This window comes from Lithobates pipiens, unplaced genomic scaffold, assembly GCF_037356315.1.
Source record: "Lithobates pipiens isolate NorthernLeopardFrog02 unplaced genomic scaffold, aLitPip1_a1.2 Scaffold_28, whole genome shotgun sequence".
Classification (NCBI taxonomy): domain Eukaryota; kingdom Metazoa; phylum Chordata; class Amphibia; order Anura; family Ranidae; genus Lithobates; species Lithobates pipiens.
The window spans coordinates 218,639,297-218,783,475 of record NW_027507789.1 but is presented as its reverse complement, the minus strand read 5'-3'; the positions used below and the strand labels follow the sequence as shown (position 1 = coordinate 218,783,475).

Genomic DNA, 144,179 nt, shown 5'->3' with positions numbered 1-144,179 from the left:
GTGCAGGGGTTCCCCTTAATATCCATGAAAGGCCCAAAGGGCCTGGTAATTGGCTGGGAGGTTACCCATGCCGTTTTCTCAATCATTTTCATCCATATTGCCGGGACCTGACATTACATTACAGCCACAAGCAGTTTTAAAATGACTTTTATTCCTTTAGAAATGTAATTTTGTGCAGGGACTGTTCTAAACACAGCAAACACACGCCACTTTACAGGCATACTATAGACACCCCCCTAGGTACGATATTTAAAGGAATATTTCACTTTAAGCATCATTAAAATCACTGCTCCCGAAAAAACTTCAATTTTTAAAACTTTTTCTTGCATTGATACATGTCCCCTGGGGCAGGGCCCGGGTCCCCAAACCCTTTTTAGGACAATAACTTGCATATTAGCCTTTAAAATTCGCACTTTTTATTTCTCACGTTCGAGTCCCATAGGCTTTAATGGTGTTCGAGCGCAAACTTTTGGTCTGTTCACATGTTCTGGATGCAAAGAGAACCGGGGGGGGGGGTGTTCGGCTCATCCCTATTGGTCATCAAGAATTGTTTAACCACTTTATTTATTTATTTATTTTTTGTGGGTTTCAAAGACTTTTATTGAGAAAAGAGAACAGATTGCTGTACAAAATTTGTAACACAAGAGATAACAGTTACTTTTTTGCACTAGAAATAAAAAATGTAAAAAAATAAAAACTATATTTTTTACTTTCTGCTATAAAAACACATCCAATAAATAAAAAAATAAAAAAAATCATATTCTGCATCAATTTAGGCCAATATGTATTACATATTTTTGGTAAAAAAAATCCCAATAAGCGTATATTGATTGGTTTGCACAAAAGGTATAGCATCTACAAACTATGGGATATATAAAGTACTAGCATTTTTTTTTTTAAACGATATATATACTTCATCGCGGTGATCGGCGACTTATAGCGGGACTGCGATAGTGCAGCGGGGAATCCGACACTGACACTTTGTGGGAATTGCCGCTGACATCGTCCCGACGAGCTCGTGAGTAGGACCCGCATGTGAGGGTCCTACTCACCGGTGGTCAAACCACACATGTGAGGTATCGCCGCGATCGGTAGAGCGGGAACAATAATTCTATCCCTAGACCTCCTCTGTAACCCAAAACATGCAACCTGCAGAATTTTTTAAAGGTCACCTATGGAGATTGTTAAGGGTAAAAGTTTGACGACATTCCACGAGCGGGCGCAATTTTGAAGCGTGACATGTTGGGTATCAATTTACTCGGCGTAACATTATCTTACACAATTTAAAAAAAACTTTACTTATTTTTTTTTTATTCAAAATTGAATTTTTTCCAAAAAAAGTGCACTTGTAAGACCGCTGTGCAAATACGGTGTGACAAAAAGTATTGCAACGCCCACCATTTTATTCTCTAGGGTGTTAGAAAAAAAATGTATAATGTTTGGGGGTTCTAAGCCATTTTCTAGCAAAAAAAAAATGTGTTTTTAACTTGTAAACACCGAGTCTGAAAAAGAGGCCTGGTCCTTAAGTGGCTAAAGATTGTTCACTCTGTTCAGAGCCCTGCATTGTGCTGAGGGTATCTCCGCTGGATCCTTGGACAGGTAAGTGTTCTTATATTAAAAGTCAGCCCATCTACAGTATTGGTGATTTTTTTTTTTTTTTTTTTTTTTTTAGACAGGGTATGGTTTAGGGTTTAGAGGGCATCTTCATTGTATTTCATTTTTTTTTTTTTGGGGGGAGACTGGAGCTCCTCTTTAATTAATTCTGTGCTGCATGTGTCCCGCCCCCCCTATACTAACCCAACCATCCTGTTCTTCATGCTTCCAACTTTGTGGGAACAGTTTGGGGATTGCCCCTTCCTGTTCCAACATGACTGAGCACCAGGGCACAAAGCAAGGTCCATAAAAGACATGGATGAGCGAGTTTGGGGTGGAGGAACTTGACTGGCCTGCACAGAGTCCTGACCTCACCCCGATAGAACACCTTTGTGATGAATTAAGCCGCGTACACACGGGCGGACTGTATGGCCTACTTAGTCCGTCATACAATCCGACGGACAGTCCGTCATACTTTCGAATGAACGGACTTGACCACACACGGCACTTTTTCAGCGGACTAATACGGCGTACTAAGTCCACCGTACTATCCGCCCTACTTTTGAAATGAACGGACTCGCCCACACAGACGGAGGAAAGTCCGCCCATTTCGAGCGCGTCTCCACGTAGGCGGGGCCCGCGAAGGAGACGTCGCTGGCCCCGCCGCCTGGTATGGACTTAAAGGGGAACCCCAACGCCGAAAAAAAATCGGCGTGGGGGTCCCCCCCAAGTCCACAACAGACCCTTGTCCGAGCACGCTACCCGGCCGGCCAGGAAAGGGGGGCGAGCGAGCGCCCCCCCCTCCTAAACCGTACCAGGCCGCGTGCCCTCAACATGGGGGGGTGCCTTGGGGAAGGGGGGGCCGCGCAGCCCCCCCACCCCAAAGCACCTTGTCCCCATGTTGATGAGGACAAGGGCCTCTTCCCGACAACCCTGGCCGTTGGTTGTCGGGGTCTGCGGGCGGGGGGCTTATCGGAATCCGGGAGCCCCCTTTAATAAGGGGGCCCCCGGATACCGGCCCCCCACCCTATGTGAATGAGTATGGGGTACAATGTACCCCTACCCATTCACCTGTAAAATAAAAGTACAAAAAAAAAACACAACACACGAGATAAAATACTTTATTCCACAGCTCCGGGGGTCTTCCGTCTTCGGGGGTCTTCTCGCCGGACTCCTCCGCTATCTTCTTGTAGCTCTTTTGCTAGCGGAGGAGTCCGGCTTTCTTCCTCGCCGCCGGCCTCTTCTCCCGACTTCGGGGGTCTTGTCCCCCTCTTCGGTTCTTCTGCCGGGCCACCGCGCCTTCTTATAGCTCTTTTACAGGCGGTGGCCCGGTCTTCTGTCGCCGCCGCCTTCCGTTCTTTTTCTTCTTCTTCTTCTTCTCCAGGAGATGTTGCCTCGACGATCTCTCCGGCCGGAATTCCAGGGACACACTGCGCGGCCACTTATATAGGGACAAGGGGCGGTGTCACATGGCTTTATGTCACATGGGTTGGTCACATGGGTTGATGTCACATGGGGACTATGACATCGTAAGGGGGCGGGGTCACCATGTGACACCAACCCATGTGACATAAAGCCATGTGACACCGCCCCTTGTCCCTATATAAGTGGCCGCGCAGTGCGTCCCTGGCAATCCGGCCGGAGAGATCGTCGAGGCAACATCTCCTGGAGAAGAAGAAGAAGAAGAACGGAAGGCGGCGGCGACAGAAGACCGGCCACCGCCTGTAAAAGAGCTATAAGAAGGCGCGGTGGCCCGGCAGAAGAACCGAAGAGGGGGACAAGACCCCCAAAGTCGGGAGAAGAGGCCGGCGGCGAGGAAGAAAGCCGGACTCCTCCGCTAGCAAAAGAGCTACAAGAAGATAGCGGAGGAGTCCGGCGAGAAGACCCCCGAAGACGGAAGACCCCCGGAGCTGTGGAATAAAGTATTTTATCTCGTGTGTTGTGTTTTTTTTTTGTACTTTTATTTTACAGGTGAATGGATAGGGGTACATTGTACCCCATACTCATTCACATAGGGTGGGGGGCCGGTATCCGGGGGCCCCCTTATTAAAGGGGGCTCCCGGATTCCGATAAGCCCCCCGCCCGCAGACCCCGACAACCAACGGCCAGGGTTGTCGGGAAGAGACCCTTGTCCTCATCAACATGGGGACAAGGTGCTTTGGGGTGGGGGGGTGCGCGGCCTCTCCTTCCCCAAGGCACCCCCCCATGTTGAGGGCACGTGGCCTGGTACGGCTCAGGAGGGGGGGCGCTCGCTCGCCCCCCTTTCCTGGCCGGCCGGGTAGCGTGCTCGGACAAGGGTCTGTTGTGGACTTGGGGGGACCCCCACGCCGATTTTTTTCGGCGTTGGGGGTCCCCTTTAAGTCCATACCAGGCGGCGGGGTCAGCGACGTCTCCTTCGCGGGCCCCGCCTACCTGGAGACGCGCTTGAAATGAGCGGACTTTCCTCCGCGTGTGTGGGCGAGTCCGTTCATTTCAAAAGTAGGGCGGATAGTATGGCGGACTTAGTACACCGTATTAGTCCGCTCAAAAAGTGGTGTGTGTGGTCAAGTCCGTTCATTCGAAAGTATGACGGACTGTCCGTCGGATTGTCTGACGGACTAAGTTGGCCAGACAGTCCGCCCGTGTGTACGCGGCTTTAGTCCGCCGTACTGCACGCTGAAAAAGTCCGCTGAAGCCCACACACGAGCGGACTGTCCGCTGAAATGTGTTTCGGTGGACTAAGTAGGCCATACAGTCCACCCGTGTGTACGCGGCATTAGAGTGGGCCTTCTCGTCCAACATCAGTACCTGACCTCACAAATGCGCTTCTGGAAGAATGGTCAAACATTCCCATAGACACACTCCTAAACCTTGTGGACGGCCTTCCCAGAAGAGTTGAAGCTGTTATAGATGCAAAGGGCGGAGCCAACTCAATATTGAACCCTACGGACTAAGACTGGGATGCCATTAAAGTTCATGTACAACCTGTACAACCACTTTTTAAGTGTTTAACTTTTTAAAGTTAATGTGCGTATGAAGGCAACCAGGACACTACCTGCCTGGAGTTTGCGTAATCTCCCTGTGCCTGTGTGGGTTTCCTCTGGGTACTCCGGTTTCCTCCCACACTCCAAAGACATGCAGGTAGGTTAATTGGCTTCTGTCCAAAATCGGCCCCTAGTATAAGAATGGGGACCTTGGATTGTGGGCTGCTTGAGGGTAGGGACCGATGTGAGTGTGCAATGTTCAGGGATAGGCACAATTGTAGACACTCAGGTTGAACTGGATGGACTGGTGTCTTTATTCAACCTAACTATGTAAGGCAGGCGTCCCAATACTTTTGGTATTATAGTAATACCATAGTACTGGACGATGAGAATATTACAGTAAACATAGAATGAATCTTCAGGGTTCCGGTACCTCCTATTTATTTTCCCAGTTTAGGTTCACCCCCTGAACACTGAATACCAATCTCCTAGGAAAACCTTTACAGAAAAACCTCTATAAAATATATGTAATCCTCATCAAAGTTTACAGTTTCAATTTCCGTAATCCAATCAAATGTTAAGATCGGTTTTCCGACAGGAAGCCAGGCTGGGCAATAGAATAATGAATGGACGCCGTCTCTTTACTGTGGCTAAGATGGACAGCAAACCTCGAACGCATTAGTGGCCCACCTCTCCTATTCCAACGGGGAGCCGCCGGGCCCCATTCATCAACGTTTATTCTGCTTTAAATGGCTTGACGTTTCTTACATTCGACAGCTCAACTTGCTCTCCACCGAGTGAAATATGGAGATTATTAAATAGAGCTGCCTAAATTTACCACCCCTTGCTGGCGAGCATTTTATACTTTTCTGGAGATGGATTGCAGCTTGCGGAGAATTATTTTAATTTTTTTTTCTCTCCCCCCCCCCCCCTCCTCCCACTACCACTGTAGGAATTTGCTGCAGCCGAAATTACAAAACCAAGCACGATCCGGACTATTCCGGGGGGGGATTTTTGAAAAGTTGCGGCGGGGCTTAGGTTCCTCGCGGATGTGTTTAAAAGAATTAGCTGCTAACGTTAGCTGAAGCCGATTGAAAACGATGCCGGTGTGTCGCGCGTTCCTCCGGGGGGGGGTGGGGGGGGGCGGTTGGGGTTACCCCTTCTTGGTCTCAAGCTGTGATTTCCAGAGTGCGGATATTAAAAGGGAGGACAAGTAACTTTTTAATATTAAGTGTCAGAAAACCTGAAATACCTCTATAAAAAGGATAAAAGAGAAGCGAGCGCTGCTGATTGATCAGTGATATTAAAGGTGAACACAGGCAGCAATATTTATTTTTTGTCGTTATCCCTTTCAAATTTGTTAATTTTTTTTATTTTTGTCGTTATCCCTTTCAATTTTTAGATTTTTTTTGCCGTTATCCCTTTCAAAAAAAATTTTTTGTCGTTATCCATTTCAATTTTTTTTTTTATAGTTATCCCTTTCAAATTTTTATTTAATTTTTTTGTCTTTATCCCTTTCAAATGTTTTTTTTTTTTTTGTCGTTATCTCTTTCACATTTTTTTTTTTGTCATTATCCCTTTCAATTTAAATTTTTTTTTTGCTGTTATCCCTTTCAATTTTTAGTTTTTTTTTGTCGTTATCCCTTTCAATTTTATTTTATTTTTGTCGTTATCCCTTTCAATTAAAATTTTTTTTTTTTGCTGTTATCCCTTTCAAATTTTTTTATTTATTTTTTTTGCCGTTATCCCTTTCAAATTTTTGTATTTTTTTTTTGTCTTTATCCCTTTCAAATTTTTTATTTTTTTTTGTCGTTATCTCTTTCACATTTTTTTTTTTGTTATTATCCCTTTCAATTTTAATTTTTTTTTTTGCTGTTATCCCTTTCAATTTTTAGGTTTTTTTTGTCGTTATCCCTTTCAATTTTATTTTATTTTTGTCGTTATCCCTTTCAATTAAAATTTTTTTTTTTGCTGTTATCCCTTTCAAATTTTTTTATTTTTATTTTTTTGCCGTTATCCCTTTCAAATTTTTGTATTTTTTTTTTGTCATTATCCCTTTAAATTTTTTTTTTTTTTTTGTCGTTATCCCTTTCAAATTTTTTTATTTTATTTATCCCTTTCAAAAAAAAAATTTTTGTCGTTATCCCTTTCAATTTTAATTTTTTTGTGATTATCTCTTTTCAAATTTTCATTTTTGCTGTTATCCCTTTCAAATTTTTTTATTTGTTTTTTTTGCCGTTATCCCTTTCAAATTTTTGTATTTTTTTTGTCATTATCCCTTTAAATTTTTTTTTTTTTGTCGTTATCCCTTTCAAATTTTTTTATTTTATTTATCCCTTTCAAAAAAAAAAATTTTTTGTCGTTATCCCTTTCAATTTTTATTTTTTTGTGATTATCTCTTTCACATTTTTTTTGTCATATAATACCTTTCAATTAAGTTTTTTTTTTTTTGTCGTTATCCCTTTCAAATAATTTTATTTTATTTTTTTGTCTTTATCCCTTTGCATTTTTTTTTTTTTTTTGCCGTTATCCCTTTCAAATTTTTTTTTTTTGCCGTTATCCCTTTCAATTTTTTGTTTTTCTTTGTCGTTATCCCTTTCAATTTTTTTTTTGTTGTTATCCCTTAAATTTTTTTATTTTTTTTTGTCGTTATCCCTTTCAATTTTAATATTTTTTTTGCTGTTATCCCTTTCAAATATTTTTTTTTATTTTATTTTTTTGTCATTATCCCTTTCAAATTTTAGATATGTTTTTACATCTTTGTTCTTTTTTTTATTTTTTTATTTTATTTTTTTTACATTTTTTTCTTTACCATTTTTTTCACATACTGTCACCAGAGCAGTACAGTGTCACTATAGTGCATTCGCGGCTTCTTCAGGAGATTCTGTTACAATAGAAACTACACTAGAAAAATATACAAATCAGAAAAACAACAATTTAAAGAAAACAATGAAAAGCAACAAGCAACAATTCTATATATTGATATAATAAACTGATAAGCAGTGAACAGTAGGCATGTTCCGATCACGGTACCGACCTTTAACCACTTAAGGACCGCCTCACGCCGATGTACGTCGGCAGAATGGCACGGCTGGGCACAAGCACGTACCTGTACGTTTCTCTTTAAGTGCCCAGCCGTGGGTCGGGGACGTGCCGTCGCTGGCGAGCTCCCGACCCCGCCCTGAGCTCCGTGACCGTGGCCGCGGGACCAGCGGACTCGATCGCCGCTGGTGTCCCTCGATCGGGTCACAGAGCTGAAGAACGAGGAGAAGTCTGTGTAAACAAACCTCTCCCCGTGCTTCCTACTGTGGCCGTCACCGATCGTCTGTTCCCTGATATAGGGAAAGACGATCAGTGACGTCACATGCCATAGCCACGCCTCCCACAATAAAAAAAAAAAACACATAACGTCATACATAACACCTACATTGCCCCCTAGTGGATAACTCCTTCACTGCCAGTGTCATTTACGCAGGAATCAGTGCATTTAAATAGCACTGATTGCTGTATAAATGACAATGGTCCCAAAAATTTGTCAAAAACCTCCGACGTGTCCACCATAATGTCTCAGTCACAATAAAAATCGCTGATCGCCGCCATTACTAGTAAAAAAATATATATATTAATAAAAATGCTATAAAACTATCCCCTATTTTGTAAACGCTATAACTTTTGCTCAAACCAATCAATAATCGCTAATTGCGATTTTTTTTTTTACCAAAAATATATAGAAGAATACGTATCGGCCTAAACTGAGGGAAAAAAATGTTTTTTTTATAGATTTTTTGGGGATATTTATTATAGCAAAAAGTAAAAAACATTTTTTTTTTTCAAAATTGTCACTCTATTTTTGTTTATAGCGCAAAAAATAAAAACCGCAGGGGTAATCAAATACCACCAAAAGAAAGCTCTATTTGTGGGGAAAAAAGGACGGCAATTTTGTTTGGGAGCCACGTCGCAAAACCGCGCAATTGTCAGTTAAAGCGACGCAGTGCCGAATCGCCAAAAAGGGGCCTGGTCCTTTTGGCTGCAAATTGGTCCGGGGCTTAAAGCGGTTAAAGATTCAAAATTCAACCAAAGCGGAGAGGCATGCAGGACCATTTGGGAGCATCATAGAGAAGGGAAAAAGACAGAGAATATCTGAAAGTCCATCTAAATTAAAAGGTACGTATGCAAAAATATAAATATAGATAAATATTTACCAAACAGCCAAAAAGGGATACAAAGGGAACTCCCTACTGGTAAGAACCTACCTCAATAGTTTTTCAGGGTAAGTCAGAGTTTTTTTATTATCACCAAAAAGTTGCAGGATGCCTGTGGCCAATTATAGTTTCATAGTTTCATAGTTAGTAAGGTTGAATAAAGACACCAGTCCATCCAGTTCAACCTGAGTGAGTGTCTACCCCTATCCCTGTACATTGCACACTCACATTGGTCCCTACCCTCAAGGAGCCCACAATCCAAGGTCCCCATTCATATACTAAGGCCAATTTTGGACAGAAGCCAATTAACCTACCTGCATGTCTTTGGAGTGTGGGAGGAAACCGGAGTACCCGGAGGAAACCCACACAGGCACAGGGAGAACATGCAAACTCCAGGCAGGTAGTGTCATGGTTGGGATTCGAACCAGTGACCCTTTTACTGCTAGGTGAGAGGGCTAACCACTACACCACTGTGCCGCCCAAATTATAGCTCAGGGGGTTTAGTAAACGCCCCACACTATACAAGGCCGCCAGCGCGGCGGCCTTGTGTAGTGTGTTCCGGAGTGCAGGGAAGGAGCTAGATAGGCAGGGACAGTGTGTTCTTTTCTCAGGCATCGGCAGGAGTTAAAGTGGGTGTTGTGTGCCTCCAGCACAGCACAGTATACACCTGTATCTACTCTTTATTGCTGGTGTTCTCTAATACAGGCATCTGCAAGAGTTAGTGGGTGTTGTGTGACTCCAGCATAGCACAGTATACACCTGTATCTACCCTTTATTGCTGGGGTTCTATAATAAAGGCATCTGCAGGAGTTAGTGGGTGTTGTGTGCCTCCAGCACAGTATACACCTGTATCTACCCTTTATTGCTGGGGTTCTATAATAAAGGCATCTGCAGGAGTTAGTGGGTGTTGTGTGCCTCCAGCACAGTATACACCTGTATCTACCCTTTATTGCTGGGGTTCTATAATAAAGGCATCTGCAGGAGTTAGTGGGTGTTGTGTGCCTCCAGCACAGTATACACCTGTATCTACCCTTTTATGCTGGTGTTCTTTAATACAGGCATCTGCAGGAGTTAGTGGGTGTTGTGTGCCTCCAGCACAGCACAGTATACACCTGTATCTACCCTTTTATACTGGTGTTCTCTAATACAGGCATCTGCAGGAGTTAGTGGGTGTTGTGTGCCTCCAGCACAGCACAGTATACACCTGTATCTACCCTTTTATGCTGGTGTTCTCTAATACAGGCATCTGCAGGAGTTAGTGGGTGTTGTGTGCCTCCAGCACAGCACAGTATACACCTGTATCTACCCTTTTATGCTGGTGTTCTCTAATACAGGCATCTGCAGGAGTTAGTGGGTGTTGTGTGCCTCCAGCACAGTAAACACCTGAAGATACCCCTTATTGCTGGTGTTGTCTGTTGCATATCTTGCATATTAGCCTTTAAAATTAGCACTTGATTTCGAACGTTCGAGTCCCATAGACTTTAATAGGGTTCTAAAGTTCGTATGAATTTTTGGTCAGTTCGAAGGTTCTGGTGCAAACCGAACCGGGGGGGGGGGGGGGTTGGCTCATCCCTATTTACAGGAGCACTGCATAGCATACCTCCTCCCATGGACAGAACCTAACAATGAGAATTACTTCCTTTTATACCCCCTCCAGATAGTTTGGCGCCAAAAAATGGGTGCCAAAAATGGTCTGAGGACACTCAATTGGCTAGTTTAAAAACAAGAGACCGGTCGCACAGGAAATGAGGCTTCCCTCTATCCTGGCACGCCGGATCTGCCATCACAGCGGCCACAGGGAGTATTTTTATTTATTTTTTACACTATGATTACACTTTTTACACTATTGCCCCGTACACACGGTTGGATTTTGTTCGATGGGGGGCTTTTTGTCGGAAATTCCAACCGTGTGTAGACTCCATCGGACATTTTCCATCGGAATTTCCGACACAAGGAATTTGAGATCTGGATCTCAAATTATTTTACAGCAAAATCCGTTGTCGGAAATTTCCGATCGCGTGTACACAATTCCGACGCACGAAGTTCCACGCATGCTCGGAATCGAGCAGAAGAGCCGCACTGGCTATCGAACTTCGTCTTTCACGGATAGTCGTATAACAACTCAACACACAGCCATTTAATGTCTAAAGCGCTGGCAACAAAAGTGAGTGCACCCCTAAGTGAAAATGTTGGGCAATGATAGATGGCACTGATGGGCAGCACTGATGAGGAGGCACGGACAGGCATTACTGATGGACACTGATTGGCATACAATGTGGGTACAGGTGGGCACTGATTGGCATACAGCGTGAGTACAGGTGGGCATCACTGATGGGGTACTGATGGGCAATGCTGATGGGTCTGCATTCATAGTCATTATCAGCGCAGACCCCCCTCCCGTCAGGAGGGCAGCTGATCGGCTCTCCTCTACCCATGCCTTGTCAGTGCAAAGTGAAGAAAGCCGATTACCGGCACGTCCTGGTTACCAATGTGATCAGCTGTGGTTGGACACAGCTGATCAGGTGGTAAAAAGCCTACGCCAAATCAACACACCGCACAACCGATTGCCACGCTGCATGCCCCCCAGGGGGAGTGCAAAAGTGGCTTATGCTGCTGGACGTCTTATGATGCCCAATCAGGATAACCGAACCACTTTCTGGACGTCATTCTGCATATGGCGGGCGGGAAGTGGTTTAAGAAGTTACAACTAGTGAAGTGTGTCCTCCGAGTGTTACAAGGTAGCATTCTGGAGTAATTCCATAACACCACAACCCCTCTCCTGTTACAAGTTCTACAAGCAATAAACTTTAAGAAAGTATCCCTAGACCAGGGCTGTCAAACTCTAATTTCATCGGGGGGCATTACCATTATGGTTGTCCTCAAAGGGCTGGATGAATCTGTAAGACTAGATAAATGCACACAATTATAATTAATTTTTTTCAGTTAATAGGTACAGGCAGGGGCGGACTGACCATTCAGCCATTCGGGCACTGCCCGAGGGCCCTGGGCCACCAGGGGGCCCCATCAGGGTTGCCAGCCTCAGTAAAACCAGGGACAGTATGTAAAAATCTGTGTTTTTTTTTTTTACATCTGTCTCTGAAATGTCCCTTACCGACATCCTTTTGGCCTAAAAATCCAGAGATTATAGCTGCCCCACCGCTCCAGTACCTTCTCAGCCAATAGAAACATATCTGTGTATACTGTGTGTACATGTATGTGTAACCTGTGTGATTGTATACTGTGTGTGTGTTTTTGTATACTGTGTGGCCCCATAACCTCTGATTGCCTGGGGGCCCCATCATCTCCTATTGCCCGGGGGCCCCATGAGTTGTCAGTCCGCCCCTGGTTACAGGAATCCAACCAGCCCCCCCTGCGCCGAACCGCATTGAACAGTGGGTGTGGCCAAACTGCACAGTGGGAGGATCTTAGTTCAAGAGTGCTTGTACAGAGTGCAGTGTTGAGGAGTGTGCTACATATAGCAGTGGCAGCCCATCAATTAGGGCCACAGGGGCGCTGCCCCCCTAATCAATGCGTCCGGCCCCTAATCTACATGCAGGGTGCCAGACGCATGGATTTCAATGGGCGAGTCTTCTCCCAGCCAATCAGGAAGCGGCCTGCCGAGGGAAGGAGGAGAAAGTCACCATGAAGCCAGAAACGCAGGGTGATGCCGCCGAGGAGGAAGCTGCCGCGGAGGAGGAAGAGGCGCAGGAAGGAGACAAAGATGCCCGCGACCTAGATCTGGTAAGTGTGGGGCTGGTGGGGGGACGAGCAATTGACGGAGGAGTGTGCTACATACAGAGTGCAGAGTTCAGGGGTGCACTGTGTACAGAGTGCAGAGTTCAAGGGTGTGCTGTGTACAGAGCGCAGTATTGAGGAGTGTGCTACATACAGAGTGCAGAGTTCAGGGGTGCTCTGTGTACAGAGTGCATAGTTCAGGGGTGAGCTGTGTACAGAGTGCATAGTTCAGGGTGAGCTGTGTACAGAGTGCAGCGTTCAGGGATGTGCTGTGTACAGAGTGCAGTGTTGAGGAGTGTGCTACATACAGAGTGCAGAGTTCAGAGGTGCGCTGTGTAGAGAGTGCATAGTTAAAGGGTGTACTGTGTACAGAGTGCAGTGTTGAGGAGTGTGCTACATAAAGAGTGCAGCGTTCAAGGGTACTCTGTATACAGAGTACAGTTTGAGAATTGTGCTACATGCAGAGTGCAGAGTTCAGGGGTGCGCTGTGTACAGAGTGCAGAGTTCCGGGGTGCGCTGTGTACAGAGTGCACAGTTCCGGGGTGCGCTGTGTACAGAGTGCACAGTTCCGGGGTGCGCTGTGTACAGAGTGCACAGTTCCGGGGTGCGCTGTGTACAGAGTGCACAGTTCCGGGGTGCGCTGTGTACAGAGTGCACAGTTCCGGGGTGCGCTGTGTAGAAAGTGCAGAGTTCAGGGGTGCGCTGTGTACAGAGTGCAGTGTTAAGGAGTATGCTACATACAGAGTGCAGAGTTCAGGGGTGCGCTTTTTACAGAGTGCAGTGTTGAGGAGTGTGCTACATACAGAGTGCAGAGTTCAGGGGTGAGCTGTGTACAGAGTGCAGTATTGAGGCGTGTGCTACATGCAGAGTTCAGGGGTACGCTGTGTACAGAGTGCAGCGTTCAAGGGTGCGCTGTATACAGAGTGCATAGTTCAGGGGTGCGCTGTGTACAGAGTGCATAGTGTTGAGGAGTGTGATGCATACAGAGTGCAGAGTTCAGGGGTGTGCTGTGTACATAGTGCAGAGTTCAAGGGTGCGATGTATACAGAGTGCAGTGTTGAGAATTGTGCTACATACAGAGTGCAGCGTTCAGAGGTGCGCTGTATACAGAGTGCAGTGTTGAGGAGTGTTCTACATACAGAGTGCAGAGTTCAGGGGTGCGCTGTGTACAGAGTGAAGTTTGAGGAGTGTGCTACACATAAAGTGCAGGGTTTAGGGGTGTGCTATGCACAGTGTGTGCAGGGTTCAGTTCTCTTTCACAAGCTGTCCAAATCCCCCTTCTACCCCTCCCCCTGGGTATGAGGGCCACATAAAATGGCTTGGCAGGCCGGATTCGTCCTGCGGGCCGGATTCGTCCTGCGGGCCTTGTGTTTGATACATGCTGGAGGCAGAGGGAATGGACTGTTGTCTGAGTGAATGGTAACCTCTGCCCTGTTTTGGATAGAACCAGCTAAATCCAGCGTCTCCTGCGGGGGTAGCGCTACATGCAGTATAGAGCAATTATTTATCATAAACAGTCATTTAGCAAACTAATTGTCATTCAGTCGGGTTTATACCGACTTTAAGAAACAGGCTGCAGTTGTGTCAACTGACAACCTGCAGCATTTAGAAGATGTATAAAGAAAATAGGAACAGAATAAGCTGTGTAATCCCTCTTTACGATTTATTCCTAAAACCCCCCCAGCAGCCCCCCCAATGAACGCTCCTTGTTCTAGCATGTACGGTCGTTCTATACACCTTGTTTCCCTGCACAATGCAGGCTGAACACGGATGATATGTTAAACAGAAAGCATTAATGTTACAAACCGCCATGCCTCTGGGACGCAGAATTCATATTTAAACACCAAGGTCTGCTACGCGGCTGAAAGAGAGAGAAAAAAATATGCATCTTTTAACTTCAGACCGGGGACCGGCTGCAAAATTTATGCTTCTACAAATCTTCGCCTTGCTTAGAATTCATTTAAATATTTATTGCAAGTTATATTGCAGGATATATGAGCCCAGCACCCCTTTTCCTATAGTGTACATTCTATGGGCACTGTTTGTGGACCGCTGACCATTAAACTTGTATGAGCATGCTGGGCCTTCCATTCCTACACCATGGGCATCAATATGGAATCGCCCCCCGCCACCCCCCGCCGCCCTCATATGTGGCTATAGCATCTCCCTCTCCTCTGGGAAGGCTTAAAGCAGAACTCCGGGCACAAAAACTCTTCTGTGTGGGGTCCCCGGTACCTCATGAGGGGAGATTTGTCCCTGTAATGTGTGTCCTGTGTGGGGTCCCCGGTACCTCATATGAGGGGAGATTTGTCCCTGTAATGTGTGTCCTGTGTGGGGTCCCCGGTACCTCATGAGGGGAGATTTGTCCCTGTAATGTGTCCTGTGCTGGGTCCCCAGTACCTCGTGAGGGGAGATTTGTCCCTGTAATGTGTGTCCTGTGTGGAGTCCCCAGTACCTCATGAGGGGAGATTTGTCCTGTAATGTGTCCTGTGTGGGGTCCCCGGTACGTCATGAGGGGAGAATTGTCCCTGTAATGTGTGTCCTGTGTGGGCTCCCCGGTACGTCATGAGGGGAGAATTGTCCCTGTAATGTGTATCCTGTGTGTGGCCCCAGTACCTTATAATGGGGGGAGATTTGTCCCTGTAATGTGTGTTCTATGTGAGATCCCGATACTTCATGAGGGGAGATTTGTCCCTGTAATGTGTGTCCTGTGTGGGGTCCCCGGTACCTCATGTGAGGGGAGAATTGTCCCTGTAATGTGTCTTATGTGGGGTCCCCGGTACCTCATATGAGGGGAGATTTGTCCTGTAATGTGTATCCTGTGTGGGGTCCCTGGTACCTCATGAGGGGAGAATTGTCCCTGTAATGTGTGTCCTGTGTGGGCTGAGCTCCCCGGCACGTCATGAGGGGAGAATTGTCCCTGTAATGTGTATCCTGTGTGTGGCCCCAGTACCTTATAATGGGGGGAGATTTGTCCCTGTAATGTGTGTTCTATGTGAGATCCCGATACTTCATGAGGGGAGAATTGTCCCTGTAATGTGTGTCCTGTGTGGGGTCCCCAGTACCTCATGTGAGGGGAGAATTGTCCCTGTAATGTGTCTTATGTGGGGTCCCCGGTACCTCATATGAGGGGACATTTGTCCCTGTAATGTGTGTCCTGTGTGGGGTTCCCGGTACCTCAGATGAGGGGAGATTTGTCCCTGTAATGTGTGTTCTATGTGGGGTCCCCGGTACCTCATATGAGAGGAGAATTATCCCTGTAATGTGTGTCCTGTGTGGGGTCCCCAGTACCTCATATGAGAGGAGATTTGTCCCTGTAATGTGTCCTTAGTGGGGTCCCTGGTATCTCATATGAGGGGAGATTTGTCATCTTTGCTATTCCATGAGGTAAATAATGATGGATTTTTTGAGTCTGAGGAGAAGTCAGTGTTCATTTTGCATGTCCTGTGTGGGGCCCCGGTACCTCATGAGGGGAGAATTGTCCCTGTAATGTGTGTCCTGTGTGGGGTCACCGGTACCCCATATGAGGGGAGATTTGTCCCTGTAATGTGTGTTCTATGTGGGGTCCCCGGTACCTCACAAGAGGAAGATTTGTCCCTTTAATGTGTGTCCTGTGTGGGGTCCCTGGTACCTCATATGAGGGGAAAATTGTCCCTGTAATATGTGTCCTGTGTGGGGTCCCCAGTACCTCATATGAGAGGAGATTTGTCCCTGTAATGTGTCCTTAGTGGGGTCCCCGGTATCTCATATGAGGGGAGATTTGTCCCTGTAATGTGTGTTCTATGTGGGGTCCCCGGTACCTCACGAGGGGAGAATTGTCCCTGTAATGTGTGTCCTGTGTGGGGTCACCGGTACCTCATATGAGGGGAGATTTGTCCCTGTAATGTGTGTTCTATGTGGGGTCCCCGGTACCTCACAAGGGGAGATTTGTCCCTGTAATGTGTGTCCTGTGTGGGGTCCCCGGTACCTCATATGAGGGGAGAATTGTCACTGTAATGTGTGTCATGTGTGGGGTCCCCGGTACCTCATATGAGGGGAGAATTGTGCCTGTAATGTGTGTCCTGTGTGGGGTCCCCAGTACCTCATATGAGAGGAGATTTGTCCCTGTAATGTATCCTTAGTGGGGTCCCCGGTATCTCATATGAGGGGGAGATTTGTCATCTTTGCTATTCCATGAGGTAAATAATGATGAATTTTTTGAGTCTGAGGAGAAGTCAGTGTTCATTTTGCATCTCCTGTGTGGGGCCCCAATTACCTCATATGAGAGGAGATTTGTCCCTGTAATGTGCCCTTAGTGGGGTCCCCGGTATCTCATATGAGGGGAGATTTGTCATCTTTGCTATTCCATGAGGTAAATAATGATGAATTTTTTGAGTCTGAGAAGTCAGTGTTCATTTTGCATGTCCTGTGTGGGGCCCCGGTACCTCACGAGGGGAGATTTGTCCCTGTAATGTGTGTCCTGTGTGGGGTCCCCGGTACCTCATATGAGGGGAGAATTGTGCCTGTAATGTGTGTCCTGTGTGGGGTCCCCAGTACCTCATGAGGGGAGATTTGTCCCTGTAATGTGTGTCCTGTGTGGGGTCCCCGGTACCTCATATGAGGGGAGATTTGTCCCTGTAATGTGTGTCCTGTGTGGGGTCCCCGGTACCTCATGAGGGGAGATTTGTCCCTGTAATGTGTCCTGTGCTGGGTCCCCAGTACCTCGTGAGGGGAGATTTGTCCCTGTAATGTGTGTCCTGTGTGGAGTCCCCAGTACCTCATGAGGGGAGATTTGTCCTGTAATGTGTCCTGTGTGGGGTCCCCGGTACGTCATGAGGGGAGAATTGTCCCTGTAATGTGTGTCCTGTGTGGGCTCCCCGGTACGTCATGAGGGGAGAATTGTCCCTGTAATGTGTATCCTGTGTGTGGCCCCAGTACCTTATAATGGGGGGAGATTTGTCCCTGTAATGTGTGTTCTATGTGAGATCCCGATACTTCATGAGGGGAGATTTGTCCCTGTAATGTGTGTCCTGTGTGGGGTCCCCGGTACCTCATGTGAGGGGAGAATTGTCCCTGTAATGTGTCTTATGTGGGGTCCCCGGTACCTCATATGAGGGGAGATTTGTCCTGTAATGTGTATCCTGTGTGGGGTCCCTGGTACCTCATGAGGGGAGAATTGTCCCTGTAATGTGTGTCCTGTGTGGGCTGAGCTCCCCGGCACGTCATGAGGGGAGAATTGTCCCTGTAATGTGTATCCTGTGTGTGGCCCCAGTACCTTATAATGGGGGGAGATTTGTCCCTGTAATGTGTGTTCTATGTGAGATCCCGATACTTCATGAGGGGAGAATTGTCCCTGTAATGTGTATCCTGTGTGTGGCCCCAGTACCTTATAATGGGGGGAGATTTGTCCCTGTAATGTGTGTTCTATGTGAGATCCCGATACTTCATGAGGGGAGAATTGTCCCTGTAATGTGTGTCCTGTGTGGGGTCCCCAGTACCTCATGTGAGGGGAGAATTGTCCCTGTAATGTGTCTTATGTGGGGTCCCCGGTACCTCATATGAGGGGACATTTGTCCCTGTAATGTGTGTCCTGTGTGGGGTTCCCGGTACCTCAGATGAGGGGAGATTTGTCCCTGTAATGTGTGTTCTATGTGGGGTCCCCGGTACCTCATATGAGAGGAGAATTATCCCTGTAATGTGTGTCCTGTGTGGGGTCCCCAGTACCTCATATGAGAGGAGATTTGTCCCTGTAATGTGTCCTTAGTGGGGTCCCTGGTATCTCATATGAGGGGAGATTTGTCATCTTTGCTATTCCATGAGGTAAATAATGATGGATTTTTTGAGTCTGAGGAGAAGTCAGCGTTCATTATGCATGTCCTGTGTGGGGCCCCGGTACCTCATATGAGGGGAGATTTGTCCCTGTAATGTGTGTTCTATGTGGGGTCCCCGGTACCTCACAAGAGGAAGATTTGTCCCTTTAATGTGTGTCCTGTGTGGGGTCCCTGGTACCTCATATGAGGGGAAAATTGTCCCTGTAATATGTGTCCTGTGTGGGGTCCCCAGTACCTCATATGAGAGGAGATTTGTCCCTGTAATGTGTCCTTAGTGGGGTCCCCGGTATCTCATATGAGGGGAGATTTGTCCCTGTAATGTGTGTTCTATGTGGGGTCCCCGGTACCTCACGAGGGGAGAATTGTCCCTGTAATGTGTGTCCTGTGTGGGGTCACCGGTACCTCATATGAGGGGAGATTTGTCCCTGTAATGTGTGTTCTATGTGGGGTCCCCGGTACCTCACGAGGGGAGATTTGTCCCTGTAATGTGTGTCCTGTGTGGGGTCCCCGATACCTCATATGAGGGGAGAATTGTCACTGTAATGTGTGTCATGTGTGGGGTCCCCGGTACCTCATATGAGGGGAGAATTGTGCCTGTAATGTGTGTCCTGTGTGGGGTCCCCAGTACCTCATATGAGAGGAGATTTGTCCCTGTAATGTATCCTTAGTGGGGTCCCCGGTATCTCATATGAGGGGGAGATTTGTCATCTTTGCTATTCCATGAGGTAAATAATGATGAATTTTTTGAGTCTGAGGAGAAGTCAGTGTTCATTTTGCATGTCCTGTGTGGGGCCCCAATTACCTCATATGAGAGGAGATTTGTCCCTGTAATGTGCCCTTAGTGGGGTCCCCGGTATCTCATATGAGGGGAGATTTGTCATCTTTGCTATTCCATGAGGTAAATAATGATGAATTTTTTGAGTCTGAGAAGTCAGTGTTCATTTTGCATGTCCTGTGTGGGGCCCCGGTACCTCACGAGTGGAGATTTGTCCCTGTAATGTGTGTCCTGTGTGGGGTCCCCGGTACCTCATATGAGGGGAGAATTGTGCCTGTAATGTGTGTCCTGTGTGGGGTCCCCAGTACCTCATATGAGAGGAGATTTGTCCTTGTAATGTGTCCTTAGTGGGGTCCCCGGTATCTCATATGAGGGGAGATTTGTCATCTTTGCTATTCCATGAGGTAAATAATGATGAATTTTGTGAGTCTGAGGAGAAGTCAGTGTTTTGCAGAGATTTTGCATGTCCTGTGTGGGGCCACGGTACCTCATGAGGGGAGAATTTTCCCTGTAATGTGTGTCCTGTGTGGGGTCCCCAGTACCTCATGTGAGGGGAGAATTGTCCCTGTAATGTGTCTTATGTGGGGTCCCCGGTACCTCATATGAGGGGAGATTTGTCATGGTTGCTATTTCATGAGGTAAATAATGATGAATTTAGGGTGTCTGAGGAGAATCAGTGTTCTAAGTCCTCTGTCATATAACATTGGAAGAAGAGCGGCCATTTTGCATGCTGAGAGAATATGTGTATATTTGTATGTCTGACAAGCACCCACTAAATGGGAAATATAATGACACATTAGTTGCTATGGACAACTGCTTCCCCTTCCCTCCATTTTATATAATCACCTCACGGGCACAATTCTGGTTCTCCTCCTCTTCATCCCTGGCTGCCGCTGGACACACCTGAGGGAGGTAAGGGCGGGGCTAACTAACGATTCTCCTGCTATTTCTTCACACACCTGAGGGAGGTGAGGACGGGCCCATTAATGCTTTTCCTGCTATCTCTTCACACATCTGAGGGAGGTGAGGGCGGGGCCAACTAATGCTTTTCCTGCTATCTCTTCACACACCTGAGGGAGGTGAGGACGGGCCCATTAATGCTTTTCCTACTATCTCTTCACACACCTGAGGGAGGTGAGGACGGTCCCATTAATGCTTTTCCTGCTATCTCTTCACACACCTGAGGGAGGTGAGGACGGGCCCATTAATGCTTTTCCTGCTATCTCTTCACACACCTGAGGAAGGTGAGGACGGGCCCATTAATGCTTTTCCTACTATCTCTTCACACACCTGAGGGAGGTGAGGACGGTCCCATTAATGCTTTTCCTGCTATCTCTTCACACACCTGAGGGAGGTGAGGACGGGCCCATTAATGCTTTTCCTGCTATCTCTTCACACATCTGAGGGAGGTGAGGACGGGCCCATTAATGCTTTTCCTGCTATCTCTTCACACACCTGAGGGAGGTGAGGACGGGCCCATTAATGCTTTTCCTACTATCTCTTCACACACCTGAGGGAGGTGAGGACGGGCCCATTAATGCTTTTCCTGCTATCTCTTCACACACCTGAGGGAGGTGAGGACGGGCCCATTAATGCTTTTCCTGCTATCTCTTCACACATCTGAGGGAGGTGAGGACGGGCCCATTAATGCTTTTCCTGCTATCTCTTCACACATCTGAGGGAGGTGAGGACGGGCCCATTAATGCTTTTCCTGCTATCTCTTCACACATCTGAGGGAGGTGAGGGCGGGGCCAACTAATGATTCTCCTGCTATCTCTTCACACACCTGAGGGAGGTGAGGGCGGGGCCAGCTATGAGCAACTCAAATCTATAAAAATTATTTCACCTTTAACCACACCCTCCGGAAGATTTACCCCCCCTTCCTAACCAGGCCATTTTTTTTGCAATACGGCACTGCGTTACTTTAATTGACAATTGCGTAGTCCTGCGACTCTGCACCCAAATGCGATTTATGCCATTTTATTTCTACAAATAGAACTTTCCTCTGGTGGTATTGGATCACCTATGCACTATAAACAAAAAGAGACCGACAGCCATATTTTTTTACTTTCTGCTATAAAACATATCCAATAAAAATGTAGGCCAATTTGTACTCTTCTACATATTTTTGGTGAATTTCCCCAACAGAGCCACTGACAAAAATAAAAACCCAACAAAGGCTTCTTTACTTCATCCAAAACCCTCATCTCTAACACACACGGCCATTTTATTTATTTTTATTTTTTTGTCAAGGAATGAACAGCTGGCCATAAAGTACAGGCAGGGAGATTTTGCTGTGTAGCAGAATGCTGCAATCTATACAATTACAATTACAGTATGTATTATGCAGATATATTGATCGGACTGACCTGAAGAGCCCAATTAAAGGGGTTGGATTCTTTTATGTCTTGCCCATTACTTTTCTCTATGCAAATATATTGTATATTTTTCCTGGGTGGGATCAATGACCAATAAATATAAGATCTATCTTTTGGGGGTTACATGATTTTCAGTGGAGGCTGGTACTCAAAATTTTTTTTGGGGGGGGGGGGTGCAAACAAACTGACAATTGCAGCCTCACTGTGCCCATCAAAGGCTGCCACTGTGCCCATCAAAGGCTGCCACTGTGCCCATCAAACGTAGCCACTGTGCCATCAAACATTGCCACTGTGCCATCAAACACTGCCACTGTGCAATCAAACGCAGCCACTGTGCTTATCAATAGTCGCCACTGTGTCATCAAACGCAGCCGCTGTGCCATCAAACACTGCCACTGTGCCATCAAACACTGCCAGTGTGCCATCAAATGCAGCCACTGTGTCATCAAACTCGGCCACTGTGCCAATCAATTACCACCACTGTGCACATCAAACGCAGCCACAGTGCCCATCAAATGCTGCCACTGTGCCATAAAACACAGCCACTGTGCCATCAAATGCAGCCACTGTGCCCATCAAATGCAGCCACTGTGCCATCAAACACAGCCACTGTGCCATCAAATGCAGCCACTGTGCCCATCAAACGCTGCCACTGTGCCATCAAACGCAGCTACTGTGCTCATCAAACTCAGCCACTGGGCCAATCAAATGCTGCCACTGTGCCATCAAACACAGCCACTGTGCCCATCAAACCCTGCCACTGTTCCATCGAAAAGCTGCCACTGTGCCCATCAAATGCTGCCACTGTGCCCATCAAATGCCTGTTGCTTCAGTCAATCAGGTGACAGGTAACAGACCTGAGCACCTGATTGGCGGAGAGGCGGTTCAGTGTTAGTAAAGTAAATATTCATTTGCTTTTCTAACACACCTGGGTGAACTGCAAGCGCTAAGCATGGCGCTCACGGGTCGCCTTTTTTGATGCCTATTAGAGCCTATGGCTCTAATCAGGTGCTTCAAAAACACACCCCCACCCCTCCACCCCCCGCTGTAATTCAAGGGGCCGGGTGCCTGAATAGGGGGTGGCAGCGGCGGCCGTGGATAGATTTAGGCAATGCATGAATCTATCTATTGGTGATAGAGGGGGTGGCAGGAGAGAGAGTTTTATTTTTTTATCTCCACTAGCTTTGGGATCCTGTGCAAAGCGGCTTCCCTACTGCACAGGAGATCAACTGCTTGGCATGAGTGCCATTGAGAGATTGTTTTGAGGTGGAGGTGGAGAAGTGTGATGCCACTCTCTCCATTTCCTCCAATCAGAGAATGCTTTGCATTCATTGAGAAAATGCAAAGCATTCCCTGAATGGCACCCATGCCCAGTGGCCAACCTCCTGTGCTCATGTAGCATTTACGCGCACAGGAGCCGCTGGATATGATGGGTTCATAGTTCTGCCAAGAATCTCTTAGCAGCTCGGTCCCCTCTGACCAGTGGCGGCCCATCCATTAGGGGCGCCCGGGCGCTGCCCCCTCTCTCCACTCCACCCCCCTATATGCATGAATCTATCCATGGCCCCAGAAGCCACCCCCTATTCATGCATCCGGCCCCTTTCAGGGCACCGGACGCCTGAATTACATCGGTGGAGGTTTTTTTTTTTTAAGCACCTGATTAGAGCTTAATAGGCTTCAAAATCAAGTGGACTCGGATCCCAGAGGAATGCGCTCCGATCCCACCCAAGTGTGTTACAACAGTGAATGAATATTTGCTGTTGAAACACTGATCCTCAATCCGGCCAATCAGCAGCGGGTGTGAGACACGTCTTCCTGATTGGCCGAAAAGAGAAGATTCCCTATTGGCCACCGAGGAGGAGGGAGGAAGCAGAAGCCGCCACCGTGATGCAGTTGATGCATTTTCCCGGTGCATTTTTTATTTACACGTTTTTGATGCGGTTTTTAGTGCATTTTTTGTGCGTTTTGCATACCTGTTGTCGTGCGGGAGAAACCAGCAAAAACACAGCAGAAACGCATCAAAGACGCAAGCACTGTGTTTTTCGTTTTTTAATGTGTTTCTGCTGGGTTTCCACTGAAGTCTATGGGACCGTGACACAAAAAAAGTCCCTGATCCTTTCCAAAAAATCCGCACCAGTTGAAAACACCACAAATGTCAATGTGACCCATAGAAAATCATGTTAAATGAACTGTAGCGTGTTTCTGCAAAACTGATAATGCACTGAAGAAAACACAGAGATGTGAGCCAGGCCTTAAAGTACACAAAATATAGGCCACAAGCTACTTGGTGGAAAATAATATAATGCCGCGTACACACGATCGGAATTTCGGGCAGGAAAAGACCGATGAGAGCTTTGCATCGGAAAAAAATGAATTTTGCTGGCCGAATTTCCACCAGCAAAAGATTGAGAGCAGGTTCTCAATTTTTCCGACGGGAAAAGGTTCATTTTCTCGGCTAGTCGTATTCTTGTACGTCGCCGCGTTCTTGGCGGGTCGAAAAGTTCAGCAAACCTTTGTGTGACCGTGTGTGTGTGTAAGCCAAGGTTGAGCGGAATTCCGTCAAAAACCATCATACCTTTTTCCCATGAGAATTCCGATCGTGTGTATGCGGCATAAGTGTATTAAAACAAAGCAAGGCAACACAAAGCACAAAGCAATAAATGGGCAAAGATCACGTTAGCATAAGTTAGGCTAGCTAGTTTGAATATTAAATTGGATTAATACTGCGCTAATGTAAACCCCACAAGCATGAGAGCTGCAGCTCGGTGTAGGATACACAACACAAACAATCAGGGCACTGATTATCAGTGCAGCTCCATCAGTGCCAATCAGTGCTGCATATTATTGCACATTAGTGCTACCTATAAGTACTGTATATCAGTGCAGCCTCATCAGTGCCCATCAGTGCCTCCTGATTAGTGCCCATTAGTGCCGCCTCATCAGTACCCATCAGTGCAGTCTCATCAGTGCACATCAGTGCAGCCTCATCATCAGTGATCAGTGCCTATCAGTGCAGTCTCATCCGTGCCCATTAGTGCAGCCTCATCAGTGCCTCCTGATCAGTGCCCATTAGTGCTACCTCATCAGTGCCCATCATTGCAGCCTCATCAGTGCCTCCTCATCAGTACCCATCAGTGCAGTCTCATCAGTGCACATCAGTGCAGCATCATCAGCGCCTCCTCATCAGTGCCCATCATTGCAGCCTTATCAGTGCCTCCTCCTCGGTGCCCATCAGTGCCTCCTGATTAGTGCCCATTAGTGCCTCCTGATCAGTGCCCATTAGTGCTGCCTCATCAGTGCCCATCATTGCAGCCTCATCAGTGCCTCCTCCTCAGTGCCAATTAGTGCTACCTCATCAGTACCCATCAGTGCAGCCTCATCAGTGCCTCCTGATCAGTGCCCATTAGTGCCACCTCATCAGTGCCCATCATTACAGCCTCATCATTGCCTCCTCCTCAGTGCCCATGAGTGCAGCCTCATCAGTGCCTCCTGATCAGTGCCCATTAGTGCCATCTCATCAGTGCTCATCAGTGCAGTCTCATCAGTGCACATCAGTGCCTCCTGATTAGTGCCCATTAGTGCCGCCTCATCAGTGCCCATCATTGCAGCCCTAATCAGTGCCTCCTCATCAGTACCCATCAGTGCAGTCTCATCAGTGCACATCAGTGCAGCCTCATCAGCGCCTCCTCATCAGTGATCAGTGCAGTCTCATCAGTGCCCATTAGTGCAGCCTCATCAGTGCCTCCTGATCAGTGCCCATTAGTGCCGCCTCATCAGTGCCCATCATTGCAGCCTCATCAGTGCGTCCTCAGTGCCCATTAGTGCTAACTCATCAGTACCCATCAGTGCAGCCTCATCAGTTCCTCCTGATCAGTGCCCATTAGGGCCACCTCATCAGTGCCCATCATTGCAGCCTTATCAGTGCCTCCTCTTCAGTGCCCATCAGTGCCTCCTGATCAGTGCCCATTAGTGCCACCTCATCAGTGCCCATCATTGCAGCCTCATCAGTGCAGCCTCATCAGTGCCCATCAGTGCAGCCTCATCAGTGCACATCAGTGAAGGAGAAAAATTTACTTATTTACTTTCTTATTTGCAACATTTTAAAACAGAAACTTTTTTTTTTTTTCCGAAAATGTCCAACTTTTTTCTTTATTTAGCAAAAAATAAAAAAACTGAGCAGTGATTAAATACCACCAAAGGAAAGCTCTATCTCTCTCAAATGAATGATAAAAATGTCATATGGGTACAGCGTTGCATGACCGCGCAGTGATCATTCAAAGCGCGACAGCACTGAAAAGCTGAAAATTGGCCTGGGCAGGAAGGGGGTGAAAGTGCCCCGGTAAGCAAGTGGTTAATAGCTGCCACCTCGGCATCCCCTTGCCATAACTCTCTGGAAATATTGCTTAATATAAAAGTTTGTACTTTTTTAAGTGGGCTCATCTAGAAAATTCAATCTTGAAAATCCTCCAGCCACCTTATTTGCTCTTGATACGAAATAGGAAAACGATCGGGGGTTTTCAGAAATGAGCTTGTTATTCTGCAGACTTTGTTGTCAGGTCGCTTCCTAGGCCGCAGAGGAGGTGAAAGCCAAAATAGCTCCGGAAAAAAGTATCGCAATTGACTGCAATAAAATCAATCACACTCCATCCAAACAGCGTTAGGAACAATTAGGAATACAATGTGCAAAATGTAACAAAGCAAGAGGTGGCTGCTAAAGAGTCACAATCTCGTCTTCTTTGGCACTCCCGGAAAAGTTGAACTTTCTTTCTTCTCTGCAATGTCACAAGAAGACGTAGAAGTGGAGCTGCAGCAATGGAGAATTAAAGGTATACTGGTGGTGAGGGCCGGGACAAAGGGTAGGCAGGAGGGGGCAGCTGCCCCTGGCGCAATGCTTTATTGCAGGGGTAGGGGGCACCCTGACTCTAACCCTAAGGGAAAGGGGGGGGTGGCGCGCAATTTGGCGTCTTTACCCTGGGCGCTGGATCACCTTGTCCCAAGCACTGCGGGTGGTGGTGGTGGGCCGGGGTCAGGATTAGGATCACACTGCCGGTGGTGGTGGTGAGCGGGGGTCAGGATTAGGATAGAAGAAAGGCAATCTATTAAAAAATCTGGTGGAGTCTTATCTTTGAAAGGGGGAATTGGATTTTTTTTTGTATGCATTCGAGCAGATGTGAATGTAGCACTACCCCCCTAGGAGTCGCTAGTGTCCCGGGTCCCCACCGCTGCACAGCCAGTCGCACAGCATTTCCTTCAAGCACTCCAATGCAGAAATCGGTCCTTGGCTTGTTTTTGATGTTTTATTAGGGGTTGATAACTTGGATGGGGTAGGGAATTATGGGATGCCCAACTTGAAAAAATTTGGGATTCTCACTCTGTTTTGCGTTAGCTCCGCAAAGGGCCCATTACAGGCAGGAACTCCCCAGTCTCCTGACAAAGTAGTGCAGTGAGCAAACAGCACGACTTTCCTCCTTCTGCTTCCCTTGTGGCCACTGATCCCAGCTCCACTTGCCTTCAGAGATTGCTATCCCAGCTGGCTGCCACCAGCCACTCCAGGCTAATCTTCCTGCCAGTCCTCCCGACTGACTCTCTGCCCCAGTCCTGCCCGACTGGCACACTTCCATGGAGATTCCCCAGGGCAAGGATAAAGTGTAAGCCCCAACGCTGTCTTCAGAGACCACTGTTACAGCTGAAAGTCTCTCGCCTTGTGTTGTCTCTGCTCAGTGCTGATGTCTACTCATTGTCTGTCTTTGCTCCGTCCTGCTGCCTCTACTGAAGGTTCTCCTCCAACTGCCTCCAGTGGTGGAATCCTTCTAGGCCAGCTATACCGAGCCTCCAGCCTGAGGTATTACCCCCTCCCTGGCAGGGGGTTCCCTCAAGGGCCACCGACACCCTCTCCTCAGCACTCCGTCTACATCTTCCACCTGACTGCCCCGCTGGAATGGCCCATGTCTATTTATGGGGTTGTCTCTGCTCCCCTGCCAGCCCACTTCTGGGGATTGGCTGAGGCCTCCATAAATATATTCATAGCAGTGCCTTCTCACCTCTGCCCTCTAGTTCTAGAAAGTTCTCTAACCCTCCAGACACAAGGGGGAAGCACCAGAGAGCTGCCAGGATGAGTCACCCAGCCCTTAATTCTAGTGAACCCTGACCCAATTAAAGCGGAGTTCCACCCAAAAGTGGAACTTCCGCTTTAAGCACCCCTCGCCCCCTTATATGCCACATTTGGCATGTCATTGTTTTGGGGGGGGGAGTGAGTAACTTCTTTTTAGTGGGACTTCCTGTCCTGCTTCCTTTTTCCTCTTCTCGACCGCCTAGGTGACCCCTCCTCTCGCCATAGGCAGCCCCTGCCAGCAATCTTCTGGGACACGTCACAGGTCCCAGAAGATTGTCTGGCCAATGACAGAGCAGTGCGACTCACGCATTTGCAGTGCACACTCCGGCCATGAAGCCGTAGCAGTTGCTATGACGGCACCGCGGACAGGGCCGTCTTTAATATTGATTGGACCCTGGGCAAAAATTTTCTTAGGCCCCCCTCCCCCCATGCAATTTTGCTCTCCACCTTCTCGGAGACATACAATAAATAGCAGCTAGACTTAAAATCAGTTTACTGTATCAGATCAGGCAGCGATTGCGATTGGTTGCCAGAGGTTACAGCATATCATTACTGCTTACTGACTGGTTGCTAGAGGTTACAGCACTCCTTAAGGCTCAGTGATTAGTTGCTAGAGGTTACAGCACATTTCTGCTTGTTGATTGGCTGCTAGAGATTGCTGTACAGTAATACTGCTCACTGCTTGCTATAGGTTACAGCACATCTTCTCCTCACTGCAGGGGGGCATGATATACCTATGAATGCTGCCTTTATTTACATATCAATGCAGTTGGCCTCAGCTATTTACATATGCATGTCACTGCTATTTACATATGAATGCCAGTATTTACATGTAAACATAGGTCTGCAGGTGAGTAATCTGTACACAATGGGGCAGAGCTGGGCAGCATTAGTAGCAGCACAGGACTAAAACTTCAAGGGACAAGGGAATGTAAACTGGGATAGTTGGCAAGTATGAGACAGCTGCTTTGGGCCCCACAACAATGACAGTGCCCAAGGCAGCTGCCCCTTTTGCCCTGCCTTAAAGATGGCCCTGACCACGGAGAGGAGGGGGAGAGGAGCGAGGCGCCGGGTGGCTGCATCGCTGGACCGCGAAGCTATAGCAGTTGCTGTGACAGCGCCATGGAGAGGAGGGGAGAGGAGTGAGGCGCCGGGTGGCTGCATCGCTGGACCGTGAAACCGTAGCAGTCGCTGTGACGGCGCCGCGGAGAGGAGGGGGAGAGGAGCAAGGCCTTGGGTGGCCACATCGCTGGACCGTGGGACATGTAAGTATCTGTTTATTAAAAGTCAGCAGCTACACTTTTTGTAGCAGCTGACTTTTAATAAAACGAAAAAATGGGTGGAACTCCGCTTTAAGACTCACAGGCTTTAACATGAGTCAGATATATTTTTCTACACTGCCACTTGACACACTAGAAAGTGCTACATAAAAATAACTGGAAACTGCGCAAATAGTGCACAAATTTAAAAAAGTTGCAAACCCTAATAGAAGATATCCCTACTATGTTGCACTGAAAACCAAAATATATATTAATTCCCCATAATTCATTAAACAAAACGCAGAAAACACATATAAACATTGATAAAAACTGAAGACAAAATGTCCATACAAAATCCCAGAAACCAAGAAAAGTCCTGTATTAAGTCCAAAATCTTTGTGACTTCCAAAGTGTGCCAACAGCATTCTCCAACACCCAAGAAATGGTAAAGGTGCAGGCTTACCAGACCACAGTGACCCCCTTATTCAGAGTTATTAACATGATAATAGCCAGCGGTAGTGACACCTCTCTCATGGAATGCCAAGGTGGACATCTATACCCAGCCCTGAGTAATCTCCTCTAGCTCTCTAATGCCTCAAACCCATGTGGGAACAAAGGCATAAACATGCCTCATGGTATAGTATATTCAAATCCAAATTTATTATATAAAAATCACACTTACATAAAAAGGTAAACAATGCGCATTGTTAGGAAATCCTGGCCAACAATCAGATTGTGATTTCCGTCTCAATTCCGATGCATTATGACATCACAAGGAGGCTTGCCCAGCGAGTTTCGTCAGCAAAAGGACGTCTTCCACGGCACCATTTGAGAAGATGTGTAAGCTACTCAAAGATATAGTTTAAGAAAATCTGTACTGACAGATATGCAGAGACTAAACAGTGCTGACTGCCCTCTGAAAATACTAGTTGCCTGGCTTAAATACTTTCTGAAACAAAACTGTAGATTCTGGTGCTGGTATCATAAAAGAGGAGCTCCAGTCTGGGAAAAAAAAAAGTCAGCAGCTGAAAATAACATAGCTCATGACATTTAATATAAGCACACTTACCTATCCAGGGATTCCGCGATGTCAGCACCCCGAGCGGATTCGTCAATCGGTTAAGAGGTGCAGCCACCAGCATTGCTGGTTTCCTATTGCGCATGGGTGAGTTGCGCCGCACTTTCTGAATGGTACCACCGTCTTCTGGGGCCTGTGTGTGTCCCACAAGGCAGCGAGGGGAAGGAGGGGGGCCCGGAAATGCTCGTAGATCACCACAGAGAAGATTAGTCTTTTAAAGACAAGGGGATTGCATTAGGTCGGGATGTTAGGGTCACTGGTAGAGTCAGTGTTAGGGAGTCAGTACATGGAGGGTTGATGATTGTGTTACAGGGAAGATTAATGATAGTGTTACAGGAAGGCTTAGCTAATTACAGGGAGAGCTAAGGTTATAGGGAGGGCTAGTGTTATGCCTTGTACACACGGTCGGACATTCCGACCACAAAATCCGTCTGATTTTTTCAGACGGATTTTGTCCGAAACGGGTGTTGCATACACACGGTCGGACAAAGTTGTCGGAAAATCCGATCGTTCGGAACGTGATAACGTTTGTTGTGTACGACGGGACTATGTAGAGGCTAGTAGCCAATAGCTTTGGTCTCGTAATTTGATCTGAGAATGCGTGGCACTTTGTCCATCGGAATTCTCTACAAACGATCTGAAGATTTTTTTGTCTGAATATTTGAGATCCTGCTCTCAATTTTTTTCCGTCGGAATTTCCGACAGAAAAAGTCCAATAGAGCCCACACACGATCGTATTTTCCGACAATATAATCCGATCGGACCTTGTCTTTCAGAATTTCCGAACGTGTGTACAGGGCATTAGGGTTAAGGGGAAGGTTAGTGTTATGCCGCATACACACGATCGGAATTTTGGTAGTTCACGCTATCTTGCATACACACGGTCACACAAAAGTTCTCTGGACTTTCGACCGTCAAGAACGCGGTGATGTACAACACTACGACGAGCCGAGAAAATGAAGTTCAATGCTTCCGAGCATGCGTTGAATTGTTTTTTAGCATGCGTAGGAATTTTCACGTCAGAATTTGTACAGGCGATCAGAAATTCCAATCGGAACTTTTTCCGACCAAGAAATTGAGAACATGCTCTCAATCTTTTGCTGGCCGAAATTGTGCCAGCAAAAGTCCGGTGGAGTGTACACACGATCGCATTTTCCAACCAAAAGCTCTCATAGGACTTTTGCTGGCGGAATTTCCGATCATGTGTACGGGGCATTAGGGTACTGGGAAGGTAAGGCCTCACTCATTCACACAAGGACTATCAATGATTATCTGTGCAAAAGCCGTGTTGACCCCACAGGGATGCACATGTGTTCTGTGCATCCCCATGCAGGCAGTCCCATTGAGGTCTATTGGAAAAAAGCTGTACGGACACAGCAATTTGCTCATAATTTAACATCCATGTGGTTTTGGGTGCGTGTCTCCAAACTCATAATGTCTGCTCTAAATTTGACATCCATGTGGATGTGGGCACCCAGCCCCGATCGCAGAGTTTATGTCCATGCAGCTGCTGTGTCCCAATAGACCTCAACGGGACTGCTTGCACATGTATGTACAGAACACTTGTGCATATCCATGCAGCTAAACTCAGCCCTCACATGGGATATGCATTCATATGCCCCATGTGAACAAGGCCTAGGGGGTCACAGTGAGAGTTAGTGTTATCAAGAGGGTCAGCGTCAAGCTGATGTACATGGAGGGTCAGTAATAAAGAAGAAGTAAAGCCAAAGCTTGTTTGGCTGTACTTCTCCTGTGGATCACAGGAGTGTGGTTTGTTCTGCTCTCCTGTGAACCATTTTCAGCAGACAGCGGGCTTCAATCGGCTGATGTCACAGAGTCGGTCTAGGCTCGGGAAAGATCGCGACCATATGTCCGGGATCTGCCCACCAGTGCCGGGACAAGGTCATCCAGCGACCAGGGCAAAGATGCCAAACTGCGCCCTCCTTTCCCTTAGGGTTAGGGTCAGGGTGCCCCCTACCCCTGCAATAAACCATTGCGCCAGGGGCAGCCGCCCCTCCTGCCCACCCCTTGTCCCGACCCTGCTGCCCACATGCCTGGACTGGCACCCAGCGGGCTGCTGAGAGCCTGTACCGGCCGCTCCCGCCCCCTCCACAGCCCTGCACTCCAGTGTTTGTGGGGGGGAGGGGCAAAGCAGAGAGCCATTGACTTGTCCAACTAATTATTAGTCCACAGCAAGGTCTTTACTCGCAGTGTCCCAGTAGCTGTCTGCCGCCCAGCATCCAAAGGTGGATTCTCAGTGAGGAAAATGAAAACTTCATTTTCCAGACCAGGACTTAAAGCGGTTCTGCACCTTAAAAAAAAATATTAAAAGCCAGTAGCTACAAATATTGCAGCTGCTGACTTTTAATAAATGGACACTTACCTGTCCCAGGGTCCAGCGATGTCGGCGGCAGATGACAAGCGATCGCTCGTCTCTCTGCTGCCCCCACCGCCATCCTCTGTCAGGGAATCGGGAAGTGAAGCGTTGCGGCTTCACTGCCCGGTTCCCTACTGCGCATGCGCGAGTCGCGCTGCGTGTCTCCGCTGGTCCCCGCTGTGTCCTGGGAACTGTGTGTTTCCCAGAACACAACGGGGGGGGGGGGGGCGGGGCATCTGCGGCGGTCTGTCCCGGAAGTGGGTGCAGATACCTGGATTATCCAGGTAACTGCACCCCCCCTCCCCCCTGAAAGGTGCCGATTGTGGCACCGAAAGGGGGGAGGGATGAGATGAGCGGAACTTCCACTTTAGGGTGGAGAACCGCTTTAAATACAGTGCCCTCCAGCAATTATAACCCTTAGGCAACCTTCTCCAGGTCCTCAGCCAAGCAGCTGCTGAGGTCCAGACTGCTTTTTTTTTTGTCTCAGCAAAGATGCCTCCAGGGGCAGCAGCCCCCCAGAGAACTAGAACCCTCCCTGGAGAGAAAATAATACTCTGGCAAGGTTTCCTAAGCCACCTTGTGGATGCCTCCTTACAGGGATTGACCTTGGCATGATAAATATTCACACTGGCCATTTGAATCTCGATGCCCTATACTCTGAAGTTATGCAAACATGAAAATACAAGTGTGCAAATGATGGCAGTCCCATCAAAAACGGCAAACATTACAATGGTCACTGAAAATACACTTTGTTTTCCCATTAAAAGTGTAAAAGGCCCCACAATCTTGTAAATGGTTATAAAACTAACTTGCAAAGCCTTCAGGCTATTCACATCTCGTTCGTTTCCCATGATAAAATCGCCAAATGATCTCATTCTGCTGGCAATTAGCGATGCCTCCAATACAGAAGACGATATCGCATCCTCTGGCCCCATCCTCGCGGAGGCTGCAAGTAATTATCAAAAGTCGACTCATTAGACTCATAACTGGCACTAATTGATACCGCTCTGGAACATCTCGGCGGAGATTAACCTGCGTCACCTCGGAAAATATATTAATGGCTTTTGGATTCCGGGCATACGTGTACCGCGAGCCGGATACTGCGGAGAACACCACCAAGAACTCTTCATTTGAGTAATGGCTTGTGCCAACAATCAACCTTTCTGGATACTAAGATTAAACATGACATTTGAACGCCATTAATAAGGTGCGCTCCCTGACTTCATTAATTTCACCGCATTTTTTACAATTGTCTTCCTGAGTCGTCTGTACAGAAGTTCTCTCAGGGAGCATACAGGTGGAGAGATGGACAGAAGACAGAGGAGATCACTGCTATATTTCTCTCTCAGCCCCCCACCCCCCTCCGTTCTCTCTCTCTCTCTTAGCCCTTGCACACACGGTCGGACATTCCGACAACCAAATCCGTCTGATTTTTTCCCGACTGATTTTTCCCGACTGATTTTGTCCGAAACTGTTGTATACACACGGTCAGACAAAGTTGTCGGAAAATCCGATCGTTCAGAACGTGATGACGTAATTTCCTTTACGACGGGACTACTTTCCGCTAGTAGCCAATAGCTTTGGTGTAGGAATTTGATCTGAGAATGCGTGGCACTTTGTCCGATCATGTGTAGAGAATTCCGATCGGACAAAGTCCGATTGGATCATGTTGTCGGAAAATTTTACCGACAAGTTGGAAAACTTGGTCCATCGGATACTCCGACGGAAACAGTCCGATGGAGACCACACACAGTCGGATTATCCGACAAAACGGTCCGATCGGAAACATTCAGTCGGAATCTCCAACCGTGGGTACAAGGGCTTACTCTGTTTTCTCTATCGCTCCCTCTTTCACTCTCTCCTTGCTCTCCCTCTCTCTCTCTCTCTCTCTCTCTCCCTCTTTCACTCTCCTCTCTATATGTTCTTTCTCTTTATCTCTTTTTTTCCTCTTTTCTCTCTTTCTCTCGCTATTTCACTCTCTCCTTGCTCTCCCCCTTCTCTCTCTCTCTATCTCTCTCTCTCTCTCTGTTCTCTCGTATGGATGGGCCAAATGGACCCCTTTTCGGTTCGCACCAGAACTTTCGAACACTGCGAAAGTTCGGACCCAAATAACAAACCCCATTAAAGTCAATAGGACCCAAACGTCAAAAGTGCCCATTTTGAAGACTTAAATGCAATTAATTGGGCATGCAATGGTTATAGGGGTCCGGGTCCTGCCCTTGGGGACATGTATCAAGAGAAAAAAAAGTTTCTGAAAAACGTCATTTTTAAATGAGCATTGATTTATTGATTTTTAAAGTAAAAAGCTTAAAAATGAAAAAATCCTTCCAATATAGTGCCTGGGGGGTTCCCTTAGTCTACCTGTAAAGTGGCAGATCTGTACCATGTCTAGAATCTGCTGCAGCAATAATTGCATTTATTTTGCTTAGCAACAGCTGGGGAGCCAGTGTGTATGATGAGGCCCCAATGTAGTGCACTGGGAACAAGAGTAGAGATTTTTTGGGTACATTCTGGTGTCATTTTGACTTTGGATAGAAGTAGCAGATGCAGAAAAATTGTCCTTTGGGTGTCGGTGGCGCCTTCCCACCATAACCTTATAGAGGTACTCTTGATGAAAGCAAAATTTGGCCTTGCTGTAAAAAAATAATATGCACCTGTCAAACAGGTGCAGAAAAATTGGTCTTTGGGTGTTAATTGTGCCCATGAAACCTATGCCAAAAACATTCTTCCAGATGAAATGATTGAACACCCTCAAAGCTAGGCAGCCTCAAAGTCCTGCAGAGATTCCACATCCCAAAAAAGACTTAATCAGTGATATCAGCATTAGGGGCTTCATAGCTGGTAATACAGGACTGATTCATTTTCATAAAAGTCAAACAGTCAACGGAGTCTGTGGACACACGCGTTCTATGATCAATAATGAAACCTCCTGCAGCACTGAATGCCCGTTCTGAAAGCACACTGGATGCAGGGCAGCCCAAAAACTCAATAGCATACTTGGCAAGTTCTATCCAGTGGTCTATTCTCATGACCCAGTAAGTCAGTGGATCATCAGCTGGAAAGCTCTCCATCTCTGTTTTAGCCCCGAGGTAATCGTCCACCATGCGATGCAGACCCAGCCAATGGGATGAGGTAGCTTACAGCCCTGGGCGGGGAGGACTAAAAAAATTCAGAAAATGCCTCACTTAAGCGGGCGCCTTCTCCAATGCTCCTCTCTTGACCAACAGAAGACTCAAAACTACGTTTTCCACTACACTGTAACCTACTGGAGTCAGGAAAAATGTTCAATAAAATCTGCTTTAACGTTTTCTCAAGAGATTTTATCTTCTTCACTCTCTGTGGGGACGGGATGAGTTCTGAGACCTTCCCCCTCTAACAGTGGTCAAGGAGGGTTGCCAACCAGTAATCATCCTTCTCCTTTATGCCACGTATTCTTGGGTCCTTTTGCAAGCTTTGAAGCCCATGCGCCTCAAATTTGCAGAGGCTTGAGAAGCAGACTCCTCGGGGTCACTCAGGATGACAGCATTTGGAACTTCTTCCTCCCAGCCACGTACTACTCCCAAGGGTCCTGGGGTTGGAAAGCCATCGCTTACAGTTTGACGCATTTCTTCCTCTTCTTCTAAGCCTATGAACGTTCCAGAATACTCCTCCTCATCCTGCTCCCCCCTCTCCTCCTGTGTGTTCTCTGACATAGGAATGACGGTGCCTGGATAAAGTGGGCCTTGAGAGAAAAGGAAGTCCTCCTCTTCCTCCTGCTGCTCTGCCTCCAGTGTCCTGTCCATAATGCCATGCAGAGTCTGCTCCAGCAGGAACACAACAGGGATTGCGTCACTGATGCATGCACTGTCACAGCTCACCATCCTTGTGGCTCCTCAAATGGTGACAGTACATTGCATGCATCCTGTCATGGTACTACTTACAGAGAGCCCCCAGGCGAGCAGGTGACACGGGATCACCCAGGGCGTGGAATCTAAGAGCCAGCCGGTGTTTTCCGCCAGGGACCCTCTCACGAAGGTTTGGGCTTAGCTGCGTGCTGACCCCAGGTCACGACCCCCGGGTTCACCCTGCTCGCTAGGGAAGTATCAGAAGACACTGTTAGACAAGGATGGATGGATGAAGCGAAGGAGAGCCGGATAGTGAGCCAAGGTCAGGGCGGGCTGCAGACAATGTAGTCAGGACAAGCCGGGTCGGTACACAAGAGATCAGTTCACGAGAGGTCAGGTAAAACAGGTTACACAAGGGAGCTCAGAAACAAATGTTGCTCAAGCTCCCTGACGGAACACCGGCTGGCTCTTAGATTCCACACCCTGGGGGATCCCGTGTTACCTGCTCGCCTGTGGGCTCTCTGTAAGTAGTACCGTGACAGTTTGCTCAAGCAATGGTAGCTGGTTAGAAAGGGATTTAAATAGAGAAGCACATGAGGGGCTGGACAGGAAGTAGCAGGAAGGAAACATATATTAGGCAACAGGTGATGGGCGGCAACACCCATAGCTGCAGAGTGCACAGAGCTGAACACAAGCTAGTGGAACAACAGATGCCAGCCGACCTAGTAAAGGTCGTAAAGGCAGTAAAGGTGAGACACAGATCAGCTCCGCAGCTGATCTGTGACACATCCTTAATGATCAGCCATTGGCTTGGAGAAAAAAAAGCCAAGGTAGCCTGAGCCTGTCATCATGCCGTATTGTCACAGGTACTCGTTGACGGCCCTCTGTTGCAGGTATAGCCGCTGCAGCATTCCCAAAGTTGAGTTCCACCTGGTGGGCATGTCACAAATTAGGCGGTTTACAGGCAGGTGGAATTCCCGCTGAATTTCAGCTAACCAAGCACTGGCTGTGTATGATCGCCTGAAATGGCTACAGACTCTTCTGGCCTGCTTTAGTACATCTTGCAACCCTGGGTGCGTATTTAGGAAATGCCGCACCACCAAACTGAGGACATGTGCCAGGCATGGCTCATGTGTCAACTTTCCCTGTCTAAGGGCGGACAGGAGATTTAAACCATTATCGCACACCACCATCCCAGGCTCCAGCTGGCATGGTGTGAACCCCCTCTGGGCCTGTCCCTGTGGAGCTGTAAGAATCTCTGCTTTGGTGTGATTCCTGTCCCCTAAACACACCCGCTGAAGCACTGTATAGCACCTTTTAGCCTGACTCTGGGAATAGCCCTTTGAAAGATTAAGGGGTACCTGATGTTCAGAGGAGGAGGGGGTAGAGCTCACAGGTCTGGTATCATTACCACCAGCTGTATGGAGACGTTGGGGCACAACAAGCTGCAGGACCAAGCCCTGTCCTGCATCCTTTCAAGTTGCAAGCAGCGTTACCCAGTGTGCTGTGAATAAAATGTATCATCCCTGCCCATGCTTGCTGGCAGTAAAGCGCAGGGAAGTAAATGGCGTTAAACTGGCAGTATTGCTCAAAACTATATGGTGTTAAACTGGCAGTAACACACACAAAATGATATAGCGTTAAACAGGCAGTAGTAACGCACACAGACGTAAATGGCATTAAACTATCAGTAACACACAAATTATATGGCATTAAACTGGCAGTAACGCACTCAAAACAATATGGCGTTAAACAGGCAGTAACGCACACAGAACTATATGGCGTTAAACTGGCAGTAACACACACAGAAGTAAATTACGTTAAACTGTCAGTAACGCAAAAAACGATATGACGTTAAACTGGCAGTAACGCACACAAAACAATATGGCGTTAAACTGGCAGTAGCACACAAAAAATGAAATGGCATTAAACTGGCAGTCACACATAAATTATATGGCATTAAACTGGCAGTAACGCACTCAAAACAATATGGCGTTAAACAGGCAGTAACGCACACAGAACTATATGGCGTTAAACTGGCAGTAACACACACAGAAGTAAATGGCGTTAAACTGGCAGTAACGCACACAGAAGGAAATTACTTTAAACTGTCAGTAACGCAAAAAACGATATGACGTTAAACTGGCAGTAACGCACCCAAAACAATATGGCGTTATACTGGCAGTAGCACACAAAAAAATGATATGGCATTAAACTGGCAGTAACGCACACAGAAGTAAATGCGTTAAACTGGCAGTAACACAAATAGACGGTGTTCAACCGTCACTACACTGATGCTATCTGAACTGTCCCTACTCTAGCTATACACTAATGTAAGGACATGGTCTCACTACACTAATGGATTTCTCTCTCTCTGAATTCTCAGTGGATGCTCAGGAGATAGCCTCAAAGAACCCTACGGGATGGTTTGTCTAGCATACAAACAAAAGTGTTCCATCAGGTTGAGGTCAGGACTCGGTGCTGGCCAGTCAAGTTCCTCCACCCCAAACTCGCTTAGCCATATCTTTATGGACCTTTCTTTGTGCACTGATCCAAATCATTTGGTGGAGAGGGGATTATGGTGTGTTTTTTTTTTCAGGGGTCGGGATTGGCCCCTTAGTTCCAGTGAAGGGAACTCTTAAGGCGTCAGCATACCAATACATTTTGGACAATTTCATGCTCCCAACTTTATGGGAACAGTTTGGGGATGGCCCCTACCTGTTCCAACATGACTGCGCACCAGTGCTCAAAGCAAGGTCCATAAAGACATGGATGAGCGAGTTTGGGGTGGAGTCCTGACCTCAACCCGATGTCATGTTGGAACAGAAAGGGGACATCCCCAAACTGTTCCCACAAAGTTAGGAGCATGAAATTGTCCAAAATGTCTTGGTATGCTGACGCCTTAAGAGTTCCCTTCACTGGAACTAAGGGACCAAGCCCAACCCCTGAAAAACAACCCCACACCATAATCCCCCCTCCACCAAATGATTTGGACCAGTGCACAAAGCAAGGTCCATAAAAACAAGGATGAGTCAGTTTAGGCTGGAGGAACTTGACTGACCTGACCTCAACCCGATAGAACACCTTTGGGATTAATTTGAGCGGAGACTGTGAGCTAGGCCTTCTTGTCCAACATCAGTGCCTGACCTCACAAATGCGCTTCTGGAAGAATGGTCAAACATTCCCATAGACACCCTCCTAAACCTTGTGGGAAGCCTTCCCAGAAGAGTGGAAGCTGTTATAGCTGCAAAGGGCGGAGCCAACTCAACAATGAACCATAACGACTAAGACTGGGATGCCATTAAACGTCATGTACGTGTAAAGACAGGTGTCCCAATACTTTTGACTATATAGTGTATCTCAAGGGGGGTGGTGTTGGGCTAGGTTACAACAGTAGGGTAGGGGGCAAAAAATGATAAGTGCTCTTTGTATTTATTGTTTATTCCCTTAGGAACCTAAGAGGGCGGGGCATAAAACCAAAGAACACAACAGTCTAGATTGCTCTAGGTTCAGCTTCAGAGATATTCAAAAGGATACCGACATCCAGGGCCGTTTTTAAAGCAGGGCAAAAGGGGCCCTGTCATTGTTGTGGGGCCCAAAGCAGCTGCCTCATACTTGCTAACTATCCCAGTTTAAATTCCCTCGTCCCTTGAGGTTTTAGTCCTGTGCTGTGTCCCAATATCTCAGTGTGAAGTGCTGGTACTAATGCTGCCCAACTCTACCCCATTGTTGTGTACAGATGACTCACCTGCAAACCCTGTGTTTACATGTAAATTACCGGCATTCATATGTAAATAGCGGCGGCATTCATATGTAAATAGCGGCGACCGGCGGCATTGCTATGTATTTCATGTCCCCCTGAGGTCATATACACAGTAATCTCTAGCAACCAATCAACAACCAGAAATCATGTGCTGTAATCTCTAGTAACTAATAAGTGAGCCGTAATGTGTGCTGTAACCTCTAGCAACCAGTCAGTGAGCTGTAATGATACACTGTAACCTCTAGCAACCAGTCAGTGAGCGGTAATGATACACTGTAACCTCTGGCAACCAATCGCAATAGCTGCCTGATCTGATTCAGTAAACTGATTTTGAGTCTAGCTGCTACTTATTGTATGTCTCAGAGCAGGTGGAGAGCAAAACTGCATGGGGGGGGGCCCAAGAAAAGTTTTGCCCAGGGTCCAATCAGTATTAAAGACAGTCCTGCCGACATCCCTTACCTTAGGGATTTAATGAGAGGGGAAACCAACTGCTCTAGCTGACCGTGGGGATGAAACTTAGAACACATAAGCCGTGTCCCCTGAGCATGTTAACTGTCTAGAGTGCACCTTTAGATGACGCCGAAATGTAGCTCAAAACATGACTTTAAATACTAATTCTGTGCCCTTCCTGTGCTCCTTTCACCTCCTCCATTAATTACAGGTACTGCTGGGAATGATTCAGCCCTGTAAACAGATGCTTACAAAGTTCAGCACAGTTTTAAAAGACCAGAAGGACATAGCAGAGGTCAGCGAGCCTCCTACTGAAATCTGTAAGGTTTTCGGAAAAGAAAACAACTAATTAATGGAAATGTGCCCTGGGGACATGTTGGATCCGGTAATTAACAAAGACTTAGAGGATTATCTAACGCCGTCGGTTTTACAAGCATGGGATTTAGTGGTGAATCATAAAGGACCACGTTGGTGTGTTATCACATCGGCAAAGTGTTCTAAAATGAACGTTTATTGCAATGTGGCTAATGAGCAGTGAAATATATGTATGCGCTATTTACATATTGCAAAGTATATGTACAATTTTTTATTTTTAGTTTTGTAAAGAGCAGGGAAGGAGTTAAACACATGACAATTACATTTTTTGCTGTCTTGGTTCACAGGGACACAACAGGAAATGAAAGGAAATCCAGCAAGGTGAGGAGAATTATCCACTAAGTCAGCCAGGCTGGTGACCTGATTTTATTTTTTTTCTGCTGAAGTCAAGCATTACATCCCTAGTTATTTCCTTCCACCTCTGGCCTGTGATGACAGTAAAGGAGCAGGAGCTGATGTGGTCTTCTCTCTTCTCGCTTCTCTTCTCAACATGGTCTTTGCAGCACATGTACATGCAGATTAACTTGATTGGCTCAGACTGCGGAGTTCACTCTCCACCAATCTGGGTGCTGCTATACGGGAGACTACAAGAGACTGATATCAAAACAAATTCAAGTAATTATCATAGATGCATTAAAAATAGATAGTTAGATAGATAGACAGACAGACAGACAGACAGACAGACAGACAGACAGACAGACAGACAGACAGACAGACAGACAGATAGACAGATAGACAGATAGACAGATAGACAGATAGATAGATAGATAGATAGATAGATAGATAGATAGATAGATAGACAGATAGACAGATAGGTAGATAGATAGTGTGTGTCAGGACCTGGATCACCTGCTGGTGGCACCGTGCTTCCGAGAGTGGAATGTTGTAGTTCCAGTGTCCACCAGAAGCCAGCAGATACCAGTAATTCGTTTACACCTGATGCTGGCTGCTGGGAGGGTATTTAGACCCTCCCCTACTAGTACCTTTCGCTCAAGTGTTTTGCTGCTGCTAGATTCTGTTTGCCATTGATCATAATCTTGCTCCTGCCATGTACCCTTCTGCTGCTTTGTACCTGCTCCCCCTTGTTCTTGATCCCAGCATTGCTTCCCCGTCTTCCCATCTATTATATTGTTAGTTAGGCTTTCTGTTTGTTAGGTTGATTAGTGAGGTACTCTGTCTCAGGGGTTTTGGTTCACTTATATTTTATGCTTGCTGTGCGCTGGATGGATTTTAGTTTACTGTAAATAAATCTCACTTAAAGTATACACAATCTGGACCCAGTTTTCTGAGTGTAGCTACGCAAATTTGGCCATCCCTGCTGCTGTTTCCTGACAGAGATATAGATAGATGGAGAGATACATAGATAGATAGATAGATGGAGAGATACATAGATAGATAGAGGGAGAGATACATAGATAGATAGATAGATGGAGAGATACATAGATAGATAGAGGGAGAGATACATAGATAGATAGATGGAGAGATAGATAGATGGAGAGATAGATAGATAGACAGACAGACAGATAGAACACTACCTACATAGCCAATTTTCCACATAATTATCCTAAACATTTACAAGAATGCTCTGTAAACCCAAGACGCCTAAATTGTTCGATAGATAGATAGATAGATAGATAGATAGATAGATAGATAGATAGATAGATAGATAGATAGGAAATACCTACATGGACCTATTTTCACATGGTTATCCTGTATGATTACATCTTATAAAACTCTATACAACTGCACTGTAAACACCCCCAAGACACATGAAAATGCTTCCACGATGCATCTGGGAAAACAAAATGCATGCTCGAGGCTTAAATACGTTCACCATTTCCACCAAGGACCACTTAGGAAATACGCTGATACAGGCAGTGGCAGCAGCTATAACGTGTTCACATTCTTTCTTAAAATGGAATATCCAAAGCAAAGGTTTTAAATTACATAATACATGAATGGCCATCCTGTGTAAATGCTGCTGACATAACCTGCTTGTGGAGAACCAGTAAGGTAGAAACTTGGATATCTCTTTGTTGCAAGACCAGGGGCTGCAGTGCTCATCTGCGCTACAGTATTTAAGATTAACCACTTTCAGACCGGACCAATTTGCTGGTCAAAGACCAGACCACTTTTTGCGATTCGGCACTGCGTCGCTTTAACTGCCAATTGCGCGGTCGTGCGACGTGGCTCCCAAACAAAATTGACGTCCTTTTTTTCCCACAAATAGAGCTTTCTTTCGGTGGTATTTGATCACCCTTGCGTTTTTTTTTTGCGATATAAACAAAAATAGAGCGATAATTTTGAAAAAAACGCATTATTTTTTACTTTTTGTAATAATAAATATCCCCCAAAAATATATAAAAAAACATTTTTTTCCCTCAGTTTAGGCCGATACATATTCTTTTACATATTTTTGGTAAAAAAAATCGCAATAAGCGATTATTGATTGGTTTGCGCAAAAGTTATAGCGTTTACAAAATAGGGATAGTTTTATAGCATTTTTATTAATAATTTTTTATTATTTTTTTTTTTACTAGTAATGGCGGCGATCTGCGATTTTTATTGTGAATGCGACATTGTGGGGGACCCATCGGACATTTTTGACACATTTTTGGGACCATTGTCATTTATACAGTAATCACTGCTATATAAATGCAGTGATTCCTGTGTAAATGACACTGGCAGTGAAAGGGTTAACCAGTGGGTGGCAGTGTAGGGGTTAAGTGTTCCTAGGGGTGTGTTACTAACTGTGGGGGGGTTGGGCTTTCATTTAGTGTACACTGATCTCTGCTCCAATCACATGGAGCAGAGATCAGCGTCACTAGTTGCTAGGCAGAATGGAAAAATGTTGTTTACACAGCATTTCCTCCATTCGGCCGCTCCGTGAGACGATCGCGGGGATGCCCGCGGCGATCGAGTCCGCGGGTCCCGCGACCGGACTCACGGGGGTCCCGACCAGCGCGGGAGCGCGCCGCCGGCGGCGCGCTACCGATGGCACGGCGGCATCGAATATTGGACGTACCTGTACGCCAATATGCCTGCCCGTGCCATTCTGTCGACGTACATTGGCGTGCGCTGGTCGGGAAGTGGTTAAACTCCTGAAAAAAAAGTTGAAATGCACATATGGGTGCTACAAAAATAAATCACCACTCCGGGTCACCCCACACACACTACCCAATCCAAGAAGTCTTGCCGAGGAGTAGGGATGAGCTTGGTGTTCGGCTCGAACATCGGTCGTTCGTCTGTTTGGCGAATTCAGAATTTCGTGGACCGTTCGCACCAAATTCGAACGGCCTACATTGCACTACGCCATTGCAGTGCATTGCTGGCTCATGATTGGCCAAGCATGCACTGTGACCCCGCATGCTTGGCAAATCACAGCACGGGCAGGAATGCCGAGGAGAGCCATAATTGGGCACAGGCAGGATGCCTGTGGCCAATTATAGCTCAGGGGGTTTAGTACACGCCCCACACTATATAAGGCTGCCAGCGTGGCGGCCTTGTGTAGTGTGTTCCGGCCTGCAGGGAAAGAGCTAGATAGGCAGGGACAGTGTGTTCTTTTCTCAGGCATCTTAAAGTTAAAGTGGTGTTGTGTGCCTCCAGCACAGTATACACCTGTATCTACCCTTTATTGCTGTTTTTCTCTAATTAAGGCATCTTCAGGAGTTAGTGGGTGTTGTGTGCCTCCAGCACAATATACACCTGTATCTACCCTTTATTGCTGGTGTTCTCTAATACAGGCATCTGCAGGAGTTAAAGTGGGTGTTGTGTGCCTCCAGCACAGTACAGTATACACCTGAAGATACCCCTTATTGCAGGTGTTGTCTGTTGCATATCTTGCATATTAGCCTTTAAAATTAGCACTTTTGATTTCGAACGTTCGAGTCCCATAGACTTTAATATGGTTCTAAAGTTCGTACGAACTTTAGGTCTGTTCGAAGGTTCTTGTGCGAACCGACCTGGGGGGGGGGTTGGCTCATCCCTACCGAGGAGACTTCAATAGAAGAAGTAGATGGTCACACTGAGGAGACTTCAGTAGAACAAGTGGATAGCCATACACTGAAGTAGAGAAAACTCCAAAATACTTTATTGTAGCAAAATCATGATAAAAGCATCACAGCACCAGGATCCAAGGAGAAATGTCAATACATTTCACGCTCAAAGGCTCTTTTACTTGAGTAAGTGCCTTTGAGCATTAAGCGTATTCTCTAGCGGGAACACAGACATCATGAATACCTGATAGGGGTTCTAAACATTCCCAACTCCATCCAAGGCTAAAAACAAACTTTTTTTTACATTGTATAGTGAGGGAAAAAAAGTATTTGATCCCCTGCTGATTTTGTACGTTTGCCCACTGACAAAGTAATAATCAGTCTATAATTTTAATGGTCGGTTTATTTTAACAGTGACAGAGTAACAAAAATATCCAGAAAAATGCATTTCAAAAAAGTTATAAATTGATTTGCATTTTAATGAGTGAAATAAGTATTTGATCCCCTATCAATCAGCAAGGTTTCGGGCTCCCAGGTGTCTTCTATACAGGTTATGAGCCGAGACTAGGAAAACTCTCTTAAAGGGAGTGCTCCTAATCTCAGCTTGTTACCTGTATAAAAGACACCTGTCCACAGAAGCAATCAATCAATCAGATTCCAATCTCTCCACCATGACCAAGACCAAAGAGCTGTCCAAGGATGTCAGGGATTGTAGATCTACACAAGGCTGGAAAGGGCTACAAGACCATTGCCAAGCAGCTTGGTGAAAAGGTGACAACAGCCCGAGCGATTATTTGCAAATGGAAGAAACCCAAAATAACTGTGAATCTCCCTCGGTCTGGGGGCTCCATGCACGATCTCACCTCGTGGAGTTTCAATGATCATGAGAACGGTGAGCAATCAGCCCAGAACTACATGGGAGAATCTTGCCCATGATCTCAAGGCATCTGGGACCATAGTTACAATGAAAACAATTGATAACACACTACGCTGCGAAGGACTGAAATCCTGCAGAGCCTGCAAGGTCTGCCTGCTCAAGAAAGCACGTTCTCAAGAAAGCACATCTACATGTCCGTCGGAAGTTTGCTAATAAACATCTGATTTAGAGGAGAACTGGGGGAAAGTGTTATGGTCAGATGAGACCAAAATCGAGCTCTTTGGCAGCAACTCAACTCGCCGTGTTTGGAGGAGGAGGAATGCTGCCTATGACCTCAAGAACATCATCCCCACCATTAAACATGGAGGTGGAAACATTATGCTTTGGGGGTATTTTTCTGCTAAGGAGACAGGACAACTTCACTGAATCAAAGGGACGATGGATGGGGCCATGTACCGTCAAATCTTGGGTGAGAACCTCTTTCCCTCAGCCAGGGCATTGAAAATGGGCCTGGATGTGTATTCCAGCATGACAATGACCCAAAACACACGACCACTCTAACAAAGGAATGGCTCAAGTAGAAGCACATTAAGGTTCTGGAGTGGCCTAGACCTTAATCCCAAAGAAAATATGTTGAGGGAGCTGAGGGTTCGAGTTACCAAATGTCAGCCTCGAAACCTTAATGACTTGGAGAGGATCTGCAAAGAGGAGTGGAACAAACCTAGTGGCCAACTACAAGAAACTTCTGACCTCTGATTGCCAACAAGGGTTTTACCACCAAGTACTAAGTCATGTTTTACAAAGGGGTTACATACCGTATTTATCGGCGTATAACACGCGCCGGCGTATAACACGCACCCCAAGTTTAGGAGGGAATTTTAAGGAAAAAAAACTTTTAGGAGGGAAGTTTAAGGGAAAAAAAAACTTACATTTATATGCCCATCAGTGTCATCTGCAGCCTTGTCCACCATTGCAGCCTTGTCCACCATTGCAGTCTTATGCAGCCTTGTCCACCATTGCAACCTTGTCCACCATTGCAGTCTTATGCAGCCTTGTCCACCATTGCAGCCTTATGCAGCCTTGTCCACCATTGCAGCCTTATGCAGCCTTGTCCACCATTGCAGCCTTATGCAGCCTTGTCCACCAGGGCAGTCTTGTCCCCCATTGCAGTCTTATGCAGTCTTGTCCCCCATTGCAGCCTTATGCAGTCTTGTCCCCCATTGCAGTCTTGTCCCCCATTGCAGCCGTGTCTATTTTATTTTTTTTAAATACCGCCGCTGAGATACAGAGCCGGATGTGTATCTCGGCGGCGTGCGGTAGTTCTCGGCGGGCCTTCGGCTCTTCTTGCCAGCTTTCGGCCGCCTTCGGCTCTTCTCGCCAGTTTTCGGCCATTCTTTGCAGCTTTCGGCCGCCGAGAAGAGCCGAAGGCCGGCCGAAAGCTTCCAAGAACGGCCGAAGGCGGCCAAAAGCTTCCGAGAACGGCCGAAAGCTGCCGAGAAGAGCCGAAGGCGGGCGAAAGCTTCCGAGAACGGCCGAAAGCTGCCGAGAACGGCCAAAAGCTGCCGAGAAGAGCCGAAGGCGGCCAAAAGTCGCCTTGAAGAAAGCCGCCCAGAAGCTCAGAATTTCGGGGGATTGGCGTATAACACGCACCCACGATTTTTCCCTGCTTTTAAGGGCAAAAAAGTGCATGTTATACACCGATAAATACGGTACTTATTTCACTCATTAAAATGCAGATCAATTTATAACTTTTTTCTGGATTTTTTGTTGTTATTCTGTCTTTCACTGTTAAAATAAACCTACCATTAAAATTATAGACTGATCATTTCTTTGTCAGTGGGCAAATGTACAAAATCAGCAGGTGATCAAATGCTTTTTTCCCACACTGTAATTGCAATTGCATTTGGTAATTTTACAGGTCCCAAGTGCCCTGCTTTCTTATAGAACTCCAGCTCTCCTTTGAGGTCTTCATCATGTTATATGCATATTACCATGCTAGAACAGGGAGGGTGAGTTACGTAAGCTAGGTGATTGAGCTAGGTGTGTTCCACTTTTGTTACGAGATGTAGAAGAAATTAAAAATGAGGGATTCTGTTTAAAAAAAAAAAGAAAAGATGGATGTTTTCTTTGGGTTAACCCTGCTCTTTACAGCAGTTTCTCAAAACACCAACCTTGGGGACTGTCTGAGGAAGAGGTCATTTGTGGCTTTGAAACTTTGCTGTTTGTTGGTGACTATTAGGGCCGGTTCACACTGCGGGCAATGCGAGGCGACACCGACTTGCCTCGCCGCGACCTGCCGCGACCTCAGCGGCGATTTGCAAATGACTTCTGTATAGAAGTCAATGCAAGTCACCCCGAGGTCGCCCAAAAGTAGTACAGGAACCTTTTTTCTGAGTCGGAGCGACTCGAGTCGCTCCTCTCAGAACGGTTCCATTGTACAGAACGGGGGCGACTTGTCAGATCGCGGCGAGGCAAGTCGTGTCGCCTCGCATCGCCCGCAGTGTGAACCGGCCCTTAAGTTTCCTGTATTTTTGTTTGAACATGGTGTGTTGACGATATCTCGGATTGGGATTCTTGCTTTGTTGGCACCATTTCACACAAGCACACTACTTCTATAATCGGTTCTAAGTGCTGTAAAAAGGGCGATGGCCTTTTTATATTTATGAACCTAGGGGTCATGTTTCCAGTCCAGCCCAATACAATCATCTTACACTCATCGAGCAATTTGTTAAGGATACCTGTTTATTTATGCAATTATCTAATTAGCCAATCATGTGCATCTGCGCAATGCATGAAATCATGCAGATATACAGTAGGTTAAGAGCTTCAGTTAATGTTCTCATCAAACACCTGAATGGGGAAAATGTGATTTTAGCGCTTTTGACAGTAAAGATGATTGTTGGTGCCAGTCAACAGTCTATATAGCAGCAATTCTCAACCTTTTTAATCTTTTTAGCCCTAAAATTATTTTGAGGTCTTGGGGAACCCCTACTAAAATCAATTTGTTGTGGTCTAATTGGAAACATACCTCTTATATTGAAGATCAGTAGAAAGAACGGCACCCTAATGCCCCGTACATGCGATCGAATTTTCCGACAACAAATGTTGGATGTGAGCTTGTTGGCGGAAAGTCCCACCGTGTGTACGCTCCATCGAACATTTGTTGTCGGACTTTCCGTCAACAAATGTTGGCTAGCAGGTTCTCAAATTTTCCGCCAACAAATGTTTGTTGTCGGGAAAGTACGACAAGTCCGTTGCACAAAAGTCCACGCATGCTCGAAATGAAGTACAAGCCGGAAGAGCTTGGTCTTGTAAAACTAGCGTTCGTAATGGAGACATCACGTACATCTTGCACTTAACCAACTTTTTAATTGTTGGCCAACATTTGTGTGACTGTGTATATGCAAGACGAGTTGGAGGCAAACAACCTTTGAACAAAATTCTACGGTTTTGTTGTCGGAAAGTACGATCGTGTGTACGGGGCATTACAGAAAAATAAAGATCATTGGTGTCATGCTCCTAGCTATGCCAAGTGATGTTGGCCCTGTTACTATGCAGGCACCATCAAATAGGAGGTCAGTTAGTCATAATTCAAGGAACCCAAGGATTGCACAAACTCTGGTTGCGAAGGACTGCTCTATATTGAGCTAAGAATAGTGTGAAAAACAATAGATATCCAGTATCTGACAGTTCTGAAGATGGAAATGTCTTGTTGATGAGACTGGTTGGAGGTGCAAGAAAGGCTACGGAACTCACATACCTACGTATTACAACTGTGGAGAGCAGATAAACATTTAAGAATGCACACCTTGCTGGGTTTAGAGGTAGATGGAATACAACAACAGAAGATCATATTGGGTTCCACTCTTGTGTCAGCCATGAGCAGAAAGCTTAGGCTATACTGGGCTTTAAAACTGGAGAGGTATAGACTGGAAACATTTAGCATGGTCCTATGAACCTTGATTCTGATGAGGAACACAGATGGAAGGCCAGTCACTGAATCCAAAAGAACACTTTTGGGATTGGGGAATGGGAGATTCGCAGCATGAACGTGCAGCAAACAAATCTGCAGAAATTGTGTGATGTGGACATGGACCAGACTTTCAAAGAAATGTTTGCAGAATGTGGAATCCATGCCATGAAGAACTGAGGCCGTCTTGGGAGCGAAGGTAGGCCCTTCCTAATATTTATGTTGTAATTAGGGATGAGCTCGGTGTTCGATTCGAATGCATGTTGGACTCGAACAACGGCCTTTCGTCTGTTTGGCGAATTCAGTGTGTTCTTTTCTCAGCCACCTGCAGGAGTTAGTGGGTGTTGTGTGCCTCCAGCGCAGTATACACCTGTATCTACCCTTTATTGCTGTTGCTCTCTAATACAGCCATCTGCAGGAGTTAGTGTGTGTTGTGTGCCTCCAGTGCAGTATACACCTGTATGTACCCTTTATTTCTGTTGCTCTCTAATACAGCCATCTGCAGGAGTTAGTGGGTGTTGTGTGCCTCCAGCGCAGTATACACCTGTATGTACCCTTTATTTCTGTTGCTCTCTAATACAGCCATCTGCAGGAGTTAGTGGGTGTTGTGTGCCTCCAGCACAGTATACACCTGTATCTACCCTTTATTGCTGGTGTTCTCTAATACAGCCATCTGCAGGAGTTAAAGTGGGTGTTGTGTGCCTCCAGCACAGTACAGTATACACCTGAAGATACCCCTTATTGCTGGTGTTGTCTGTTGCATATCTTGCATATTAGCCTTTAAAATTAGCACTGAACGTTCGAGTCCCATAGACTTTAATATGGTTCTAAAGTTCGTACGAATTTTAGGTCCGTTCGAAGGTTCTGGTACGAACCGAACCGGGGGGGTGTTCGGCTCATCCCTAGTTGTAATGGTTCAGTGTGCATTTTGTATATTGGAAGTACACTGCTGTGTGTTAAGTACAATACGCAACCCCTCTTGATAAAAACAGTAACACATTTATTTGATAAAACAAAATCTCCAACATAATATACTCATGAAAGTGACAGCGGTTTTGTGACATTTTATTTTTCCACGTATTTTTTTTTTCAATTCGTGTGGTCTGCAGGTTTATGTAGAGTTAACATCTTGAAGTCAGCTTTTTAATATTCCTTTTTTTTATTTTTTTATCCCTTTATTGTGCATGAAAATACCTTGAGGATTAAGGTACTTATCTCACAGTAAGTGGCATTTGCTTGTCACCTATCAGGAGGAGTTTGCAAAGCCTGGGGTTCTTAACGATCCAAGTTATAAATATCTCAAATAAAGCAACAGAGCGTGTTTGCAAAAACCCAAAGGTCAAGGCGTCGATCACGTATTAACCTTTATTAGATATGATTGTGACACCAAGAGGTAATCATAGCTCATAGATCTCTCCTTTTTTTTTCTTTTTAATCTAGACTACAAATATACTCACTAATGTGAACTAATGCATCTCTACTACTAGAACATTTATTTTTTATTTTTTTTACTCTGTACATCTCAATGGTAATTAATGTAATGCAGTCTTAATTGTCTTAAGGCATCAAATGATAAAATATGTGCAATAGATAAATAAGATATAAATTAAAAAATACCTTTGCGGGCTAATAAAGTGATTCTGTATATATATATATATTTATATATACTATATTTATAAAAAAAATCGCCAAATTTTCTATTAAAGTGCGTATGATCAGTCATGCTAATTAAAATTAAGAAGTGAGATTCAGCCATCCTGCAGGGCAAGGCTGTTTTACCGAGCTTAGCAAGATGAATGGCTTGGATGTCGGTTAAGCAATTTTTTTTATTTTATTTTTTGCCATTGTAATGATCTATTTTTGTTTTATCGTTAGAACATGCTGCTTATGATTTCCTTGCAGAAATTTTTTTGGACAATCCCATGAGTGTAAAATGCCTACAGGAGGTAGAGTTTAAAGAAGGATCACCTCGTAAAAACCAAGGATGGTTCTCCATGCTTGTAAATTAGAAGCACCTATGAGTGTAGAAATTACCGTAGCTTTGAGTTAGGTCCCTTATTCTTGCAACACTAAGGCCCCTTTCACACTGCGGCGGTTTTCAGGCATTACAGCGCTAAAAAAGTGAAAAAAGTCCTGCTAGCCGCATCTTTGGAGCGGCGAAGGAGCGGTGTATTCACCGCTCCTAATCAGCTCCTGCCCATTGAAATCAATGGGACAACGCGGCTATACCCCGGCAAAGCGCTGCTGCAGCGGCGCTTTGCGGGCGGTTTTAACCCTTTTTCGGCCCCTAGCGGGGGTTAAAACCACCCCGCTAGCGCCCGCAGACCGCCGCTAAAATAGACGGTAAAGCTCCACTAAAAATAGCGGCGCTTTACCGCCGACGGCCGCATCGCCCCAGTGTGAAAGGGGCCTAAATGCTGAGATATTTGTTGTCTGGTTGCTGATCTTTTGATTGGCCCGTGGACTAAAGTAGCACATGTGCTATGAAGACTTTCAGTTGAAAGAAATTGACTAGGTCATCCCCTAAATAGTCCGATTTTTTTCACCTAGGCAATATTGAAGATTAACTGGGCTCCCTTTTTTTGAGGGTTTTAGTTTGCACCGGGTCCAGACTGGCCATAGGACAAACCGGGCATTTGCCTGGTGGGCCGGGGCGGTTGGCCAACCACATGTAGGGGGCTTGGGTGTCACGAGAAGTGTTGCCAATGATTCTTCTGCCGTTCCACCTTCTGCCCACCGCTGCCAGCATTAGTGGTTGGTTGCTAGGGCCACCTGCCGTCTGGCAACCAACCACATGGTAGGTCTGCCCCCCCCAGCATTCAGTGTAAGGGAAGTTAATAGAAGTTCCTCCTCCAGACCTGGCTGCTACACTGTGTTCTCAAGTCCACCAAATCTCCCCTAGTGAATCTCGCCCACAGAGCTCCTGGGTCCCTATTCCCAGCCTCCCATCCTGCCCTCGGGAAGGTAATTCAACATAGGGAATATTGATGGGAGACCTCTAATGATGGGGACACTGATGGAGTGACCTCGAATGAGGGGGACGTTGATGGAGGGACCTTTAATGAGGGGGACACTGATGGAGGGACCTCAAATGAGGGGGCTTTGATGGAGGGACCTCGAATGAGGGGGCATTGATAGAGGGACCTCTAATAAGGGGACACTGATGGAGGCACCTTTAATGAGGGGGACACTGATGGAGGGACCTCTAATGAGGCGGACACTGATGGAGGGACCTTTAATGAGGGGGACACTGATGGAGGGACCTTGAATGAGGGGGACACTGATGGAGGACACCTTTAATGAGGGGGACAATGATGGAGAGACCTTTAATGAGGAGGACACTGATGGAGGGAACTCGAATGAGGGGGCACGGATTGAGGGACCTTTAATAAGGGGGGCACTAAAGGAGGGACCTATAATGAGGTGGACACTGTTGGTGCCCCCCCCCCCCTTCCTGGGCTCTGGAAAAATTTGCTGCTCATTCTAAAATGCCTGGGCCTATTTTTTGTCAACAGCAACCTGTATCAAACTTCTGGTGTCTGCAGGCAAGCTGTTCACTAGCTACTTCTTTACTCCTTGCCTAAATGCCCTTTGATACTGGTGTGTCCTAATCATATATTTGCAAATCTGTGTATTTATTGGAGAAATTATTTATTATTGAACAGATTTTAAATTCGGTCCCGTTTTCTAACTAGCACAAGTAAATGATGAAGTGAAAATTGTCTTTCTCCTTTTAATTCCTTTCATCCACTTGATTCATACTGGAGAGCCAACAGTATTTTGGAAGCCCACTAAGACTTCTGAAGGACTTGAAAAATAGGAGTAACAGTTAAAGCTTTCAATGAAATATAAGAGCAACAAAGGATAAAAATACACTTTGGGGTTGATTTACTACAACTGGAGAGTGCAAGATCCGGTGCAACTCTGCATACAAACCAATCAGCTTTTCAGGTTTCTTTGTGAAAGCTTAATTGAACAAGCTGAAGTTGGAAGTCGATTGGCTACCATGCACAGCTGCACCAGATTTTGGCACTCCGGCTATAGTAAATCAAACCCTTTGTGTGCCCCAATGGCCAGCTATTGCCTTGTAACAGTAGCAGTGACATCATCACTGGGCTGTACATAGCCTGTGCCGAGAGCAGATCTGTGGGAGGGGCCCAGCAGGCAAAGAACTACAGAAGGGGCGGAGACAAGACCAGTTCATCATGTACATAGAGAAAGGGCAGTAGCAACCGGTCTTTATTACAGGAAACTCCTAAGGAGAGGGAAAATGCAGGTTTAACGCTCAAATTAAAAATAAATACTCAAAGGGAGTCAAATTTAAAAATACGGATATACATGTTTTTTAGACTTGGAATTCAGGTTAAAACTTTTTAAAGTAATAATTTTGAAGAAATAATATTTAAAGGAGTTTTCAAGGATAAAATCTACCTTACCACATACTTAGCACTTATTAATGGCAATATAACAATAGTTCTGCTTTTTGGCATTGGCCGTTAGTCTAAATGTCCCCATACACGGGCATATCTAATAATTTCTACCAATTGGACTTCAAATGACTTTTAAGATCAATATAATTTTAAATGGGAGAGTGAGAGCTGGTCGTTTATACAGTTACATGCATAGACAAAAAAATATAAGAATAACAAACATCCCATTAATCTCCCTGAACATAAACATTTTAAAGGTTGAGCATCCGTCATTGACAGGCATCTTCGTACACTGTCCTGTTCTATTGATCAAACATAAATTTCCTTCTACTTATATTGACCTAGAAGGGGCTCTCATAGCAGCTGTGTCCAGGCATTTTAAGCCCATCTGAAAAATAATGCAATCCTATCTGTAACTGGCTGCAAAATCATGTTTCACCTGTAGGGGCACTGTAGCCTAATCTGAATTAGTATTCCTGGTGCGATGGTGGAGGTATAAGGAGATGCTACTCTGTGGAATGGTCAGAAATGAAAAAAATAACGAATTGAAGGGGGCTTGAGACTGAAGGGGTTTCCGTGGTATAAAAGGCGTAATATTTCCTCTACAAATTATACATATCAGTAGTAGTTATCTGCAAAGGTCAAGTAATGCTAACTTATAAGCAGTCAAAAGAATGTATAAATAAACTTAAAGCGGGAGTCCGCCGGGAGTTCCGCCGTTTTTTTTTTTTAAAAGCCAGCAGCTACAAATACTGCAGCTGCTGACTTTTAAAATAAGGACACTTACCCGCCCAGCGTGCCCGCGATGTCGGCACCCGAAGCCGATCTCTTGATCGTCTCTCGGGTGCTGCCGCCGCCATCTTGGGTATGGGAATCAGGAAGTGGAGCCTTTCGGCTTCATTTCCCGGTTCCCTACTGCTCATGTGCGAGTCGCGCTGCACAATAAGGATGGATCTGTGTGTTTCCCAGCAGGCAGCGGGGGACTTTCGGAAAGGGGCGTAATCTACGCCCCTTTCCGCAGAGAGCTATTCCACAAGTGGGTGCAGATACCTGTACTGTACAGGTACCTGCACCCCCCTCCCCCCTGAAAGGTGCCAATTGTGGCGCCGGAGGGGGGGAGGATTCCAATGAGCGGAAGGTCCACTTTAGGGTGGACCTCCGCTTTAAAGTGGAAGTCAAATAATTTTTTGTTATTTTTGTATATAGTTGGGAAGTATTAGAACCTCTCTCAACTTTTACAGCGGCCTTTGTTCCCATCTGAGCTCCCCTTCCCCCCTCACCCCACTTTTTAGCCCTGATGTTTTGTGCCACCTAAGATGGGAAGTAAAGTGTTCAGGATCTGGACCTGAGCTTGGGATCTCTGCTGTATCTGGCAGTAAATCTTCTCGCTGAACCACCTCAGATGCTGGATGGCTTCCCGCCTGATTGCTTAAGCAACCTTGCCTTAAGTCTTGTTTCTCATGAACCTTGAACTCTTTGCTCCTCCCATGAACTTCCTAATTTAGGCCATGTCTCTGCACTCTTTCCAGATTTGTGTGCTCTCTCCAACCAATATCTCACTCTTGTCACCGACCTTTGGCTTGTTTACTGACTATGCTTCTGCTTGAGCTCTGCCTGCAACCACTCATTACCAGCCTTTGGCTTGTTCCTCGACTACGCTTCTTCTTGATACCACCCTGCAACCGCTCGTTACCAACCTTTGGCTTGTTCCTGGACTACGCTTCTGCTTGATCCCTACCTGCAACCACTCGTTACTGATCTTTGCCATGTTCCTTGACTAAACTGCTGCTTGATCCCTACCTGAAACCACTTGTTACTGACCTTTGGCTTGTTTACTGACTATGCTTCTGCTTGATTCCTACATGCTATGTCTGCTACTAGACTATAGCTTGCTCACCTCCTGGTGGGACGATCCTGAGGATCGGGACCTGGACAAAAAACCCATCTCCACCATTAGGAGCTCTGGTGAACACAGGTTAGTGCTTACACCCTGCATCTCCAGTGAGCCTCTGTCATCCGCCAGGGTAACTTGCTTGCTTACTTATCCATCTGGTTGATGGGACCCACTCTACTGCTATCTGCTGATCTCTGAGCCTGACTCCAGACAAGTAGCATTTCTCCAACATACGAACAGCTATATTAATATTTTGTTTTTTTTAGTAGAGTGGTGAAATTTTAGAAGCTTTGTGAGTCCTTCATGTCTTTATGTACCTACACTGAAGATATTTTTCTTTCTTGTCTAATGGGAGGGGGTAGGGAGTCTGATTTTTTCTTTTTTGGATTGGGTCTGGAAGAAGTTAACCCTCCTGCTGTCTTTATTAGTTCCTGTGTCCACCAGTGGTGAGATTTTTGTCTACTTTCTAATAACAAAGTGCGGGACCCTTTTTCTTGGGTGTCGCACCCAGGTGTTGCTGGACAGCACTCCATGTTCATCATAATTGTCTACCTTAGGTATTTAGGGCCCCTCATGGGTGTGTGGGAGTGAGTTGTAGGATGGGAAACTCTGGAAGGAGAAGTTAGTTGTGGCTGAAGTAAAATAGAGAGAGAGTTTGGCACTGGAAGAAATTAGAGGTTGTTGGCCTGCTATGGAAACTCCACTGCAAATGTGGAAATTAATGGGTCTCTCATCCCTTAATCTGCTGGTAAGTAGTCTGGGGTCTCTGCCCAGGCATCATATATGAACTGTAGTTAGGATGTCTGGAGCTACCTGGGTGCAGGAGTGGACTGTCATGTTAAAGGTACCCCTCAATCTTTGAATAGCATCTAAAACTATGAGAAGTGAGCCCTGCAGTCTAGAGTTCCAGCCTCTGGCTTCTCTGTTTTGTAAATTAGCCCTGTAGAATGGTGACAGTCATACCTGCTGGATGGAGAGTTCTCTTATATCTTGTCCTGGTGGCACATGACTGACTAAAAAAGGTGTCAACAGAACACAACATGAGGAAAAGTCTTTCCAATGGGGACAACTACAAAGAGACAGATATCATTACCCTATTCCATCCTATTCCATCCAAAATTAATATTTGGTCTAAATTCTTCTTTAGTTGGTAATTTATCCTGGGCATTGCTAGGAAAAGTAGCATTGTGATTCCATTAGAGCAGTAGACCAGTGAAACCACACTGTAGAGCAAACCATGAATTCCAAGATTACATAATTTCTGCTTATAGGTTTTAGCTGTGGTTGAAAATGATCTCAAAGTTGCTAGTCAACGTGGCAGAACCTGGTGATCATCTTCAGGGGGTTCACTCATAGTTTTGCATTTTTTACGGGTCAACATAGCCAGAGTCTCTCTATAAAGAATAGTGGAACATCAAAGTGCGGGGCCTAAGAGCAATGGTTGGATGGCCCTCATTCTCAAATTTTTATCAGGGTGGTATAATTCCCCTTTACCTCATGACCAATGACAAAAGATTACATCAAGACTCAAATTAGATCATCCATTTAGTAACGACGATTGTGAAACTCAAAAGGTATCAGGATCATTACAACCAACCAACATAGCGTATTGTTTTACATTATAAATTGTATCAAGCTTTTGCTTTTTTTTTTTTATGTATTTTTTTGGCAGCGTAAGGCCAACTGTTGATTGAAGTCCACAACACAAAAGTGACTAAATGGACCAAGTCCTTCTCATACTATGTCAATCCACGGTCCTTTGCTTCGCCAAATAGATTCCACTTAAATTAAATCAGAAAAGCTTTTAGCGGTAACATTAGCATATAGAGTCACTGTCTGATGGATTCCAAATATAGCTTGAGACACACAAAATATTTATTTTATTTATTTATTTTCTTTGAAATGTCACTGAAATTTGGCGACAGCATAATCCAAGTTCCAACACGAAATGCCGGGTTAAGAGACACCAATCCATCAATGACAAAAAATGATCTTCGGGTTACAAAGGTGAAAGATTGTCTGATGTCCTACACCGAGGCATCTTCACAGAGGGAACACCAGAAAACCAGAGAATGTAGAATATTGCCATCCGCCAACCAAGTTGCCTTTCTCAAGTTTTAAGTACACTTTGTCCTCTTTATCCAAATACAGAAGGACTCCATTGGTCGCTGCCTCTCGGGTTACGTCTTTATCGCCGGCAAAGGCCGAAATTACTGGTTTCCCGTTCAGCATCAAATTAACCTAGTGGATAGAAACGGACTAGGTAGTTATTTCTAAAGACATCAGGGGGTTCATATTCAGTAAAACTAGTATTTTTATAAATACACAGAAATTATTGATAAAATGAGTAATGAAATAAAAGTCGAACTTTTAGGAAAAAAGTTGCCTAAAAGCTATTTTCATGTCCATAAAGAATATCTAAAAGCAAGAACTAAATATACTGCAGCTTCCCAGTCCTTACATGTGGTGCATTTGTCTTCCTATTGCAGGCTTTTTTTTTAAAGCAAAACTTTATCCTCCACATAACATCCGCTACCCCCCCATTTCTTTTTTAAAGCGGAGGTCCACCCTAAAGTGGAACTTCCACTCATTGGAACCCTCCCCCCCTCCGGCGCCACAATTGGCACCTTTCAGGGGGGAGGGGGGTGCAGGTACCTGTACAGTACAGGTATCTGCACCCACTTCTTGCGTAGATTCTGCAGAAGGTACGCCCCTTTCTGCAGAATCTACGCCCCTTTCCGAAAGTCCCCCGCTGCCTGCTGGGAAACACACGGATCCCAGAGACTGCGGGGACCATCCTTATTGCGCAGCGCGACTCGCGCATGCGCAGTAGGGAACCCAGGAAATGAAGCCGCAAGGCTCCACTTCCTGATTCCCATACCCAAGATGGCGGCGGCAGCACCCGAGAGACGATCGAGAGATCGGCTTCGGGTGCCGACATCGCGGGCGCGCTGGGCGGGTAAGTGTCACTATTTTAAAAGTCAGCAGCTTCAGTATTTGTAGCTGCTGGCTTAAAAAAAAAAAAAAACGGCGGACTCCCGCTTTAAGCCTCACCTACCTGGTAGTGAGCTCTGCTAACCCACCCAGCGGATCCAGCACTGTCCAGCTGAGAGCATCTTCTCTTCTGGCAGCGCTCGGTAATGCGCCGCTATGTTTCCCTGTGACGTCATTGCTAGGCTGACGGTTGTTCCTGACAGGTCCGCCCCCTCCTGCACCCTCCTCCTTTCTTCAGGAAAATACTATGCCTAGGCACAATGGGCAGTGTGCATGTCACGTGCAAGTGGAGACGGGGCGGACATCCTGTTAAAAAAAAAGTGGAAAAAAAAGCTCTATTCCTTCAGAGGAGTGGTGAAGAGGTAGGGTTGTGCTTGGGAGGCTGAAGGTTTGCTTTGAGATTTGTTTTTACCTGGTGATCCAGCAAGTAACACATTTCCTGTCCTAGAGTGACACCGCTCACTCACTACACTGTATCTAAGGAGCAGCAACGTTGCCGCCCTAGGACAGGAAGTGTGTTAGGTCTACAGAATCCTCCCCTTCAGCCTCTTCTTTTTACCTTAGGGGCAGGGAAGTTGTTATAGTACACAAAGAAATTGGGCAGGGTTAAAAGCACAGTGCAGTTGAGGCAGAGAGCACAGGAAGTTAGGAGCTCACTGCATTTCTGTCAGGATCTTTTTAAGCAACTGTACTTGCAACAATTTTAAAGAGGCAAGGCATTGGAAATTGTACATTTAATTTAAAGAAACAATACAAAAGACATACACTTATAGCATCAAACCTTTTTATTACTCCACCCACAACAATGCCCCACATCCAGCCACACATAATGCTAATGGCCCATATTAGGTTAAGCCGGGTGCATATAAGTACACAGGACCGCACATAGAATGCCTTGTCAGAATGCCCAGCTGTCAGGACTTGGGTGGCACTGTGCCTCCCAGAGTGGAAAATTGTAGTTCCAATGTCCACAAGCTGGTGTCTCCCAGCAGATCCTAGTAATTAGTCTCCACCTGATGCTGGCTGCTGGGAGGGTAATTAAGTCCCTCTTCTGCTGATACACCTAGCGTCAGTGTTTTGCTTTGCTTGCTGTGTTAAGTCAGATGCTACTGCCATTTATCCAGCTTCCGTTATTGCTTTTGCCCTGCATTCTGTACCTTCCACCTTGCTGCCTTATATCTGCTCCACTTGCTCCTGACCTTAGTCCTGATCCCCTCTTCCTTCCTTGCATATCCGTTATTCCCTGTGACCTGTGTCACACGGGTGTGTGGATGTATTTTGTTTTACTATTAATAAATATACTTTACTATATATAGTCTGGTCGCAGTTTCTGAATGTGTAGCCACACAGAACTGGCCACCCTTGCTGTTGATTTGTGACATCAGCCCTATCTCAGCCACTGCTAATTACACTCCGACGTGGTCCAATGCAGTTTAGTAATAGACTCCATATTATCTGTTTTGGGAAAAATCTTTATTTTCTTCATATTAAAACTTTTCTCAAGTGGACTGTATGAATTAATATGTAAAGTAGAAACCATAAATATGACCCCACCGATGAGATGTAGTGCACTCATGTGTCTACATTTTCTATACTGCTAGTCTTAAATCAAAAAAGATGGTGGTCAGGTTGGGGTAGCATCAGCAAGTCATTCTTAATTTTAATTGATTAGGTATAAAATGACTCAATCAGTTTTAGAGGATTAATGTTTTTATACATTGTCATCTCAACTGCTACATGGCTTTTACAGTCCATTTGAATGCAGCCCATCTAAAGTATCTTTTGGAGACTACAAATGTGGCCAGCTTTGAGTAAATACAGCAAGTCGAGGATACCTATTTGTACTACATTAAGGCCATTCCTAGTTTAAATAAAATTCACCTAAAATTACCACGGTAGGCCATGATATGAGGAGCATCTTTAACCACTTCAGCCCCGGACCATTTTGCTGGTCAAAGACCAGATCACTTTTTGCGATTCGGCACTGCGTTGCTTTAACTGACAATTGCGCGGTCGTGCGACGTGGCTCCCAAACAAAATTGGCGTCCTTTTTTTCCCACAAACAGAGCTTTCTTTTGCTGGTATTTGATCACCCCTGCGGTTTTTATTTTTTGCGCTATAAACAAAAATAGAGCGACAATTTTGAAAAAAAAAACGCATTATTTTTTACTTTTTGTTATAATAAATATCCCCCAAAAATATATAAAAAAACATTTTTTTCCCTCAGTTTAGGCCGATGCGTATTCTTCTACATATTTTTGGTAAAAAAAATCGCAATAAGCGGTGGTTTGCGCAAAAGTTATAGCGTTTACAAAATAGGGGATAGTTTTATGGCATTTTTATTAATCATTTATTTTTTTAGTAGTAATGGCAGTGATCAGTGATTTTTATTGTGACTGCGACATTATGGTGGACACATCAGACATTTTTTGACACATTTTTGTGACCATTGTCATTTATACAGCAATCACTGCTATATAAATGCAGTGATTCCTGTGTAAATGACACTGGCAATGAAGGGGTTAACCAGTGGGTGGCAGTGTAGGGGTTAAGTGTTCCTAACTGTGGGGGGGCTGGGCTTTCATTTAGTGAACACTGATCTCTGCTCCAATCACATGGAGCAGAGATCAGCGTCACTAGTTGCTAGGCAGAATGGGGAAATGCTGTTTACAACGGCATTCCTCCGTTCAGCCGCCCCGTGAGACGATCGCGGGTATGCCCGCGGCGATCGAGTCCACGCGACCCACGACCGGACTCACGGGGGTCCCGACTGGCACGCGAGCGCACCGCCGGCGGCGCGCTCGCGATGGCAGGGCGGCATTAAAGATAGGACGTACCTGTACGCCAATATGCCTGCCCGTGCCATTCTGCCGACGTACATCAGCGTGCGCCGATCGGGAACCGGTTAATAGATGAAACTTAATAAGGATGAGTGAAATTGAGAGTTTTCATTTGCCAAGAACTTCAGAAAAATTATTTGAAGTCCATATGGAAAGCAAATTAAGATGGTTTTGGTATTTTTTTTTATTTTCAGTAGACTTGGGCTATGGAAGCTCCTTTCAACTATAATTTTTGTACTGACAGCAAAAAAAGGTAAAATAAAAAATTGAAACCAAAAGTATATACAGTGCCTTGAAAAAGTATTTATACCCCTTGAAATGTTCCACATTTTGCCATGTTACAAACAAAAACAAAATTGTTACAAATAAATAAGTGAAAGTGTGGCGTACATCTGTATTTGCAGACTCTACATTTTTTCTTCTAAGAATGCCCAACTCTGACCAGCTTCCCTGTCCCTGCTGAAGAAAAGCACCCCCACCACATGATGCTGCCACCACCATGTCTCACGGTGAGGAAGGTGTGTTCAGGGTGATGTGCAGTGTTAATTTTCCACCACACATAGCATTTTGCTTTTAGGCCAAAATGTTTGGTCTCATCTGACCAGAGCACCTTCTTACACATGTTTTCTGAGTCCCTCACGTGGCTTCTTACAAACTGCAAACAGGACTTCTTATGGCTTTCTTTCAACAATGACTTTCTTCTTGCCAGTCTTCCATAAAGGCCAAATTTGTGGAGAGCACAACTAATAGTTGTCCTGTGGACAAATTGTCTCACCTGAGCTGTGGATCTCTGCAGCTCCTCCAGAGTTACCATGGGCCTCTTGGCTGCTTCTCTGATGAATGCTCTCCTTGCCCGGCCGGTCAGTTTAGGTGGACGGCCATGTCTTGGTAGGTTTGCAGTTGTGCCATACTCTTTCCATTTTTGGGTGATGGATTGAACAGAGCTCCGTGAGATGTTCAAAGCTTGAGATATTTTTTTATAACCTAACCCTGCTTTATACTTCTCCACAACTTTATCCTTGACCTGTCTGGTGTGTTCCTTGGCCTTCGTGATGCTGTTTGTTCACTAAGGTTCTCCAACAAACCTCTCAGGGGCTTCACAGAACAGCTGAATTTCTACTGAGATTAAATTACACACAGGTGGACTCTATTTACTAAATAGATGACTTCTGAAGCCAATTGGTTCTACTAATTTTAGACAGGGGTATCAGAGTAATGGGGGCTGAATACAAATGCACACCACACTTTTCACATATTTCTTTGTAAAAAATACCATTTATCATTTTCCTTCCACTTCACAATTATGAGCCACTTTGTGTTGGTCTTTCACATAAAATCCCAATAAAATACATTTACGTTTTTGGTTGTAACATGACAAAATGTGGAAAATTTCAAGGGGTATGAATACTTTTTTTTACAAGGCGCTGTAAATAACGATCAAATGGGAAAACCCATGAATACAAGTTTAGCGCTACCCCCCAGAGGAGCTGCTATGATTCACAGGTTCTTTCACACACAGTGCAGAGGCAGCCAGGCATACAGCAACAGTCCATTCACTCCGGCTCATTGAACAGTCCAGGGGTCTGTCTTCTTTTTGTAGTTTCTTTCTTGGTAGAAACTTGGGAGGGGATTACGGGTGAAATGAGCTACTCCAAAACTATTGACCATTAGCATTTCCAAAAATGGGAAGCACAACTCTTTCTCCTCCTCCTCAGTCAGATTTGGCACTTTATTTTTATTGGGAGGGTAGCGGGTACCTGATTTTGACAGGTACCCGCTCCCTCACTTCCCGGTCGGATCACTGCAGTGATCTGAGCAGAAGTTCCGCCCAACCCCTTCTTTCCCGGCAGCCTTCTGTAACATATCACGAGGTCCAAGAAAGCTGGAGGACCATTCATGTGCAATGAGCAACCGGCTGGGAAGCCGCAAGCATTAACAGCCAGCTGCCCACAGTTACTATGCTGGCACCTGGGACCGAAGCCCGGTGAAAAAAAAACGCTCGGATGAGGACATCGCTGGATCCTGGGACAGGTAAGCCTATTATTAAAAGTCAGCAGCTACAGTTTTTATAGCTGCTGACTTTTAATTTTTTCTAAAAATGACTGAACAACCGCTTTAAGTGAATGTGACTATTGAACAGTCTATTCCATCACAGCTGGGGATTATGAGGTAGGATGCAGAACAGGTATAGCTAGTCAAGTTCTCCGCTGAGGACCAAGAAGTAGCTTTAAGGTGCAGCACAGAAAGAAGGCTTTATTCACAGAGTCCTGGTATAAGACCAGTCCATAAGTGCAGCCCTCTGTAGAGCAATCCAGCATCCAGTCCCGGGGCTCCAGAGGCAAGAAGCCCCTGTCCTCCTCAGCTCAATGATCCATCCCCTCAGGGGGAGAAGCGAAAATCTCCTCAGGGCTCCACAGTCACCAACTGGGCACACCTTCCCAGGGATTGTATGGGCTCTGCTCAATATATTCAAGACCATCACCTAATATTCTCCCTCCCTAAACTCTAGAAACTTCTTCTAGAGGCAAGGGGAAGCAATCAAATGCCCAGCCTGTGCAGAACTGTAAAAAAGCATTACAGGGTGTACACGTCTAGTGCATTATCAAAGGTTTATTATATAAAAACACACAACCAAATGGATACCCACAAAATCAAATGCATTTGGGTGTTGTATGACATAAAATCTCAGTCCAGTGCGGGAATAGTGTGGCCAAACACACTGCAACTTTGCAGGTGCAACTGCCACGTTTTTCGGGGGACGCACCCCCTTCTTCAGAGCTCCTGTGAGCTCCTCTCTCAGAAAGGAGAACGATCTCCTCAGGGCTCCAGACTATTTAACAGCATGCCAGCCACCAACTGGGCACACCTCCCCAGTAATTGACTAGGTCCTGCTCAATATTCAGGCTGTTCATTAAGATTCTTCCTCCCTAAACTCTAGAAACCTCTTCTAGAGGCAAGGGGAAGCAATCAAACGCCCAGCCTGTGCAGAACTGTAAAAAAGCATTACAGGGTGTACACGTCTAGTGCATTATCAAAGGTTTATTATATAAAAACACACAACCAAATGGATACCCACAAAATCAAATGCATATGGGTGTCGTATGACATAAAATCTCAGTCCAGTGCAGGAATAGCGTGGCCAAACACACTGCAACTTTGCAGGTGCGCACCCCCTTCTTCAGAGCTTCTGTGAGCTCCTCTCTCAGAAAGGAGAACGATCTCCTCAGGGCTCCAGACTATTTAACAGCATGCCAGCCACCAACTGGGCACACCTCCCCAGTGATTGACTAGGTCCTGCTCAATATTCAGGCCATTCATTAAGATTCTTCCTCCCTAAACTCTAGAAACCTCTTCTAGAGTCAGGGGGAAGCAATCAAACTCCCAGCCTGTGCAGCCCTGAGCAGACAAAAAAACGAAACAATCATCACTTCCCTGCCTACAGCAGGAGCCAACAACTAAATATGTCTAGAAGCCTAACTAGGAGGGTGCTACACAAGGAACACTAAACTATCGTAAAATACACTCCTAAAAAGGATACAACCTCTAAGTTAAGAACATTTTATTTTTACAAATTTCAATAAGCGAAACTGAGTGTCCGCTTTGGCAACATTTTGGCAACTTCAAAAAAATGTTTTGCCGAAACTGCTGTTCTCATTCCTACCAATAACATGGGTGACTTCCTAGTCGAAAGGCTAAGCCAAAATGACCACTGGGGACTGTGGTTGATAAAAAATGAATATCTTTTGAAGCAGCTGGTTGTCAGCTTCATCACACACTATCATGTTATATCTGTTGAGAGCGTTTCAACAGATATATACGTAGATATCAGCAATTGATTGCTATTGCCACACCACAGAATATTACGAGTGTCATATCATCATCTCCCTAGAAGGCTTATGACTCTGGACGATAAAATTTGCCTTTGTGGTTCACATTAACTTCATCAGCCCTTCTCAACAACCTCTACATAATTACGGCCCAATAAAGGATGCAGTAACACTCCACATAACCCGCGATATTAATTTCTTTCAATTTGCATAAGGAATATAGAATATAAAAAAGCAGTTAACTGGAGCATCAAATTGATTCAGGACTTGAACGGATAATTAAAGGGGTTCAGCTGCAAAAGACCTATAGAGCTCTATCAATGACCTACATACACGAGAGGAAAAGTTCTCCTGATTCCGTCACAAGAATTCCAGGGGGGGGGACATGTAAATGGAGCTTAGTTGTGTATATGGGGATATAAGGTGGGTCAGATATCTCCAGGTAATAGCTTGAATTACAAAACATAGGACACCATTGATATCTACTGACACTTTTTTGTAGGTGTATACAGTGCTTTGAAAAAGTATTCATAGGCCCTTGAAATATCCCAAATTTTGTCACGTTACAACCAAAAACGTAAATGTATTTTATTGGGATTTTATGCGGTAGACCAACACAAAGTGGCACATAATTGTGAAGTGAAAGGATAATGATAAATGGTTTTCACATTTTTTTTTTTACAAATAAATATCTGAAAAGTGTGGTGTGCATTTGTATTCAGCCCCCTTTACTCTGATACCCCTAAACTAAAATCTAGTGGAACCAATTGCCTTTAGAAGTCATCATGAATGCCAAGGAACACACCAGACAGGTCAGTTGTGGAGAAGTATAAAGCAGCGTTAGGTTATAAAAAAAATATGCTAAGCTTTGAACGTCTCATGGAGCTCTGTTCAATCCATCATCTGAAAACGGAAAGAGTATGGGCACAACTGCAAACCTACCAAGACATGGCCGTCCACCTAAACTGACCAGCCGGGCAAGGAGAGCATTCATCAGAGAAGAGCCAAGAGGTCCATGGTAACTCTGGAGGAGCTGCAGAGATCCAAAGTTCAGGTGGGAGATTTTGTCCACAGGACAACTATTAAGCCTCGTACACACGGTACGATTGTTGGCCAACCGAGGGTCTGATTTTTGTCAAAAGGGGCGTGTGCCAGGATCTTGTCTTGCGTGCTGATGTTACACAATTGTCGTGCCACAAACACGAACGTAGTAATGTACTAAGAGGAATTTCAGCTCTTGAGCGACAACCTTTGGGCCCAGATTTGTGTACTGACCATACGAAAATCTGACGTCAAACCAATGTCCACCGAAAATTTACTAGCCTGTTATCCAACATTTGTTGGCCGAGAGTTGGACAACAATTATCAAAAGGAGTGTACTAACGGTCAGATTTTAGGACAACAGTCTGTCAACAGACAATCCCTTGCCAACAATCGTACCTTGTGTCTGTCAACAGACAATCCCCTGCCAACAATCGTACCTTCTGTCTGTCAACAGACAATCCCCTGCCAACAATCGTACCGTGTGTACAAGGCTTTAGGGGTGCTCTCCACAAATCTGGCCTTTATGGAAGAGTGGCAAGAAGAAAGCCATTGTTGAAAGAAAGCAATAAGAAGTCCTGTTTGCAGTTGCATGAAGGTAAAAAACCTTGAGCCTTTGGAACCACTTTAAGATAAAAAAAAAAAAAAAAGAAATAAAGAAACATGGATCATAAACATTTTCCAGGTAAGTAACTCAGGGGTGGTTGGTGTGTGAAGAGGGGGGGGGGGGGGTTATTGAGTTCAAGTCATTAAGTCAGATAATCAGCATGACAGCCAGCCGACTAGTATTTTCAGAGGGAGATCGGCACAAGGCCTACGTATTTGTCTCAGTAAAAGTTTTCCTTTAAAAGAAATGAGGCAGAGTGCTGAATCAATTAGAATAGCTCTGTAGTGGACCACATCAGTTTTAATGAGCACTTTAGGGTTTAAAATACTCATTATGTGTTTGTAAACCGATTTTATGCACTAGGTAATTTGCAAGCTGAAAATTCAAAATTTTTATACAAGAAAGTGTTTTCTTAACCACTCACCTAATTGCAATCCTATATAAACACCTTAAAGTGATACTTCAGTTTTCCTTTTGTTCGTTTTTCTGTGTCCCTGCTAGGGAGATTTTTTCAGACTTTGTGTCCCAGTGACACCTTGTTTCTCAGGATGCGGCAAGGGTCACCGGGACAGGAAGTGAGAAGGCATAAAAAGAAATATACAGTATCTCCCAAAAGTGAGTACCCCCCCCTCACATTTTTGAAAATATTTTCTTCTATCTTTTCATGTGACAACACTGAAGAAATGACACTTGTCTACAATGTAAAGTAGTGAGTGTACAGCTTATATAACAGTGTAAATTTGCTGTCCCCTCAAAATAACTCAACACACAGCCATTAATGTCTAAACCTCTGGCAAAAAAGTCAGTACACCCCTAAGTGAAAATGTCCAAATTGGGCCCAAAGTGTCAATATTTTGTGTGGCCACCATTATTTTCCAGCACTGCCTTAACCCTCTTGGGCATGGAGGTCACCAGAGCTTCACAGGTTGCCACTGGAGTCCTCTTCCCCTCCTCCATGATGACATCACGGAGCTGGTGGATGTTGGAGACCTTACGCTCCTCCACCTTCCGTTTGAGGATGTCCCACAGATGCTCAATAGGGTTTAGATCTGGAGACATACTTGACCAGTCCATCACCTTTACCCTCAGCTTCTTTAGCAAGGCAGTGGTCATCCTGGAGGTGTGTTTGGGGTCTTTATCATGTGGGAATACTGCCCTGCGGCCCAGTCTCTGAAGGGAGGGGATCATGCTCTGCTTCAGTATGTCACAGTACATGTTGGCATTCATTCCCTCAATGATCTGTAGCTCTCCAGTGCCGGCAGCACTCATGCAGCCCCAGACCATGACACTCCCACCGCCATGCTTGACTGTAGACAAGACACACTTGTCTTTGTACTCTTCACCTGGTTGCCCCCACACACACTTGACAGCATCTGAGCCAAATAGGTTTATCTTGGTCTCATCAGACCACATGACATGGTTCCGGTAATCCATGTCCTTAGTCTGCTTGTCTTCAGCAAACTGTTTGCGGACTTTCTTGTGCATCATCTTTAGAAGAGGCTTCCTTCTGGGACAACAGCCATGCAGACAAATTTGATGCAGTGTACGGTGTATGGTCTGAGCACAGACGGGCTCACCCCCCTCCCCTTGAACCTCTGCAGCAATGCTGGCAGCACTCATACGTCTATTTCCCAAGGACAAACTCTAGATATGACGCTGAGCATGTGCACTCAACTTCTTTGGTCGACCGTGCCGAGGCCTGTTCTGAGTGGAGCCAGTCCTGTTAAACCGCTGTATGGTCTTGGCCACCTTGCTGCAGCTCAGTTTCAGGGTCTTGTTGAACTTCAAGTGACTAGTATGCGAGAGTGAGAGCGACAAAACTAAATTTAACACACCTGCTCACCATTCACACCTGAGACCTTGTAACACCAATGAGTCACATGGCAGACACACCAGGGAGGGAAATTGGCTAATTGGGTCCAATTTGGACATTTTTTCTTAGGGTTGTACTCACTTTTGCTGCCAGCGGTTTAGACATTAATGGCTGTGTGTTGAGTTATTTTGAGGGGACGGCAAATTTACACTGTTATACAAGCTGTACACTCACTACTTTACATTGTAGCCAAGTGTCATTTCTTCAGTGTTGTCACATGAAAACATAGAATAAAATATTTACAAAAATGTGAGGGGTGTACTCACTTTTGTGAGATACTGTATATATGTAGCACTGACCCCCAAAGGAGCGGCTGGTTTTTCTGGGCTTACTGTTACCGTCTCCACCTCGTTGCTCGAGTTTCCCAAGGTTGATGGCCCAATAAACTGCAGAGACCGACACTTGAATCCCTTTGGGAACTTTTATTTGCAAAAAAACAGAACTCAGTCTCTAAGTAGGGAATAGAGGGTATAGGTAGGAAAGCTCAGGTACTCTTGGAACTGCTGACACTTGAAATGTCTCTCTCTAAGTAATCCAGGGAATAGCCATTCGCAACCGGATATTTCAACTACTGGATAAATCCCCTTTTTGTGAATTTAACAGCCGACAGGTGATTTAAACTTAGCAAAGTCTCTGCCACAGACTTGGTTGTAGAACTTTAGAATAGAACAAGAAAGTCTCTCACAGAACTTAGTTGTAACTGAAAGATGAAATTAGGAACTCTCTTACGGTACCGGTATCTTTCAGCCGGTCCGGCGATACCGTAAGAATGCGGATTCACTTGGTGTCCTTTGAGCTTAGCTTCTAGGCTCTTACCAAGCAGCCAGCCTTCTGCGTGGCCCTCTTCTGAAGAGTCCTCCCCTGGTTTGCGTTTTCAGTTGCTGGGCCTCTCCAAACCCGAGACGGCACCGGACCACCTTGGAACCCTCCTTCCAGTTACGGTGCCTCAGGCTAGCCAGCCCCGAGACTCAGAAACGGATGGATCTGCACCCCAGGCCATGAGGGCCTCTGGGGGCTGGTCAGGAGGACCAGGACCACAGAGTCAGAACATACTTCTGGCCTGGAACCCAGAACCATGTGATCTCAGCACCTTAAGGACCCTCTCCCAGAATACACAACGAGACAATGCGCCCGCTGATTGGCTCCGAAAGAGAGATTGGTATCCAATGCGTCCAACTAGACTGCGTTCCAATGCCTTTCAAAGATGATACCTACACCTATGACCAGGCAGAACATAGTACAGTCCAGCCAAACTGATGCCATGACCATCATTTACTGAAATTAACCCCAACACCCAACTATGGTCTTAGGAAAAACTAAATTTACAAAAACATAGTGTGTGCTCTTCAGGAGCCCGGCGCTACATATATATATATATATATATATATATATATATATATATATATATATATATATATATATAATTTGTAAAAAAAAATCCCTTACTTAATTCAAGAGTAAGAGCTCAATATACTGTAAATATTATACTTCAATAACTGTATTCAAAGTAATTTATCATATATTTTCAGTGCAGGTTCTTTGTTGTATAATTACATATTTACACGCTTAGCTGGGCTGAAAAGAACATATAGTCTATGGCGCCCCCCCCCCCCCCAAAAAAAAAAAAAAGATTCAGAACAAGGCACCTGCACTTATAGAACATTAAATTTACCTTTAAAGTAGTTGTAAACCTCAGACATTAAATATGAACAAGGTATATCTTTCTACGAGGGTAGGCCAATACGGTCTTACCCTCACCATGACCTAGATGTGCTAGGGATCTGAAATTTTGCAGGCTTATAAGTGGATATCTTAGTAATATTCATGTAAATTTTTGTTTTTGTAGGTCTTGGTGAACAGGGCCATCTTTAATACTGATTGGACCCTGTGAACCTATAGATTTTTCTACTTTAGCTATGCCTGTTCTGCAAGCTACTTCATGGTCTCCAGCCCTGAACCTATAGACTATTCCAATCTACCTATAGCTGCTTTGCAGGCTACTTCATGGTCCCCAGCCAGGAACCTATAGACTGTTCTACTCTAGTAATACTTGTTCTGCAGAGATATCCCGTATAAATTCTTTACTTTGAATAGGGGAAAGATGACCTGTTCTGCAAGCTACTTCAAGGTCCCCAGTCGTGAACCTATAGATTGTTCTACTTTAGCTATGCCTGTTCTGCATTGCAAGCTACCTCATAGTCCCCAGCCCTGAACCTATAGACTATTCCAATCTACCTATAGCTGCTTTGCAGGCTACTTCATGGTCCCCAGCCAGGAACCTATAGACTGTTCTACTCTAGCAATACCTGTTCTGCAGAGATATCCCGTGTAAATTCTTTACTTTGAATAGGGGAAAGACGACTGTGGACAAACAGGTACAACTCATGTAGGAGGATTTGTTTCATCTCTGTGTATGACCTGCCGTGACAATACCCTGTCTTTGTCTACTAGTTGTGCTCATGACCTGTCACATTATTACACACATGGCTGTGTCAACACACATTACACAGGTGTAGCACCCTCCGAGTTAGGTAAATTTAGTTGTGGCTCTTGCTGTAATCAGGGGAGCTGTAACTGTTTAGTCCGATCTTTTCAGAGCTTCACGGCCTGGGACATTGATTGCTTCCCCCCTGCAGTCTAGAGAGGATAAATGCAAATAAACGGCCTGAATATTCAGCAGGACCTGGCCAATTCCTGGGGGGAGGGGGTGGCCAGTTGAAGCCGGGGATGCTGTTAGTCTGAAGCCCTGAGGCATTCTCCCCTAAAAGAATGAATCAGTGAACTGAGAGGAGGAGGGGGCTGCTTGCCCATGGCGTGCCCGGGACTTGATGCTGGATTACTTTACAATAGGTTGTACCTATGGACCAATCCTGTTCCAGGATCCTGTAAGTAGAGCCTCCATTCTGTGCGGCACCTTAAAGCTACTTTATGGTCCTCAGCTGTGAACCTATAAACTGTTCCAGTCTACATATACCTGTTCTGCAAGCTACTTCATGGTCCCCAGCCATGAACCTATAGACTGTTCCAGTCTTCCTATACCTTTTCTGCAAGCTACTTCATGGTCCCCAGCCATGAACCTATAGACTGTTGTACTCTAGTTATACCTGTTTTGCAAGCTATTTCATGGTTCCCATTCATGAACCTATAAACTATTTCAGTCTAGGTACACCTGTTCTGCAAGCTACTTCATGGTCCCCAGCCATGTACCTATAGACCAGGGATATACAATTATCGGACCTCCAGCTGTTGGAAAACTACAAGTCCCATCATTCCTCTGCCTCTGGGTGTCATGCTTGTGGCTGTCAGAGTCTTGCTATGCCTCATGGGACTTGTAGTTCTGCAACAGCTGGAGGTCCACTAATTGCATATCCCTGCTATAGACCATTCCAGTCTGCCTTTACCTGTTTGGCAAGCTACTTCATGGTCCCCAGCCATGAACCTATTGACCAGTGGTTTAACACCCGTCTTCAGGACCCACTAACGGCTCAGATTTTAACTATTACCTTGGAGAGATGCAGACTAGAATACTGCAATCACTGAGCAGCAACCTGTGATGTATTTCATTTATCTTGCCAACCTGGCCTGTTAGTGGGTCCTGAGGTCAGGAGTTGAAAACCTCTAGGTATACCTGTTCTGCTAGCTACTTCGTGGTCAGCAGCCGTGAATCTATAGACTGTTCCAGTCTACCTATACCTGTTCTGCAATCTACTGCATGGTCCCCTGCCAGGAACCTATAGACTGTGCAACAATAGCTACTCCTGTTTTGTAAGCTACTTCATGGTGCCCAGCCACGAATCTATAGACTATTCCAATCTACCTATACCTGTTTTGCAAGCCATGTCATGGCCCCCTGCCAGGAACCTATAGACTGTTCTACTCTAACAATACCTGTTCTGCAAGCTACTTCATGGTCCCAAGCCATGAACCTATATACTATTCTAGTCTACCTATACCTGTTCTGCAAGCTACTTCATGGTCCCCAGCCGTGAACTTATAGAATGTTCTACTTTAGCTATACCTGTTCTGCAAGCTACTTCATGGTCCCAACCATAAACCTATAAACCAGGGATATGCAATTAGTGGACCTCCAGCTGTTTCAAAACTACAAGTCCCATCATGCCTCTGCCTCTGGGTGTCATGCTTTTGGCTGTCAGAGTCTTGCTATGCCTCAGGGAACTTGTAGTTCTGCAACAACTGGAGGTCCGCTAATTGCATATCCCTGCTATAGATTGTTCTACTTTAGCTATACCTGTTCTGCAAGTTACCTCATGGTCACCAGCCGTGAATCTATAGACTATTCTAGTCTGCCTATACCTGTTCTGCAATCTACTTCATGGTCCCCAGCCATGAACCTATAGCTTGTTCTACTTTAGCTATGCCTGTTCTGCAAGCTACTTCATGGTCCCCAGCCGTGGTCCTATAGATGGTTCTAATTTAGCTATACCTGTTCTACATGGTACTTCATGGTCCCCAGCCATTAACCTATAGACTATTCCAATCTACCCATACCTGTTCTGCAAGCTACTTCATGGTCACCAGCTGTGAATCTATAGGCTGTTCCAGTCTACCTATACCTATTCTGGAAACAACTTCATGATCCTGAGCCATGAACCTATAAACAAATCCAGTCTTCCTATACCTGTTCTGCAAGCTACATCATGGTCCCCAACCATGAACCTATAGACTGTTCTACACTAGCTATACCTGTTCTGCAAGCTACTTCATGGCCCCAAGCCGTAAACCTATAGACTTTTCTACACTAGCTATAACTGTTCTGCAAGCTACTTCATGGTCACCAGCCATGAACCTTAATTTATTCCAGTCTACCTATACCAGTTCTGCAAGCTACTTCATGGTCCCCAGCTGTGAACCTATGGATTGTTCTACTCTAGCTATATCTGTTCTGCAAGCTACTTCATGGTCCCCAGCCAAGTACCTATAGTCTATTCCAGTCTACCTATACCTGTTCTGCAAGCTACTTCATGGTCCCAGGCCTGGTCCTGGTCATAAAACCCTCCAGAGCTGAGGTGATTAAGCATCTGTTGGCATGAAACGTGTCAACATTAATACAGTAATGGGGAAAAGTTACAGGTATGCCACAGGCAAAACTGGTGACTAATCCCCTGCCCTCTGTCTGACACTTTTTGGGCACCACATCCACTGTTCAGTTCATTTATGGGTCATTATGGGCCTTGGGGCCTACTAACTCCTCCTACCTCTACCTGCCCCACCTATCCTCCTCATATTCTTAACTTGTCTTCAGGAGCTTTCTCAAAATGGACAGCCTAGTCAGTTTAGCTAGAATTGTAAAATGAAAACAAAAATGCAGACAATGTTCATTGTAGACAAAACATGAATTCTACAAAAAACTAATCTGACTTTACAGTTTCTCCTCATATAAAAACAGAGGCAGATTTTTTTCTAAGCTTTAAATAACCATGCGCGAAAGTAGACGGAGATGAAAATGAGTACTTTTCTTTGTGAGGATGAAAAGGCTGCAATTGAAAATGTAATTATGTTTGTGAACACTTATAAAGTAATTTTATGCACCCAACGCATTGAAATTCAAAAGAACTCTCTAAAAAAAAAAGCAAAAAAAACAAAAAAACATCAAAGTCGGGATGGAGCAGATAGCATCAAACCTTGGAGAACATAGGATGACAGAGCTTGCTGAGATAGGCAATATTTTTGGTGTCAAATGGCAAATATAAAACAAGCAACGAATGCAAACTATTTATTCTTTAAATCTCATATTGAGATTTTCTCGTCTAGGATATGATGACTAGGGATGAGCTTCGTGTTCGAGTCGAACGTACGTTCGACTCGAACATTGGCTGTTCGTGCGTTCGGCGAATTCCGAACGTTTTGGCCGTTCGCGTCAAAATTGGAGTGACGCGCGCGCGGACCACAATGCACTGCGTTGGCGCAGTGCATTGCTGTCCGATGATTGGCCAAGCATGCACTGTGACCCCGCATGCTTGGCCAATCGCAGCGCCGGCAGCGAGGAGAGCCATGATTGGCCACAGGCATCCTGCCTGTGGCCAATCATAGCTCAGACTGTGTAGTGCACGCCCCACACTATATAAGGCCGCCTTTAAGGCGGCCTCCTGTAGTGTGTTACTTTGCATCTGAAGCAGTGGGTGTTCTGTGTACCTTCAACACAGTACACACCAATCGTTTTTGGCTGATTTCCTATCTTGCTGCTGTGTAGTGGTTGTTGTCTGTGCCCTGACTGCAGTATACACCACTATATTCACCTCACCTATATAGCTAGTGATCTAGCTTTAACCACTTAACAACTGCCCATTGCCGATTAACGGCTTCAGGGTGGTTGTTTAACTCAGAGAGGCCGTTAATTAACAGCCTCCCAGAATTCTGCTCTCGCGTGCCCCGAGGTGTGCGCACTCGAGAGCATCCGTGACCGCCGGGTCCTGTGGACCCGGCGCATCACGGTAAACGGCCGCTCATAGCGGCCGTTTACCACGTGATTGCTCCGTCAAATGACGGAGTGATCACTTGGAAACAAACCGGCGTCATGTTATGACGCCTGTTCCTCCCTCCCCTTTCTGTACCGATCGGTACAGCGGAGGGGAAAGAGATCGGTGTCAGCAGCGATGTGGGCTGCATCTGCAGTGCCCACATCGCTGCTCACCGAATTTAACCCCTCAATTCCCTGCCAATACTCTGCAATACCAGTGCATACTCTGCAGTACCCTGCCATTACTCTGCAGTACCCTGCCATTACTCTGCAGTACCCCGCCATTACTCTGCAGTACCCCGCCATTACTCTGCAGTGCAGTACCCCGCCATTACTCTGCAGTGCAGTACCCCGCCATTACTCTGCAGTACCCCGCCATTACTCTGCAGTACCCCGCCATTACTCTGCAGTACCCCGCCATTACTCTGCAGTACCCCGCCATTACTCTGCAGTGCAGTACCCCGCCATTACTCTGCAGTGCAGTACCCCGCCATTACTCTGCAGTGCAGTACCCTGCCATTACTCTGCAGTACCCTGCCATTACTCTGCAGTACCCCGCCATTACTCTGCAGTGCAGTACCCTGCCATTACTCTGCAGTGCAGTACCCTGCCATTACTCTGCAGTACCCCCCATTACTCTGCAGTACCCCCCATTACTCTGCAGTAACCCCCATTACTCTGCAGTACCCCCCAATACTCTGCAGTACCCTGCCATTACTCTGCAGTACCCCCCATTACTCTGCAGTACCCCCCATTACTCTGCAGTACCCCCCAATACTCTGCAGTACCCGCCATTACTCTGCAGTACCCCCAATACTCTGCAGTACCCTGCTATTACTCTGTAGTACCCCACCAATACCCCGCCAATACTCTGTAATACCCTGCCATAAATTGCCATACCCAGCCATACTCAGAGATACCCAGCCATACTCGGTGATACCCTGAAGTACCCAGCCATAGACGCCCCCCACCCCTCACCGCCCTCCGGTGCTTCTACCAACTCGCCAGTACGATCAAAGCCAGAATCTTTTTTTTTATTTCAGGCTTCCCAGCCTAGAGGTGAGATGTGGGGTCATATTGACCCCCCAGATTTCACTGTAAAGAGGACCTGTCACCCCATATTCCTATTACAAGGGATGTTTACATTTCTTGTAATAGGAATAAAAGTGATCAAAAATATATTTTTGGGAAAAAAAATGTCAAACTAAAATAAAGTAAAATGAACAATAAAAAAATAAAATAAAAATTAAAGCGCCCATGTCCCCATGTGCTCGCATGTGCCACACATGTGAGGTATCGCCGAGAATGTTAGAGCGAGAGCAATAATTCTAGTCCTAGACCTCCTCTGCAACTCAAAACATGTAACCAGTAAAAAAATATTTAAAGCGTCGCCTATGGGGATTTTTTAAGTAGCGACGTTTGGCGCCATTCCACGGGCATGTGCAATTTTGAAGAGTGACATGTTTGATATCTATTTACTCAGCATAACTTCATCTTTCACTTTATGCAAACATTGGGCTAACAAGTGGTAATAATAGAGCTTGCAGTCAGTAGTGTTAGGAGATAGTGCGTGCTGTCTGCGTGCTCTGTACCCAGTACATACCGCTATAATATAGGGCAGGCCCCTACTTTCAAACATCCAACTTACAAACATCTCCTACTTGCAAACGCAAGGAGACAGCAGCAAGTGAGATGAAAAAAGATGGACGACAAAACAAATTATACAGGGGTGATAACCCTTCCCTATGTTTTCCAAAAAGCTTAAAGATAGTTTTTTTGACTGGAGCTACACTTTAAAAATGTACCGGTTGAAAATGACAAACAGATTCAACTTAACACAACAAACCTACACAGTCCCTGTCTTGTTTGCACCGCCTGTATACTGCTGTTCTGAGTATATAGGGCCTGGGGGCCACACGCATTTCCTTTTTTTAATATGGGTACGGGGTTCCCCTTAATATGTGTACAAGACCCAAATAGGCTGGTAATGGGCAGGGAGGGCTACCCATGCCATGTTTATCAATGATTTTCAACCATATTGCAGGAACCAGATATAAGATTAAAACCGCAAGCAGTTTTAAATGGTGTTATTTCCGTTTAATGTCATTTTGTGCAGGGACTGTTCTAAACACGGGAAACACGTGGCACTTCACAGGCATACTACAGACACCCACCAGGCACCATATTTAAAGGAATATTTCACTTTTTTTTTTTCACTTTAATCGTCATTAAAATCAGTGCTCCCGCCAAAACGGTAGTTTTTAAAACTTTTTTTTGCAGTGACCCATGTCCCCTGAGGCAGGAGGCAGGTCGCCAAACCCTTTTTAGCACACTATCTTGCATATTAGCCGTTAAAATTAGCACTTTCCAATTCGAACGTTCGAGTCCCATAGACTTCAATGGGGTTCTAACGTTCGTACCGAACGCGGGGGTCGTTCGCAAGTTCTGGTGCGAACCGAACCGGGGGGTGTTCGGCTCATCCCTAATGATGACCACAGGGACTAAATCAATCCACTAAAGATTTCTTTTAACTTAGGGAATGTAAACTGTAGATAGATCTATTTTTTTAGATCTTTAGCACCATCCCCAACTGCATACAATTTTCTTAAGGTTTTTTTTTTTTTTTGGAATGTTTCTTGCCAGTAACAGCACTTCTTGTCGCATGCTGATCACGCCAAGCCTGTCACAGTCAGGGGTCAGGCTTGGAGACCGGTCTAAGTACTAACCGATATTCAGCAGAGCTCCTGATGATGGAGATTAGTTTTGCTGTGTGTTAGTACAAGGTCGCAGTCCTCATGGTTGGCCCACCAGGAGGTGAGCAAGCCAGTTTCCAGTAGCAGATATAGCAGGTAGGGATTAAGCAGAAGCGAAGTCAGTAAACAAGCCCAAGGTCTGTAAGAAGTGGTTGCAGGTTGGGAACAAACAGAAGCGTAGTCGAGGAAGAAGTCAAAGGTTGGTAATGAGTGGTTGCAGGTTGGGAACAAACAGAAGCATAGTCGAGGAAGAAGTCAAAGGTTGGTAATGATTGGTTGCAGGTTGGGATCAAGCAGAAGCATAGTAAGTAAACAAGCCAAAGGTCGGTAACATGTTGTTGTAAATTGGGATTAAGCAGAAGCGTACACAAGCCAAAGTTCGGTAAGGAGCGATAGCAAAGATACGAACGGCAGCAGGAGAGACAAGAGGGAGATATTGGCTGGAGGGAGCACAACAAGCTGGCAAACAGGAAGTGCCGAAACATGGCCTGAATCAGAAAGTTAATGGGATTAGTAAAGAGTTCAAGGTTCACAAGAAGCAAGGCAAGGTTGTCTAAGCAATCAGGCAAGGAGCTGTCCGGCATCTTAGGTGGTTCAATGAGAAGAGTTACTGCCAGACACAGTGGAGGTCCCGAGTTCAGGTTCAGGTTCAAGTGATAACAAATCCACCGCCTTGTAATTAGCAGCAGCGTTGTCAGCCTGCCGCCAACAGTTGAACATTGGTCTGTGCAGGGACACTGATGATGGCAGTACGGCCAGCCCTCCTGTACTGGGCCCGAGCCCCCTGAGTTCAAAAGGGGTGTCCAGGTACCTGCTGAGGAGTAGGTCCAGCTGTAATGTCTTACTACAGACACTGATCCTCTTCTTCCTCCCCCTGCAGCATTGACAGTTGCTCCTCTTCTTTCTCCCTTTGGCTGCTCTGCATTATTTCTAGCACATGCACCCCTTTCATCTGCTGTCCGCCCTCCCCGTGTGCCCCCCCCCCCCCCCCGCAGTGCTTTTGGCTTCCCTCCTCTCCTCTCCCAACGGGAAGCTGCTGTGGGCACACGGCTGAGTTTTTCAGGATGGAGAGCGGGGGGAAGGGGCCAGTAAATATGTAATTTACTGGTCCCTTCCTTTCCTGAATGAGCACAGCGAGCGATCAGTACCAATCGCACCTGTGTTCATTCATCGCTGAAGCATAGTAAATTGTGTTTACTACGCTTTTCAGTTTAAGAAAGAGCAGGAGCGTTTCCTGTTCATTTATCTGTGCAGCTGAGGCTACAGAGAAACAGACTGATAAATCTATGACCTGAGTCACTTTCAGCTGGAGGAAGGGGGCCCTGTCAGGCAGGCTGTATGGGGGCCCCGTGATTTCTAAGAGCAGCCCTGGGCCTGTGTATCAGATGGGTATACCGATGGCCAACTGAAGGACCTTGCGCAGAGTTTGGCTTTTCCCTCACCACCTGTCCTGATGACACATGAAAGTGAATTTCCCAAAGGAGACACAGGCAGCAATAAAAATGTGGTCCTACCACCTACCCACTTCATTCAAAGTTCCATTATAAGGTAATGTTCATTTGAGATATTTTTAAGAAGTCGTTTTCAACTATTTTATTGACCATTTTATACTTCAGCTACTTTTTTTTTTTTTTACATATTGTATTGATTTGTACCATATTTAAAGTGGAATTAAACTCAAAAATTGAGGATTTGTTATAGGGAAGTGTTGATGGTACCAAAGCATTACCTTAAAAATTATACCTTTCGCATCCTGAAAAACAGCATAGCTTTTTTTGGTATGTAAGGGAGTGTGCACTGCCGAAAAATTGGTTCGTTTTCGTTTCATTGGTTTTTTGTTTTTTTGTTTTTTGTTTTTTGGGTCACTTGTTATGATAGCAATTCATAAATTCGAAAATTATTAAACTCGTAAATTCGAAAATTCGGAATTAAGACAGAAAATTTAAAAGTTAGAAAGAATAACTAACTAATAATAACTATTAAATTATAGGTATTGGAATTTTCCTTTCAAATTTGACTGTTGGTTAACGTAACGAATACGAATTTATCCAAAGTTACGAATTATCCAAAATAACAAATGCCGCATCTAAGCGAATGGAATGGAACAAATTAATAATATATAATAATAAATCATTTTTATTATTATTATTATTATTGTTATTTATTATTATTAATTCATTATCTTCTATTCGTTTAGATACTGCATTGGTTATTTCATGGGTATTGGAATTTCCTTTCAAATTTATCTGTTAGTGAACGTAACAAATACAACTTTATCCGAAGTTATGAATTATCCGAAATAATGAATGCCTTCAGATAAAATTTGTATTTGTTATGTTCACTAACAGCCAAATTTAAAAGGAAATTCCAATACCTATAATTTAATAGTTAGCTATTTTTAGTTGAATTATAGGTATTGAAATTTCCTTTCAAACTTGGCTGTTAGTGAAGGTAACGAATACGAATTTATCCAAAGTTATGAATTATCCGAAATAATGAATGCCTTATCTAAACGAATGGAACAGAACAAATTAATAATAATAATTTTTTTTATTATTATTGTCATTTATTATTATTAATTCGTGCCATTCATTTAGATACGGCATTCGTTATTTTGGATAATTCGTAACTTCGGATAAAATTTGTATTCGTTATGTTCACTAACAGCCAAATTTGAAAGGAAATTCCAATACCTATAATTTAATAGTTAGCTATTATTAGTTGAATTATAGGTATTGGAATTTCCTTTCAAACTTGGCTGTTAGTGAACGTAACGAATACGAATTTATCCGAAGTTACGAATTATCTAAAATAACGAATGCTGCATCTAAACGAATGGAACGGGACAAATTAATAAAATATAATATTAATAATAATAAATAATAATAATTATTATTTATTATTATTAATTCATTATCTTCCATTCGTTTAGATACTGCATTCGTTATATTATAGGTATTGGAATTTCCTTTCAAATTTATCTGTTAGTGAACGTAACAAATACTAATTTATCCAAAGTTATGAATTATCCGAAATAATGAATGCCTTATCTAAACAAATGGAAAAGAACTAATTAATAATAATAAAAAGTTTTTTATATTATTGTTATTTATTATTATTAATTCGTTACGTGCCATTAGTTTAGATACGCCATTCGTTATTTTGGATAGTTAGTAACTTCAGATAAAATTTGTATTCGTTACGTTCACTAACAGCCAAAAAAGGAAGGAAATTCCAATACCTATAATTTAATAGTTAGCTATTATTAGCTGAATTATAGGTATTGGAATTTCCTTTCAAACTTGGCTGTTAGTGAACGTAACGAATAAGAATTTATCCGAAGTTACGAATTATCCGGAAAAAAGAATGCTGCATCTAAACAAATGGAAAGGAATAAATAAATAATAATAATAAATAGTTTTTATTATTATTATTATTATTTATTATTATTAATTTGTTACCTTCTATCCGTTTAGATACGGCATTTGTTATTTGGGATAATTCATAACTCAGGATAAATTTGTATTCGTTATATTCACTAACTACCTATAATTTAATAGTTAGTAATAGTTAAGTTATTATCAGTTAGTTATTATTTCAGATTTACAAATTTCGGGTTTACAAATATTAATCTATAATCTAATTTTTAATTTCCGAATTTCTGAATTTTCGAATATTTGGAAAAATTAGTTAAACGGGATTTTGTTAATTCGGATATTTGCGAATTGACGAATTTGTTGAAATTAGTTAAAAAAAAAATTCGGAAGGGAACAAATTGCACATGTCTACTGAGGACAATGCTACCCCACTGGAAGGGCAGTACTCTGATATCTCCTGTCTCAGTATCCACCACAGTGACTTAAGCAGAAGCTGCATACTCCTATAGTCTCCACTTGCAGCCTGCACACCAGTTACAGCAATGGAAGACCCAGTGTCTGGTGCCAGCACACTTGTCCAGTTCCTTCTGCCCCATCAGGCAGGATCCCTCTGAGCACTGTATAGTGGTAAGAGCTGGAATGTATATCCCCTGGCCATGTCTAGGAGTATGGGGGATATTGGGAGCCCAAGGGATTGTGGAAGGCCACAATTGTACCAAGATGGCTGTCTCCACACAGACACAATGCAGAGCAAGGCATGGTAAGGTAAGTAATGGGAAGTGATCAGGGAGACGATGTCGCCTCAAGACAAATCTCTGCGCGCAGCTGCAGGCTGACACAACATGCACTTGCGTACATGCGCAATCACGTGCCCGTACACCTATTAGTCTCTTATATGTCCTGTCTCTCTCCATGCTACAATTTGTGACTTAAAATGCCCTTAGAGAGAATGCTGCCCTCTCTCTGTGCTGGTGGAGGTGAGTAGTAGACACACCCCTCTTTACAAGAGGATAGGAGGGGGATAAAAAATAAATAAAAAAAACTTTGGCATTTTAATCAGGACCCTGAGACATGAAGAAAAATCACTATATTACCAAAAGTATTGGGACACCTGCCTTTACACGCACATGAACTTTAATGACATCCCAGTCTTAGTCCGTAGGGTGTAACATTAAGTTGGCTCTGCCCTTTGCAGCTATAACAGCTTCACCTCTTCTGGAAAGGCCGTCCACAAGGTTTAGGAGTGTGTCTATGGGAATTTTTGACCATTCTTCCAGAAGAGCATTTGTGTGGTCAGGCACGGATATGGACGAGAAGGTCTGGCTTGCAGTCTCCGCTCTAATTCATCCCAAAGGTGTTTTATCAGGTTGCGATCAGAACTCTATGCAGGCCCGTCAAGTTCCTCCACCTCAAACTCGCTCATCCATGTCTTTATGGACCTTGCTTTGTGCACTGGTGCGCAGTCATGTTGAAACAGGAAGGGGCCGTCCCCAAACCGTTCCCACAAAGTTGGGAGCATGAAATTGTCCAAAATGTCTTTGTATACTGACACCTTAAGAGTTCCCTTCACTGGAACCAAGGGGCCAAGCCCAACCCCTGAGAAACATCCCCACACCATAATCCCCCCTCCACCAAATGATTTGGACCAGTGCACAAAGCAAGGTCCATAAAGACATGGATGAGTGAGTTTGGGGTGGAGGAACTTGACTGGCCTGCATAGAGTCCTAACCTCAACCCAATGGAACACCTTTGGGATGAAAAAGAGAAGACTGCAAGTCAGGCCTTCTCATCAGTGCCTCACCTCACAAATGCACTTCAGGAAGAATGGTCAAACATTCCCATAGACACACTCTTAAAGCTTGTGGACAGCCTTCCCAGAAGAGCTGAAGTTGTTATAGCTGAGGTGGCAACTCTATGTAACCCTACCAGTGCACAAAGCAAGGTCCATAAAGACATGGATGAGCAAGTTTGGGGTGGGGGAACTTGACTGGCCTGCACAGAATCCTGACCTCAACCCAATAGAAAACCTTTGTGAGGAGATCAGGACTCAGTACAGAATTAGAGAAGAGACTGCGAGTCACAAATGCGCTCCTGGAAGAATGGTCAAAGATTCCCATAGACACATTGTTGTTGACAGCCTTCCAGGAGGGTTGAAGATGTTATAGCTGCAAAGGGTGGGCCAACTCAATATTGAACCCTACAGACTAAGACTGGGATGCCATTAAAGTTCATGTATGTGTAAAGGCAGGCATCTCAATACTTTTGGTAATATAGTGTATGTCCTGCATGGGAACAATGGCTTTCCCCACCCGCAATCACTGAAGGTTGCGTGCCTCACCACACGAGGTGACCACAACCTGACTAGATGTAAGTTGTTCTGTTTTATTCTCAAATTTTTTTTTTCTATTAAATACCTGTAAAACTTATAACCCGTGGCCACTCAGAACCACCATGGGTCCTCATTCTTCCTCTTTGGCTTGACCTTCTGGACCACCATCTATCATACCCTCTTTACAGGTGTCCTCACCAGACTTGTATTGCATTGGTGTCTCACCAGTAAGGTTAAGGATGGTCAAACATTCCCATAGACACACTCCTAAACCATTTATAGCTGCAAAGGGTGGGCCAACTCAATATTGAGTGCTGATTTCCGAGAGCCCTGGGTCTAAGTCCGGTGCTGATTTCGACTGCAAAGTCATATTTGGTCACACTGCATAACAGCTGTAACAGGAAAGTCTATTAAAATGGAAATGAAAAATACAATATCTATCCAACGGCCTATCTATTGCTATGAATAGTTCTGTCGGGCTTTAATTACTGTGCCGCTTCTTTATAAATGAATCCTGGTGTATTTTAGAAGCCAGTTTGGGAGATACTCCGGAAAACCTATACCCCCGTGGCTCGCAGATTTCATTATTACCGATGACTGGCTGAGATTAATCAGTCGAGGAGCAGAGCATCCCTCAACGATTTGTTCAAATGGAACGTAAAAATACCTGTGAATATGCATTGCACATATAAATTTCGTATCTCATGGCAATCAGATTTAATATTTCATCCCCGCCACCAGAATATCAATAGGGGATTGTCGATAGATTGCTGAGGACTAACACCCCTCTGTGATTATGAAAGGGTCAGCCCACCAAAAACAGAAATATCAGTTATCATTCGATACCCCAATCCCTAAAATCTCATATATGCTTTAACCACTTCAGCTACGGAAGATTTTACCCCTCCTCCCCCCTTCCTGACCAGGAAATTTTTCACTATGGGCTACTTTAACCCCATAAAGCTGACCATATGTAAAGATGTAGCCCCACTGGACTGTTTTTTTTTTTCAGTGGGCCCACATATTAGCGTATCTCTCATGGCACGTTCCCAGCACAGAGACGGACTCACGGAGAGAGCCCCGAGCCCTGTGTTTACGATTAGGTCTCCTGATCGCTGTGATAGCCTTTGATTTGCTATCACAAAGATAATCAGCGGCGGCTGGTCCATTAGCAGTGCAGGGTGCCACCCCCCCGATCTCCAATGCGCCCGAATGGCACGCTCCCCGCGCTGGAACCAGGGTCTCATGGAGAGAGCCCCAAGCCCAGTACTTGGCTCTCCCGATTCCAGGTCACCTGATTGCTGTGAGAGACTCTGATTGGCTATAACAGTGATCAGCAGCGGTGGGCGGTCCATAAGCGCCGCAGTGTGCCACCCCCCTAATCTCCATGTGCCGCTCCCAGCACTGGAACCGGGGTCTCACAGAGAGCCCCGTACTTACGATCAGGACTTGGATCTCCCCATTCCAGGTCACCTGATTTCTGTGATAGCCTCTGATTGGCTATCACAGTGATCAACAGCGGCGGCCGGTCTATAAGCCCCGCAGGGTGCCACCCCCCTAATCTCCATGCGCCACTCCCAGCACTGGAACCGGGGTCTCATGGAGAGCCCCGTACTTGCGATCAGGGCTTGGATCTCCTGATTCCAGGTCACCTGATCACTGTGATAGCCTTTGATTTGCTATTACATTGATCAGCAGGGACGGCCATTCCATAAGCGGTGCAGGGTGCCACCCCCTTAATCTCCATGCATCCCATGCGGCACACTCTCAGCACTGGAACCAGGTCTCCTGGAGAGCCTCGAGCCCAGTACTTACAATCAGGGCTTGGATCTCTCGATTCCAGGTCACCTGATCTCTGTGATAGCCTCTGATTGGCTATCACAGTGATTAACAGCAGCGGCCGGTCCATAAGGGTTGCAGGGACGCCACCCCCCTTATCTCCATGAGCCGGCCCCTAATCTCAATACGGGGTGATGGACATATACATTTTTTTTGAAGCACATGATTAGAGCCTGAGGCTCTAATTGGCTTCAAAAAGGTTGGGCCCACCCACTTGTGACATTAGTGAATCAACATTCGCTATTGTCTTCCTGCTTCTCCTCCCTGCCAATCAGGACAGGAAGCAGGTCTTAAGACCTGATTGGCTGGGAGGAGAAGCCAGGGAAGCCACCCGTAACCTGGATGGTATAAGTGCGAACCTGGCGGGGGGGTTGTTTGCTGCCCCCCCCCAAAAAAAATGGAGCACCAGCCACCACCGGTGATCAGTCACTGTGGAGCCCGCCCCTGTGTCTTCTTTCTCTGTGAATGGAGGCGAGAGAACCTTAGTGTCTCTCTCTCCTTGCAGAGAAAGAGTTATATGAGAAGCCACCTGAATGATTCGGTCTACCAAATCCCACAATCCACTGAAATATAAATTAAACCATTTTGAGAGTCTTCCGCCATCCTTGTTGGATATTTTTTTTCTATTATGGAGAACCCAGAGTAGAGACTACCACAGGTTAGGGAAAATACAAAAATCCCCAGAAGAGCTCAGAGAGCGATTGATGGGTATTATAACAAGGGGATCGCACTGTTGGAGACCCCAGAGGATATTAGAAGCCACTGGGTGATTTGATGCATCTAAATATTACTTAAGCTATTAGGATATTATTCCTCCATCACTGCTGGATTTTTTTCTATTATGGAGAACTTAGAGTAGAGATTACCACAGGTTGGGGAAAACACCAAAATCCCAAGAAAGGCACCAACAGATATGAACAAGTAGGAGATGGGCAGCACAGTGGTGTAGTGGTTAGCACTCTCACCTAGTAGTAAAAAGGGTTGCTGGTTCAAATCCCAACCATGACACTACCTGCCTGGAGTTTGCATGTTCTCCCTGTGCCTGTGTGGGTTTCCTCCAGGTACACCGGTTTCCTCCCACACTCCAAAGACATGCAGGTAGGTTAATTGGCTTCTGTCCAAAATTGGCCCTAGTATATGAATGGGGACCTTGGATTGTGGGCTCTTTGAGTGTAGGGACTGATGTGAGTGTACAATGTACAGGGATAGGGACAATTGTAGACACTCACTCAGGTTGAACTGGATGGACTGGTGTCTTTATTCAACCTTACAAACTATGAAACTATGAGATAATACCGTGGAAGACCTGAAGAGATATACAATAAGAAGCCATTTGGGTGACCAAATTTTAGTCCACCAAATCCCACAATAAACAAAATATCACTTAAACCATTATGAGGGTTTCCATCATCCTTGCTGGACTTTTTTTTTTTTCTATTATGCAGAACCCAGAGTAGAGACTACAACAGGTTGGGGAAACACCAAAATGTCAAGAAGGGCACAAAGAGTGATAGACGGGTATTGCATAAAGGAGATCACACTGCTTCAGACCACAAGGGATATCAAAAGCCACTGGGACGATGTGGTCTACCAAATCACACGATCCACTAAAGTACCTCTTAACCCATTATGAGGGGCTTCCACAATTCTTGTTGGATTGTTTTTTATATTATGAAGAGCACATAGTAGAGACTACCACAAGTTGGGGGGAAACACAAAGATCCAAAAATGGACACCATGAGATTAGGTATTATAGGAGGGAGATCGCACTGCTGGAGTCCCCAAAGGATATGGGAAGCTACTGGGGTGATTTGGCCTACTGAATTCCACTATACACTGAAAAGATTTGACTATCCTTGTTGGATTTTTTTTTTTTTCGATTATGAAGAACCCAGAGTAGAGACTACCACAGGTTGGGGGAAACCCAAAATCCCAAGAAGGGCTTAGAGAGCGATAGACAGGTAATATAAGAAGGAGATAGCACTGCTGGAGACCCAAAGGGATGTGAGAAGCCACCGGATTGATTTGGTCCTCCAAATCCCACGATCCACTGAAATATCCCTTGAAACATTATGAGGGCCTTCCACCATCATCTCTGCTGGATTTTGTTTCTATTATGGAGAACCCAGAGTAGAGACTTCCACAAAAAATCCTAAGATGGACACCAAGAGAGATAGATATTAGGTATTATTAGAAGGAGATCATACTGCTGGAGACCCCAAGGGATTTAAGAAGCCACTGGGGTGATTCGTGTCCAACAAATCCCACAATTCACTGAAATATTACTCAACTATGGACTACGGACGCTTTAAACAAAGCTCATTCACTCGCTGCACACCAGACACCAAAAATAAGCCTGCAAGGTTAATGGACTCATTAAAAATTCACAAGCCCCATAAAGATAGTTATTATTAAAAATAGCACAGAATAATTACGGATGGGTCACACCTTTCTGCTTCAGCCTCTCTGTACGCTCAGAACAAAGTATAGGGATGCTACGGTGCCACTCATTTACACTACAAAGGGATAAAACCCCCGACTAAATTAACATCCTGTTTATGGGGGCTGCAGAAGCTGTAATGTTCTCATCAATATGATTATAAAGGCGTTTTCCAGTTGTGCACTGCGACACAGACAGCTGGATCTTAGAAAGAGTGTAAATAGCAATGAGTTGATTTATTAAATTGCAATTACTGGTAACCATTAACATTTAATGAACTTCTTAAGTTCATCCAGCAAACGCTGCAGCTGGGCTGAAGTCAGAAAGTCCATTCAATCATTATAGAGAAATTAATGGATCCATTTTTATTTTTAATGTATATAATGTTTTTTTTTTTTTGCAATGTGGTGCGGAAAAAAAAAACGAAAAACCAAGTGAACAAAAAAAAGTGTATGGGGTGTGCCATTGGTCCCCTCCCAAAGAGGAAGGGCCCTTTCCTGACCCCCTCGGACTGCAAGACTTCAGACAGTAGAAATGCACTCTCATCCACCTAGGTAAAAGGCCTGGCTGACCCCTCTCCTCATGGCAGGCTGAAGCCAACCACCAAGTGCTACGTTAGGGGCTCTCCTAAAGAGAGACATCCAAGGCGGGGGAGTAAGAACCTAAGGGTCCTTCAGGGTTGAGCTCTGAAGAAGAACCCTTGAAACTCATTGGCCAGCTAGAATTCGAGACGGTGCTCTCATTGGCAAAGGAGGAATCTGGGTCTGATAGACCACAAGTGCTACGGAAAAGTAGCTTGATATGCTGTCAATTCTACATGGTTTGTGAGTACATTTTATACTGATTATTAATAAATATATGGGATATTGCACTAGGCTGGTGTGCCCTCTTTTGTTTGTGTTTTTGCAGTTGCTAATTAGGACAACCCCAGTCCTCTGAAGGCAGCAAGGTCTGAAGCATCCCTATACTGTACAGAAACAAGAAACCCGTGAAGAATTTACAGCAGTCCACCACACTCATGCACTGGGGGTGGTGTTTTCTCTTGAGCAGACCCAAAGGCCTACCATTCTTGTGGAATGAAAAAAGACAAATAAAAAATACAGTGATGAACACACGAAAATGTTTTTCCTAAACTTGTGTTTTATATACTGTATTTGTTTGCTATAAGTATACAATCTTTGTTTAAAAAATAAAAATAAATACATGACAAAGGATTCCCAAAGCCCCATGGGTTAGCTAGAGACACCCCAACAAAAACAGATCTGGCTGTTCAGTTCCAGCTGTCATTCTGAGCCATGATGAATCTCTATCTGGGAAAACAAATTATTGCAATATGCTAAAAAATAATCATTTTATATTCATTTTGGAGGGGGGGAAACTGGAAACATTGGTCGGTAGATCTCAATATAAGGATCCACTAGGTGATTCAGACCATCTTTTTCCACCTATGACTGAGATATAAAGCAATTGCGCCTGATAGATTTTTTAAATTTTTTTTTACAATCAAAGTTGCTTTTGTTTTCTCATTTTCCTACAAGATTGCCATACACTTTATTAAAACCTGTACAATGAAATGGTGGCTGTATGTAATAGATTGTAAGATTGCTTCCCAAGCACAATGCTTTTGACTGTACAAATCTACTGCCAGTTATAGAGGACATTACTGTATGTAAGTTTGTACAATCACACCACTCAAATTACAACCTCATAGATCTAATAAAATTTCAAGCTCCTCTAGTCGCTTCTTCATACAATTCTATCCAATTTTTGTTATTGACTTTATTCTGACTATGCTTGTTGAGCGATTGTATGGGGAAGGGTGAGAACCTCCGTCAGGTTTGTATTTTCTGTCTGTCCCCATTGGGTCGATTTATCTTTCTTTTTGTCTATTGATACTTGGACAACATTTATAGCCGAAACAGAAGGTAAGAGGAAATCTTGATTGGGGGACGTGCTTTCGATGAAGGGATTCCCTCTGATTTTGGGGAGATTTCCACTAAGTTCCTATTGTGTTTCTAGAACGTGAAAGTAAAGAAAAATCTCCCCAATGGGACAGAAACAGAATTTTTTTTCCTATTCTATTAATGAGAACTCACAGCTTTAGATACGCTTTAAACACCATGTGGGCTATTTAAGGTTGCCATATATAAGAAGTATTGCTTACCTGTATTGTTTGGCTTTGGTAAACCTTTATGACATGAAAGTTGAAGCTGTAGATTCCTTTCCTTGGGGCAACAAACACTGATTCCAATGTGAAAAAGTTGCCTACATTTACTAAGATCTGGAAGACATAAAAACAAACGAATGTAAGATGAGCCATTGACTTTGGCATCTCAATTATTGTGAGCATTCATTCTGAGAAACATCAATGTACAAGTAGAAAAGAAGAAGTCCATATTCCAGTCTATGGGTGGTCAACAGTGAGAAACTACCATACTACAAAGACACCTATCCCTCACATTCAGTCTTCTACGCTCTCTAGTTATTGTGGCTTAGGGGCAAAACCAACCCCCCCCCCCCCCTTGGCAACTTTGTCCACTTTTGGCTCAAAATCAGTTCCTGGACCCATGATTGAGGTTGAATCAGTCCCCTGGATCAAAATATCCACATAATATCCTTTAGTGATTGTAACTGCTAACACGGTTAGATGGAAAGAAAGGATCTGGTCTATTTTTAAATGTTACTATTGATTTTGTCATTACTGCCCTGCCAATAATGGGGCAATAGAAACAATTGTGCAAGAGCTACATGTCAATGCGGACTTGGAATATTTGTTCCTATCTCCTTTGAGAAATATCCAAGTGTGTAACTCTTGAGTAAGAGAGTCAGGGAAATGAATTACATGGTCAAACATTTGTGAAGCCCCTCCAAATCATTGGGTTTTGGTGGTTTTCCGGAGACAGGTACTATTAATACTAAAACATACAAAAACATTTTAGACAATTGTGCTTTTCCACCATTTTGGTTACCATTTGTTATAGACCCTTTTCTGTTCCAGCATGACTGTGCCCCTTTTCACAAAGGAAGCTCTATTAAGACATGGTTTGACCAGCCTGGTGTGAAGGAACTTGAGTGGCCTTCACAGGGTACTTTCTAGTGCTACTTACCTTCCTCAAACCAGCTCCACCTCTGTTTCTAAGTCACATGGCCAATGCGCACATCAGGGTTTTACCTGGAGTATTTCAGCTGCATCCTATCAGCACAACACCCACTTCTTGCTGTGCATAGCCAATTGCCATAGCACCCTTTGGCTGAATGACTGCAGCCCATCTCAGTAATGCCTGTCCTGACCTCTGGCTTGTCCCTGGTTATTCCTGTCTGCTGACCATACAGACCTCTGGCTTGCTTCTGACCATTCGTTATCACAGCCAACCCTGACCTTTAAAACTGTTCCATTGACTCGTGGTCCTTAATACTTAGAGCAGGGTGAGTGTGGTGACAGATGGCAGGAAACCCTAAACTTGTGTTAGTTTGTCTGGTGCATATTGGCTGACTCTGTGCTCTTGGATATCCCATGTCACCTGCTTTCACCCGGGACCATCCTCCTACTTAAGTGAGTACTGATCCATTTCCCAGGTCTTATCTATTGCAGACTGCTCCTACTCTAGTCTCCAGGACCTAGTCCCATTCCTACTACACAGACTCAGCTAACTGGTCTAGCCAGTCCCATGGTGCCCTGTTCTACCGTGAACTAGCTATCAGCCTGAACTTCTCAGTTAAGACTACCAACTCTCCACCTCTCACTGGGTATAACTTACAGTGTAGCTGGAGTTGACATAGTTGACATTCTGACATCCTGTCATGGTTATGCAGTGATCTTCCTGTGTTTGCTTACCTCCCCTCATGTCTTCAGCCTAAGAGCCCAGCCACTTCCACCTGGTGGTTTTTATAACCTCTCCTCTAAGCATGGCTCCACCCCAGGCCCTATCAGGGAGCCCTATATTAACCTGTGCACTACAGGCAATCAGTATTGATCAACCATTGTGTATTCCTTTGTGTGTTAGCTTCCTGTTTCCTGCCGTGTGCTGTGCTTGTGTTTTCCGTTACCGACTTTGGCGTGTCTTGACTATCCCTGTTTGCCTGTGATCCTGACCTTTTGGCGTGTACCCGACCATTCTTGTCTGCTTGTGGCCCCGACCCTGGCTTTGTCCCTCACCATCCCTATCCTCCTGTTGCCTACTGTGGGTGTGAGCTGGGGGACCCTGGGGGTCGCGACCTGGAGCCAGTTGCAGCCAAGTCCATCCTCACCACTGGAGGCTCTGGTGAACATCTGCTGGCTCTTAGACTCTGCGCCCCAGGGAATCTTACGCTCTAACCCCAGTGGTATCTGTCCCCCGTCTGCAGCAGTCATAGGGTCCACAACCTTGCGGTGCACTCCTGATCCCTACGGCGTGCACCTGTCACCTCGCCTCAAGGTGACCTGGCACATCCCTGAAATCAACCCTTAAGATTAATTGGAATGCCAGTTGCAAGACAAGTCTTCTTCAACGTCAACGTCAGTATCTTATCTCACAATAGGCACATATTCCCACTGACACACGACAATATCTTGTGGAAAGACTTCCCAGAAGAATGGAGGCTGTTATAACTGCAAAAAGGGGAGCGTGGAGCAACTCTTTAAATTTGCCCATGGTTTAGGAATGAGATGTCCAACAAGTTCATGTAAGTGTGATGGTCAGCCATAGTATACAGTATGTACAAGCAATGGTTATCAGCAGGAAAGGTCTGGAACAAGCATTCTCTGAAGATAATATTCACACCCGTAAGCTCACCAGCCATGATTTGTATTTTTGGTCTGAAACTATTATGTAGTACACAACTCTTGGAATACCTGGCTCAAGGAGAGTTTTAGAACACAGCTGTGTGCTTGGTGCTCAGATTTGTGTAATAATAGCACAAACAGCAATGGTGTCAGTAACTAACAAAGGCCAGTCAGAATCCAGCTTTCATGGCTAAAATGAAGACTGTTGGTGCCTAATTGTTAGTGTGTTACCACACACGATCACTTCTTGCACCAACATAAGCTCAATAATAACATGCAATGCCAAGCTGCGGTTTCCAAAAGCGAGCAAAGTCCTTTTTGTATTAGGAGAGGTATGGACTCCAGATATCATTTTGCCCCGGTTCAAATCATTAGTAAGACCTCATCTGGAATATGCAGTTCAGTTTTGGGCACCAGTTCTCAAAAAGGATATCGGGGAACTGGAGAAAGTGCAGAGAAGGGCAGCCAGACTTATAAGAGGCATGGAGGAGCTCAGCTATGAGTAAAGATTAGAGGAACTGAATGTATTCTCTCTTGAGAAGAGGAGATTAAGGGGGGATATTATCAATATGTACAAAAACATAAGTGGTCCATATTGAGAACTTGGTGTTGAGTTATTCACTTTAAGGTCATCACAGAGGACAAGGGGCCACTCTTTATGGCTAAAGGAAAAATAGATTTCATCTCCAAATACGGAAAGGTTTCTTCACAGTAAGAGCTGTGAAAATGTTGAATAGACTCCCTCCAGAGGTGGTTCTGGCCAGCTCAGTTAATTGTTTTAAAAAGGCCTGGATTATTTCCTAAATGTAGACAATATAACTGGGTACTGACATTTATAGGTAAAATTGATCCAGGGAAAATCCAAGTGTCTCTCTGGGGATCAGGAAAAATAGTTTCCCCTACAGGGTTTTTTGCCTTCCTCTGGATCAACTGTGGGTGTAGGTTTGTGTATATGGGATTGTCATTTTTATTTTTATTTTATTTTTTTCGTTGAACTTGATGGACTTGTGTCTTTTTGCAACCTGACTACCTATGTAACTATGGGGGTGATTTACAAAAGCCATCAGTAGAGGCGCACGGCGAGGTGCAACACACATTTCCATATTTACGAAAAATGGTGCACCGGTAACAGAGTGCGAATCTCCTATTTACTATAGCGATCTTGGCACATGGGAGAATGCAATCTGTGTGCACCACTATGGACGTGGGGCACGGTATCTTCAAATCAATATTGACAGAAGATGGAGCTAACAATATTATAGGGGGATGTGAGGAAGTTTCGTAACAGCTGCCCAAGTAACAAATATGCCCAAAATAGAATGAGAAAGTAACTTTTTCAGAGAAAGCCTGCTGTGCCCGCAAGTACATTTAGAACTGCGTGAGATCAATGTAAGCAGTGCGCATGCGCAAGCGGCTGTTGAGCTTGTTCACATGCGTTTGTTTACTGCGCGGCCAAAATCGTAGTAAATGTTAAGCAACGTACATGCAATTGCATGGGTTGAACGGGCCCACCTTTAAACTTGACACATTTTTTTTTTTACACTGGTTCACCTTTATGTATTTTTTTAAGGAGATTTGCACACAGGTCATGTTAGCATGTTATCTTGCCAACATGTGACATGCACCTTGTTACAATTATGTAAAATGACTCTCGCTCCTCTAGCTCCTCCAAAAAGGGCATTTAACCTCCCCCTCTAATGAATATGATTTCCTTGGGCTAACTTTTTATTTTAAAGGGGAACTCCACACTTCCATTCTCCAATGCTCTTGTCTCCCCCTTCTAACCCCATGGATTTCCATGGTCTACCTTTTGCTTTTAAAGGGGAACTCCGCACTCCACTCTATACTCAAAAGGCTGTGAGCTGCCTTCACCAATCCAAACCACATCATTTTTCAGTGCACACAACAGGGCCAGCTAGGAAAGGGGCGAGAAGAGCGATCACCCAACCCCCTCCTGAACCATACAAGGCCACATGCACTCAACATAGGTGGCTGCCTTTGGAGCATGTTGGGCTCAGCCCGATACCAACCACAAAGCACCTCATAGTTTAAGGGGGTTTTCCACATTCCATAAAGCCCCATGTCTGCTCTGCAGCCCCCCACAACCCCAGGCTAGGGTTGTGTGGAAGAGGCCCTTGTCCCCCTGAATATGGGAACAAGGTGGTTGACTTTTGGGGTGCCCGAGCCCCTCCTGCATCCACTCCCCTTTCACGGGCTGGCTTGCTGTGTGTTTGGCTAGGGATTTGTTAGTGTGTGAGAGGGGCAGAATATTTTTTTACTTTGGGGTGGTATTTTTTTCACGTGGGGGTTCTCATTTTAAGCTTTAACAGATCCAAATGGCCTTGTATGTATTGGGGGGCAGGCTATTTTTTGTTTTGGGTTAAAATCTTGCAGTTGCAATGTAGATTTGTACGTTTTCTCTAAAGCCGTAAATCTTTGAAGCAGCATTTTGGATACTTGCTACAGATGCACCACTTTACAGGCAGAGTAAGCCCCCTCCCCACCACCTAAGTTACTAGCTTTTAAACAATTTTGCATTTTTAAAGGCACTTCTCCTTGTTTCATTTGTGGGGTTGTGCAAATTGGTGAGACCTGGGCCCCCCTACCCATTTTAAGGCCAATAACTAAAATATAATCCAGCCAAGTGGGGGCTAGCAAAATTAACAAGTCAGTTCCCGTAGACTGCAACAGTATTTGTTTTTATAACTTTTGCCCATGTTGGGCTCTTTCTTTGCCCCCCCTGGACCGGGGGGTAGACATTCTCCAGAGTTTTCAGAGTCTTCAGAACAATCTGAACCAGTTTCAGTTTTTCCCTGGCACAACCGTTTATCCAGGCTGTCAAGAATGAAAGAAAGCAAATTGTCTTCCCATTAAAGGGAGGAATCAGACAAATTATAGAGGATGAATGGAGCAAAACAGACAAGAAGTTTTCCCTAGTTCGTTCAATGCCTGTGGTTTTCCCTAGTCTTTCAGTTTAATGCCTGTGGTTGATGCGGCAGTAGTATGTCTGTCAAAAAAAAGTGGAGGAACTCAAGTGCCCTGCACAGAGCCTTGACCTCAACCCTACGGAATATCTTTAACCAATCTGGGGTGGAGGAACTTGAGTGCCCTACACATAGCCCTGACCTTAACCCTATGGAATATCTTTAACCAGTTTGGTGTGGCGGAACTCGAGTGCCCTGCACAGAGCCCTGACCTCAAACCTACTGAATATCTTTAACCAGTTTGGTGTGGAGGAAATCGAGTGCCCTGCACAGAGCCCTAAACCCCAGCTGTGTGTCTTCTCATCTAACATTAGTATCTGACCTCTTATATGCTTTTTTGGCTGAACGGGCCAAGGGTTTGTGAAAATCCTTCCAAGAAGAGTGGAGGATGTTAAAGCTGCAAAAAGGGGTGTGGGAAATCCATATTATTGCCCATAGTTTTTGGAATGAGATGTCCAGTATGCTAATACAGTTGTCATGATCAGATGTCCACTGTCAGGTCACCTTGAGGCGAGGTGACAGATGCACACCGTAGGGATCAGGAGTGCACCGCAAGGTTGTGGACCCTACGGCTGACTGCTGCAGACGGGGGACAGATCCCACTGGGGTTAGAGCGTAAGATTCCCTGGGGCGCGGAGTCTAAGAGCCAGCAGGTGTTCACCAGCGCCTCTAGTGGTGAGGATGGACTTGGCTGCAACTGGCTCCAGGTCGCGACCCCCAGGGTCCCCCAGCTCACACCCACAGTAGGCAACAGGAGGATAGGGATGGTGAGGGACAAAGCCAAGGTCGGGGCCACAAGCAGACAAGAATAGTCGGGGACACGCCAAAAGGTCAGGATCACAGGCAAACAGGGATAGTCGAAGACACGCCAAAGTCGGTAACGGAAACCAGTAGAAGAGCACACGGCAGGAAACAGGAAGCTAACACACAAAGGTATACACAATGGTTGATCAGCACTGATGGCTTGCAGTGCACAGGTTAATATAGGGCTCCCTGATAGGGCCTGGGGTGGAGCCATGCTTAGAGGAGAGGTTATAAAAACCACCAGGTGGAAGTGGCTGGCCTCTTAGTCTGAACACATGAGGGGAGGTAAGCAAACACAGGAAGATCACTGCATAACCATGACATCCACAAACTCTTGGATATATCTCACCAATCGGAGTTCCCCAAAAATCTAAGAAAGCCATATTGTTTGCAGAAATTTGTTAATCTCAATTTTTAGTGAACCAACCCATAAAATGGCAAGACAGATAAAGTGCAAAATACTACAGCTACCAGTCATAACTGTCAGGAGTGTGATTTGCCAGTGAAAGATCCTTTTCAATTGAATTATATGGGCTTCTGCACTTTGAGTTTATTAAATGCTCCTGACTGATGTGAAAGCTTGAATGAATTAATAATTTGTATACCGTACAATGCGAACTGAATCGCCTCAAGGCGCTGTGCCGAGAGCTTTGTTGTCCAGCTTCTAGAAGAGGAAGGTCTTGAGTTTTTTCCTGAAGACCTGGAGGCTTTCTTCCAAGCGGATGTTGGTTGGTAGAGCGTTCCATAGCTGTGGTCCTTGGACAACGAATCTCCGTTCCCCCTTTCATTTGTACCGAGATTTGGGAACGAGGAGGAAGTTTTGGTTAGAGGATCGAAGACTGCGGTTGGGAGTGTAGTGTTTTATTTTCTCGCGTAGGTATTGAGGAGCGTCTCCATGCATGCATTTGTGGGTGAGGCAGAGGGTCTTGAATGTGATTCGATTCTTTACAGTTAGCCAGTATAGGTTCCTCAGGGAAGGGGAGATTGATTCTCAGGGTTTTTTCCCTGTTATCAGCCTTGCCGCCATATTTTGGATAAGTATTAAGCGCGCAAGTTGATATTGGGTTAATCCTTTGTAAAGGGAGTTTGCATAGTCAAGTCGTGAATTAATGACTGTTCCAACTACCACTGCTTTGTCCTTCTTTGGGATGAACGGGATTAGTCTGCGTAGCAGGCAGAGCAGATGGTGAGAGCCACTGACTACTGCTCCTATTTGGGCATCCATTGACATTTGCGAGTCAAAGATGACCCCGAGACTCTTTGCCTTGGTCTTTGGGGTGATGGTCTGCCCAAAAATGGTGGGTGGTGTCCAGGGCATCTTGGTTCGGGAATTATGGTTTGCGTGTAGGATGAGAAGCTCTGTTTTTGATTCGTTGAGTTTGAGGGAGTTAGTGGTCATCCAGTCTTCTATCAAAGCGAGGCAATTTTCTAGTTGCTGATGATGGTCTTTTTGTTCAGTGATACGAAAATAAAGTTGTGTGTCGTCAGCGTATGAGTGGAAGCAGAGGTCCGATGATCTGATGATATTGAGGAGTGGGCGGATGTATATGTTGAAGAGCACTGGCGACAAGGGCGATCCTTGAGGGACTCCGCAGGAGACTGCCTTGGTTTCAGAGGTGAATTCTCCTAGTTTCACTGTCTGTGACCGATTTCCTAGGAAGGATGCGAACCATTGAAGATCTGAGCCTGTGACTCCTGCTACTTCTGTGAGGCGGATGAGTAGAGTATTGTGGTCCACTGTATCAAATGCTGCACTGAGGTTCAACAGTACCAGAAGACATGATTCTCTGGCATTCGCTGCTTCGAGGGCGTCATCCCATATCTTGAGGAGTGCTATTTCCGCTCCATGGCCCGGGCGGAAGCCTGATTGCAATGGATCTAGGAGCTTGTGTGTATCCAGGTGGTGTTGTATCTGTTGAACTACCGCTTTCTCCATGATCTTGGAGATGGTGTTGAGGCTTGTTATCGGCCTGCGGTTGTTTGGATCCTGAGGGTCGAGGTTAGGTTTCTTCAGCAGGGGTTTGACGATGCCTTGTTTGAGGGTGCCCAGAACAATCCCTCCTTTAAACAACTGATTTATGAGGTGGGTTATGGTGGGAGCCACAATGTCGGAAGATTCTTTCAGGAGTTTTGTGGGGATGATGTCAATTGGTGATGTACTGTCTCAAAGATTTTTGACAATGTTTTTAGTGATTTCAGCGGTAATTGGGGTCAGCGAAAACTTCGGCAGTTGTGGGATGTTGGTGTAGATAGAAAGCTTGACTTAAGCACTTTAGCTTCAGGCCTTTTCTGGCAATTTTTTGTTTACATGTAACAATCAGTATTTTTTTGCTAGAAAATTACTTAGAACCCCTAACATTATATATATATATTTTTTAAAACAGAGGCCCTACAGAATAAATTGGTGGGTGTTGCAATTTTTTTTGTTGCATGGTATTTGCGCAGCGGTTTTTCAAACTCAATTTTTTTAGACTTTTTTGAATTTTAATGCACAAAACACAGTTCATAACTCTTTTTTTTTTTTTTGTAAAATATAAAATGTGATATTCCGCCGAGTAAATAGATACCAAACATGTCATGCTTTAAAATTGCACACGCAAGTGCAACGACGACAAATGACGTAAATTTTCCTATTCATAGGCGATGGTTTAAAAGCTTATAAAGCTTAGAACTTTAGAATTACACAGGAGGTCTAGTGCTAGAATTACTGCTCATGATGTGACGCTCGTGCTGAGAGCTGCCATGTGTGGGACGATCTTTGTTTGCGTAAGTGTGGGGGCGGACGTGTCTGATCACCTTTGCGCATGAGCACAGCGGGGATAGGGCACTTTAATTTTTTTTTCTTAATTAATATTATTATTAATATTTATTTCTTTTTATTTTTACACTGTTGCTTTTTTTTTTATCTTTTTTTTTTTTTTTGCTGTCACAAGGAATGTAAACATCCCTTGTGACAGCAAAAGGCAGTGACAGGTACTCTTTATGGAGAGATCTGGGATCTATAAGATTCCAGATCCCTCCTCTGTCCTTAAAAGCATTTGATCACACTAAGATAAATGTGATCAAATGCTTTTAATTTTTACAAATGGTGCAGTTTACTTTGGGAGAAACAGGAAGTGATGAAAGCTCATCGCTTCCGGGTTCCTATATCATAGAGGCGATCAAAGCTGTTCCAGTCTTTGTTAGCCTCTATGATCAGCAAGTGCTGGCTGGTTGATCAGGTGTCCCACAGGACAGCCCAATGAAGCCTCGGAAGGCAGCGGGGGATTGCTTTTACAAGAGAGCCGACTGTCAGCTCTAAAAACCAGTACTGGGGTGATGCTTTATCCCATAACCACTTGAAGTCTACCGACCACTTGAAGTCTATACTTACCTGAGCCCAATCTCAATCCAGCGATGTGCAGGAGAACAGCAGCTCTCTCTCTCTCTCCTTAATGGACAGAGGGGCAGTAGCAGGAACCTTTGGCTCCTGCTGCATTCAATCATGGACAGTGAGGAAGGGGGGGGGGGGGGAGTCAAGCCACGCTCTATGTGGCAGTGGACACACAGAGGCAGTCTGGGAGGAAACACAGGACCACTTGAAGTCTATACTTACCTGAGCCCGATCTCAATCCAGCGATGTGCAGGATAACAGCAGCTCTCTCTCTCTCCTTAATGGACAGAGAGGCAGCAGCAGGAACCTTTGGCTCCTGCTGCATTCAATCACAGACGGGGGGGGGGGGGAGTCAAGCCACGCTCAATGTGGCAGTGGACACACAGAGGCAATCTGGGAGGAAACACACGACAGTGCACCAAAATGAAGCAACTTACTGTGTGGGCACTCAACAGGAGAGGGGACACCAGAGGAGGATCTGGGCTGCCCTGTGCAAAACTCTAGGAATTGTAGGAACCCTGTCCATTGGACCCCCAATGCGGCAAAGTCGGCCTGTACCTTTAGCAGAGAAACAGAATGATTACGCCTCCGTGACTGTAGGGATGGTGTTCTTAGGGTCATAGTCAGCATTTTTCTTCCTCCAAACACAGTGAGCCCCCCATCCTCCAGAAGGCACATGTACAGTCATGCCAATGAACATCTAAATGATTTAGAGAAGGATGGGGAGAAAGTGTTGTGGTCAGATGAGACCAAAATTGAGGTCTTTCACGTTAACTCGAATCGCCGAGTTTGGAGGAAGAAACATGCTGACTATTACCTAAGAACACCATCCCTACAGTCGAGCACGGAGGTGGGAACATAATGCTTTGGGGCTGCTTCTCTGCTAAAGGTACAGACCAACTTTGCCACATTGAGGGGCCAATGGACGGGGCCATGTATTGTAAAATCTTGGATGAGAACCTTCTTCCCTCAGCCAGAACACTGCCAGCATGACAATGACCCAAAACATACCGCCAAGGCAACAAAGGAGTGGCTAAGGCAGAAGCACATTAAGGTCATGGAGTGGCCTAGCCAGTCTCCAGGCCTTAATCCTATAGAAAATTTATGGGAGGGAGCTGAAACTTCGAGTTGTCAAGTCGCAGCCAAGAAACCTTAAAGAGGAAGTAAACCCTGATGAGTTTACTTCCTCTTTTTTTCCCTGCAAAGGTAAAGCATAATGGACTACTATGCATCGCATAGTAGCCCATTATGTGTCACTTATCTGACACAGGAGCCAGCAAAGTCGTGCTGTCCCCTGTAGTCCGCCGCATCCATCTTGCTGGTGGCGTTTTGCAGCTCCGCCGCTGTCATTCGGCGAAGCCGCGATGACGTCACTCCCGCGCATGCGCACGGGAGTCGACAAATGCGGCAGCTCCATTTTTGGAACTGCCGCGTTCAGTGCGCCTGCGCGCCGTTGTCTACGGCGCATGCGCCGTAGACAGCGGTGCCCGTTTTCGGCCAAATATCTCCTAAACCATATAGGTTTAGGAGATATTGCTTGGACCTACAGGTAAGCCTTAATCTAGGCTTACCTGTAGGTCAAAGTGGTTTGTAAGGGTTTACAACCACTTTAAGGATTTAGAGAAGATCTGCAAAGAAGAATGGACCAAAATCCCTCCTGAGATGTGTGAAAACCTGATCACCAACCACAAGAAACGTCTGACCTCTGTGCTGGCCAACAAGGGTTTCTCCACCAAGTACTAAGCCATGTTTTTCTTGGGGATCAAATACTTATTTTACTCGCTGAACTGCAACTTAATTTATAGCATTTGTTTTATGTGTTTTTTCAGGTTTTTTTGGTTGATATTCTGTCTCTATATTATAAAATACATCTATGATAAAAAATGGTAGACCCTTCATTTCTTTGTAAGTGGGAAAACTTACAAAATCTTCAGGGGAGATTTTTTAAGTTTGCCCACTTACAAAGTGGGCAAATAATTATAATTATTTTTCCCCACTATATGTGTGTTTTTCTTCTTTTTTTTTTTTTATTGTCTTTAGAATCACTTTAATGAACTAGTCCATCTAACGCTACCCTCCCCACAAGGGGACACTGCTGCTATCCAGGTTATCCTCCCTAGATACAATGCAGGAGTGAGCGTAGTCACCCTAATGCCGCGTACACACGAGTGAATTGTCCGGCGTACTTAGTCCGGCAAACAATCCGGCGGATAGTCCGGCGGACTTTCTACCGAACGGACTTGGCCACACACAGACACACAGAAAGTCCGGCGTTTGCTAGCACGATGACGTACAGCACGTACGACGGGACTAGAAAAAGGAAGTTCAATAGCCAGTAGCCAATAGCTTCCTTTTTCGTACTTGCTTCTGAGCATGCGTCATTCTTAGTCCGCCGTACTAGCATACTGACGAACGTATTGTCCGCTGAAACCCAAGTCCGGCTTCACGCTGGAAAAGTCAGCTGAAGCCCACACACGATCGAATTGTCCGGTGAAATGCGTTTCGGCGCACTAAGTACGCCGGACAATTCGCTCGTGTGTACGCGGCATAAGACAGGAAGTGTGTTACTGGCAGGATTACCAGGTGAAAAAAAATGAAGACTAATGCAGCCCCCAGGTACTATAACCTGAAATAAATTACATTTTTTTTTGTTCTTGGATTCAGGTATTCAGCATTTTATTTTATCTCAAGCACAATGAGCAATGAATATAGCCTCTCAGACAGAGCATGAAGGCAAATGTATTGAAATAGCTTCTAATTTTTCTGAGCCTGCAATGGATAAATATGTACATCTCATACAGATGCACGGCCATTGACTTTCAGAGACGGTGCTGCACCGCTGTCTCTCCAGCTACTTGCAATGCAGCATATTTAGGTGTAATTAGAGTAGAATAGACCCAATTCCCTTCGGTATGACCGTAGTTGAAATTCAGGAGTTCTCTGAATCCAGTTCATTAATTAGATCTCAGTTACATTGTCTGAGCGCAAAGAAAAACCCTTTTTGTTTTTTGTTTTTTTTTGTTTTTTTATCCTCTTCATTTCTGTATATTTATTACAACCCAATAAAAATGAAATATCATAAAAATACCTCAAATAGGTTTCTTATTTAAGCTTACCTAAATCAGTTGCTTTACTGAGTGCATTCAATGAAACCTTTTTTTTTCTGTAAAGGGCTACGGCATAGGTGTGTGCAGCCTACTGCATTAGGGTGTGCACCCCAAAACTCAAGCACACATGTGTGTGGGTATGTGGGTTATGTGCGTGTGTATATATATATATATATATATATATGTCCTCTTTGAAATAAATGTAAAGAAACATTTCTTAATGTTTTAATACATTTCACATTATATGACAGCCGGCCAGGGGGAGAGTGAGAGAGAGGGGGCTGAGAGGGATGAGGGGTGAGAGAGATAGAGGTAAGTGAAAGAGAGGGGGGTGCATGAGAGGGAGTGGTAGAGATAGAGAGGGTGAGAAAGAGAGGAGGTGGGAGAGAAAGAAAGGAGTGAGAGAGAGAGAGGGGGTGATAGGGATAGGGATGAGAGAGAGGTAAGAGAGAGGGGTGAGAGAAAGAGAAGGGAGGTGAGAAAGAGGGGGTGAGAGAAAGAGAGGTGTGAGAGAGTGAGGGGGTGAGAGGGATGGGGATGAGAGAGAGGTAAGAGAGAGAAAAAGAGGGGGGCGAGTGAAAGGGGTGAGAGATAGAGGGGGTGAGAGAAAGGGATGAGTGAGAGGAGGTGAAATAGAAGTGGTGAGAGAGAGGGGTAAGGGAGAGAGAGAGAGAGATGAGAGAGAGAAGAGAAAGAGAGAGGGGTGTTAGGAGAGGGGTGAGAGTGGGGGTGAGAGAGAGAGAGGGGTAAGAGAAAGAGGGAGTGAGAGAGAGGGGGTGAGAGGGATGGGGGGGAGTGAGAGAGATAGAGGTAAGGGAAAGAAAGATAGGGGATGAGTGAGAGGGGGTGAGCGAGATAGAGGGGGTGAGAAAGACAGGGGGTGGGAGAGAGAGAGGGGGTGAAAGACAGAGATGTGTGAGTAAAAGAGAGGGGGTTACAGAGAGATGTGAGGTGGAGAGAGAGGGGTGAGAGAGAGAGGGGAGAGAGAGAGAAGGGTGAGGTGGAGAGAGGGGTGAGAGAAAGAGAAGGGAGGTGAGAGAGAGAGGGGGAGAGAGGGATGATATGGGGATAGAGGGGTGAGAGAAAGAGAAGGGAGGTGAGAGAGAGGGGGAGAGAGGGGTGATAAGGGGATAGAGGGGTGAGAGAAAGATAGGGGATGTGAGAAAGGGGGGGTGAGAGAGAGGTGTGAGAGTGTGAGGGGGTGAAAGGGATGGGGGATGGAGAGAGAGAGGTAAGGGAGAGAAAAAGAGGGGGTGAGTGAGAGAGGTGAGAGAGAAAAGGGTGAGTGGAAGGGGAGATGAAATAGAAGTGGTGAGAAAGAGGGGTGAGGCAGAGAGAGAGGGAGAGAAACAGAGAGGGGTAAAAGGAGAGGGGAGAGAGTGGAGGGTGTGAGACAGAGAGGGGTATGAGAAAGAGAAAGAGGGGATGAGAGAGGGGGTGAGGGGGTGAGAGGGATGGGGGAGTGAGAGAGATAGAGGTAAGGGAGAGAAAGATAGAGGATGAGTGAGAGGGGGTGAGAGAGATAGAGGGGGTGGGAGACAGAGAGAGAGGGAGGTGAAAGACAGAGAGGGGGTGAGAGAGAGCGAGGTGTGAGGTGGAGAGAGAGGGGTGAGAGAGAGAGGGGTGAGAGAAAGAAAGCGGCAGAGAGAGAGAGGGCCCACTTCTGTACACTGGATCACACACTGGATGGCACTGGTGTAGGGGTAGATCACCCCCAGCACACCCCCCCCCCCCCCCCCCCGCACGCATGCCTATGGGCTACGATATATGTTGGTAACATAAAGAGATAAGTAAATTATATCCTGTTTAATGGGAAAGCAGAATCACACACGCAAGTAACTCTTTTAATTAATGTATTTATTTCATGTAAAATAATATAATGATTAGAATAAGGCAGACGTAGAAGAGATCAAAATGACATCGGCAGAGAGAATTGCAATGGGGGGTATTTACTAAAAGCAAATTCACTTTGCACTACAAGTACACTTGGAAGTGCAGTTGCTGTAGATCGGAAAATAAAAAACAGAATTTTAGCTCGCACGTGATTGGATGATAAAATCAGCAGAGCTTCCCCTTCATTTCAGGTCTACCCCTTAGATTTACAGCATCTGAACTTCCAAATGCACTTGTAGGGAAAAGTGGATTTGCCTTTCATAAATAACCCCCAATACGTCTTGGTGTAAGGTCAATCGGATTTGGAAAATTCTGGCCCATTAATTTCTGCTCTCCTAATTATGTGAGGTGTCCTGCTGCCAGTACAACCTCATATAATAATAATAATGTCCTGAGAACCGGCCGTTCTGTAGAGGAAGGAGTCTGCTTGTGTGGGTGGGGGGCCTGTGGTGAGCACCTTAGAGTGTAAGCTCCTCCGTTGAGGAAACGGAATAATCAATTACGCAAGCTGAATCATTTAACATTTTCTACAAAATGTTGCGGAATACGTCATAGGATATAAATGTGCAACGTGGGGGATATGTACTAAAACCAGAGCACTCAGAATCTGATGAAGCTCTGCATGGTAGCCAATCAGCATCTAACGTCTGCTTGTTCAGTTAAAGTGATTGTAAATGATCACCTTGTAAAACAACCCATTCAGTTTAAAATAGAAAAAAATGTGTATAGATATAAAAATACATGACTTTTTTTTCCCTTGGTGACCACATTCCCTCAGTTCTCAGCTGCATAAGAGCCGGGGGGAGAGGAAGCAGCAGCACACTGAGCTTCCCAGTGAATGCTCAAAGGGAAATGGAGGAGGAAATCTCTAAAGCCGCACATCCGTCTTGTCTTGTGGTAGTATCGGAGTGTCAGAGTGGCAACCTCAGCCTGGGCTCCAACCAGGCCATGCCCCCAACGCGTTTCACTCTTCCCCCCTGAGCTTATTAATAGGGATAGAGATCCCATGCGTATGGGGAGTATTTAAGCATCATAGGCAGGTATGCGGAGAAGCAACAGATCCTGATCACTGGATGAGAGCACACTGAGTTCCCAGCATAGCAAGAGAACTGACCACGCTGTGCTCTCCTGCTTAGTGTGGGCAGTTTTTAATAGGAAAACAGAGGGACTGGCAGGAACACCTGGGATAAAACACAAAGGAAGCAATACACAGAGAACAGGAGACTTTTTCATACCAGTACATGGTACAGGAGGCACATATCCGGAAAGATTTTGGACTGTTTTCCTAAATCAACTCCATATGTTTGTCCATCATTGGTTGAAAAACCGAAATTTCCATTTTAGGTGACCAGATTCTTTTCACACCCGTGTTTATTAATCACCTATTGGCTTTTAATACCTTTCACATGATCTCAAGCACTGAATATTTCTCATCGAGTGCCTAGCTTCCCGTCCCCCTGAAAAGTCTCACTGCCCCCCTGTTAGGTTGTAGACAGTTCGTTTCGTTCCGAAATTAAAATTCTGACAAATTTTCGTTATTCGGAAATTCAGATGTATCCGAATTTTCTGAATTAGAATAGTACCGGATTAAAACGAATCCGAAATAACGAAATTCGAATTCAGACGAAATTTGAATTAGAATTGTTTTTGAATAATTTTTCAGAATTCGAATTGTTTTCAAATTGGAAATTTTTTTCTAAATCGAATCGTTTTCCAATTTCCAAAGAGAAATAAATAGTATAGAAAAAAAAAGAAATAGAATAGAAAAAATAAAAAAAATTCCATTCCTTTATTTTCTATTCTATTTTTTATTTTTTTTTGCAAATTGGAAAACAACTTGAATGCGAAAAACTATTCGAAAACTTTTCAAATTTCGAAAAAACTATTTGAAATTGCTTCGAAAACATTTAGAATCGTTTTGAAAAACGTCCCCCTGAAAAGTCTCACTGCCCCCCTGATCGGTTCTAGACATGTGCGGTTTGTTTCGTTCCGAAATTAAAATTCTGACAAATTTTCGTTATTCGGAAATTCAGATGTATCCGAATTTTCTGAATAAGAATAGTACCGAATTAAAACGAATCCGAAATAACGAAATTCAAATTCAGACGAAATTTTAATTAGAATTGTTTTTAAATAATTTTTCAGAATTCGAATTGTTTTCAAATTGGAAATTTTTTTCTAAATCGAATAGTATTTTCTATTCTATTTTTTATTTTTTTTGCAAATTGGAAAACAACTTGAATGCGAAAAACTATTCGAAAACGTTTCAAATTTCGAAAAAACTATTTGAAATTGCTTCGAAAACATTTAGAATCGTTTTGAAAAACGTCCCCCTGAAAAGTCTCACTGCCCCCCTGATCGGTTCTAGACATGTGCGGTTCGTTTCGTTCCGAAATTAAAATTCTGACAAATTTTTTCGTTATTCGGAAATTCAGATGTATCCGAATTTTCTGAATTAGAATAGTAGTGAATTTAAATGAATCCAAAAATAACGAAATTCGAACGAAATTTGAATTAGAATCGTTTTTGGATAATTTTTCGAATTCGAATTGTTTTCAAATTCAAAAAATTTTCGAAATCGAATAGTTTTCCAATTTCCAAAGAGAAATAAATAGAAAAAAAAAAAAAATTCCATTCCTTTATTTTATATTCTATTTTATTCTTTTTTTGCAAATTGGAAAACTATTTGAATTGGAAAAACTATTCGAAAACTTTTCAAATTCGAAAAAACGATTTGAAATTGATTTGAAAACATTTAGAATGGTTTTGAAAACGAAAAGAATCCCGAAAACGAATTAAACGAATTTAACTAAATGAATTTATGCTATTAACGAATCGAAACAAAACTAAACAAATTTTTTTTCGTTCTGCACATGTCTGTTAGGTTCCTCCTCGTGCAAGATAATGGAAAAATGTAACAAGGGGAGTGCAGTTTCCAAATAATGTTTGTAGTCACAAATGACTGCAACGTAACCCAAACTAACTTGACAGGCGCTCCACCGGGTCCTCCTATGAAGCCACCGCTTGGAGGTCAGACAAGGAAAGAGCTCGTCACAGCTCTAGACTTCTAATGGAAAAGGGAAAAGTCCTGGAGGTCGCACGTCTCTGCAAAACCTAGTAAGAGGGTGTATGACAGCCTCAGCGACGGGCTCCAACCAGGCCACGCCCCCCCCCAACGTGTTTCACTCCGCCCACCTTCTTACAGGGTTTTGCGTCTTCCAAGACCTTTCGCCTTTTCCACAAATGACCACAATGCTGATACCCCCACGTTTAGAGTATCCCCTAGCATGGGTGTATATTTTTTCTTACTGTAACAGTTTTTTTATTGTTTTCTTTTGTTACAACATTTTTTGTATCTCAGCCATGGTGGCTCATACCCCTGGTCTTTTTTTTTATTTTAATTGAATAAATTAGCCCATTTTTCAAACGGTACGTTCGCGATTGGAGCCCGTTTTTTTTTCCCCTCTTCCCTTTCACTCGTGGGCCTGGCGGCCCGAGTGTTTTGTGTCTTATTACAAGTTCGTGCATTTGAGGAGCCTCCGCGCATAGCTTCACATCGGAGAGCTCTTCAAACCGGGAGACAGGAGAGATTGGTCGGCTAACCTGTCCATCCTCTTGGCGGGAAAACGAGACGAGGGAAGGTGAATCGGCTTTTTCCGGAAGTCGTCGGCTCCTGTCGAAAAACCTTTGTGAGCTGTGTGTACGTGTGGACGCTCCGCCGGCTTGCAAGATCGTAGCAGAGCGTATACCCCGCAATCCCTGCAGAGCGTTTTTTCTGCCAGCGCCCACGACTCAGTTTGTTTGGAGTCCATCAGCTGCGGTAAGAGTCCAACCTTTCTTTTTAATACCGGGAAGAGACAATTGCAAGATTTGGAAGCTCTACCAAACTTTGAGAGAAAGATCGATTTGTCTTTTGGGACTAGATCCATAATTGTAGTTTCTTGTGCCTTTTCACCTTTGAGGACTTCTTGAAACCGAATATGAGTTTTAAAATTTAGGGTGACCTTTATATGGGACAGCTCTAATTTTGTTTTTATGATTTATGCACAGCTTTATATTTGAATTAATTTTCATAATTTTTGATTGCATCACATTTTTCACGTACACTTAGCGCAACATTATATATATATTTTTTTTCATTTTTTTGGGGTGTTGAAAGACACATCCAAGAAAAGATGGGGAGAGCAGTGTTGTGCCCGAGGGATGAATCAGACATGTCTCGTAGATTAAAATGGTTAGATTCACAAAAAAGCTGATTTCTGATTGGTGGCTGATTACTGTCGATCACTGTTTTTGGTCCCCATAAACTGGAGCGCTTGGAATCTGGTGCAGCTGTACATGGGAGCCAATCAGCTTGTTCAATTAGGCTTTAGCAAAAAAATAAAAATAAAATAAAACCTGGAAGTTGATTGGTTTCCACGCAGTGCTGCACCAGATTTTGCGCTCTCCGGTTTTAGTAGACCAACCCCCATCCACCTACACGTGTCCTCAGTCTGTAGGCCACTTTTGAAGATGTAGTTCTGTGAAATCTATAAGAACCACAGATGGCTGGAGTCCCACAACGATAGAACCATCAACATTTGCCTTTTCCAGATGTTTGGCAATAAAAGACTTAAACCATTAATGCCGTGTGCCACCAACCTGAACAACAGGCCTGTAAACCAAGTTAATCTGTAGAGTTACCAGCTCAATTATTACAGTCCATGAAGGCACCCATTCTGTACCCCACCATGGATGATGTCAGTGCCATATCAACAGTTATAGTGGAACACAAGTAGATGAGGTCTCAAAAGAGGTTAATCTGTAAAGTCAAGGGCTCAAGCTTTAATAACATAATTACAGTCCATGTAGGCCCCCATTCTGTACTCCACCATGGATGGTGTCAGAGCTACATTAACAGTTGTAGTGGAACACAAGCCATTGAAGTCCCAGAAGAGGTTTGGAAGCCCTCTAAGAAATACCTGATTCCCTGAATTTTTTTGAGTCAATAGCTCGAGTTTCAGTAATAAAATTACAGTCTATGTAGGCCTCCATTTTGTTCCTCATCATATATCTATATTGACAGCTATAGTGGAACACAAGTAGCTGAGGACCCCCCAAAACAGGTTTGGACACCCACTAAAAGCTTTATTAATATAATTACAGTCCATGTAGGCCCCATTCTGTACCCCGCCATTGATGATGTCAGTGCTACAGTAATAGTTATAATGGAACTCAAGGAACTGAAGTCCCAAAAGGGGTTTGGGCACCCCTAAAAAATACCCCCCCCCCCCCCATGACCAGATTTATTTTTTGAGTCAATAGCTCAAGCTTTAATAATAAAATTAGAGTCCATGTAGGCCCTTATTCTGTACCCCACCATGGACAATGTCAGAGCTATATTAACAGTTGTAGTGGAAAACAAGCAGTTGAGGACCCAAAAAGAGGTTTGGACACCCCCTAAAAAAATACCTGACCCTCCCATAACCAGATATATTTTTTAGTCAACAGGTCAAGCTATATTAATATAATTATAGTCCATGTAGGCCCCCATTCTGTACCCCACCATGGATGATGTAAGTGCTATATTAATAGTTAGAATGGAACACAAGCAATTGAGGTCCCAAAAAGAGGTTTCGACAGCCCCTAAAAAATACCTGCCCCCCCCCCCCCCCCATAACCAGATTTACTGTTTGAGTCAACAGGTCAAGCTTTATTAATATAATTACAGTCCATGTAGGCCCATTTTGTACCCCACAATGGATGATGTCAGAGCTATACTAACAGTTGTAGTGGAAAACAAGCAGTTGAGGTTCCAAAAAAGAGGTTTGGACACCCCCTAAAAAGTACCTGCCCCCCCCCCCCCCCCCCCCCCATGAACAGATTTATTTTTCTGAGTCAACAGCTCAAGCTTTAATAATAAAACTACAGTCCATGTAGGTCTCCATTCGGTACCCCACCATGGAAGATGTCAGAGCTATGTTAACATTTGTAGTGGAAAACAAGCAGTTGAGGTCCCAAATGAGATTTGGACACCCCCTAAAATAATGTAATTTCAGTCCACGTAGGTCCCCCTTTTGTACCCCACCATGGATGATGCCAGTGCTGCTGTAATAGTTATAATGGAGCTGAAGGAACTGAAGTCCCAAAAGGGGTTTGGACACCCCTAAAAAATACCTGACCATGACCAGATTTTTTTTTTGAGTCAATAGCTCAAGCTTTAATAATATAATTACAGTCCATGTAGGCCTCCATTTCGGTACCCCACCATGGATGATGTCAGAGCTATGTTAACATTTGTAGTGGAAAACAAGCAGTTGAGGTCCCAAAAGAGATTTGGACACCCCCTAAAAAATACCTGCCCCCACCCCCCCCCCCCCCCCCCAGCCCCATGACCAGATTTATTTTTCTGAGTCAACATCTCAAGCTTTCATAACGTAATTGCATTCCATGTAGGCCCCCATGGTGTACCCTGCCATGGATGATGTCAGTGCTACAGTAATAGTTATAATGGAACTCAAGGAACTGAAGTCCCAAAAGGGGTTTGGACACCCCTAAAAAATACCTGACCCTCCCATGACCAGATTTATTTTTTGAGTCAATAGCTCAATAATAAATTTTAATAATAAAATTAGAGTCCATGTAGGCCCTTATTCTGTACCCCACCATGGATAATGTCAGAGCTATATTAACAGTTGTAGTGGAAAACAAGCAGTTGAGGACCCAAAAAGAAGTTTGGACACCCCCTAAAAAAATACCTGACCCTCCCATAACCAGATATATTTTTTGAGTCAACAGGTCAAGTTTTAATAATATAATTATAGTCCATGTAGGCCCCCATTCTGTACTCCAACATGGGTGATGTAAACGCTATATTAATAGTTATAATGGAACACAAGCAGATGAGGTCCCAAAAGAGGTTTGGACATCCTCTAAAAAAATACCTGACCCCCATAACCAGATTTATTTTTTGAGTCAACAGGTCAAGTTTTATTAATATAATTACAGTCCATGTAGGCCCCCATTCTGTACCCCACCATGGATGATGTCAGAGCTATATTAACAGTTGTAGTGGAAAACAAGCAGTTGAGGTTCCAAAAAAGAAGTTTGGACACCCTCTAAAAAGTACCTGCCCCCCAATGTCCAGATTTATTTTTCTGAGTCAACAGCTCAAGCTTTAATAATGTAATTCCAGTCCATGTTGGTCCCCATTTTGTACCCCACCATGGATGATGTCAGCGCTATAATAATAGTTACAATGCTGAGGTCCCAAAAGAGGATAATCTGTAATGTCAACGGCTCAAGCTTTAATAACATAATTACAGTCCATGTAGGCCCCCATTCTGTACTCCACCATGGATGGGGTCAGAGCTACATTAACAGTTGTAGTGGAACACAAGCAGCTGAGGCCCCAAAAGAGGTTTGGACACCCCCTAAAAAAAATACCTGACCCCCCCCCCCCCCATAACCAAATTTATTTTTTGAGTCAACAGGTCAAGTTTTATTAATATAATTATAGTCCATGTAGGTCCCCATTTTGTACCCCACCGTGGATGATGTCAGAGCTATATTAACAGTTGTAGTGGAAAACAAGCAGGTCCCAACAAAGATTTGGACACCCCCTAAAAAATCCCCCCCCCATGACCAGATTTATTTTTCTGAGTCAACATCTCAATTGCATTCCATGTAGGCCCCCATCTTGTACCCCACCATGGATGTATTAGTGCTATATTAATAGTTATTAGTTATGATGGAACTAAAGAAACTGATGTCCCAAAAAAGGTTTGGATACCCCTAAAAGTTACCTCTGAGCGCCCATTTTGAACCCCACAGTGTATGATGTCAGTGCTATAGTAATAGTTATAATGGAACTTGAGGAACTGAGGTCCCAAAAGAGGTTTGGACACCCCTAAAAAAAAACTGTCCCCCCCTCCCCATGACCATATTTAATTTTTGAGCAGCAGCTCAAGCCTTTATAATATAATTACTGTCCATGTAGGCTCCCATTTTGAACCCCACAATGGATGATGTCAGTGCTATAGTAATAGTTATAATGGAACTTGAGGAACTGAGGTCCCAAAAGAGGTTTGGACACCCCTAAAAAATACCTGTCCCCCCCCCCACCCCATGACCATATTTAATTTTTGAGTCAACAGTTAACGCTTTAATAATATAATTACAGTCCATGTCTGTACCTCACCATGGATGATCTCAGCACTATATTAATAGTTACAATGGAACACAAACAGCTGAGGTCCCAAAAGAGGTTTGGACACCCCTTAAAATACCTGACCCCCCCCCCCCCCAATACCAGATTTTATTGAATCTTAGATGCCCAGGTCATGTTTTGCAGCATCAGTATGCATGCATTAAATTGACAATGGTTCTATGACTAATCTGTCAGAGGGTGATGATGGGAGCTAGATACATGCACAAGTGCGGACTCCTAGTCCTCTGCTGCAATGTTGAATGACATTCTCACAGCACAGGGCTTTGTGCCCAAGGACCTAAATAGGTGTATTGCACCAATAGATCTTGGGAAACAAAGGGGTTAAGCCACGAAACATGACGGGGTGCTAATCTGAACAGCAGAAACCGCAGGCAGCGAGCCATATTAACTCTTCAAGTCTTTACCCACCGACTCGCTGCATTCAGGCTGGTTCACTGGGTGGCCAAATCAAAGGCTTCATTAAATTAGGATCATGAAGAGTGTAGGAGAGGCATGCAAAGCTTATTTGGAGAAAACTCTCATTGTGAGACACCACGCCGCTTGCTAGTGTGTTTGCCTTCCCGCAGAGTGAGTATATAGTACGAAACGTATCCTGCTGTGTCCCTTACCAATAAATCACGGCACACGCTTTCTTCACGTTCAGAAAATTAAATAACACAGACAGCAGGGAATTAATTAATGACTTAATTTACTTGAGACATTCTTCTTTTTTTTTTTGTATAGCTTTGCTCTTTTGCAGCTGTAATCACACTGGAAAGACAACGGTCTTCTAGGTCAGCTATTCTTCGGTTCAAGACAATTCTGCCCTCACTCCCATCAGTTTTCATGAGACTGACCTTTGATACAATCGTTCTAGTCAGCATGATGATCAAACAAGTCAGCTGAACCAACGCAATATGGTAGATTTACTAAAACTAAAAAAAGTACAATAACTGGTGCAGCTGTGCATAGTAGCCAATCAGCTTCTATCTTCAGCCCGTTCAGTTAAAATGTGATGAAAATAACTGGAAGCCGATTGGCTACCGTGCACAGCTACACCAAATTTTGCACTCTCCAGTTTTCATTCTCCAGCAATAGCCCAATCACTTGGAGAAAAGCACCACACAATGGGCTTGAAGGCACTTGCATCCTTCCAACCGATCCAACCATTTGCCAACTTCAATTTTTTTTTTTAAAAGGGTCAAAGACGAAGGCGATGCAACTGTTGGCCGGCTTCAAAATTTTTTTGCAGGGTCAAAGACAAAGGTGATCAAAATTGCATTTGAGAAGATCTAAAAAAGAATATCACAAATGATTCTTGGATCATAAGCCCTTGTACACACGGTCGGAGATTCTGACGGAATGTGTCCGATCAGACCATTTTCTCGGATATTCCGACTGTGTGTGGTCTCCATCGGACTGTTTTCCAACTTGTTTGTAAAAATTTCAGACAAAATGCTCCAATCGGACATTCTCCGATCATGTGTAGAGAATTCCGATCGGACAAAGTGCCACGCATGCTCAGATCAAATTCCTACATCAAAGCTATTGGCTACTAGCCTGATGGTAGTCCCATCGTAACGAAATTACGTCATCACGTTCTGAATGATCGGATTTTCCGACAACTTCGTCCGACCGTGTGTATGCAACAGTTTCAGACAAAATCCGTCGGACAAAATCCGACGGATTTGGTTGTTGGAATGTCCGACCGTGTGTACAAGGGCTTACATGCATGGCCAGGATAGGATTGCTTGTCAACAGTCAATACTAACAGGCAGATAATGTAGCCATCAGCAGCACCAGGACACATTTTATTGGCTAATGAGTACACTAAAACATAGTAGGGTTTGGAAGAACATTGGGCTCAGAAGGCCCGAGGACCTTTATAACGTAATTACATAGTCAGGTTGAAAGACACAACTCCACCTATCCATAACAATATCTACTGTAATAGCCCAATCACTTGGAGAAAAGTACCACACAATGGGCTTGAAGGCACCTGCACCTTTCCAACCTATCCAACTGTTTGCCGACTTCAACATTTTTTTTTTTAAAGGGCCAAAAACAAAGGCGATCAACATTGCATTGGAGAAGATCTAAAAAAGAATATCACAAATGATTCTTAGATCATAACATGTATGACCAGGATAGGATTGCTCATTGACAGTCAATGCTAATGGGCATATCATGTAGCCATCGGCAGCATCAGGACACCTTTTATTGGCTAATAAGTACATTAAAAAAGTAGGGATTCCCTCCGGGCTCGTCCTTTCTTGGGGAACCATTATTCGCCACAGAATTTAATCACCCTGAAAGTTTTGCATGGTGGAAATCTAATTCCCTGGTCACATTAGCGGACCTTCAAATTGGCAATACATTTGCTACGTTTGATCTCCTCCGTGCACAAAAACAAATCCCACTTCGGGAACACCTCCATTTTATACAAATAAGACATTTTTATACCTCCCATTTTAACCTGACCCCTTTCACCCCCCCCCCCCCCATGTCCTTTGAGCAGATCTGCAGTGATGCTCCCAGAGGTAAAGGCCTCATTTCAACTCTCCACAAAACAGCATTAGCTTTGTGTTTTTCAGGGGAACCTTTATATAGAAATAAATGGGAGTCTGATTGTGATGAACAGTTTGCCCGGGAGGACTGGAATACCATGCTGACGAACCTACAGAAGGCCACTAAATCACTAGGGAAACGGCCTACAAGGTAATGACCAGGTGGTATTACACTCCTTCCAGACTCCAGGCAATGTTCCCAGGAACGTCTGGACTGTGCTTTAGAGGCTGCCAACTGCCAGGCACCTTCAAAGACATTTTTGGGGATTATGGGCTGTTAGCCCCGGGATGGGGAAGAGGGACTGCTGTCGCTTCCGCAATATCTGGATCTCCCTTGAACCTCACGATCCCAATGTGCTTACTTTGAGCAACAATCCTAGGGATCCTCCGCAGGGAGGAATGTCTCATAAATACTATTTGTGTGGCTACCATGTGGGCCATTGCTCTTCATTGGAAGTCCCCTGTAGTACATCTATCCTCCAACCTAGACAGAATTGATATGGTGATGATAATGGAAAGGATTTTGTATATCGTGCAGATGGGAAGCCTGGAAAACCCATAGGCACATTTGGTTGACACAAGGCTAAAGGCAGTTTATGGTAGTTATGTCTTAACTGCTTGATACCTCTGTAGGTGCCTTTTCCATATCGCTTTTTCTGCATTCTTCGGAATTGTTCTTTATTTCACCCGTTTTATGATGTACGCTGTTACATTGTATGATTTGGTTTTATTTTACCTTTTTAAAAAAATACAAAACGTTTGTAAGCAATAAAAGTAGGCTTTGGAAGAACATTGGGCTCAGAAAGCCTAAGGACCCTTATAACATATTTACAGTCAGGTTGAAAGACACAAGTCCATCAATCCGTAGCAATATCTACTGTATCACTTCATTCTAGATCAACGCTTCCCAACCTCATTCCTCAAGTCCCCTCAACAGACCATATTTTGGGAATTCCTATTAGACAAAACAGCTGTCATGAATATTATTATACAGGATTTATATAGCGCCAACTAGGGATGAGCTCGGTGTTCGACTCGAACATCGGCCGTTCGTCTGTTCGGTGAATTCAGAACTTTGTGGACTGTTCGCACCAAATTCGTGTGGAACGAATGGCCCACAATGCACTACGCCATCGCAGTGAAACGCAGGATGTCTGTGGCAAATTATAGCTCAGGGGGTTTAGTACACGCCCCACACTATATAAGGCCACCAGCGCGGCGGCCTTGTGTAGTGTTTTCCAGCGTGCAGGGAAAGAGCAAGATAGGCAGGGACAGTGTTCTTTTCTCAGGCATCTGCAGGAGTTAAAGTGGGTGTTGTGTGCCTCCAGCACAGTATACACCTGCATCTACCCTTTTTTGCTGGTGTTTTCTAATAAAGGCATCTACAGGAGTTAGTGGGTGTTGTGTGCCTCCAGCACAGCACAGTATACACCTGTGTCTACCCTTTGTTGCTGGTGTTCTCTAATACAGGCATCTGTTAAAGTGGGTGTTGTGTGCCTCCAGCAAAGTATACACCTTAAGATACCCCTTATTGCTGGTGTTGTCTGTTGCATATCTTGCATATTAGCCTTTAAAATTAGCACTTTTGATTTCGAACGTTCGAGTCCCATAGACTTTAATAGGGTTCTAACGCTCGTACAAATTTTTGGTCAGTTCGAAGGTTCTCGGCTCATCCCTAGCGCCAACCATAGGCCTCCACGCAGGGTGTGCCAGGTGTGCCTGGGAATACCCTAATCACCCCATGTGATGTAGATTCCCCGTTTAGAACCCTGAAATTTCAGCAAAGCCCCCTAATTTGAAAAAATAATAAAAAGAAAAACTACTGACACAATCCGCTGCCCTGCAGACACCGTCCATTGCTCTACTGAGACTGTCAGTATATATACAAATGCATATGTGTTTGGGCTTTGGGGTGCACACCCTAATGTACAGTAATAGGCTGTGCACACCTATGTTGCCAACAGTTTACACAGCGCTTTACAATATAAAGGGGGACGGTACAATTACAATACAGTTCAATATAGAAGGAATAGAAAGGCCCAGCTCATGGTGCTTGCAATCTAATTAGGAGGGGGAGATGATACAAATGCTAATAGCTGCAGGGGATGATCCGATGGAGGTGGCTCAAGTACAGTCCTTACTCTAGGTGGAGATGGGGTAGGCTTCCCTGAATAAATGAGTTTTCAAGGATCGCCTAAAGGCCGACAGGGTAGGAGCTGGCTGGACATATTGGAGTAGGGAGTTCCAGAGGATGGGAGAGGTTCTAGAGAAGTCCCGAAGGCGAGTGTGAGAGGAGATAACAAGGGAGCTGGAGAGAAGGAGGTTTTGGGAGAAGCTGATTTGGGCGATATCTGCAGATGAGGTTGGTGATGTAGCCGGGGGTGATATTGTAGATGGCCTTGTATGTTATGGTTAGTATTTAGAATTTTACACGGTGGGGTAGGGGAAGCCAGTGAAGGAATTGGCAGAGAGGGGCAGCAGACACAGATTGGTTAGTAAGGTGTATTCGTCTAGGAGCAGCATTCATAATAGACTGAAGGGGGGGTAGCCTGCGTAGAGGTCAGCCGGTGAGGAGGGAGTTGCAGGAGTCAACATGAAAAATAACCTCCTGGGGTTGGAGAGATGAATGTGGGTGGATGTAACAAGGGAGCTAGAGAGCAAGATGTCATGGGATATCAATACAATTGGCATTGACTTAAAGAACATGTGCAAAGTGAAGAAAATCCTAAAAACATGACGCGTTGGGGGTACTTGATGGCCGAGGTTGGGAACCACTGTCCTAGATGATAAGACTGTCTTTAAAATATATGGTGGGACCTTGGGGTTGATTTACTAAAGGCGAAGAGACTGCGGGGTTGATTTACTAAAGGCGAAGAGACTGCGGGGTTGATTTACTAAAGGCGAAGAGACTGCAGGGTTGAATTACTAAAGGCGAAGAGACTGCGGGGTTGAATTACTAAAGGCGAAGAGACTGCGGGGTTGATTTACTAAAGTCAAATAGATTGTGCACTTTGCAAATTGCAGTTGCCCTCTGCAAGTGCAGTTTCTCCAGAGCTTAGTAAGTGAGGTAAAGCTTCACTTTGCAAAGGATACCCAATCACATGCAAGGATAATTTAAAAACAGCATTTTTGCTTGCACGTGATTGGATGATGGAAGTCAGCAGAGCTTCTGCGCATTTACTAAGCTCTGGAGCAACTGCTTTAAAATATATGGTGGTACTTTGGGGTTGATTTACTAAAGGTGAAGAAACTGCAGTGTTGATTTACTAAAGGCAAAGAGATTGCGGGGTTGATTTACTAAAGGCAAAGAGATTGTGGGGTTGATTTACTAAAGGCGAAGAGACAGTGGGATTGATTTACTAAAGGCTAAGAGATTGTGGGGTTGATTTACTAAAGGCTAAGAGATTGTGGGGTTGATTTACTAAAGGCGAAGAGACAGTGGGATTGATTTACTAAAGGCTAAGAGATTGTGGGGTTGATTTACTAAAGGCGAAGAGACAGTGGGATTGATTTACTAAAGGCTAAGAGATTGTGGGATTGATTTATTAAAGGCTAAGAGATTGTGGGGTTGATTTACTAAAGGCAAAGAGATTGTGGGGTTGATTTACTAAAGGCAAAGAGATTGTGGGGTTGATTTACTAAAGGCAAAGAGATTGTGGGGTTGATTTACTAAAGGCTAAGAGATTGTGGGGTTGATTTACTAAAGGCAAAGAGATTGTGGGGTTGATTTACTAAAGGCAAAGAGATTGTGGGGTTGATTTACTAAAGGCGAAGAGACAGTGGGATTGATTTACTAAAGGCTAAGAGATTGTGGGATTGATTTATTAAAGGCAAAGAGACTGCGGGGTCTATTTACTAAGGGCGAAGAGACAGTGGGGTTGATTTACTAAAGGCAAAGAGATTGTGGGGTTGATTTACTAAAGGCGAAGAGATTGTGGGATTGATTTATTAAAGGCAAAGAGACTGCGGGGTTGATTTACTAAAGGCGAAGAGACAGTGGGGTTGATTTACTAAAGTCAAATAGATTGTGCACTTTGCAAATTGCAGTTGCCCTCTGCAAGTGCAGTTGCTCCAGAGCTGAGTAAGTGAGGTAAAGCTTCACTTTGCAAAGGATACCCAATCACATACAAGGAAAATTTAAAAACAGCATTTTTTGCTTGCACGTGATTGGATGATGGAAGTCAGCAGAGCTTCTGCGCATTTACTAAGCTCTGGAGCAACTGCTCTTGCAGAGTGCAACCGCACTTTTCAAAGTGCACAGTGTATTTGCCTTTAGTAAATCAACCCCTGTGCACTTTGCAAAGTGCAGTTGCTCCAGAGATTAGTAAATGAGGTAAAGCCTCACTTTGCAGAGAATACCCAATCACGAGCGAGGAAAAAAAAAACTATTTTTTTTTTTCTTGCATGTGATTGGATGATGGAAGTCAGCAGAGCTTCTGCTCATTTTACTTGGGGCAACTGCAACTTTTGCAAAGTGCACAGTCTAATCCCCTTTTAGTAAATCAACCCCTTTGCCTCTTGGCTTGCTGCAGCATGGTGTTTAGTCTATTCAATGGCAATAGAAATTGTAAAGGTGCATGAATGGTTACATATATTTTCCAGCAGGCTGGATTCTTTTGAAATCAGACCCTGTGTTCTGAAAATGGTAGCTCCACCTCCTATATATTACCCGGCTACTGATAGCCATGCTCACATTTGCCACATTGCTAGTAAAACTTTAGTACATACATGCTGAGATGTCCTGGTATGTGGTTAGAGTCAGGAGACACAACGCTGTGAATTTTACTGTGACTTAAGTCTCTCATATCACAGTTGCCCTGTAAAAACAATAAAATCAAACCCATGAGAAAGAACTTCCACCCACAATCTAGTCTTCAAAAGTAATGTAGTTAATCACTTGCGGGCCGCCGCACGCCGATATACGTTTTTAATCTGACGGGGGATGTCGTTGTTATAGCAGCAGCTAGCTGCCATAACCCCGGCATCCTCATGTTCGGACGGTGGTCCGGTTTCTGAGTGATAAGAGTGGTCTCTGCAGCGGATTCGCCGCGAGATCACTTTTATCAGCGGCGGGAGAGGCCCCCCCCCTTTCCCGCTGGGCTCCAGTGCCCTCAGCCGCTTACCAGATCCTTGCCGGGCATGGAGATGAGTGAGGGGAAGATGGCCCCCACCCGTCTGTCTCCATAACAATTCCGGGGTGGACATTTTTTTTTTTAAATGACAATTATTATTATTTTTTTATTGCATTTTAGTGTAAATATGAGATGTGGGGTCTTTTTGACCCCCAGATCTCATATAGAAGAGGTCCTGTCATGCTTTTTTTTTTCTATTACAAGGGATGAAAATAGGAATAAAAGTGACACAATTTTATTTTTATTTTTTAAACCAGTGTAAAAATAAAAAATAAAATTTTAAATAAATAAGAAAAATGTTTATTTTTTATTTTTTTAAACATGCCCTTGCCCAGCCGAGCTCACGTGCAGAAGCGAATGCATACGTGAGCAGCGCCCGCATATGAAAACGATGTTCAAACCACACATGGGAGGTATCGCCGCGATCGGTAGAACGAGAGCGATAATTTTAGGCCCTAGACCTCCTCTGTAACTCAAAACGTGCAACCTGTAGAAGTTTTTTAAACGTCGCCTATGGAGATTTTCCAGGGTTAAAAGTTTTTTGCCATTCCACAAGCGGGCGCAATTTTGCAGCGTGACACGTCGGGTATCAATTTACTCGGCGTAACATTATCTTTCACAATATAAAAAAAAAAAATTGGGCTAACTTTACTATTGTCTTATTTTTTAATTCAAAAAAGTGTATTTTTTCCAAAAAAAAAAAAAAAGAGCATTGTAAGAGCGCTGCGCAAATACGGTGTGACAGAAAGTATTGCAACGACGAGACCCTACCCAGCATGCAATGGCAACGACCGCCATTTTATTCTCTAGGGTGTTAGATATATAATAAATATAAATATAATAATAAATAATAATATATATATAAAATATAATATATATATAATATATAAAATATATAATATAATAAATATAATAAAATGTATAATGTGAGATTTTCAAAGGTAAAATATTGCCGTTTCACAAGCGGGCGCAATTTTGCAGCGTGACATGTCGGGTATCAATTTACTCGGCGTAACGTTATCTTTCACAATAAAAAAAAAAATGGGCTAACTTTACTGCTGTCTTATTTTTTAATTCAAAAAAGTGTATTTTTTTCCCCCCAAAAAAAAGTGCATTGTAAGAGCGCTGCGCAAATACGGTGTGACAGAAAGTATTGCAACGACAAGACCCTACCCAGCATGCAATGACAATGACCGCCATTTTATTCTCTAGGGTGTTAGATATATAATAAATATAAATATAATAATAAATTATATATATATATATATATATATATAAAATATAATATAATATATAAATAATATATAAAATATATAATATAAATAATATAATAAATATAATAAAATGTATAATGTTTGGGGGGTTCTAAGTAATTTTCTAGTAAAAAAAAAAAAAAAACAGTTTTTAACTTGTAAACAAGAAATCTCAAAAAAGAGGCTCGGTCCTTAAGTGGTTAAACAGAACCAGTCCAATGATTTTAATTCTAACGATAGGTTAAGAAGATAAAAAAAAAAAAAAACTCTTCTACATCGAATCCCAAAGCTTTTTTTTTTTTTGAAGACCACATCTTACGATCGCACAAATAATCAGGCAGAATGCGATAAAACTTTATCACTGCAGATCCCTTTCAGCCTGTGGAGGTGGGGGGGGGGGGGAGGTTAGCTGACACAGCGAACGGTACCGTGAATGGTAGCGCCAACGGGCGGATTGCGTATGGGATCGTTCCTTGGCATGTTTACCCATGCTTAATTACTGCAAACATGTATATGGCTTATGAAATATTTATAAGGCGCCGTTGCCTCGAAGTCTAAGCGTCCGCGTGCGGTGCTCGGAAGTGAGAGATGGATGTAGCACTCGGGTGTCCTTGGTGCAGTGCATTGGAATTCCAGCACTTAACACGGCCGTCTAGGAACTGCGAAATATCAATAGCGTGCACCTGTTGATTCCCATGGCAATAAAAAAAAATTATATATATATATATATATATATATATATATATATATATATATATATATATATAAATCTGCAAAAACACGGTCTGGAACAGACTGCGTTTATAAAAAAAAAAAAAAGAGCATAAATATCTGCCACTCATGGCTCAAAGAATTTAAAGATTCTCGGTTAACCCTTTGCACGCTGATCTACACCCTTCTACCAAAATTGAGTAGAAAATCAGGATTTTTTAATTTTTTTATTTGTATATATAGTGCAATATATATATGCTTAAGCTAGCCAGCTGCATCACAGTGGTCATTGCATGCTCAACCTGCAAAACTGAAACTCCTTGCATGCATCTTAGGCACTTTTTTGGTCATATACCGTATCGGGTAATATCTGATAATCTATATATATACCAATATCGGGGTAACCAAGATATTGCAAATGCCTGTTCAATAGTGATGGCCGAACGGTTCGCCCGGCGGTCGTTTCGCGGCGAATTTCCGACATTCGCGGTCCGCACGTTCGAACGCCTTTTTCCGTCGTTCGCCGCGGCGGACTTACGTGTTTAATGTATACAAGAACTTTAACCTTTGGTGACACGTTTATCATGTGATACAGGACAGCCAATTGAGACATGACAGCACATGGACACTTGTACATTCCCCCTAACCTATAAATACACCCGATCCGGTGGCCATTTTACATTCTTTCTTCTGTTAAGATAGGGACAGGTTCCTGTGTGGAGTAGGGAGAGATAAACCACTAGCTATTTGGTACACAAAAGTTCTTTTCAGGACTGGTATAGGTGTTAGGTGTTGATAGGTTTGCTGTGCTGCTGATTCTTGCAGCAGCCTGAGTGTCTTTTGTTAGTTTAGAGAAAGGGAAAGGACGGTGTATGCTACAGGGACAGCCAGATTAGTCTTTCATCATCATCATCATCATCATCATCATTAGCTGTTACTATCAAGGTCCACAAAAGAGCTGTTCCAGTAACCACTAATCGTTCTCTTTTTTTGCCAATTTGTATAGGGACAGGAAGGAAGCAGTGTTGTCAGGCAGTGAGGGTAATTTTAAAGACTTGCTGTTATTATTAGTTCCACAAAGGTTCTTTTCAGGACTGGTATCAGTGGTACAGTAATAGGCTTGTACATGTATAATATTCTTTCTTCCAAATATAGAAAGGATATTATACTTGACTGCTGCCCTTCTGCTGCAGTCTGCTAAACATTCACAACTCACTTGTTCCACAAAAGTTCTTATAAGGACTGGTAACTTGGTATAGGGTGCTACGGTACATAGGCTTGAGTGCGGTACAGTCTGCTGTTCTGTAAGGACCGCTATCGGTCCACAATAGATAGGGTTGACGTGCACCACTGCTGACCGCTGCCCTATACTGCAGCAGTCCTTCAGCGGTATAGGGACTGACGTACAGTCTGCTAATCACTAACACACAACCTGCTTGTTCCACAAAAGTTCTTATAAGGACTGGTAACTTGGTATAGGGTGCTACGGTACATAGGCTTGAGTGCGGTACAGTCTGCTGTTCTGTAAGGACCGCTATCGGTCCACAATAGATAGGGTTGACGTGCACCACTGCTGACCGCTGCCCTATACTGCAGCAGTCCTTCAGCGGTATAGGGACTGACGTACAGTCTGCTAAACACTAATACACAACCTGCTTGGTCCACAAAAGTTCTTATAAGGACTGGTAACTTGGTATAGGGTGCTACGGTACATAGGCTTGAGTGCGGTACAGTCTGCTGTTCTGTAAGGACCGCTATCGGTCCACAATAGATAGGGTTGACGTGCACCACTGCTGACCGCTGCCCTATACTGCAGCAGTCCTTCAGCGGTATAGGGACTGACGTACAGTCTGCTAAACACTAATACACAACCTGCTTGGTCCACAAAAGTTCTTATAAGGACTGGTAACTTGGTATAGGGTGCTACGGTACATAGGCTTGAGTGCGGTACAGTCTGCTGTTCTGTAAGGACCGCTATCGGTCCACAATAGATAGGGTTGACGTGCACCACTGCTGACCGCTGCCCTATACTGCAGCAGTCCTTCAGCGGTATAGGGACTGACGTACAGTCTGCTAATCACTAACACACAACCTGCTTGTTCCACAAAAGTTCTTATAAGGACTGGTAACTTGGTATAGGGTGCTACGGTACATAGGCTTGAGTGCGGTACAGTCTGCTGTTCTGTAAGGACCGCTATCGGTCCACAATAGATAGGGTTGACGTGCACCACTGCTGACCGCTGCCCTATACTGCAGCAGTCCTTCAGCGGTATAGGGACTGACGTACAGTCTGCTAAACACTAATACACAACCTGCTTGGTCCACAAAAGTTCTTATAAGGACTGGTAACTTGGTATAGGGTGCTACGGTACATAGGCTTGAGTGCGGTACAGTCTGCTGTTCTGTAAGGACCGCTATCGGTCCACAATAGATAGGGTTGACGTGCACCACTGCTGACCGCTGCCCTATACTGCAGCAGTCCTTCAGCGGTATAGGGACTGACGTACAGTCTGCTAAACACTAATACACAACCTGCTTGGTCCACAAAAGTTCTTATAAGGACTGGTAACTTGGTATAGGGTGCTACGGTACATAGGCTTGAGTGCGGTACAGTCTGCTGTTCTGTAAGGACCGCTATCGGTCCACAATAGATAGGGTTGACGTGCACCACTGCTGACCGCTGCCCTATACTGCAGCAGTCCTTCAGCGGTATAGGGACTGACGTACAGTCTGCTAATCACTAACACACAACCTGCTTGTTCCACAAAAGTTCTTATAAGGACTGGTAACTTGGTATAGGGTGCTACGGTACATAGGCTTGAGTGCGGTACAGTCTGCTGTTCTGTAAGGACCGCTATCGGTCCACAATAGATAGGGTTGACGTGCACCACTGCTGACCGCTGCCCTATACTGCAGCAGTCCTTCAGCGGTATAGGGACTGACGTACAGTCTGCTAAACACTAATACACAACCTGCTTGGTCCACAAAAGTTCTTATAAGGACTGGTAACTTGGTATAGGGTGCTACGGTACATAGGCTTGAGTGCGGTACAGTCTGCTGTTCTGTAAGGACCGCTATCGGTCCACAATAGATAGGGTTGACGTGCACCACTGCTGACCGCTGCCCTATACTGCAGCAGTCCTTCAGCGGTATAGGGACTGACGTACAGTCTGCTAAACACTAATACACAACCTGCTTGGTCCACAAAAGTTCTTATAAGGACTGGTAACTTGGTATAGGGTGCTACGGTACATAGGCTTGAGTGCGGTACAGTCTGCTGTTCTGTAAGGACCGCTATCGGTCCACAATAGATAGGGTTGACGTGCACCACTGCTGACCGCTGCCCTATACTGCAGCAGTCCTTCAGCGGTATAGGGACTGACGTACAGTCTGCTAATCACTAACACACAACCTGCTTGTTCCACAAAAGTTCTTATAAGGACTGGTAACTTGGTATAGGGTGCTACGGTACATAGGCTTGAGTGCGGTACAGTCTGCTGTTCTGTAAGGACCGCTATCGGTCCACAATAGATAGGGTTGACGTGCACCACTGCTGACCGCTGCCCTATACTGCAGCAGTCCTTCAGCGGTATAGGGACTGACGTACAGTCTGCTAAACACTAATACACAACCTGCTTGGTCCACAAAAGTTCTTATAAGGACTGGTAACTTGGTATAGGGTGCTACGGTACATAGGCTTGAGTGCGGTACAGTCTGCTGTTCTGTAAGGACCGCTATCGGTCCACAATAGATAGGGTTGACGTGCACCACTGCTGACCGCTGCCCTATACTGCAGCAGTCCTTCAGCGGTATAGGGACTGACGTACAGTCTGCTAAACACTAATACACAACCTGCTTGGTCCACAAAAGTTCTTATAAGGACTGGTAACTTGGTATAGGGTGCTACGGTACATAGGCTTGAGTGCGGTACAGTCTGCTGTTCTGTAAGGACCGCTATCGGTCCACAATAGATAGGGTTGACGTGCACCACTGCTGACCGCTGCCCTATACTGCAGCAGTCCTTCAGCGGTATAGGGACTGACGTACAGTCTGCTAATCACTAACACACAACCTGCTTGTTCCACAAAAGTTCTTATAAGGACTGGTAACTTGGTATAGGGTGCTACGGTACATAGGCTTGAGTGCGGTACAGTCTGCTGTTCTGTAAGGACCGCTATCGGTCCACAATAGATAGGGTTGACGTGCACCACTGCTGACCGCTGCCCTATACTGCAGCAGTCCTTCAGCGGTATAGGGACTGACGTACAGTCTGCTAAACACTAACACACAACCTGCTTGGTCCACAAAAGTTCTTATAAGGACTGGTAACTTGGTATAGGGTGCTACGGTACATAGGCTTGAGTGCGGTACAGTCTGCTGTTCTGTAAGGACCGCTATCGGTCCACAATAGATAGGGTTGACGTGCACCACTGCTGACCGCTGCCCTATACTGCAGCAGTCCTTCAGCGGTATAGGGACTGACGTACAGTCTGCTAAACACTAATACACAACCTGCTTGGTCCACAAAAGTTCTTATAAGGACTGGTAACTTGGTATAGGGTGCTACGGTACATAGGCTTGAGTGCGGTACAGTCTGCTGTTCTGTAAGGACCGCTATCGGTCCACAATAGATAGGGTTGACGTGCACCACTGCTGACCGCTGCCCTATACTGCAGCAGTCCTTCAGCGGTATAGGGACTGACGTACAGTCTGCTAATCACTAACACACAACCTGCTTGTTCCACAAAAGTTCTTATAAGGACTGGTAACTTGGTATAGGGTGCTACGGTACATAGGCTTGAGTGCGGTACAGTCTGCTGTTCTGTAAGGACCGCTATCGGTCCACAATAGATAGGGTTGACGTGCACCACTGCTGACCGCTGCCCTATACTGCAGCAGTCCTTCAGCGGTATAGGGACTGACGTACAGTCTGCTAAACACTAATACACAACCTGCTTGGTCCACAAAAGTTCTTATAAGGACTGGTAACTTGGTATAGGGTGCTACGGTACATAGGCTTGAGTGCGGTACAGTCTGCTGTTCTGTAAGGACCGCTATCGGTCCACAATAGATAGGGTTGACGTGCACCACTGCTGACCGCTGCCCTATACTGCAGCAGTCCTTCAGCGGTATAGGGACTGACGTACAGTCTGCTAAACACTAATACACAACCTGCTTGGTCCACAAAAGTTCTTATAAGGACTGGTAACTTGGTATAGGGTGCTACGGTACATAGGCTTGAGTGCGGTACAGTCTGCTGTTCTGTAAGGACCGCTATAGGTCCACAATAGATAGGGTTGACGTGCACCACTGCTGACCGCTCACCTATACTGCAGCAGTCCTTCAGCGGTATAGGGACTAAGAGTTTTGTCACAGGGTCATTTAAAAAATGACATGCAGAGGAAGAGGCAGGCCCTTCCGCAGGGGTGGTAGGGGTAGGGCAGGAGCAACAGGCTTGAGCCAAAGTGGGAAGTTGCAGAAGGTGCGTTCAATTACTTTAAAGGATGCACCAGACTTGGTTGAGTGGCTCGCTCAGCCTTACTCTTCTGCACCCTCCTCATCCTCTCGATCTGCACCCTCTTCTTCACTCTCTGCTATGTGCACCCCCAAAGACACTACCACCAACAACACGACCACCACCACCACCACCACATACCTTCCGCTTGAGTCACTGGAATTATTTTCCGATCCATATCAAGAGGACATTTCTGATGCGCAGCCACTCTTGGTATTGGATCAGGAAGAGGAGGTAGCAACAAGCGCTACTCAGCAGTCTGACGCCAGTACCCAGATCAGCCCAAGGAGGAGGTTGGTCCCCGGTGTTGCTGCCTACTCCGAGATCTCTACTTATAGCGGTGGGGAAGGTGACGTTGATGATGACGTGTCTAGTGATGTCACGTGGGTGCCCACAAGAGAGGAAGAGGAGGGGAGTTCAGAGGGAGATATGGACCAGCAGATAGGGAGGAGAAGCAGCAATGACTTACATTGCACAGCAGGGACAAAGCAGACTGCAAATGTATCAGGAGCGAGTCATCGACCATGTACGGTCACATCTGGCGCTCCCAGGACACCGGCACATGGCTCCGCAGTGTGGGCTTTTTTTAACGTGTCCGCTGCTGACAATAGCGTTGCCATCTGCAATCTTTGCAGTCAACGCGTTAGTCGCGGTAAGCCCAATACTCACCTAGGGACGACCGCCTTAAGAAGGCACATGAGCAGCCATCACCGAGCCCAGTGGGAGCAACGGAACACACAAAGCCACACTGCAGGCTCTCACCGTCCAGCCTCGTCTTCTACTTCTCCTTCTCCTCTCTCCTCACAATTGTCCTCCACTCCACCTTCCATCACGCCAAGCTCACATTTTTCTGCAAAAAGGCAGGCTTCCGTGGGCCTAATGTTTGAGCGTAAAAAAATGATGACGCCGGATAACCCTCTTGCCCAACGGTTGGCGGCTGGCTTGTCAGAACTCATAGCCCGCCAACTACTGCCATATAAACTGGTGGACTCGGAGGCCTTTCGCAAATTTGTGGCCATTGGAACACCACAATGGAAGGTCCCAGGAAGGAAGTATTTCTCAGAGAAGGGCATCCCAGAGCTATATGGCCATGTTCAGCGGCAAGTGAATGTATCTCTGGCACACAGTGTCGGTGCCAAGATACATCTGACCACAGACACGTGGTCTAGCAAACACGGGCAGGGAAGGTATATCAGTTTTACTGCCCACTGGGTGAACCTTCTGACGGCCGTCAAGCATGTAACCCGTGGCACCCGTGTAGATTTGGTTTTACCGCCACGGATTGCATGCAGGCCTGACTCTTCTTCTCCTCCTCCTACTCCATCCTCCTCCCTCTCCTCCTCAGCTGCCTCCTCCTTTTCCGCTGCTAGCGTCTCTTCCACTGCACCGCCCAAGCTCCCCAGAACCTATTCCACATGCCAGGTGAGACGTTGCCATGCCGTGCTGCGTCTGTTGTGCCTGGAAGCAAAGAGCCACACTGGCCCGGCACTCCTTTCAGCTTTGCGTTCACAGGCAGATGAGTGGCTAACACCGCTCAATTTGACAGTTGGTAAAGTGGTGTGTGACAACGGTGCCAATCTGCTTAGCGCATTGAAACAGGGCAAAATCACGCACGTGCCGTGCATGGCACACGTCTTAAACTTGGTCGTGCAGCGATTCCTTGTCAAATACCCTGGGGTCCAGGACATCTTGCGGCAGGCAAGGAAAATCTCGGCCCATTTCAGAAGATCTTACACGGCCATGGCTCGCCTTGCTGACATTCAGCGGCGACACCATCTGCCGGTCAGACGTCTTATTTGCGATTGCCCGACGCGATGGAACTCAACCTTCTATATGCTTGATAGGCTGCTCCAGCAGAAACGTGCAGTTAACGTCTACCTGTATGAACTCTGCGAAAGAAACGGTTCTGGGGAGCTGGGTTTTTTTTCACCGCGCCAGTGGCTGCTCATGCGCGACACATGCAGACTTCTGCGGCCATTTGAGGAGATCACCAAACTGGTCAGTCGCAGCCATGGCGCCATCAGTGACATGGTACCTTATGCCTTCTTTCTGGAGCGTGCATTGCGTCGTGTCATTGATCAGGCTGTGGAGGAGCAGGAGCGGGAAGATGAGGAAGTCGCAATGCTGGATGAATTCCCAGGGGGGGCTACTCTATCTGAGACAAGTCAACAACAGGAGTCTGATGAGGAGTCAGAGGAGGATGGTGCCGGGGCGGATGAGCAGGAGCAAGAAGAGCATGCTTTAAACCTTTCTGGGATCCCTGTTGTGCGAGGATGGGGAGAGGAGAATGAAGAGGACGACATTATCCTGGATGATGAGCAGGAGCCAGGCCACCACACCGCTTCCACTTTAGTGCAAATGGGGGCCTTCATGCTCCAGTGTTTTAATAGGGACCCCCGTATAAAAAGCATGAGGGTCAAGGACCAGTACTGGGTGGCAACGTACTTAGACCCCCGGTACAAACACAAAATGGCGGAAATGTTACCGCCGTCGCAGAGGGCTGTCAGAATGCAGCACTTCCAGGCCTTGCTTCGAGAAATGCTGCATTCTGCTTTTGCGTGCGCTGGCAGAGGAGCAATTCCCACTCCCAGAGAAGGATTTGCGGGTACCAATCCAACAGCGCCTGCAAGAAGAGGCCGGTTTGAAGATGTGTTGGTGACTTCGGATATGAGGTCATTCTTTCAGCCGACCCATCGACAGGTGTCATCCGGATCCAGCATCAGGGAACGCCTAGACCGTCAGGTGTCCGACTACATTGGGTTAACGGCCGATGTGGACGCTCTGAGGAGTGATGAACCCCTAGACTACTGGGTGGGCAGGCTTGACCTCTGGCCAGAGCTTGCCCAATTTGCAATCGAACTGTTGGCTTGCCCCTCATCCAGTGTCCTGTCCGAAAGGACGTTCAGCGCAGCAGGGGGGATTGTGACCGATAAGCGTACTCGCCTAGCTCACCACAGTGTTAACTACCTCACATTTCTAAAAATGAATGAGGCATGGATCTCGGAGGAATTCAACACATGTGATCAGTAGACCATGTATATGTCTATAAACAATTTTTGGAATCAAGCACACAGACCTTCTTAATTCATTTGGCTCACTTCCCTGACCCAAAAAAGCACACCGTACTATATGCCCCTACCCTCCTCTTTGAAGAGGTTGAGCGGTGTCATATTTCTACTGGGGCTGCTTATTATGAGGGGTTCCCACCATCCCTGTGCTGTGCTGACTTCCTCCTGGGTGTTCTTATTATGAGGGGCTCCCACCATCCCTGTGCTGTGCTGACTTCCTCCTGGGGGTTCTTATTATGAGGGGATCACACCATCCCTGTGCTGTGCTGACTTCCTCCTGGGGCTGCTTACGGTGCTGCTGTCAGCGCTGTATGTCACGGAGCTGCTGTCAGCGCTGTATGTCACGGAGCTGCTGTCAGCGCTGTATGTCACGGAGCTGCTGTCAGCGCTGTATGTCACGGAGCTGCTGTCAGCGCTGTATGTCACGGAGCTGCTGTCAGCGCTGTATGTCACGGAGCTGCTGTCAGCGCTGTATGTCACGGAGCTGCTGTCAGCGCTGTATGTCACGGAGCTGCTGTCAGCGCTGTATGTCACGGAGCTGCTGTCAGCGCTGTATGTCACGGTGCTGCTGTCAGCGCTGTATGTCACGGAGCTGCTGTCAGCGCTGTATGTCACGGAGCTGCTGTCAGTGCTGTATGTCACGGAGCTGCTGTCAGCGCTGTATGTCACGGAGCTGCTGTCAGCGCTGTATGTCACGGAGCTGCTGTCAGCGCTGTATGTCACGGTGCTGCTGTCAGCGCTGTATGTCACGGAGCTGCTGTCAGCGCTGTATGTCACGGAGCTGCTGTCAGCGCTGTATGTCACGGAGCTGCTGTCAGCGCTGTATGTCACGGAGCTGCTGTCAGCGCTGTATGTCACGGAGCTGCTGTCAGCGCTGTATGTCACGGTGCTGATGTCAGTGCTCTGTATTACGGTGCTGCTGTCAGTGCTCTGTATCTCCTGCACCCTCTTGTTTGCCTACCCTGGTCCCTGACCTTCCCTCTCCTCCATTGCCTTCATTAGCTCCATAGTCCTGAATTGTCAGAACAATTTCCCAAATAAAAAAAAAATGCTTGTAGTTATCGATCCCAAATTCACCTCATACATGTATTATGCTATTGTCCAGGTGGTGGGACTACGTGCTACCCCCTAATAATTACCCCGTGGCCGCAAATTCGACCTAAAGGTTTGCGAAATTCGCCTCCCATTGAAGTCAATGGAGCCCGCGGCGAACGGTCGTTTTCGCGAACGTTTGTGTCCGTTCGCGTTTCGCGTTCGCGAAACGTCCCGTCGGAAGTTCGTCCATCACTACTGTTCAAGCTGTTCAGCTGTATCCAAAATGATCCTTCTCCGGTCATTCTGTATTCAACCAGCAATAAAAGAAAATACATACATCTGGCATACCTAAAGCCCCAATATGGGTTAAAAGGGCTGAATTTGTTGCAATATATGACCAAGCTGTGTCTAAGTGATTCTTCTCTGACCGATGGTGCCAATATGGTACTTCTCTGACCAGTCCCTAATCAACCAACAGAATGGGAAATACATGCAGCTGGTGTACTTTAGTGGTCATATAGTACCGATATGATGTAAACAAGCTACCGATATTGTAATACAGGTGCAATATCTCCAGTCCTTCCATACTCCGCCAGCAAAATGGAAAATACTTCCATGCACCTAGTGTATTCTAAGCCCTTGTACACACGGTCGGACATTCCGACCACAAAATCCGTTGGATTTTTTCTGACGGATTTTGTCCGAAACTGGTGTTGCATACACACGGTCGGACAAAGTTGTCGGAAAATCCGATCATTTGGAACGTGATGACGTTGGTTCGTTACGATGGGGACTACGTTCAGGCTAGTAGCCAATAGCTTTGGTCTCGTAATTTGATCTGAGCATGTGTGGCACTTTGTCCGATCGGAAATTCTCTACAAACGATCGGACAAACTCCGTTCGGATCATGTTGTCGGAAAATTTTATATCCAGCTCTCAAACTTTGTTGGTCAGACATTTAGACGGAAAAAGTCCGATGGAGCCCACACACGACAACACGGTCCGTCTCTGACCAGTCCCTAATCAACCAGAAGAATGGGAAATACTTACATGTGGATATTGTACTTTAGTATTTTTATAGTGCCAGTATAATACTTCTAGACTCCTTTCACACTGAGGCGGTTTTCAGGCGTTTTAGCGCTAAGAAAAGCCTCCAAATAGCGTCTGAAAACCGCCTCCCATTCATTGCAGTGAGACTTTTCACACTGGGGGGGGGGGGGGGGGGGCGGGGCGGAGCGCTTTGCGGGACATTAGGAAAAATCCTGCAAGCAGCATCTTTGGGGGGGGGGGGGGGGGCGGTTTGAGAGCGTGGTATTTAGCGTTCCCAAAACACCCCAGCCCGTTGCCTTAGCACTGAAAAGGCGCTTCGGGAGCGTCACAACACGGGCGCTTTAAACCCCTGAACAGCTCTAAAGCACAGCTTAAACGAGCGGCGCTTTAGCACTGATGTGGCTGCAGCCCCCGTTATCGGTGGAAAAGCACCGCTTGAACAGCGCTAAAACAAGCGGCGCTTTAGCGCTAATGTGGCTGCGTCCCCAGTGTAAAAGGGGTCTTAATGATCATATAATACCAAAATGTAAACACCGCTTAAACAGCGCTAAAACGAGCGGGGCTTTAGTGCTAACGTGGCTGCAGCCCCCGCTTTCGGGTGGAAAGCACCACTTGAACAGTGCTAAAACAAGCTGGGCTTTAGTGCTAACGTGGCTGCAGCCCCCGCTATCGGCCGAAAAGCACCGCTTGAACAGCGCTAAAACGAGCGGCACTTTAGCGCTAATGTGGCTGCAGCCCCTGCTATTGGGTGGAAAGCACCGCTTGAACAGCGCTAAAACGAGCGGGGCTTTAGTGCTAACGTGGCTGCAGCCCCCGCTATCGGGCAGAAACCCCCGCTTGGACAGCGCTAAAATTAGCGGCGCTTTAGCGTTAATGTGGCTGCAGCCCCCGCTATTGGGTGGAAAGCACCGCTTGAACACCGCTAAAACGAGCGGCGCTTTAGTGCTAATGTGGCTGCAGCCCCCGCTATCGGCAGAAAGCACCGCTTGGACAGCGCTAAAACAAGCGGGGCTTTAACACTAACGTGGCCGCAGCCCCCGCTAACGGCCGGAAAGCGCCGCTTGTACAGTGCTAAAACGAGCGGGGGTTTAGTGCTAACGTGGCTGCGTCCCCAGTGTAAAAGGGGTCTTAGTGATCATATAATACAAAAATGTAAACAAATTACCTATATTGTAATACAGTGAAACCTTGGATTGTGAGCATAATTCGTTCCGGGAAACATGCCTGTAATCCAAAGCACTTGTATATCAAAGCAAATTTCCCCATAAGAAATAATGTAAACTCAGATGATTTGTTCCACAACCATTTATTCATAGGTCCTTCAGTTTATAGCCCATATAAAAAGATTATAGCAATGTGATTTGGTTGTGTAACCATAAAATATCCATCCACAAATGGAAGCCTCCACAAGGGGATTAGAAGCAAAATCCAGCAGGAGCTCCAGAGTATAAAAGAGAAGAGAGGAGCCTCTAAGTGTAGCGATATGTTGCTAAATGTTGTACCTTCATTAAATGTAACCATATTGCTACACTTAGAGAAGCTTCTCTTCTCTTTTATACCCAGTTGTGACACAACGCTACTTGTATATCAAGACATCTCTTGTATATCAAGTCAAAATGTATTAAAAAATGTAGCTTGTCTTGCAAAATGCTCTCAAACCAAGTTACTCTAAAACCAAGGCTTTACTGTACTGGTGCAATATCTCCGGCCCTTCTATACAAAATGTAAGATACTTGCCTGTACATAGTGTACTTTAGTGGTCATTTGGTGCCAAGATGGTGAAAACAAAGTACCTATATTGTAATACAGGTGCATCAAAGTGACTTATCTCCGATCCTTCCATACTCGGACAGAAAAATGGAAAACGCTTGCATGTACATAGTCTGCTTTAGTAATCATATGGTGCCAATATGGTACTTCTCTGACCAGTCCCTAATCAACCAGCAGAATGGGAAATACTTTCATGCATCTGGTGTACTTTAGTAATCATCTAGTACCAACATGGTGGAAAAAAAATACCTATATGTATTTGCATCAAAGCAAAAAAGGGGGAAAGGAGTTTGGGACGTTATATGAAGCAATGAATGGATAGGTTCATCTGCCTCCATCCCTAATGTATACAGAAATTTCAAAAAGAAAAGTTGGGACTTTAAATGAAGCACAGCTAAGAGCGTAAAAATATAAAAACCACATGATCATGGGTTTCAAAAGCATATACATTGAATCAAAGGAATAACATAATAAGATTGATAAGATTGATCATTTATTAGACGTGATAGTGACATAACTGATAACCAATCTATAGGTAAAAGAAATATCGGTACACGATAATACAATTATGCTAGTTCATAAGCAACATGATTGGGTTGCTAACATAATTCAAAACCAAGTCTATAGGTAATAGAAACATTGCTACAGGGTGGTAGTGCGATTATGCTAATTCATAAACAACAAACATGGCAATGATAATAAATGAATAAACATTGACAAACAAAATTAATATCACTTGTTGCGGAATCTCAAGATCACGTGATTAATGAGTGTAGCAGAAGGCTAGGGCTCTACGCGTTTCGTGGGTGAATTCCCCCTCATCAGGAGAAGTTGCATGTGCAACGGTCTATAATAGAAAAATAAATTTAAAAAAACAGGTGCATCAAAGTGACTTATCTCCGATCCTTCCATACTCAGACGGAAAAACAGAAAGTACTCCCATGCACCTAGTGTACTTCTGTAGTCATATTGTGGCAGTATGGTGTAAGCAAATTACATATACAGGATCAACCCGGCCAACTGCCTTTTAAAAAGTGATTTATCTCCGGTCCTTCCACACTGAGTCAGCCAAATGGAAAATACTTGCATGAACGTAATGTACTCCTATAGTGCCTAATGAATTGCAAAGATTGTAGCAAAGGCTTAACCTGGCCAACTGTGTTAAAGTGATTCATCATCTCTGCTCCTTCCATACTCAACCAGCAAAATGGAAAATACTTACATTACATCTAGCATACCTCAGTGGTACTATAGTTTCAATGTGAGTTATTATGGTTGCATACCTTCAAGCCGTGTCAAAATGTAAAAAAATATATATACTTACACCTAGTCTACTATAGCGTGTAAACTCATTACATATCTTGCAATACACGTTCTCCCTGGCTAATTGCTTCTATCTCTGGCCATCCCATATCAGCAAATTGGAAAATACCTACATGCAGACAGCATACCCGAGTGGCCATATAGTAGCCAATATGGGCGAAACGCATTGCACACATATTGTAATAAGTGGTCAAGCTGACCAACTGCCTCAAGGTGTTCTATCTCTGGTCATTCCATACTCAACTAACAAAATAGAAAATACTTAGGTGCAGCATACCTGAAGGGTCGTATAGTGCCAATATGGACTAAACTCATTCCATGTATTGTAATAGGTGTTCAAGCTGCCTCATAGTGATCTATTTCTGGTCATTTTATGTCGAATAAACAATATAGAAAGCACTTACATGTACCTAGCATACCTGAGTGGTCATATACTACCAATATGTACTAAACTCATTGCATTTTTATATTCACAATTTATAGCGCCAGCAGTTTACAATGTAGAGGGGGGACAGTAGATGTTTAATAGAGGTTTAAGGTGGCTAAGTGAATCAGTATGATCTGTGTCTTGCATACGTACCTGCAGCTTGCATACCCGAGTGGTCGTATAGTACCAGTATGGGCTCAGCACAGGTCAACTGCATCAAAGTGATTTATCACTGGTTCCTGTATACCAAATCAGCTAAGAATAGAAAATACCGAGATGCACCTAGCGTACCTTAGTGGTTGTATAGTACCAATGTGGACTAAACTCATTGCATGCATTGTAATGGGTGTTCAAGCTAGCCAACTGCCTCCAAGTGATCTACACCTACATGGGCTAAACTATATTGTAGAGATGTCCAAGCTTGCCAGCTGCATAAAAGTGACCTGTCTATGGCCCTTACAGATTGTATCACCAGAATAGAAAAAAAATACTATGAGCTCCGAGCATACCTTAGTGATCATATAGTGCCAATAGGGTGTAAACTCATTGCATATATTGTAATATAGGTTCAAGCTGACCAACTCCCCCCCAAAGTGATCTATACTTGCATGGGTTAAACTCATTGCATATATTGTAGAGATGCTTAAGCTGAGCAACCCCCCCCCCCCCCCCCCCCCCCAAGTGATCTATACTTGCAGGGGGTTAAAGCCATTGCATGTATTGTAGAGATGCTCAAGTTTGTCAACTGCATCAAAGTGATCTATCTCTAGTTCTTGTATAGCAGGAGTCTCCAAACTTTCTAACCAAAGGGGCAGCTTACTGTCCTTCAGACTTGGGGGGGGGGGGGGGTTAATATGTGGCCATTGGGAGTAGATAAGGTCCTGACATCAGTGGGAATAAACAATGCCCAATATTTGGTGTCAGTGGAATGAACAGTCCCCCATCTTCGATGTCAGCAGAAGGAATTGTGCTCCGTACTTGATATCAGTGGAATGAATAGTGCCCCATCTTTGATATCAGTGGAATGGGTAGTGCCCCATCTTTGGTGTCAGTGGGAGGAATTGTGCCCCATCCTTGGTATCAGTGGAATGAATAGTGCCCCATCCTTGGTGTCAGTGGAAAGAATTGTGCCCCATTGTTGGTGCTACTGGTATGAATTCTGCCCCTTCATTTGTACCCCTTCAATTATGTCCCGTTGATGGTATCAGTGGATAAAATTAGTGCCCCATCTTTGCTATCAGTGGAATGAATAGTGCCCCATCTTTGATATCAGTGGAATGAATAGTGCCCCATCTTTGGTATCAGTGGAATTAATAGTGCCCCATCTTTGGTGTCAGTGGGAGGAATTGTGCCCCATCTTTGGTATCAGTGGAATGAATAGTGCCCCATGTTTGATGTCAGTGGCATGAGTAGTGCCCCATCTTTGGTGTCAGTGGGGGGAATTGTGCCCCATCATTGGTATCAGTGGAATTAAAAGTGCCCAATCGTTGGTGTCAGTGGGAGGATTGTGCCCCGTTGTGGTGCTACTGGTAGGAATTCTGCCCCTTCATTGGTACCCCTTAAATGATGTCCCATTGATGGTATAAGTGGATAAAAATAGTGCCCCAAGGGCCAGATAAAAGCAAGAAAAGGGTTGCATCTGGCCCCCGGGCCACAGTTTGTGGAGCACTGTTGTATACCAAATCAACAAAATAGAAAAATACTTACATGCACCTAGCATACCTTAGTGGTTGCATGGTACCAATAAGGACTAGACTCATTGCATATATTGTATTCAAGCTAGCCAACTGCCTCTAAGTGATATACACCTACATGGGCTAAACTATGTTGTAGAGATGTCCGAGTTTGATCTATCTATGGTCCTTGCATACCAAATCACCAAAATAAAAAATATTTATGAGCACCTAGGACACCTTAGTGGCGATAGGGTGTAAACCCATTGTATATATTGCAATAGATGTTCAAGCTGTTCAACTCGCCCCAAAAGTGATCTATTTACATGGGCTAAACCCACTGTATATATTGTAGAGATGTTCGAGCTTGCCAACTGCATCAAAGTGATCTGTCTCTGACTAGTCTCTATCCATCCAGCAAAAGGTCCTAGGCTTACACTTAGCTGGCTACTTTAGTGTTTTTTGTATACCAAATTAACAAAATAGAACTACTTACATGTACCTAGCATACCTAGTGCTTGTATGGTACCAATATGGACTAAACCCATTGCATATATTGTAATAAATGTCCAAGCTAGCCAACTGCGTCAAAGTGATCTATCTCTGACCAACCACCAGCAACTAGCATACCTTAGTGGTTGCATGGTACCAATATGGACTAGACTCATTGCATATATTGTATTCAAGCTAGCCAATTGCCTCTAAGGGATCTGCACCTACATGGGCTAAACTATATTGTAGAGATATCCAAGTTTCATCCAGCTATGGTCCTTGCATACCGAATCACCAAAATAAAAAATACTTATGAGGAACACCTTAGTGGCCAAATAGTGCCAGTAGGGTGTAAACCCATTTTATATATATATATATATATATATATATATATATATATATATATATATATATATATATATATATATATATATATTGCAATAGATGTTCAAGCTGACCAGCCCCCCCCCCCCCAAAAAAGTGATCTATACTTACATGGGCTAAACCCATCACATATATTGTAATAGATGTTCGAGCTTGCCAACTGCGTCAAAGTGATCTATCTCTCTGACTAGTCTCTATTCATCCAGCAAAAGGTCCTAGACTTACATGTAGCTAGCTACTTTAGTGGTTTTTGTATACCCAATCAACAAAATAGAACTACTTACATGCACCTAGCATACCTTAGTGCTTGTATGGCACCAATATGAACTGAACCCATTGCATATCTTGTAATCGATGTCTAAGCTGGACAACTGCCTCTAAGAGATCTGCACCTACATGGGCTAAACTATATTGTAGAGATGTCCAAGCTTGATCTATCTATAGTACTTGCATACCAAATCACCCAAAAATAAATAAAAAATACTTGTGAGCACCTAGGACACCTTAGTGGTCATATAGTGCCAGTAGGGTGTAAACCCATTATAGATGTCCAAGCTGGACAACTGTGTCAAAGTGATCTATCTCTGACCAACCAGCAAAAGGTCCTAGACTTACATGTAGCTGGCTACTTTAGTGTTTTTTGTATACCCAATCAACAAAATAGAACTACTTACATGCACCTAGCATACCTTAGTGCTTGTATGGCACCAATATGAACTGAACCCATTGCATATCTTGTAATCGATGTCTAAGCTGGACAACTGCCTCTAAGAGATCTGCCCCTACATGGGCTAAACTATATTGTAGAGATGTCCAAGCTTGATCTATCTATAGTACTTGCATACCAAATCACGCAAAAAAAAAAAAAAAAAAATACTTGTGAGCACCTAGGACACCTTAGTGGTCATATAGTGCCAGTAGGGTGTAAACCCATTATAGATGTCCAAGCTGGACAACTGCGTCAAAGTGATCTATCTCTGACCAACCAGCAAAAGGTCCTAGACTTACATGTAGCTGGCTACTTTAGTGGTCTTTGTATACCAAATCAACAAAATAGAACTACTTACATGCACCTGGCATACCTTAAGTGCTTGTATGGCACCAATATTAACTAAACCCATTGCATATATTGTAATATATGTCTAAGCTGGACAACTGCCTCTAAGAGATCTGAAACTATATTGTAGAGAAGAGATGTCCAAGCTTGATCTATCTATGGTCCTTTCATACCGAATCACCAAAATAAAAAATACTTGTGAGCACCTAGGACGCCTTAGTGGTCATATAGTGCCAGTAGGGTGTAAACCCATTATATATATTAAGATGTCCAAGCTGGGCAACTGCCTCTAAGAGATCTGTACCTACATGGGCTAAACTATATTGAAGAGATTTCCAAGCTTGATCTATCTATGGTCCTTGCATACCGAATCACCAAAATAAAAAATACTTGTGAGCACCTAGGACGCCTTAGTGGTCATATAGTGCCAGTAGGGTGTAAACCCATTGTATATATAGATGTCCAAGCTGGGCAACTGCCTCTAAGAGATCTGCACCTACATGGGCTAAACTATATTGCAGAGATGACCAAGCTTGATCTATCTACGGTCCTTGCATACCGAATCACCAACAAAAAAAAAAACATACTTGTGAGCACCTAGGACACCTTAGTGGTCATATAATGCCAGTAGGGTGTAAAGCTATTATATATATATATATATATATATATATATAGATGTCCGAGCTGGACAACTGCGTCAAAGTGATCTATCTCTGACCAACCAGCAAAAGGTCCTAGACTTACATCTAGCTGGCTACTTTAGTGGTCTTTGTATACCAGATCAACAAAATAGAACTACTTACATGCACCTGGCATACCTTAGTGCTTGTATGGCACCAATATTAACTAAACCCATTGCATATATTGTAATAGATGTCTAAGCTGGACAACTGCCTCTAAGAGATCTGAAACTATATTTTAGAGATGAGATGTCCAAGCTTGATCTATCTATGGTCACCAAAATAAAAAATACTTATGAGCACCTAGGACACCTTAGTGGTCATATAGTGCCAGTAGGGTGTAAACCCATTATATATATAGATGTCCAAGCTGGGCAACTGCCTCTAAGAGATCTGCACCTATATGGGCTAAACTATATTGAAGAGATGTCCAAGCTTGATCTATCTATGGTCCTTGCATACCGAATCACCAACATAAAAAATACTTATGAGCACCTAGGACGCCTTAGTGGTCATATAGTGCCAGTAGGGTGTAAACCCATTATATATATAGATGTCCAAGCTGGGCAACTGCCTCTAAGAAATCTGCACCTATATGGGCTAAACTATATTGAAGAGATGTCCAAGCTTGATCTATCTATGGTCCTTGCATACCGAATCACCAACATAAAAAATACCTGTGAGCACCTAGGACACCTTAGTGGTCATATAGTGCCAGTAGGGTGTAAACCCATTGTATATATAGATGTCCAAGCTGGACAACTGCGTCAAAGTGATCTATCTCTGACCAACCAGCAAAAGGTCCTAGACTTACATGTAGCTGGCTACTTTAGTGGACCTATTGGGAAAGCTGACACTTCTGGAGGAAATGCTCCAGATCTGGTCACTGTCCTACACTTGGAACAAAATCTCCTTGGTCACCCCCCCCCCCCCCCCCAAAAAAAAAAATCATCTTTATGAGATAAGTGAACATCAATTGAGCTATTAGGAATAGGAGGCACACATACCTGGTCAAAATAGATTATCCTAGTCTTGTTGCTCATCTCAGATGGCTCATGGTTGGTACTCCTCACAGCTGAGAAGGCAACCTTGGAGTTGGCTGCCCTGACAGATATCCCAAGAGGGGAAGAGGAAGATCCCTTGGAGTCAGTGGCCGGGTTTGAATCGCACACCACCAGGCATTTGCCCTCCAGGACGATGGGCTCGGTGTCGTTCTGGGCTAGGCAAGGCGAGGAGCCGATGAGCAGAGCCCAGCAGAGTGGGATCAGCACCTTGGAGAGCTCCGCATAGGCGCGCACTGCTTTCAGCACCACCATGGTGTCGGCTCTGTCTCCTCTCAACCTCTGTCAGCAAAAAAAATAAAAAAATCACTTTCCAAAAAAAAAAATAATAATAATTAACCCCTGCCTCCAAAACCCCCCCAAAAAAGTCTTCCTGGCTTTATTCTGTCCCGTCCTCTTCCAAAAAAAAGTCTCCTTAATCCTGGATCCCCAAACTCTGCATCCAAAGGGAAAAAAAGCACCAAAAAAAGTGAATTATTGATGGGAAGGCTCAGGCAGCAGCAGCAGCAGCTCAATGCTAGGCGATGCCATGGTTGTTGTGTGCCCCCCTCTCCTCTACCACATCATCCTGAGCTGTCTATTGATTCCAGAGGTAGCCTCGTCTTTGTGCTGCCAGGAGCTCACATCCTGCCTCTGCCTTCATGGCAATGCCTGCTCCAAGCTCCAATTCCCCAAAGCCTTATGTCATAATAGACTTAGCACAGCCCTCACCCTGCAAAGCTCCTACAGGCTCCATACAGCAAGAGGAGGAGGGGGGGGCATATATCACTCTCTTATCTAGTCATTAGGACCAGCTCTGGACTTGGAGCATGGGAGATTGTTACACTCGTAGGGGGGGGGGGATATGACAAAATCAGCTCAGGTGGGCAATAATGAGGGGCAAAGTGCAGGGAGTACAAACAATCAGATCTCAATGTACTGTAATGTACTGCAGCCAGAGCAATGAAGCATTAGAGGCTGCTGCAGGTGACTGCACTGTACATGTCTGAGCTGTGTGCACTCTCTTCACTGTACATGTCTGAGCTGTGTGCACTCTCTTCATTTTACATGTCTGAGCTGTGTGCACTCTCTTCACTGTACATGTCTGAGCTGTGTGCACTCTCTTCATTTTACATGTCTGAGCTGTGTGCACTCTCTTCATTTTACATGTCTGAGCTGTGTGCACTCTCGTCACTGTACATGTCTGAGCTGTGTGCACTCTCTTCACTGTACATGTCTGAGCTGTGTGCACTCTCGTCACTGTACATGTCTGAGCTGTGTGCACTCTCGTCACTGTACATGTCTGAGCTGTGTGCACTCTCTTCATTTTACATGTCTGAGCTGTGTGCACTCTCGTCACTGTACATGTCTGAGCTGTGTGCACTCTCTTCATTTTACATGTCTGAGCTGTGTGCACTCTCTTCACTGTACATGTCTGAGCTGTGTGCACTCTCTTAATTTTACATGTCTGAGCTGTGTGCACTCTCGTCACTGTACATGTCTGAGCTGTGTGCACTCTCTTCATTTTACATGTCTGAGCTGTGTGCACTCTCTTCATTTTACATGTCTGAGCTGTGTGCACTCTCTTCACTGTACATGTCTGAGCTGTGTGCACTCTCTTCACTGTACATGT

General features: G+C 44.9%; 1 protein-coding gene across 1 annotated transcript; it reads right to left on the bottom strand.

The window, feature by feature from the left end:
* Positions 1–50,515: 50,515 nt before the first annotated feature.
* CBLN4 (cerebellin 4 precursor) lies at positions 50,516–143,301 on the bottom strand. The gene is made up of 3 exons (XM_077460545.1): positions 142,514–143,301; positions 90,423–90,539; positions 50,516–58,101 (listed from the first exon to the last, which is right to left on the bottom strand). The coding sequence occupies exons 1-3, from the start codon at positions 142,820–142,822 to the stop codon at positions 57,904–57,906; spliced, it is 624 nt and encodes a 207-aa protein (XP_077316671.1). The 5' UTR covers positions 142,823–143,301; the 3' UTR covers positions 50,516–57,903.
* Between the last annotated feature and the right edge of the window lie 878 nt (positions 143,302–144,179).

Excerpts from the sequence above, each read along its gene's own strand:
- CBLN4 (XM_077460545.1), bottom strand. The coding sequence starts at position 142,822 with ATGGTGGTGCTGAAAGCAGTGCGCGCCTATGCGGAGCTCTCCAAGGTG. Across the intron at positions 90,540-142,513 it reads GGATAATCTATTTTGACCAG|ATCTTAGTAAATGTAGGCAA; the intron begins GTATGTGTGCCT and ends TATGTCTTCCAG. Across the intron at positions 58,102-90,422 it reads ACCAAAGCCAAACAATACAG|GTTAATTTGATGCTGAACGG; the intron begins GTAAGCAATACT and ends TCTATCCACTAG.